The 121,896-nt window shown below is 43.6% G+C and overlaps 1 protein-coding gene across 6 annotated transcripts; it reads left to right on the forward strand.

Annotated features, from left to right (window-relative positions):
• The first annotated feature begins 13,741 nt into the window (after positions 1-13,741).
• dag1 (dystroglycan 1) lies at positions 13,742-117,624 on the forward strand. Of its 6 annotated transcripts, XM_080184332.1 has the most exons (5): positions 59,010-59,054; positions 60,201-60,271; positions 66,536-66,625; positions 78,986-79,415; positions 115,184-117,624. In XM_080184332.1, exons 4-5 carry the CDS (start codon positions 79,152-79,154, stop codon positions 117,575-117,577), a joined length of 2,658 nt encoding a protein of 885 aa, XP_080040458.1. In that variant the 5' UTR covers positions 59,010-59,054; positions 60,201-60,271; positions 66,536-66,625; positions 78,986-79,151; the 3' UTR covers positions 117,578-117,624. The 6 variants fall into 6 exon arrangements, with proteins under 6 accessions (XP_080040438.1, XP_080040445.1, XP_080040452.1 ...); XM_080184319.1 differs by lacking the exons at positions 59,010-59,054; positions 60,201-60,271 and adding an exon at positions 13,752-13,875; XM_080184326.1 differs by lacking the exon at positions 60,201-60,271 and having other exon boundaries at positions 58,996-59,054.
• Positions 117,625-121,896: the final 4,272 nt, after the last annotated feature.

The following is a 121,896-nucleotide window of genomic DNA, read 5'->3' on the forward strand; positions in this document are numbered from 1 at the left end:
GTTAATTAGATTTGTAAGACATAGATTGTGCTTGACTAAACTAATCATTTTTTTGATGAAGAGAAGGTTGATTAAGGGAAAACAAGGATGTCATCCATATGGATTTTAAAAAAGTTTTTGACAAGGTACCATATAAAAGGTTGTTAACAAAATTGTCACTCATGAAATAGGATGGTCAGCATCAGCTTGGATAAAAAATTGACAAGGTTTTCAGACTGCAGGGTACGAGACAGTGATGTTCCCCAAGGTACACTACTAAAATCTCTAGATTTCTGATGTATAGAAATGACTTGGATGTAGGAATACAAAGCAGAATTTCAAATTTGTTGATGATTTGGAGTGGCAAATAGTGAGGATAATATAAATTGACTTCAACAGGGCATAGATAGGCTAGCAGAGTGAAATTTAATACTGAGAAGTGTGATGTGTTACATTTTGTCAGAAGGGATAGGCAGAGAATATATGGACTTAATAGCATAATTCTACAGAGTATGTAGGGAAAGAGGGACCTGGGAGTATTTGCATAGATCTTTGAAATTGGCAGGATACAGTAAGAGAGTGATTATCAAAGCATATGGGATTTTGGGCTTTATAAATAGAGATATTGAGTACAAAAGTAGGGAAGTTATGCTGTACCTTTTATCAGCTAAAATTAGTGTAATGCATCCCGTTCTGGTTGTCACACTTTTTAGGAAGAATGTGAGGGTCCTTGAGAACTTTAGGAAAGATGTGACAGTCCTTGACAGGGTGAAGAAGAGATTTATCAGAATGGTACGGAAGAACCTTTTTGCACAGTGAATGGTAATAACCTGGAACTCACTGTCCTCAGGAGTGGCAGAAACAGAGGTGACCAATGATTTCAATAAACAATTAGATAGGCAGTTTAAGGGAATAAACTTGCAGGATTAAGAGGATAGAGAAGGGGAATGTGACTGACTGGATGTTCCACAAAGAGCAGGCATGGACTCGATGAGCTGAATGGCCTCCTGCTGCCCTGTAAATGACTCTGACTCCAATTTTGTCACCATACAAAGGGGATGTAAAAACCAGTTTCATTCACAGAGAAAATGTCCCAGTTTATTTTTGTGCAACTCAATTCAAATACAAATGTCTTGTTGGATTCCTTTAGATTTACACTTGTTTTCTTTTTTAGAAATTAAATTACTTCCATTTTCTTGCTCCCATCCCAGAAACTTTCTGGGAAGTGGTTCCCAGTTTAGCTGATTCAAATGTAAAAATTCCAAAGCCTTACAAAGTGATACCACACCCAGATAGCTTCCATGCGCAGTGATTTTTTGTAAAAAGTTCACTCATGAAATGAGCATGCTGCAAGGTTAGCATTTAATGTTCATCCCATTTTGTCCTTGAGAGGGTGGTGGTAAGAAGGAGCCTTCTTGCACTGTCACAGTCCATACGGTAAGCAGGAAAACAAAAGCCATCTAAGAATAGCAAAAACAGAAAATGCTGGATTCCGATTCCAGCATCTGCAGTATTGTGCTTTTATGCTTTATCTAAGAATACATATTTTACAGCGCCAATTTCAAAACTATTTTTCTACTTCCTCATGGAGGTAATCAAGATTAATAACGATTGTAAAATCCCACTGTCACTACTGTTCATCAGCTGTTTTACTGCTTAATAAACTTGCTTGGCACTTAAAGCTTGTGTCACAGTCTACTTATTCTATTGGTTTCCAAAGTCGGTGACAAGTTCAATAATCAGAAACAAAATAAAAATGTCCAATCCCTGAGCATCCCACTGACTCTTTGATTCTGTAATTCAAAGTCAAACCAGTAAGTATTTAAATATGCAGGAGTTCAGCTAATAGCCAGTATGTCTTTGTTAATGGCAAATGCCTGACAAATTTGAAATATAGGCCACGATTCTCCCATCATGACCTGCAACTTTTCTGGCAGGTCGCGATGGAAGATGTGCATCACTGGCCTTGTACTGGAATTTGCACATGTGCCAGGAACGCATGCGCATTTCCCAGAGCCGGCGAACAGTCGTCAGTCAGACCACGCTGGAAACCGGCAGGAAGGCAGATAAGTTATTTGAATCTGTTTTAATTGTATTTTAAATAAGTTTAGCAGTTCATTATCGGGAACTTTCAAGTCCCAATGGAATCTCCCACCCCGCCAGGAGTACTTCATTCCAGCGGGTTTACACTAGCTCCCCATGGGGAACTAGCAGGAGACTCCGCCAGAAGAAGGGGGCACATTCCAGGCCCCTGAGAGGGTCGGCAGCAGGGAGTGATGTCCCCATGGCATGGGCACCCTAGCAGTGCCAGCATGTGCCCTCTCACACTGCCCAAGGGGCAGAATGCCCATACCCAGGGGGCATTTTGGCACTGTCCATTAGGCTTCGGGCAATGCCAAAGGACAGAGTCAACTGTGGGCAGGCCTAGGGACAATCAATGGGCGGGGGGGGGTCCCACTGCCACTCTGCAGGCAAGATCGGTCTGGGATGGAAGGAGGGCAACGATTGGGGAGGGATGGGGAGGAGACCTGCCTCTGGGGAGAGCTGCCAGGATGAAAGGGGTGGGAGGATTGCAGCTGTTGGGGGGGAGGTTCACTGTGCATCAGGGCGCTTGGGGATTTGTGGGGCAGGGGGGTCAAGGCTGGCCCGGGAATTGTTGTGGTGGCTGCGATCAGGCCATGGTGGGGGTGCTGGAGGGGCAGCACTGCAGGAATCCCGGGCCGGCCAGCGATTGAGCTGGTCAGCAAACAGGATATCTGACAGATCGGGACCACTGCGCATGCACAGGGTTCCAGAACTGTCAAACTCCAGCACAAATAGGCCCCACACCCCTGAGTTTTTAATAAGATTCTGCAGTGCACAGACTGCAGAGATCCGGGTGAGAAGCTGAACTGACAAAACAGTCAGGATTTAGAACAATTTTCCCACCAATTTGGCACTTTTGGGAGAATTGCAACTACAGTTCTGAAACCCTGACTGATTGTATTAATATGGTGAGTATATTGTATATGGATTTTCAGGAGATATTCAATAAGGTTGCATACAGGAAGCCTGAGGTTGGGCTTAATAAATACTTTTCGACTGAAAAAGGGTTGGAGGTGGTGCATCTCAGGGGTCAGTGCTGGGTCTACTTTACCATATGTATAGATAACTTGGGAGCACAACATTGGCATCTACCATAAACAGACATATATGAGAACTTAAAAGCAGCAAGAGGAATTGCAAAAGATAAGAGGAACGTAGACAGATTAGTGGAATGAGCAGACAACCTGTGCAATTTAAAGCCAAGATGCCTGAGGTCATGCATTTTGCCCAGAAGGAGGAATGGGAATATAAACTCAATAAAAATAAAGAGTGTAGAGAAAGAGAAACACCTAAGGGTTCAAATAATTTCTTTGAAATCAGCATACAGATAAACTCATTAAAAAAAATCAATTTCATTTTTCAAATTCTTGTGACAATACAAGAGCATGATAAATTTGTACAATGAAATAGTCAGGCTGCTGTGCATAATTTTGGATAAATAGATGTTAAAGTGATCCAGTATAACCAGATGAGAAGAGTCCTGGTGTACTGCCTCTGCTCCATTGCTGGTTTGCCCAAAATCAACATAACCAGCCCAAAAAAATCACAGAATTTTAAGGGCAAATTGCATTTGGGAGATCTATTGTGCTAGTTTTAAAAGCATCATAACTGAAAGCAGGTCCCACTCAAATCACATCCCCATGGTGAATTTAGCAACATTAGGAGTTTCTGCTAATTGCACTTGTTTGTGAGCACTGGAGGAGGCTTTCAAATGAGGCTGGCTCTTTTGCGCAGGGGTCATGAATCGATATGTTTTTAAAAGTTGTGAACATTTCTAAAAAATGTTACTAAAGACTGGACTACTGTATCCCAATCTAACTAGAAATAAGTCTTGTATATTCTTAAGTCATTTAAAATGGGGTTACAGGTGATGGATTGACACTGATTAAAAATGCTTATTTTTGTGGTAAGTCCTTTTTCAGTTGTATTCACCAACTCCAACAAATTACCATTCTTAAAGAATAATTAAAAATTTTTAAGGCAACATTTTTTTTGAAATGACATTTTAAAGCACAGCCTGATTGTGCTGGTTTGTGGCAGAATGTCTGTTCACTGATATGCCAATGACTGGGTAAAATGGCTATTTGTGCTCAAAGCAGAAACTCCGCTCTACTTGGACTGTTTCCATTGGAGCAAAGAAGGCCAAAAAGGAAGGCTGAATCAAGAAAGACAATTTCAAGTGATTGGGGAGCCAATGGCCAGGGATCATCTATTTTACATTATCATTAAGACAGCAACAAAAGAGACTGGGAGAAATAATTTTATGTAAAACTGTTAGGTTATGGAATCCGTTGCCACATGGTGTCGTTGAAGAAGAGGCCATTGCATCTTTTGAGGGAAGACATTTGAAGCATTGGGTTATGAGCAGAGAGGAGGAAAGTGAAATGATATTCGAGCAAAGGCTCATGTCATCACGTAATGGGGCACAATGGCCATTTTTTGTGCTGAAAACGCCAATAGTTCCATAATGTATTCCACAAGCCACTGAACAAACTATGACCTGGTAACTATCCAGTAACTTGGGAGTCATGGGAAATGAGAAGCTTATTGACTTCCTCAAAAGGCCCAGCTTGGTAACTGTACAGAAGCCAAACTTAATGAGCGTCAAATGAGATTTGTTTACCAAGTTCTGATCTGAGAGGATGATAGTATAAATGCAGTACAACTCTTTCCAAATGGGACTGGAAAGACTTTTTCTACTTTATGCAAGCTCCCACAGGGTGGGTTCAGAGGAGCACATGGCAAAAGGTTTCAAATAATTTTTTAAAATTCATTCATGGAACATGGGCATTGCTAGCTGGCCAACATTTATTGCCCATTCCTAGTTGCCCTTGGAAAGTGGTGGTGAGCTGCCTTCTTAAATCACTGTAGTTCATGTGCTTTGGGTTGACCCACAATGCTGGAATTCTAGGATTTTGACCCAGTGATAGTGAAGGAACGGTGATATATTTCCAAGCCAGGAAGGTGAGTGGCTTGGAGGGGAACTTGCAGGTGGCAGTGTTCCCATATATCAGCTGCCCCTGTTCTTCTAGATGAAAGTGGTTGTGGGTTTGGAGGGTGCTGTCCAAAGATCTTTGGTGAATTTCTGCATTCCATTTTGTAAATAGTACACACTACCAGAATCAGACTCTAAATCATCTACAAGATGAAATCAGAGCCTCTGGCAGTGCAGTTTTCCAAAAAATGAAATTCATCATTGCTGGCGATTCCAAAAACATAAGGACTATGAAATTGCAGCAGGACTGGGGCACATAGCCCCTCGTGCCTGCTCCATCTTCAATAAGACCAAGACTGATCTTTGACCTCAACTCCTTTTCCTGCCCAACCCTCCTATCCTTCAATATGAATTCTTCTAGGTGTCCAAAATACTCTCTCAGCCTTGAAAGTACTTGACAACTGAATATGTCAGTATTCAGGCTTTCCTCCCCATTACTTTGTATTCTGGTCCTCTCAAAAAGGCAGATTCCATAAGCAGAGAATATTTCCCACAACGCTGAGTCCACAGCCATGTATTTACTGTGAGGGGTGGTATAACAAGGATTATTAATTGCTCACTAATTGTGGATACTGTTCATTGGAGCTCAATTGGATAGTCCACCGCATATTTGTTTCTTCTACAAGGCAGAAAATACCACAACACATCAATGCATAACAGCCAAAACTACTTGATCAGATTTACCCACAGAATTAATAAACACCTGCCAAATACTGCAATGCAACAGAATCAGTACAATACTTCAGAAAGATAACATTTGAATTAGTCCTTGTGGAGTTAATATGCCCTTTCAAGAACTAATCTTTTGAGCATTATATAAGTAACATTTTTCTGTGAATTGATCCGCTTTGTCCACATATGGACTTTTGAGGTGTGATGTTCGACATGGACAGCATGAAACTCATCTAAGGAATTCAGATTTAATGACAAAAGTAAAGACTCCATAGCCTTTATACGGAATTTAGCGAGACGTTAGTACTCCTGGCTCCTAACATTTGATCTCATGCAATGCCTAGCAAAAAAAGACTAAATTTGTCAGATTCTCCAAGATTTGCAGGACACACTAAGTCTGTTATGAGAGAATTTATCCAATCACAAGTCTCAAGTCCGATCTGTCATTCCACCATAATACAGACACAATGGTTTGAATGACTGCACCTAATGCAGTATGTAGGTTCTCACATCTTTTCTGGTTTCCAAATGTTTGCCAATTCCTTGATTATACAAAACAATATTGAATTTAATATAGTACCTTTCACATCCCAAAGTAGAGTCACTGTTTTTGTCAACGCATCAAGTAGATGATGCTACTACTTTCTCAGAAGGCTGAGGAAATTCAGCATGCCCACTGTGACGATTTTTACAGATGTATCATAGAAAGCATCCTTTCTGGATATATCACAGTTTTGTAAGCTCCTGCTCTGACCAAGACTCCAAGAAATTACAAAGGGATGTGAAGGTAGCCCAGCCCATCATGCAAACCATCCTCCCATCCATTGACGGTATCTACTCTTACTGCTGCCTTGGAAAAGCTGCCACAATAATCAAGGATCCCATGCACCATGAACATACTCTCTTCCACCTTTTTCCATTTACAGAAGTCTAAAATCGCCTACCAACTGACTTAAGAACAACTTCTTCCTTGCTGCCATCAGACTTTTGAATGGACTTACCATTTATTAAGCTGATCTTCCTCCATACCTTAGCTGTGATTGTAACACTATGGCCGGAATTCTACCAGTCCACCTGCCCCTGGAGAATGGCAATCTCCATTGGCCTCAACTGGGATCGTACGAATCTCGGGCAGACATGCCAGTGAAATCCCAGCCTATATTCTGCACCCTCTCCATTCCACCGCCCCCCACCCCATATGTAGTGTTTAAATGGTATGTTTTGTCTGTACAGTGTGCAAGAAACAATACTTTTCAATACATGTGACAATAATAAATCAAATCAAAGATGAGTGAAGTGAGCAGTTAATTTGTTTTGACAAGTGATGGTAGAGAGATGAATGTTGTCCAGGACCCCAGGAACATTCCATTTTCCTCTTTGAATAATGCCATCGGAGCCTTTACACTGTCCAAACTGTTGGACTATGATTTGATTGAACATTTCATCCAAAAGCTGCATTATCAATGATACAGCACTCCTTAACTCTGCACTGAAGGTTCTAAAGACCGAAAGGAAGAACTCGCATTTATAAAGTTGCTTTCATCACCGCAGGGTGTCCCAAAGCATTTCATAGCCAATGAAGTTCTTACGAAATGTATTCACTGTTGTGATATAGGGAATGCAGCAACCAATTTGTGCACAGCAAGCTCCTACAAGCATGAACAAATTATCTATTTCTCTAATGTTCACTAAAGGATAAATATTGTTATGGACCTTAGGCTCTTTTACATCCAGCCACGGCAGCAGACAGTGCCTTCTGGAGTATCAGTCTTGATGTTTGTACTCAGGTTCTGGAAGAGGGATTTGAAACCACAACTTTCTGACTCAAGAGTCAACAGCGCTACTAACTGAGTCACAGTTAACAGCACCACACTTAGAATATTACATGTTAGGGTCTTGGAGTGTAAACTGAACGTACCATCTTTAGAGACCCCCAAAGTTGACAATGAAACTACTAAACCAAGCTGTCAAGCTAATTTCTTATCTGAATGACTTCCAGATCAACCAACTTGATCTTGTTCATGGCTCATCTCCAGGCTTTAATTCTGAAACTACATAAAGGAAGAAAAACTTATTTTTTTAAAACTATTTCAATACATATACAATAAAGTGTAGCTATTTCTTGAAGAGGATGTTTTGCGGCACTTCTGTGGATTCAGAGCTGCAGGGAGGCAAGAGGTGGATAAAGATCAACAGTCCATTGAATGGAGTCTGTCTACTGATAGAAGCTGGAAATGTCCTCTAACATGAATTGAACAAGCAAGATTCACTTTTAAAAGAAGATGCAATATTCCCTTGTACCCCACAAGGCTGATCCAACAGGGTCAGTTAGTTCATGGAATTGTTATAGCACCAAGGAAAGCCATTCGGCTCATTGTGACCATTGTTCACTCTCCTAAGGAGCAACCATGTATTGCCACTCCCCTGCCACCCCACATCCCTGCACATTCTTCATTTTTCAGATATTTATACAATTTAGAAAAATGTAGAAAATTTTACAGCACAGAAGGAAGGCATTCTTCCTATCATGTCTGTGCCAGCCAATAAAAGAGCTCCTCCGTCTTTTTCCATCACTTGGTCCATAGCCCTGGAGGTTATAGACCAGGCACATATCGAGACACCTTTTAAATGTGTTGAGGGATTCCGCCTCTACCAGCCTTTTAGACAGTGAGTTTCAGACCCCTACCACCCTCTGTCTGGGCTCTTGATATCAAAGAGAGCAGCCAATGTCGCAAGGATTTAACTACATAGAAATAGTCATATGGTTAGACAGTTTCAGTTTGTTGCTATTTATATAGCACCTGTAACTTAGTAAAACATGCCAAAGTGCTTCCCAAGAGCATCAACAAACAAAGTTTGACATTGAGCCACAGACAGAAAAAACAGTCAAAGATCTCTGAGGGCAGCAGGCACGTGAATAGGATAGTTAAGAAGGCATAGGGAACAGTTGCTTTTATCAGTCATGGCATACAGCCTAAGAGCAAGGAGGTAATGTTGGTACAAGCAAAATACTGTGGATGCTGGAAACTGAAATAAAACAGAAAATGCTGGAAAATTTCAGCAGGTTTGACAGCATCTGTGGAGAGAGAATAGAGCCAATGTTTCAAGTCTGGATGACCCTTTGTCAGAGCTGTGTTGGTGTTGTACAAAATGTTGGTTAGGCCACAGCTGGAATACTGTGTGCAGTTCTGCTCACCTTACTATAGAAAGGTTGCGACTGCAATAGAGGGGGTACAAAAGAGGTTCGCCAGGATGTTTAACTGGAATGGAGCATTTGAGCAGTAAGAAGAAGCTAGATGGGCTTGGATTGTTTTCTTTAGAGCAGAGAAGGCTAAGAAAGGACCTGATTGAGGTGTATAAGATTATGAGGAGTATGAACAGGGTGAGTGGGGAGCGGCTGGTTCCCTTTGTTGAGGGTTCAAACACAAGGGGGCATAGTTTTAGGGTAAGGGGCAAGAGATTCAGAGGGGATTCGAGAAAAAATGTTTTTACCCAGAGGGTAGCGGGAATCTGGAATGCACTGAAAAGGTGGAGGAGGTTGGAAATCTTACAACTTTAAAAAATATTTGGATGAGCACTTGAAATATCATAATATTCAATGATGTGGGACAAGTGCAGGGATTAGCATGCCTTTAGTGGTAGTTATTGTTGGTGTGGACTCGATGGGCTGAAGGACCTTTTCTGCACTATACGACTCTATAACTCTAGGTAAGCTTTAAGGAATTTCATAAAAGAGGGGAGAAAGGTAGCAAGGTTTAGATAGGGAATACAAAAACTTAGAGCCTAGTGGCGTGGCAGAGCAATGAAAAATTAGGAATGTGCAAAACAGAAGAATTGGAAGAGCACAGGTGAATTGTGCAGCTTGAGAAGATTACAGAGATGGGCAGGGACAGAGCCGTGGAGGGGTTTAAAAACAAGTCTGATGATTTTAAAATCGAGGTTGGGTTTACCAGGGTCAGAGAACACAAGCGTGATGGGTGATAGAATCTCAGGTACAAGTTAGAATGGGGGCAGTAAATTTGAAAGAGTTCAGGTTTACAGAAGATGGCTTGGTAGCCAGGAGAACATTGGCGTTGAAGCATGATTGCATGGATGACAGTTTCAAAAGCAGAAAATCTGAGCCAGGGTGAATCATCGATTCAATACAGTGTAGAAGGAGACCATTCAGCCCATAGAGGCTGCACCAACAATAATCCCACACAGGTCCTATTCTGTAACCCATGTATTCACCCTGCTAATCCCCCTGACACTAAGGGGCAATTTAGCATGGTCAATCAACTTCACTTGCACATCTTTGGGTGGAGCTAGGAGTTGGCAAAAGTAGTTCATCTTGGGGCTGGGAGGATATGGAGTGGGAAATTATTCTAAGGTGTAAAAAGTAAAGCAATGTTACAAAGATCTGGTTTGGCCTCAAAGCTGTGAGGGAGAGAGGTGCAATTTGTGGCTTTGTAACAGAATTGCATCAGGAGATGTTTTCAGCTTTCAAATATTTCATTGGTGGATATTTCTACTCATCCCATATAGAATGACAGTCAAGTTGTGTGATAAATCAGGGGCAATAGATGGACCGAGAAAGGTGCTGGTGAGGTAGATTTCTATACTGACTGCTGCCAGATAGAAGGTTGGGTGCTGGCACCAAACAGCAGATGCTGGTACGGGGGAATAAAGTGATCGTGGCTGTTTAGGAGAGCAGGAGCAGAAGAGGAATCAGGGTTGGTTATAGGACATGGGTCCTGCACACACATCATAGGAACAAAAAAGTAAGAATAAGTAATTTGGCCTGTCATGTCTGTTCCCCCCTTCAATGGGATAATGACTAATCATCTATCTCAATTGACACTTTCCTGCACTATCCCCCATCCAGGGCATCCAGAAATTTATCAATTTCTGTCTTGAACATGTTCAATGATTAAATGGTCTGCCCTTTTGTTGGAGACACAGTCTTGTGGGCCTTGTGTAGCCAGGGGAAACATCCAGCCTGTCCACATTTAGCCTGCCTGAAATGCTGTAAACTGCTAGGCTATGGACCAGAAGCTGGAAAATGGGATTGAAATGAGGAGCCAATTTATTTTTTCTCTTTTTCGGCTAGTTAAAGAAACTTGTGAAGGAGCACATCTATCTCCAGTTGGAGAGGCAAAGCTTGATCAGGGATAGTCAGCATGGCTTCATCAGAGGGAGGTCACTCCTAACAAATTTGAATCAAATTTTTGAGGAAGTGACCAGACGTGTAGATGAGGATAGTGTAGTTGATGTGGTTTATATGGATTCCAGCAAAGCCTTTGACAAGATCCCACATGGGGGACTTGTAAAGAAGGTAAATTCACATGGGATACAGAGTAATTTGATAAAGTGGATTCAAAATAAGCTCAATTGTAGGATACAAAGGGTGATAGCAGAAGATTACTTTAGTGACTGGAAGCCAGTGTCTAGTAGCATACTACAGGGATCGTGTTGGGGCCCTTATTATTCGTCATTTATATAAATAACATTGATGCTACAGTGGGGGGTAGGATTAATAAATTTGCAGAAGACTCAAAGATTGGAGGGGTGGTTAACTGAGAGGTGGAGTGTTTTGTGCTACAAGGAGATATAGACGGAATGGTAAAATGGGCAGATGGCTGGCAGATGGAATTTAACTCTGAAAAATGTCACATGATACACTTTGGAAGGAAAAATTTGACAAGAAAGTATTCAATGAATGGTAGGGCACTAGGAAATTCTGTGGAACAAAGGGGTCTTGGCGTTTGCCCACTGATCTCTTAAAGTGGAAGAGCATGTTCACAGGTGATGAAAAAGGCATATGTGATGCTTGCCTTCATCAGTCAAGGCATAGATTACAAAAGCAGGCAATTCATATTAGAGTTGTGTAGAACATTATTGGAAAGATGTGATTGCACTGAGGGGGTGCAAAATAGATTCATCAGGATGCTGCCTGAGATAGGACATTTAAATTATGAAGAGAGGTTGGATAGGGTTGGGTTGTTTTCGTTGGAGCGGGGAAGACTGAGGGGCAACCTGATCAAGATAGACAAGATTATGAGAGACATGGACAGAGTGATAAGGATCAGTGTTCCCCTGAGTTGAAGGGTCAGTCACCAGGAGACTTAGGTTCAAGGTGAGGGGCAAGAGATTTAGGGGGGCTGTGAGGAAAAACCTTTTAACTCAGAGGGTAGTAATGGTCTGGAATGCGCTGCAAGGGAGGGTAGGGGAGGTGGGTTGCTTCACATCCTTTAAAAAGTATCCAGATGAGCACTTAGCACATTATAACATTCAAGACTATGGGCCAAATGCTGGCAGAATGGAATTAGTGGGAGATCAGATGTTTCTAATGTGTTGGTGCGAACCTGATGAGCTGAAAGGCTTCTTCTATGCTGTATGATTTTATGATTTCATGTACACGATGGGCTGAATGGCCTCTTTCTGAATCCGCCTATCATGTTGTAAGTTTCAATTAGATCACCTGTCGCTCTTCAAAACACTAGAGAATACAGGCCTTGTTTCTTCAATCTCTCCTCATAAAACAATCCTGCCATCCCAGCGATTACTCTAGTGAACTTTGGTGCAGTCCCTTCACAGCAAGTTCACCCTATTCAGCTCCTAGTTTGAATTTAGGGGATTTCGTGCACTCTCCCTTTATCTCATTTGTTGGGGTGGGTCCTGTCCTCAGCAGCCAAGGCCCTGCATTGTCAATCCACAATTTGGGTGAGATTTCTCTGCCCCGTTCTCCACCAAACTGATTGTGGTTTGCCAAAAGTTAATGAATGGCTGGGTAAAAAAATCCCAATGGTTTGAAACAAAATCTGGATGACCCTTCATCAGCTCTGACAGTCATTCAGATTCAAAATATTGGCTCTACTCTCTCTCCACAGATGCTGAGGATTTTTTATTCATTTGTGGGACATGGGCATTGCTGGTTGGCCAGTATTTATGGCCATTCCCTAGTTGCTCTCGAGAAGGTGATAGTGAGCATCTTCTTGAATCACTGCAGTCCATGTTCTGTGGGTTGGGCCACAATGCATCGGGTAGAGGGGGGGAGGTGGAATTCCAGGATTTTGTCCCAGTGACTATGAATGAACAACAATTTATTTCCAAATCAAGATGCTGAGTGGGTTGGAGGGGAACTTGCAAGTGGTAGTGTTCCCATATATCTGCTGCCTTTGTCCCTCTAGATTGAAGCGGTTGTGGGTTTGGAAGGCGCTGTCTAAAGATATTTGGTGAATTGTTGCGGTGCATCTTGTAGATAACACACCATTGCTACTGGTGTTGGAGGGAATGAATGTTTGTGGCTGATGTGCCAATCAAGCGGGCTGCTTTGTCCTGGATGGTGTTGAACTTCTTCAGTTGTTGGAGTTGCACCCATCCAGGCAAGTGGGGAGTCATCCCACACACTCCTGACTTGTGCCTTGTAGATAGTGGACAGGTTTTGGGGAGTCAGGAGGTGAGTTACTCAGTGTTTCCCCAGCATTTTCCGTTTTTGTTTCAGGTTCCAGCAGCTGCAGTATTTTGCCTTTAAAGAAGTGAAATGTTAGAAATACTCAGCTGGTTAGGCAGCATCTGTGGAGGCAAAAGCAAAGTTAACATTTGACCTTTCATCAGAACTTGGTATTTTGGCTGAGCGCCCAGTGCCTGAAGAAGTAGAAGTCAACTGCGGCCTACCCTGGGGACCACACAACGGACACACACCCGGGGAGAGCAAGTCCGAGTCGATAGTCTTGTCCGCCAGAGGCCGGGTCAGCCTACGGATTGGTCCTTCGTCGATGAGTGACAGGATCGTACTGACAAATAGAAGTTGTCAGACGGGGCATTCTGACATTCGATTGGCTGGTGAGCAGTGACTGACGTCGGGAGGGCGGGCCTTAGTCGCAGATCCTGGCTGGTGATTGGGTAATGTCAGGAGAGGCGTGCTCCGATTGGCTGCGCGGCTCTAACTGACAGGCGGTGGGCGGGAGCTGGAGGGAGAGCGCGGCTGTGATTGGTGGATCCGGTGGCAGGGTGGAGATACCCAGGGCCGCAGCTGCAGTCCGCGCAGTCGCGGCTGCGAATGGAATGGATGTAGCGGCCGGGCCGGCTGGGAGACTGCGCTCGGTCCCGGAGACAAGCCCGCTGCGGTCGAGGGAGGAAGCCTTCGTTGTGTCAGCTATCAGGTAGGGAAGGTCCGGGCTTGAGGCCCGGCCTGTGCGCGGAGCAATGGTTTCCCTTTAAACCGAGTCCGCGCCCCTCTCCGCTCAGCCCCTGGACCGCGGCCAGAGCACCCGCTCTGATCAGCTGCCGCCCCGGCTTCAGCTCTGAGACATCCCCCTCCCTGCCTCCATCCCGGGAGTAGGCCGCCGCCGTTGCTTCAAAGTGACCTCCAGCCCGGTGCAAGTTTTGCTAACTCCCCGGATTTGAGGAGCCGGGCTGGGCCGGGAAGCGATCCCCACAACAGCCTTGGCATCGTCCAGAGTGGGTGGTCTGGCTCTCTACACACTGTTCACTCTGTGAGCAGAATCGGGAGCAAAGCACCTGAATGCAAACGTGGATTATGTTTGTACGGAGCTGTCCGTGGCTGAGGGGGAAAGTGATGGAGGAGTTTGTGCCAGGGGCTGGGTGTGGGTACCTGTGCCAGTGGGGTGGGAGGGAAGGGGGATGAGGGAGAGAGGCTGGGCTCCAGTTGGAAGGGGGGGTGGGGGGGAGAGGGAGGATGGGCTCCAGTTGGAAGGGGGGGTGGGGGGGAGAGGGAGGATGGGCTCCAGTTGGAAGGGGGGGTGGGGGGGAGAGGGAGGATGGGCTCCAGTTGGAAGGGGGGGTGGGGGGGAGAGGGAGGATGGGCTCCAGTTGGAAGGGGGGGTGGGGGGGAGAGGGAGGATGGGCTCCAGTTGGAAGGGGGGGTGGGGGGGAGAGGGAGGATGGGCTCCAGTTGGAAGGGGGGGTGGGGGGGAGAGGGAGGATGGGCTCCAGTTGGAAGGGGGGGTGGGGGGGAGAGGGAGGATGGGCTCCAGTTGGAAGGGGGGGTGGGGGGGAGAGGGAGGATGGGCTCCAGTTGGAAGGGGGGGTGGGGGGGAGAGGGAGGATGGGCTCCAGTTGGAAGGGGGGGTGGGGGGGAGAGGGAGGATGGGCTCCAGTTGGAAGGGGGGGTGGGGGGGAGAGGGAGGATGGGCTCCAGTTGGAAGGGGGGGTGGGGGGGAGAGGGAGGATGGGCTCCAGTTGGAAGGGGGGGTGGGGGGGAGAGGGAGGATGGGCTCCAGTTGGAAGGGGGGGTGGGGGGGAGAGGGAGGATGGGCTCCAGTTGGAAGGGGGGGTGGGGGGGAGAGGGAGGATGGGCTCCAGTTGGAAGGGGGGGTGGGGGGGAGAGGGAGGATGGGCTCCAGTTGGAAGGGGGGGGTGGGGGGGAGAGGGAGGATGGGCTCCAGTTGGAAGGGGGGGGAGGGTGGCAGAGGGAGGATGGGCTCCAGTTGGAAGGGGGGGTGGGGGGGAGAGGGAGGATGGGCTCCAGTTGGAAGGGGGGGGAGGGTGGCGACTGGGCAGTCTGAGAGAGGCTGGGCACCACTTGGTGTGGGGCTGGGAGAGGCTGGGCGCCACTTGGTGGGTGGGGGGGCTGGGAGAGGCTGGGTGCCAGTGTGGGGGTGGTGGTGGGAGAGGCTGGCTGCCAGTGGGACGGATGGGTGGGTAGGGGGTGGAGTGGGTGGGGGCTAGAGGCTGGGTGCCAGTGGGTAGTGGGAGGGGGTTCCTGTGGGGAGTTGGCATCTTTGCCTGGGGTGGGGGGAGCAGCTGGGGGGAGTTGCCTGTGGCAGATGGCGGTGGGGGGGGAGGGTTGCCTGTGGCAGATTGGTTGGTGGTGGGGTAGGTGGTGGGGGAGGGTTGCCTGTGGCAGGTGGGGGAGGGGCTGGTGGGGGGGTTGCCTGTGGCAGGTGGGGGAGGGGCTGGTGGGGGGGTTGCCTGTGGCGGTCGGGGGGGGGGGGGTTGCCTGTGGCGGTCGGGGGGGGGGGTTGCCTGTGGCGGTCGGTGGGGGGGGGTTGCCTGTGGCGGTCGGGGGGGGCGGGGGGGGGTTGCCTGTGGCAGTTGGTGGTGTGGGGGGGGGTTGCCTGTGCCAGTTGGGGGGGTGGGTGGGGAGGAGGGGGAGTGCTTTCCTGTGCCACTCAGGGGGTGGGTGGGGGGGAGGGGTTGCCTGTGCCAGTTTGGGGGGGGGAGGAGGGGGAGGGGTTGCCTGTGCCAGTTTGGGGGGGAGGGGTTGCCTGTGCCAGTTTGGGGTGGGGGGGGAGGAGGGGGAGGGGTTGCCTGTGCCAGTTTGGGGGGGGGGAAGGAGTTGCCTGTGCCAGTTTGGGAGGGGGAGGGGTTGCCTGTGCCAATTCGGGGGGGGGGGGGGGCGGTGGGAGGAGGGGTTGCCTGTGCCAGTTGGGGTGGGGGAGGAGGGGGTTGCCTGTGCCTGTGGGGGAGTGGGGGCGTGTGTGGGGAGGAGGGGGGTTGCCTGTGCCACTGGGGGGGGGGGGAGGAGGGGGGGTTGCCTGTGCCAGTTGGGGAGGGGGCTGTTGCCTGGGCTGGTGGGGAGGAGGGGTTGGTTGCCTGGGCCAATTCAGAGGTAAGAGTGGGTGCCTGTGCCATGGGGGTGGGGTGTTGGTGTGTGCATCTGGGAATGGGTGATTGTGCTTAGCAGTGGGTATAATGTATGGCTTGGTGACCCTGCCAGTAGGAGTGGTGTGGGCATCTCCTCTTAGCAGTGAGACCGTATTGGGGGGTGTTTGTGCATCTGCACCGGGTGGGGTGCATCTACTGTTGTCACTGCTGAATGGGTGGATTGGATATCTCAGGCTGGCATTGTGTGGGGTGCTGGTGGCAGATGGGAACTGGGTGGTGTCATCTATGCCTTTTAGCAGGTGGGGCGAGGGCAATTGCTGTCAATGCCACGTTTGTAGTCTCAAGGTGTTGGTGGCTAGGCTGGGTAGTAGGGTATTCTAAGTTATGAATTGCTCCTGGCACCGGACTGGATTGTGACAAGTGGCATTTCTCAGGGGTCAGTGCTTGGCCCTTTGCTGTTTGTAATATATATGAATGATTTGGAGGAAAATGTAACTGGCTTGATTAGTAAGTTTGCGGACGACACAAAGGTTGGTGGAATTGCGGATAGCAATGCGGACTGTCAGAGGATACAGCAGGATATAGATGAGTTGGAGATTTTGGGTGGAGAGATGGCAGATGGCGTTTAATCCGTACAAATGTGAGGTAATGCATTTTGGAAGGTCTAATACAGAGAGGAAGTATACAGTAAATGTCAGAACCCTTGAGTATTCTTGAGTCGTGGTTGCAGAAATTTGGTTTGTTCTCACTGGAACAATGGAGGTTGAGGGGCAACTTGATAAAAGTCTACAAGATTGAGGGGCATGGACACAGTGGATAGCCAGAAGCTTTTTCCCAGGGTGGAAGAGTCAATTACTTGGGGGTGTAGGTTTAAAGGAGATGTATGCACCAAGTCTTTTACAGAAGGTGGTGGGTGCCTGGAACTAGCTGCTGGGATAGGTGGTGGAAGTGACTTTTAAGGGGCGTCTTGAAAAGGAACAGAATAGAGGGGTTTTAGTTCAGTCAGGCAGCATGGTCGGTGCAGGCTTGGAGGACCGAAGAGTCTGTTCCTGTGCTGTAATTTTCTTTGTTCAAGAATGGGTTTTGTGATCCATTAAAATTGGTGTTTGGTTGCCTCTATTGTAATGGTACCAACATGCTAAAGAAACCCAGTGACAACTGTTAGATAAGCAATACACTTGTACTGTTTAACTGACCCCCTAAAGATTACCCTAGTTAATTAATTATCGATTTATTTCTTTCTCTTAGAGTACTAGTGAAAACATGGAACTTTTGAAAGTGTTTCTCACATCTTAAAGGCTCATTTTGAAGATTGTGCTGGGGGTTTGCAGGGCAAGATTAGACTGAATGTCCTATTTCTTGCTGTAGCAGGTCCAGCAATTGAAGCTGCACAATCACTGCTGTTATTTTCTTGCAATTAGACATTCAATCCAATTTGATCAGCCAATGTTAAAGCAGAGAATTGTCATGAGTTGTACCGTGTGAACTAAAAAGGAGCAGCCTCTTGTTAAAAACAATTGGTTAAAATAATCTAGATCCTATATTGTTAGAGGTAACAAGGATTCTTTGGAAAATCTGAAACAAAAATGAAATGCTTGAAAATCTCAGCAGGTCTGATAGCATCTGTGGAGAAAGAAACCCTTCATCAGCTGCTTTGGATCTGCTTAAACTGAAGGGATTTAACAAAGTATCCAACAGGTGCTGGCTGAAAGCTCTGAACACTGCACGCTAGACAATTAACTGGAGCGAACTGAGCAGCTAATGTTTTACCATGCTGTAGATTTACAGCTGAAAATTTAACACTCCTGCTCTTCCACAGATGCTGACTAACCACCTGAGTATTCTCAGCATTTAGTGTAGGAGTTACTAATATTGATTTGTTAAGGGAGGAAGGTAGTTTAACAGGGTTTGTGATTCTCCTTGTAGGAGGAGAGAGACTCTTCGTAATTGTCTGTGTCAAGCTGTATTGTACCATTGGTGTTGAAGCATTTCATAGTCAATTCCTTTGAACCTGGCAACCAGTGTGTGCGCAATGAGGCCCTGTAAACAGCAGTGTGATAGTCACCAAGTAATCTATTTTAAAGGCCTTAGTGGAGGGATAGATATTGACTAGAAGAAATATCCTCATGCTGTGGAATCTTTATCATCCAGACTTGGCAAAAAGACTGCGTCTTAGTGCCGCACTCCATTAATTATCATGTGGCCGACTTGCAGTTGAGCCATGGCAAATTGCTCATTTAAATGAAGAATCTGTTGGAGGACGAGCCTTTAATTGGTGGAGCCCATTATATGGAGGTTGAACTGAGCTGTTTGTGTCTGTCACATACTGTCTTTGCTTTCCCACCCTCCACAGTAACCCCCAGTACTGTATGCAAGTTGTGGATAAGTGGGTAGCTTTTTTGTGTGGGGAGTTGAGTGGAGGTGGGCTGTGCTAGCTCATATCAGCATCTTTTGGATGATAGATTGCAAGTGGAGGTTTTGGTGTGAAAATGATGCATGTGTTTTTTGCTGATGTAGTTTGGAGCCTGTCCATGTTAAGTCCTAGTGTTGTGTGTTAAATCTGTTTTTTGTGTATCATTTGAGATACCAACTATCTCTCAATGAGATTACTCCTGTCAGTCTCCATTGAAAAACCTTGGATGTTTTGTTTCAATAGAAGTTAAGAATGTGAAATTTTGATACTGTATCCAGTTCTATGAGGTACTTTTGCTGAGCTCCTCTGTATAGACATTGTAGAATTCCTCCAGCTCACACCCTCCAAGGACTCAGCTTCTCCGACTGTTTGCAGCAATACTTCTTCGTTGTCTAGGCCTGAAACTCCTCCACCTGTCTCCCATTTTAAGAATCTCCTTTTTAAATCTACATTTCTGACTAAGGTTTGGATTCTCTGTCCAGATTTCTACTTCTGAGTATGCTTCTGTGAAGTGCATTGGGGTGTTATATGTGGTTTGTAATATAGAAAAATATTGAATAGATTCTGATTTGTTGACATTGGGAGTGTCTTATTGAGGAAGTTATTGCACAGGATTTGTTTTGAAGAGAACTCCTCTGGAAGAGAAGTTAACGTGGGAAAGCATAAATCTCTCTGGGATTAATAAGGATGAATGCTATATCTAGAGGTGTTGATGGAAAGTGTAACGGGCACATCTGCCTTTTTCTTGATACCTACCATGCTCTCCTGTACTAAAGAATACAGTGTTTACAGAAAAATATACTTAGTGTGCTGTGACATAGTGTCAGAAGCTTCTCTGCTGATGCTGTTGGTTAATGTGTTCTGAATGCTATTTGGTCCTTACTGAAAGACCTGGATAATATCCAGACTTGGGCTACCAATTGGCAAGTAACATTTGTGCCAGGCAATGATCATCGCTCCCTGACATTGTGACATTACCATCACTGAATTCCCTACTATCAACATCCTAGCATTGAGATCCTGTGGCGAATAACTTCCCAAAGCCTGTTCACTGTCTACAAGGCACAAGATTGTGATGGTGTATCCTCCCCTTGCCTAGATCAGTGCAGCCTTAATCACACTGAAGGAGCTCGACATCATTGAGGGCAAAACACACTCCTTTGATACGCACCTTGAACATTCACTCCATCTGCACGGATGCACAGTAGCAGCTGTGTGTACCACCTACAAGATGCACTACAGGAACTCACCAAGCCTCCTTAACACCTTCCAAACCGATGACAACTATCTAGAAGGACAAGGTCAACAAACCTATATGGAAACACCACCACCTGGAAGTTCCTCTCCAAGCCGCACATCACCCTGACTTGTTCCTCCACTGTTGCTGAAGCAAAATCCTGGAACCCATTAACAGCGCTGTGGCTGTACCTATACTACAGCTCACCACCTTCTCAAAGACAATTTGAGTTGGGCAGTAAATGTTGGTCCAGCCAGTGATGTCACATCCCATGATTGAATAAACAAAAGTAATGGTATTTGCATGAAGTTCCTTTCCTGGGCACTAAGGTAGAGAGCAGCCAGGGTATGAACACCAGTGGGTGATCCTGTAAGTATTCTCCTGTTGATTCTCTCCTTTCAATTTTATTTGGCTTGTGATTGTAAAGCACCTTAGGCTGAGTACGTTTGGCTGAAATTCTGCTGGGTACAGGCCTGTCATGGTGGTGGAGAAGAGTGATGGGAGAAATTTTGAGATCTTGTTTATCATTTAAAATGTTTGGCTTTGCTCCACTGTAAGAAGTCTCTCAACAACAGGTTTATTTGGTAGCAAAAGCCACTCGCTTTTGGAGGCTGCTCCTTCGCCAGGCAAGTGGGAGTTCTGTTCACAAAATCAGCACATCTTGCCGGATCATTGACACTGATGCCATCATCTCACGTGAGAACACCATCCACCAGGTACACGGCACATACTCTTGCAACTCGGCCGATGTTGTCTACCTGATACACTGCAGGAAAGGATGTCCTGAGGCATGGTACATTGGGGAGACCACGCAGATGCTACGTCAACGGATGGATGAATGAATACTACTTGACAATCACCAGGCAAGAATGTTCTCTTCCTGTTGGGGAGAATTTCAGCCATCATAGACTTTCAGCCTCTGATCTTCAGGTAAGCGCTCTCCAAGGTGGCCTTCGCAACTTGATAAGAGTCACTGAGCAGAGACTGATAGCCAAGTTCTGCGCACATGAGGATGGCCTCAACTGGGATCTTGGGTTCATGTCACACTATCTGTAAACCCCCACAAATTGCCTGGGCTTGCAAAATCTCACTAACTGTTCTGGCTGGAGACAATACACATTTCTTTTATCTGTGTTTAATCCTCTCTCCACTCACATTGTCTGTACCTTTTTAAAACTTGATTACCTGTAAAGACTCACATTCCAACTATCATTTTGTAAATTGAGTTTGTGTTTTTATATGCCGAGTTTGTGTTTTTATATGCCCTGTTTGTGAACGGAAGTCCCACTTATCTGACGAAGGAGCAGCGCTCCGAAAGCTAGTGGCTTTTGCTACCAAATAAACCTGTTGGACTTTAACCTGGTATTGTGAGACTTCTTATTGTGTTTTGCCCCAGTCCAACGCTGGCATCTCCACACCTTTGCTCCAGTATAGCATTCTTGAGAATAGGATTAGGCCATTTGGCCCCTTTACCAGTTCTGTCATTCAACTAGATCATAACTGATAATTCCATCCCATTTACTCCATACTATATTGCTTAATCCCCATTATCACGTGGAAATGTTTTCTGATTTCAACCTTAAACAATAGCTCTAATTTTAAAATTTTGCGTCATTGTTCTGGATTCCCCGCTTGAGCAATAGTTTCACTGCATCTGATTTTAAAAAAAATCAGATCGTTTACATACTTGAACTACAAGCCAAGTTTATGCTACTTGTTCTTGTGATTCATCTCTTTAAACTCTGGCATCTATATGGTAAATATGCTCCAGGTGATTTCCTGTTACTGTCTGGGTGTTAGGAAGGCAGTGATCTTTCTAATGTGTGGTTAGTATTCCTGGAATAAAAATCAAAATTTTGGAATTATGGAGCATATCAGGCTAGATCTGCTGAGAAAGAAACAGTTAACATTTGCCAGAACTGGAAAATGTATAGAAGCACAGTGGTTAGGGCGGCTGCTTCACAGCTCCAGGGACCTGGGTTGATTCCCAGCTCAGTCACTGTCTGTGTGGCGTTTGCACGTTCTCCTCGTGTCTGCATGGGTTTCTTCCAGGTACTCTGGTTTCCTCCCACAGTAAAAAGTCTGACAACACCATCATTCCTCCCACAGTCCAAAGATGTGCAGGTTAGGTTGATTGGCCATGCTAAATTGCCCCTTAGTGCCCTAAGATGCATGGGTTTGAGGGATTAGCAGGTAAAATATGGGGGTCTGGCCTGGGTGGGATTGTACTTGGCGCAGACTTGATGGGCCGAAGGGCCTCTTTCTGCACTGTAGGGTTCTGTGATTCTATGTTCTATGATCTGCTACTTGGAAGCAGGTCACGATGGGAAATTGATGAACTCCACATTGAATCCAGAATACTTCAAAATTCCAAATGAAAGATTTGACGTTGTTCCTCAACTTTAAGTTTCAGTAGAACATTGTAGGAGGTAAAGGTCAGAGTGGAATGGATTACTAAATTGGCAAGTGACTGACAGCAGCAGCACAGGGCCATGCTTGTGGGCTGAAGTGTAAATTGGCTTCACTGTTATTCCACACTTGCGCAGAGTGACCATGTCATTTTGTTCAAAGCCGTGAAGCAAAACAACCACAGAGGTGGTCCTTGAGCATGGTGACAACAGAAATGTGCCCACTAGTTCCAGGAAGGGCAAGTGGGTGAATGGGGTGGCCAAGTGTTCCTGGGCTGTCAGTGCTACACTTCTCTTTCAAAGAGTTGACCTTGGTGCACTGGGTTAAATGGCCTCTTGTGTTTGTATCATTCTGAAGCCCCCTCGATTAGGAAAATAGGAATTAGGATAAATTCCACATCATTATACTCGCGCACGCAGTATTCAAACCACCCCCCTCCCCCCCCATGCAATCACTTTTCAACAGAAACTACAACTACAGAGTATATTGTCATGGAAACGATCCATATGACAAGTTCAAGAAAAAAAGCAAAACGAAATATTGTGGTATTATCTGCTGTAATCTCTCCAAATATTACTTATATTATCTGCTCTGCAGCACATTGCCAAATCTCTCAATATTGAACCAATATCTCCTCACTTGTCCTCTACATACCAAGGCTGGAAGTGTAAGCTGGGCAAGACAACCCATTGAATGTCAATAACACACCTTGCTACAAATTAACATTGAGACTGTAGCTTGGGGCACAGCAGCAGCAAAGTTGAAAACGGGAGAAAAGTTTAATGAGTTAGTTTAGATGCAAGATTTTGAGGTAAGGAATTCCAAAGTTTTCCTCAGTCCTCCTAAAATGTCTAACACTATCAGGAAGGATATTCTATGGTTTGAGATTCACTTGCTCATCTGAAAGGAAAAATTTTTTTTTTTTTGGTGCAGGTTACTGCAGACAATGGCCTTCCATGTATCTTGTTTCCATCCATTTATAACCATCAGGTTTCATAACTGGTTTGAACTGAAAATGTTTGACTAACCTTTTACAATAGGTCTGTTACTGAAGGGGGCGCGAGTCCCATGATTGGCAGTGGCCTCCTGACCTTGTCCATTCTTGGCGTGTGAACCAGGTCAAAAACCAGTGGTCAGTTGGACTGAGCTGTGGATTAGTGTGCATCATGGCTCAATGTACTGAGAGGTGGGATTCGCTTGTTACTGCGCTAGGTCCTGGAGTGCAGGCTAAGTATAAAAGAGAGAGGTGTGTTTTAACTGATGTAGTTAAGATGATTAAAGAAGTTAAACTATTTTCTCTGGTGCAAAGAGTCTTAAAATTAGAGTTAGACTAAGTGGTCAGGAAGCATGTCCTTACACAGTTTGATGGAAATCTAGAACACTCTTTCTCCCAAAAGGCTGTAAATACAGCATTTGGAGATTTTGAGACTGGGATTGCTGCATTATTAAGCATGGGTATCTGGATATGAGCAAAAGTGAATTAATGGAGTTGGGATACAGATCAACCATGATTTAGTTGAATACTAGAGCAGGCTCAAGGGGCTGAACAGCCGCCTATTCCTTTGTGCCTAGACATACCTGGCAGTAGATGAAATTCGTTCAGCTTTCACTTTCAGGATCACCTTACCATTGTTTTACAAGGCAATATTTCATAATCCATTAACTACATAACAGGTGCTTTTCAAGGACTCTGGCAAAGAGATTGGCTGGATAATGAAAGCAAGAAATGAAGAATGAGTACCAGTCAGAGATGGGGCTCGTATGTTACTTCCCAAAAGCAAATATGGCTGACATTTTCTTGGCAAGCGCTGAGAGTGGACTGAAGAACAGTTCATTCTGACCTTTAGGATGAAGGATAGTTTTAAGAGCTTCAATCTTGCACTACAATTACACTTGAGTGCAATGCAGTACACAACGAGCTTTATTGCATCTAGCTTGTACCCCATGGGTGAACTGCATGAAGTCAAGACAAATGATTTTTCCCTGTAGATTATAATGGTCTTTGTGCCTCGCTTATACTGGTGCAACATTTTTGGACCAGTGCGGGGTATAGCGGGAGTTGCAACACGCTCTCAATTGGAAACCGGATGACTTTTTTTTTATACATGCCTGTCTAGAACATTTGCATAGAGCTCTGCTCAATGATTCTGATTAGGTGGCTTTCTCAACATCAGACATTCAACAGGTGGCCTGATGTTTTCAGTGATGCAAGATCCCAATCCAGATACATTTGTATCTCCAGAACAACTCTGAATTCCTAATTAATTTCCACTTCAGGTTGAATCACCAATACCAAATGTAGTCATCAGGTGAAGTTGATGCATGGATAGGGGACATTGGATTTTGGGTGTAATTCAATCTCTATTTTAATGACATGTTATTTTACAAAGGAGTGTTAATCGAGGTAATGGTTACAGTATAAACCCAGAGTCTGGGAGATACAGCACATACAGCAAGAGGATGTATAATTGCAGCATGACAAGTTTACCTGGACATTTCCCATTATAAATGTAGACATAGGGCAGTTTTAATGGTGACAACAACAGAGTATGGTTTATTGAAAATGTGAGATCGCTGTGTGACTGTTATTGTTTGGCGTGTGACAGGAAGAATTAAAGAGCAACAATGCAACTTTAACTTGAGTCTGTAGCTATCTGAAGCAATACAAAGCAGAGATTTTCTCACCCAGACTACTGGAAATTCTGGCAAGTTTAGTGGGATTGTGAGAGTTGAATGTGTATTTGATGTAGATCACATGTACCTTTTTGAGTGATGTTTACATTGCAGGCACTGGAATTGCCCCCAGAATGCCTGAGGAGCTCAAAGTCAGCATTGTTAAGACATCTTTCCCCCTCAGTAAAAATGTCAGTGCGTTGGGTTTTAGGGCCTTTTGTTCTCTTGTAGGAAATACAAAAAAAATCTGTATTTAAAAAGGGCAGAATACAATGGCTGAAAGGTCATTCATGAGGACACAGCACACAAATAAGTATAGCAAGGGAAGACCAGTCAGCAGATCTGGCTCATGCCTTTATAACTTATGAACCTAGCCATCCCCTTCCTCACCAGCATCCTTAAATGACTCCAGACTTTTTGACCTCAGTAAAGTCACCATAGACTGCTCGCCCCTTTGTGTATAGGAGAGAGTGCTGATGACTGGTGGTAATTTAACCTGAGGATCACCACACCTCAAGCAAGGTTGAGAAGGTGGGGCCTTCATGAGTAACTTCAGCCAATATGGGAATTGATCCTGTTTTGTAGGCTTGTGTGAACTGGATATGCAGTCAGCAATTCTACAGGATCTCATCTGACATGGCATGTTGTCACCAGTGGCAATGACAGTGTAGAGATGAAGAGTAGCAAGCCTGACTCTGGCATCCCAATTCCTGATTTGACATTTGGAGGGGGAACTGTGGCTGTAATTTGCTCAATTCAGCTAATTCGCTGTATACTTGGTATTAACCCTGGGAGCTTCCTGGTTCACTTGTTCTCTGAACTTTTGTCGCTCCCCTATCGCTGTAGGGAGCATCTTGCTTGGCATGCACGATTTGTTTCCCTTCCCCTCTCCTTGGTCTTGAGTAGGTCAAGGGAAGAGAGCCAGAACCTTTCTGGCATTATGTTGGCACACCATTGGGGTATTACTCCATTTTGATGGATGAGATTCCTGAAACAGTCATTGGCCAGGGAAGAGTGATAGATTCCTTTGAGTAAAAGAATGGCTGTGTTTTATTTTGCATACAGATCTGCAATGTGTTCATGTGCCATCAGTTGCTAACAGTAACTCTCACCTCCTATGTATGTCCTTCAGGCTGCAGTAAGTTGCTTTGTGAAGGAACACCAATTATGTATTTGTGGAACAGACTTTTTCCTACATGCAGACCTGGTCTCTGAGAGTTATCGGTCCCTTCTTACTGTTGGGGTAAATTCTTTTGTGACTGGCTTTGCAATAGCATGACAGGCTAGCAAGTAACAACTGTACTTCCACCACTTCAAACAGAAGTGCTGTTTTTCCAGTCTCTCATCTCTCCTACGGCTCCCTTCCAAGGATGGAGAATATTGAGTATAATTTTACAAATATTGTCTGACCTTCAGCAATTCTGCCCAGTATGTATTGTTTGCCTGAACTTCCCAATGGTGAATTCCAGTGATCCATACAACCATGGGAGTAATACAGCTGAGCCGGTCCCATATTCATTTGGCCTGTGAGCTTACACACAAGTGATTTGTAATCAGAACTTTGATTTACTAAAGGGCAAGTGTAGCACTCCTCCTGACAGCTTGGTTTAGATCAGATGTGACAGCAACAACTTGCATTGATATAGCACCTCTTAATGTAATAAAATGCACCAAGGCACTTCACAAAAGTGTTAGCAAGCACAGTTTGATAGCTTGCTACATGAAGTATTAGGGCAAGTGACAAAAAGCTTGGTCAGAGGTAGATTTTAAGGAGTGTCTTTAAAAGGAAGGAAGGGAACTTGAAGGGCTTTAGAGCAGGAATTCCAGAGCTTAAGATCTTGGCTGCCAGTATTGGAGTGATACTTGAGAGCACGGAATGTAAAATCTATTTGTATCTTGTAGAATTGCACATCAGAGATAGGGATGGGATGAACGTACGAGTTGAAAGCAGGAGTAGGCCCCTTGAACTCCACTATTTGATACGATCACAGGTCTCTACTGTGGTTGATAGAGGTGGTCTCCACTTTTCTGCCTACCCCCATACCTTTAGATTCTTGACTGATGAACAACTCTTGTCTTAAAACATTCCATGACCCAGCCTCCACCCAGGTCCTATCCCCATAACCCCATGCATTTGTTCTACTAGTTCCCCTGACATTAAGGGGCAATTTAGCATGGCTAATCCACTTAACCCACACATCTTTGGAGTGTGAGAAGAAACCAGAGCACCAGGAGGAAACCCACACAGACACGGGGAGAACATGCAAACCCCACACAGACAGCGACCCAAGTCAGGAATCGAATCCAAGGTCCCTGATGCTGTGAGGCAGCAGTGTTAACCACTGTGCCACCTATCATTATGAAGGGCTTCGAAAGATTAGTCATGTCACAAATCAATTCCAGCCTTCCGGGCTATCTGGATCTACTACAGTTTGCCTATCGCTGCAACAGATCTACAGCAGACACCATTTCCCTGGCCCTGCAATCAACTCTGGAACATCTAACAAGGACACCTATGTCAGACTCCTATTTGTTGACTACATCTCAGCCTTTGACACCATTATTCCCATGAAATTCATCTCCAAACCCTGTGACCTGGGCTTCGGCACCTCCCTCTGCGACTGGATTCTGAACTTCATAACTCAGACCAAAATCAGTAAGGATAAGCAACAACATCACATCCTCAACACTGGTGCCCCACAGGCTGTGTTCTCAGCCCCCTACTATACTCCTTGTATACCCATGACTCTACATCCATATTCCCCTTCAATTCAGTTTTAAGGTTTGCTGATGACACCACTGCAGTGGGTCGGATCTCAGTACAGGAATGAGAGAATCTGGCGAATTGGTGCGGCAACAATAATCTTTCCCTCAATGCAAACAAAATGAAGGAGATTGTCATTGACTTCGGGAGGTATAAAGGAGAAACCCTGTCTACATCAATGGGGATGAAGTAGAAAGGGTTGAGAGCTTCAAGTTTTTGTGTCCAGATCACCAACAACCTGTCCTGGTTCCCCCCATGCTGACAGAGAGCCCACCATTGTCCCTACTTTCTCAGAAGATTAAGGAAATTTGGCGTGTCAGCTTCGACTCTTGCCAACTTTTACAGATGCACCGTAGAAAGCTTTCTGATTATATCACAGCTTGGTATGATTCCTGCTCTGCCCAAGACCACAACAAACTATGAAAAGTCATGAATGTAGCGCAATCCATCACGCAAATCAGCCTCCCATCCATTGATTCTGTCTACACTTCCTGCTGCTTTGGCAAAGCAGCCAGCGTAATTAAAGACCCCACGCACCCCGGACATTCTCTCTTCCACTTTCTTCCTTCGGAAAAAAATACAAAAGTCTCTAAGGTCATATATCAACTGACTTGAACAGCTTCTTCCCTGTTGCTATCAGACTTTTGAATGGACTCGCTTTTCATTAAGTTGATCATTTTCTACACCCTAGCTATGACTGTAACACTACATTCTGCACTCTCTCGTTTCCTTCTCTTTGATCGGTATATTTTGTCTGTATACTGTGCAAGAAACAATACTTTTCACTGTTAATAGCTGTGACAATAAATCAAATAGGAGGTTGAAAAATGCAAAGAATGGGAGAGTAGATGCTGCTTGACCCAAATGGTCATAGAATCAGTGCTAAATGTGAGTCAGGACTAATTTAAACAAAGTGAGCAGTGGAAAACAGTGTACAGGCCCAGATAATTGGCTGGGGGTAGGGAATGAGAGGTTTAAAGTAGCTAAGTGTATTCAGTGATTAAAAATATTCCAGGATATTCATAGCACAAGTATTTTTAGATATAGTGGACTGCTTGTAGTAAAGGAGCAGGTTTAAGCTGCCTGATTTAAGTTACTCATTAATGGTGTAGTGTAAGCCTGTAGCCTTTGGGTGGCTAATTCAGTGCCTGTGTGATGGCTTGTTTGTTAGTCTTTGATTGCTGAGTTTTGCTTTTTAGTGATGAGATTCTTGCTAACTGTGTGCACTCACTGCACTCAGTAGTTGAATGGTTTGGCCTGTGTAGTGACAGTGTAAGTTGCAGTAATACTCTCTACTGGGAGGGTGGGTTGTACGTCTCAAACTTTAAAACTGTTCATATGTCAGCAGGACAACGCTATCTCTTCCACACCTTGTGATGCTGGTACCTGTATTTATTTCTTATTGCAGTTAGCCTTTTGTCCAGTCACTCAGAGCAGCTGCTCTATGATTGTGCCCCCCTGCCTAAAAGTGTAGGCTTTCACCCCAGAACTCCCTTGCTAGCACTTCCCTATTGCTTCCCAACAAAAATTTTTAATTTCATCATCTCTGCAAGGGCTGCTCCCCATTTCCGTTTTGAGCCATACTGCCCAATATGCCCAAGAGTTCATGCACGATTGGTGCCTTTAGTTTCAAATCTTCATCCCTCCCTATCTTTGTAACTTCCTTTAGTCTTCTGAGAATTCAACATTTCTCTGCTGGCCTTTTGAGCATCCCTGTTTTTAACTACTTCACCATTGATGACTATGCCTTTAGCTGTCCAAACGCTGACTCTAGAATTCTCTTCCTGATCTGCTGTGCCTTCCCACCACCTCCTTTTCTAACACATTCCCTCAAGTCGACCTCTTTGACCAACCATCTGCCCTGATATTTTAAGTGGCTTGATTTTGCATTGTATTTTTGTGTTCCCGTTTAAAGTATTTCTCGACATTTCCCTATGTTAAAGGTGCTATTTAAATGCAAATTGTCAGCAGTTTTGGAGCCATTTCTCAATTAATGCTTTGATTCAAGCTGCTAATTGGAGATGTGCATTTTAAACTGGATAGATGAATGAAGGGGATATAGAATCAGGGCTGGGTAAAATCATAATTTGCTTGTGTGGCAAGGATAAATATTAACATGAAGTAGCTGGCCAAATGGTCTGTTTCCTTGTGGTTATTTTTCTGTAATTCTTTGTAAAGTCTGCCACTAAATGAATAGATTGGGGCCTGGAGCCAGATTTAATCTAAGCATTTGTGCTCAGGAGGAGTGTGATTTGGGGGAATGTGGTGCATAGGATTCCCTTTAAGAGATATTTGTGGTATTAATTTACTTCCCTATCCTTGACTATTGAAGGATTACTATATTGGAGATGGGATGTTTGGTTTCTCTTATTGAACAGATGGCAATGCTGTGGAAGTTGGTCAAAAGTGTGGCTTGGCATGATCAAAAATAATTCTGTGATAATGGTATCGCTGCTATACTTATTCTCTCCCCTGCTCACTTGAGGGTGACTAGTTTGGTGGGGTGCAGTTCTAAATGAAAATGTAATGATACTTCAGCTAAGTAATTCTTCAGTGCTGATAGGCTATTTAATTGTGTAGCTTAGACACTGCCTTTTATGATCTGTTATATTCTGCTCTGTGTATACTATATTGCCTGTCCATCTAGGTACAATACTGTACTAATACAATAACTGCTTCTACACTTTGTTTACACATTTACCCATCCTGCTAGATTTGGGGTCACGAGCTCCCCCTTCTCTGACAGTGGAAATAGTCAAATCCGGAGGCTCTGGTGGGACAGCTGTTGGCTCGCTGGATCAATTCCACCAATGAACACGATGGATGGTGAATCTCAAATGTACACTTCAGAGAAATGTTCTAGCAGTAAATTCAGTTTGGCACACAAATATTCTTGGTCCATCTGGCATTGCTGGAGGACAGCGGAGGCTGACACTGTACAGAGTGAAGCAAGTCAGGGAGGGTGAGTGGTGGGTACAAACCTTACTGACACATTAAGCCAAGATTGTATGTGTCTTGACATACATAATAGATCCCACTACTTTTGAGGAATCAGGTGAGTTTTTGGTGTCCAGGCCAGTATTTCCTCGATCAACATGACGAAAAGAGATTATTTGCCCATTCACGTAGCTGTTTGTGGGAGTTTGCTGTACTTAAATTGGCTGTCGTGTTTCCCTATATCCTTATTACAACAGTGATTGCACTTTAAAAAAAACTTCATTATCTGTAAAGTGCTTTGAGATATCCTGAGCTTGTGAAAGATCTGTCTCAATGTTCTTCTCTCACAGTGTGGGATCCTGAACTTCCACAGCTGCCTTTGTTTCATTGTTTATCCTGACTCACTTCACCTCCCCAGGATCTTGCAGTGTCTGAGGGAGCAAACATGCAACTGCTCTGTGAACTAATATTTTGGTTGAGATTTACACTGCTGCTGTCAAATGTAGCAAGGTCAGAGTTATAGAGGGAAGGGGAGTGTTACGTGTAGGTTTGCATCAAAACCAGGTCCTGATTGCTGTTTCTTTCCTATGCAAATTTGGGTTGTTTGTATATGTGGACTGGTAATGCCACTCATACGAGGTTGGATTTGAAGGGTTACAACTGGCAGAGGTGATAGCGGATGCCTTAGTAATTAATTATCAAAATTCGCTGGACTCTGGGGAAGTGCCGGAAGATTGGAAAACGGCTAATGTTACGCCGCTGTTTTCAAAAAAAAGGTAGCAGACAAAAGGGAATTATACGCTGGTTAATTTAACGTCTGTAGTTGGAAAAATGCTAGAATCCGTCATCAAAGAAATAGCGAGGCACCTAGAAAAGAATGGTTTGATCGAGCAGATGCAGCACGGATTCATTAAGGGGAAGTCGTGTTTGACGTATTTATTGGATTTCTGAGGATGTGACCAGTGCAGTAGACAGAGGGGAACCGGTGGATGTGGTGTTTTTAGATTTCCAAATGGCGTTTGATAAGGTGCCTCACAAAAGGTTGCTGCAGAAGGTTAGGGTGCATGGACTTGGGGGTAAGGTATTAGCGTGGATAGAGGTTTGGCTGTCTAATAGGAAGCAGAGAGTTGGAATCAATAGGTGCTATTCTGGTTAACAGTTGGTGACTAGTGGAGTGCCGCAGGGATCAGTGCTGGGGCCTCAACTGTTTATCATTTACATAGATCTGGAGGAGGGGGCTGAGTGTAGGGTGATGAAATTTGCTGATGACACGAAGATGAGTGCGAAAGCAAATTGCGTGGAGGGTGTGGAAAGTCTGCAGAGAGATCTGGATAGGCTGAGCAAGTGGGCGAGGACCTGGCAGATGGAGTATAATGTTAGCAAGTGTGAAGTTATCCACTTTGGTAGAAATAATAGTAGGCGGGATTATTATTTAAAAGGCGAAAAGCTGCAGCATGCTATGGTGCAGAGGGACCTGGGAGTCCGTGTGCACGAATCGCAAAAACCCAGACTGCAGGTGCAGCAGGTGATCAAGAAGGCAAATGGAATGTTGGCCTTTATAGCGAGGGGAGGTAGAATATAAAAGCAGGGAGGTCTTGCTGCAACTGTACAGGGTACTGGTGAGGCTGCAGCTGGAGTACTGTGTGCAGTTTTGGTCGCCGCACTTGCAGAAGGATATATTGGCCTTGGAGTGCAGAGAAGGTTCACTAGGCTGATACCGGAGATGAGGGGTTAGCCTGTGAAGAGAGACTGAATAGACTGGGTCTGTACTTGTTGGAGTTTAGAAGGCTGAGAGGGGATCTTAGAGATGTATAAGATAATGAAAGGGCTAGATAGGGTAGAGGTAGAGAGTTTCTTCCTGCTTAGTAAGGATAGCAGGACTAGAGGGCATAGCCTCAAGATAAGGGGGGGGGGGGCATGCAGTTTAGATGAGTTGAGGAACTTCTTCACTCAAAGGGTGGTGAATCTCTGGAATTCTCTGCCCATTGAACTGGCGGAGGCTACTTCGTTGAATATATTTAAGTCACGGGTAGATAGGTTTCTGATGGGGGAATTGAGGGTTATGGGGCGAAAGTGGAGCTGATCACTTCAGATCAGCCGTGATTTTATTGAATGGCGGGGCAGGCTCAAAGGGCTAGATGGCCTACTCCTGCTTCTATTTCTTATGTTCTTAACTGGGCAAGGAGTCAAAGCTGCCTCTGCCATCCTGAGCTGTATCCTTTGCAGTTGAGAAATATATACTTCCTGAAGTGAAACAGCTAATGTAGTTGTTTGAGTATCAGCTGGAAGCTCTGGACAAATGGCTGAGATACTGGTATATGTCAGTAGACATTGGCCTTGTGGTCAAGTGACAGCATGTCTGAATTTTGTGGCATCATCTGGGCAAAGTGACATGAGGGCTGTTTGAATGTAATAGTGGGACCTTGACCTGGAGATTTTGGTGTTGAGTTTTGGCCCCAATTCACAATATTTCTATGGAATCAAAGGCTCCCATGATCTGTAGGAGGCTGTCTCATTTCATCTGAACGGCACGTTGTTTGAGATGCTCCCAACAGCATATAACAAAGTCATAGCTTAATCTTTGTTATTTTTACTTGCAAGAAACAGTGTGATACTGGGTGAAATGTCTGCACCAATATTGCTATTGCTTGGTCTGTTTGGGACCCTTTGTGTTTTGGAATGATTCTGGAAGAAGTAACCATTTCTTACTGAGTTGAGATTCCCTTGTACTACTTGTGCTACTTGCCTTGCTAGTTCCTGGGCTGTCCTTGTCTTTTCCTTTTCTGGTGTGGTTGCTGGTTTAGCCACAAAGCCCTTCACCCACTGCTCTGTGCTGCAGGGTTTCTCATCAGGCTTCTCCAACTTTTTTCTGCTGACTCTCTGTGGGTGTACTCACTGCTGCCACCATCTGTTATTACAGATTTCTCTCAGGATTTCTTGGTTTCTTACTTTGGAAGAAATGTTATTGAAGGCAATGGTCTTTTGTTCAAAATACATCTATTTGCATCATAACTTTTTACAAGGTTATAGAACATCAGGACATAGCTACTACTTGTCTCTAAGGTGCTACTCACTTAGCTTCTCTGTATCATGGTGACCTAGCTCCTTAGCACATTCTGCAGTTGTTATTAGAATTGCCCCTTGTGTATATGGTTATGATGGGCTTGGATAAAGTGGCAAAATTCCCCATTAGCTGATGGCACAATGACTAGGGGAAGCAGATTTAAATTTTTATCCTTTCAGGGGATGTAGGCACAGCTGGCTAGACCAGCAGTTTTATTGCCCTTGAGGTGATGGTGAGCTGCTGCCTTGAGTTCCTGCAAGTCTGTGTGATGTAGGTACATCCACAGTGCTGTTAGAGAGCAAGTTCCAGGATTTAGACCCAGAAACAGTGATGGAGTGGCAACATAACCACAGTCAAAGTGGTGTGTAGCCTTCTCATTTTGGCCAAGAGATTCGGGCGGAATGTGAGGAAGGTCTTTTTCACACAGCAAATAGTAATGACCTGGAGCTTGCTGACCACAGCAATGGTTTCCACTTCCACCAATCATTTCAGATGGAAATTGGATGGGGACCTGAAGGAAATAAAATTGCAGGGCCACAGGAATCGAGCAGAAGAGGGAGAATAGCACAGTTCTCTGTGGAGAGCCAGCATGGACTTGGCCAAATGGTTTCCTTATGTGATCTGAATCACATTGGAAGATCCTCACCAATCATTTTCGGGTCAACTGATTGACTTTGGAGGACATCACTGTTTTACTCTCAGGAACCTCTTGCCCAACTCCCATGCGGTTGCTTTCTTGATCATCTGACAAGGTAATTCTCACTGTTGCCAGCACAGTCATCTCCCTGCCAAGGTAGCCAAATCTAATTCCACCACTGTCCTTTTGCTTTACTTTAAGCATTCTTAATATTGTGACAAGTTGGGCAAAGTCTGCAGGCTAAATGCACTGCATGGTGAGACTCTCTTTGGAGCTTGAGGCTCTTGCTTAGGTTGTGTTACTGTGTAGTTTATCGGACTTTGTTCACTTGAAGCAATTTTCAAGTGGGTCAGGCTAGCAGCTGAAAATTAAGTGGGAAGGAACTTGACTTATATCAATGACCTGCAAAGAGCATCTGAGAAAATGTTCCATCTATAAATGTTCATTTTGACAATCCCAAGCACACAACGTGGATGTGTCTACAGCGTGAGATTGCCATTTGCACAACTAATGTGACATGCGTTCATGTTGTAAAGTTTCACAAGCTTCCTTGGAATTCTTCCATCTGCCTGATGTTTCAGCTCATGGTAACACTCCTTTGCAAGAGTGATTATACTTCAAAATTACATTACTAGCTGTCCTGAGGTCCTGAAAACTGTTAAAGCAATGCAACTCCATTCCTCATTTTCTCTCCCCCCTTTTTATTAGAACATTATCAGTAAATATTCAGCCCCTCAAACCTAGCCTGTCTGTCTCTTGGGATACAAGTTAGCAATTATCAAGAGTCATAGGATCCCTACAGTGCAGAAGGAGGCCATTTGGCCTGTCAAATCTGTACTGAGTTTCCAAAAGGGCATTTTACACTCTCCGTATATTTACTCGACTAATCTCCATGACACTAATGGATAATTTATCATGGCCAATCCACCTAATTTGCACGTTTTTGGACTGCAGGAGGAAACTGAAGCACCTGGAGGAAACCCATGCAGGCAGCGATCTAACTTGGGAATCAGACCAGGTCCCTGGCACTGAGGCAGCAGTACAAACCACTGTGCCATCAAATTTAACAACTTGCGTGCCATACCTACTTGATAGCATGCTCAGCAGAAATAAAAATCATCCTTCAGAGAACGTTTAAAGATGCTGTAGGAAGACGGGTGATCAGATTAGCGCAATCCTGATCAGGCTGAGCTCTGCACAGCAAGTGCACAGGGGATGAGTCCTAGCACAGAGAATATAGAGGCCTCTCTGCAGGAGGGGCTTTGGCATTTTTTTTAAGAATATAAGCCCTCTCAACGTGACATATGTTAAACGAATCATGGTGCAGTTTCCTTCATTGCCATCCCTTTTGTTTCACAAAGTTTGTCCAGGATCCATAGTCTGGGCCATATCAGAAAGATGAGTGGCTGATCATTGTGTAGAGTCTGCTCTTAAAATTGACATTGCTCTCATCCCTCTCTATTTCTTCTTGATTGAGAACGCAGGGCATGGCTGCTGGTGAGAGATTATTTTGATGGATTTACCCCAGTGCTGTCCAGTAAAAAGTGTTGACTAGCAACAGATGTGAATGCATGGAGAGGTTGTTTTGGCCATGTGTATTACTTTTAGTAGAAAGCACCTCCCCAACACAAGCCAATATACTGCATGTTTATTGACTTCTCAAACATCTACCATTCAGTGACTGAGTAAGCAGAGCACCCAGCAATCAAAACTCTCAACACTTTGATTCTTACCTTTCCTTTTTGCCAACGAGTTACACGTGTACCATGCAAATGCAGGTATTGAGATGACACTTGTAGCAACAGTGTCGATCTTTCATTTTCGATTGAACAAAAATTTCTATTTGCCATTATTGGCTAAGGTAATGGACAACACAGGTTGACAATGGCAGTCAGCAATTGGGCAACACATTCACTCGTCCTATTTCTATGGTTTTGTCATCGATGTTATGTAATCATTCACAAACTCTCTTTGCCCTGTGTCTGCCATTGGGTCTGGTCATTTGGATATGTAACTGCAATGTGAACTTGGCAACCAGTTATAGCTGTTTGAATCAAACTCATTGGATCTTTCTCTTCTCCTCCCACCAATCCTGGATTTTAACTGTGCACTGTGCATCACTTCAGTGTTGAGGACCTGACTGACGGAAGCAGCTGTATGACTCCTTGCACGTTGGTAAAGGGCATAGTGTAGGCGTGGAATTTGTGAGCAGGCAGAGAGAATGCAGCTCCAACATTAGAAATGGACACGTGCCAGAGCAGTAATGTCACAAGCAACAGCTCTGTAGGTTGTTATTTCTTCTTTTTCCTCTGATGTAAGAGCTTGGGCTGAAGCAATGCTATCCATTCAACTTCAGGATTTGCAGATTGGCCTGAATGGGTGTACATGTTGAGGGAGCTTGCACCTCAAGAGATCATTGGTGTCTGCTCACCTAGCAACAATGCGCATTAATAGAGCACCATATATATATTTCAAAGCGCTTGAAAATATTACAAAACAAAATTTGACGCCAAGCCACATGAAATATTCGTACAGATGACAATTTTTAGGGAACATCTTAAGAGGAGAGAGGGGTTAGGAAGGGAGTTCCAGAGTTCTGGGCCAATGTGGCCCAGGGCATAGCCTCCAATAGTTGAGTAGTGAGCCTCTCTGACTTCCCATCTCTCCTTTGGTGTCCCTGAAATTTGCCTTTTTGCCCAACTCTTTCATCACCTTCCCTAGTATCTCCTTATGTCCCTTAGTGTCAAACTTTGTTTCTGTGAAGCACCTTGAGATGTTTTATGATATTAAAGGCACTATGTAAATGCAAGTTGTTATTGCATGGGGACATTCAGTCAGAATTCAATTCTATTCTTGGCTCATGTGGTTTACCATGTGATAGCTGTATCCACAATCCCACTCATTGGTTTGTCACAGTGCTCCTTAGAATTGCATCATTTCTCTAACTTCAGTTGCACCTGTTAATCATTTTTTTTTGCATTTGAGCACGGTCACATCTTTCTGCCCATCCCTCCTAAGGCAGAGGAAACGCTGCTTCTTTCGGAACTCAGCCACTTCAAAAGACATCAGTGGCATAGGGAGGGTTTGGAGTCATGTGAATTGGGTTGGATAGCTTTCATCTTTTGTCCCCTAATTTATTTTACATCTTTGCATTGATGCGAATTAAACTCTTAATCTGAGGGATGCAAACCCAACACCATAATCACCAGGATGCTATATTTGTAAGGACCTCCTATGAGCAGTTATATACTATCAAAGAGTGTAATGTACCCTGGAGTGTAGGGTTGCTGACTCTGGATTTTATTTCTGCACTCCCTACCCTTGCGTGTTGGTTTCCTTCCAGTTGATGCGTGGATGGATGTGTAGCCAGCATAGACTCCCTGTTGCCCAACTAGATGATCTTGCTGATTAATCAAACATGCGTTTTCCATATCTGGAAGCTTTGACTTTTTTCCTCCTGGGCCACAAATGTGTAAAAATGATGGACAGGAAAAAACCCACTTGTTTCACTGAAATAATCCCACAATGTGCAGCAGCAGCATGCACCAACGGATCAGAAAGCTCAGTCAAGTCCAAGCGTGGAATTTAATCACTTAGTCCCCTTCCCATGGCAGGATTGGTGGTGGCTGAAGCTCCTACCTTCACCCTAATAAAACCTGGGATGGGAAACATAGAAAAAAGTACAAAGAATAGGCCATCCAGCTTTCAAGTCTGCTTCATTACTCATTATATCATGGCTGACCAAATCAATAGCCTGACTTCTTTCCCATCCCCCATATCCTTTGATCACTTTTGCCCCAAGAGCTATATCTCACTCCTCTTTGAAAACGTACAATATTTTGGCCTCAGCTGCTTTCTGCACAGGCCTCTGGGTGAAGAAATCTCTCCTCATCTCAGTCCTAAGAAATTTATCCCATATCTTTAGACTTTAGACCATATCTCTAGTAATCCCTGGTTCTGGGTTCACAAATTTTTACTAAATACAACATGCTTTCCATCCAACTGTGGAGTGCCTGCAGTGCAGATAAAGAACTAAGATCCATTTCTATTTGGTCCAGCATTGGCCAAAGACAAGGTACCAGCAGCGTCTGCTTCAGTTAGATATTCTTATCCTTAAACTCTTCACTGTAAAAGGACTTGCCACCAGTGCCAGTGCGTTGTGAAATCACCACCCTGGTACATGAATTCAGGAATGGTTTTGTGGAATATCAAACCCTTATAACTAAATTCCTTCTCCCCATAGAATCCCTACAGCAGGAGGCGGCTAATTGGCCCACGGAGTCTGCACTGAATCTCTGAAAAGCATCTTATCCAGATTCAACCCCCTGTCCTATCCCTGTAGCTCTGCACATTGACCATGGCTAATCCACCTAACCTACACATCTTTGGACACCAAGGGGCAATTTACCATGGCCATTCTACCTAACTGGCACATCTTTGGATTGTGGGAGGAAACTGGAGCACCTGGAAGAAACCCATGGAGAGAATGTGAAATCTCCACACAGTTGGTCACTCAAGGCTGGAATCGAACCCTGATCCCTCATGTTGTGAAGCAGCAGTGCTAATCACTGTGCCAAAATGCTGTCAATGCACAGAAATTCTGCAGTTTCTGGGACCATATCAGTCCTGAGCTCGGTAATGGCACAGCCCAGGGTTTTGCATCCGGAGGTGATGTTCCATGTAAATCCAGGGCTTTTGCTGTTGGCCATGGTACTTTGAAAACCTGTTAGCTCTGACACCTGGCTCTGAAGACAGTCTTTGTGCACTGCTATCAATTGAGGCCCTTAAGTGACCAATTAATGCTTAGCAGCAGACGGGGGGCTGAGCATTTGATAAACACATCAAGCAAACTCTGGCGTGTTTTCTTGTGGCTTCACGGGGGCAAGGGGGAGGTGATGGTGTGGGTGGTGGCCGTGGTTCACTATTCAAAGACAGTTGGTGCCTAATCAAAGGACCTGCCACAGGAGGGGTGGCGGTGCCTTCTATGAGCCACCCCTGCCCTTGCTGTCGGTTTCTCCTTCCCAGCACCACTTGACTATATCTGGCTCCCCCCTCAATCCAAGGCCACAAGTTAATGTAGCAGCAGCCACCACCGCTTCCTCTGATTTGCTGGCAACTCTGGGGGAAGGACTGCTGCGTCACTCCCGGATCCTCAATTCCGTCTGGTTCACTAATGTCCTTTAGGGAAGGAAATCTGCTGTCCGTAACTGGTCTGGCCTACATATGACTCCAGAGTCACAGCAATTTGGTTGACTGTCACCTGCCCTCAAGCAACTAGGGACGGGCAATAATTGCAGGCCAGCCAGCAATGCCGTGTCCCGTGGATGAATTTTTTAAAAAAAGGCCTTCCACTGGCTGTCAGTTGGGCAGCTCTTACCTGAAAGAGGCAATGTATGACTCCCAATCCCCCCCCCCCCCCCCCCCCCCCAGCTTGCCAGCAAGACCCCTATTGCCTCCATTAAATCCAGCTCTTATTGTAAGATTTGAGCATAATCTAGACTGACTCTCCAGTGCAGTACTGAGGGAGTGTTGCACTGTCAGAGGTGCTGTCTTTCAAACACTTATTAAACTGAGACTGTGTCTTTCCTCCCATTGTGGTTTGAGACCTTGTTGTGCACAAATTTGCTGCCATGTTTCCTTGCACAACTTTGGACTGTGGATTATGCATTTTGGGGTGTCGTGAAAGTTGTTGTATTCATGCCAGTTCTTTCTTTGCTTTCTTTGTAGTTGTGATGCCTTGTAATACAGAGTTCCCTATCCACCTGGAGCCCTGTGACCTCTGGGTTTGCTCACAACATTGTCTCGGTGATCCATCTTTAATTTCTGGAGACTCCAGGGTAATCCTTGAGCAGCTGAAGAGTTCTACCAGAGAACTTGTGTGCCAGGGATGTGGAGCAGTCTCCAGCTATTGATATACAGGAGTGGCACCATTTCCCAAGGCGCCTAAACTGGAATTAAACTTGTGTGGCAACCCCTTAGTTTCTGTGAATAATGGGCCATCCTGGTTTGCTGGCCTTAATGAGTTTTGGCAGGTTTAGTCTTGGGATGAAGGAACAAAGATCTTGCATTTTTATAGCACCTTGCATCACCTCCAGATGTCCTAAAGTGCTTTACAGCCAATAATGTACTTTTAAAGCATAATCATTTTTGTATGGGAGAAAATGCACTGCAGGCTCCCAAAACCACAATGAGGTAATGACTGGATAATCTAATTAGTGATATTGGTTGAGTGATTATACATTGGCCAGGGTATCAAAGAGCTCCCCTACCTACTTTTTGAAATTGTCCTGGAATCCCATTGCATCCGCTTAGAGGGCAGGGAGGACCTCGGTTTAATGTCTTATCTGAAGCGCAACATCTCCGACAGTGCACTGTAGTGCCTAGATTGATGTATTCCAGTCTATGGAGAAGGGCTGAAACCCATGAATTCAAGTAACATTTAAACTGAGGCCTGACTTCGTATGAGTAGCTTCTCTTGGCAAGGATCTCGGCAGTGTTTTGTGACACTGCTTTGCGGTGAGTGCTATTATAGTGTGGTTCCTGTGATTGTAAGGAAATGTTACATAGAGGAATCACTAGAAAATTAATGAGTATGCTCAATGCAGCCCCTCTGCCCCAAGACACTGCCTCAGTTGTTTTTTTCAAGCTGCCACATTTGCAGTCCTAATTTGTGTGAAATAATATTTTTATCCTACAGCGTAAACAATTTCATCTATACTCCACAGAGGATTCCTGTGTGGTTAGAATGCGGGTGTGTTCCTTTCATTCTAACTTTTAAAAATAGACATTGTAAGATCAGTTTGAGCTTATACTACATCAGCCTCCTGTCTATATAAAAAAAATTTCATCAATCTACAATCAATGCAAACCCAACAAAGGAAATATTAGCAGTGGTGATTAAAAGTCTGGTCAGTGTGGACCTTACAGAGAAGAGGGGGAAAGGTTTAGGGAGGGAATTCCAGAGCCTAGATCTTAGTGGGGCATATACAAGGGACAAGAGTTGGAGGACTACCAATTTGCATGAGGTTGTGGAGGTTACAGAGAAAGGGAGAGGGGAATGTGAGAACTTTAACCTCGTTGCTGGTCAGATTTGTGGGAGATTTTTGATAACACATGGGCTGCTACGTTACAACACTGATGCTATTGGGCGGCACAGTGGTTAGCATTGCTGCTTCAGAGTGCCAGGGACTCGGGTTCGATTCCTGGTTTGGGGATCACTGAGTGGAGTCTGCATGTTCTCCCTGTATCTGCATGGGTTTCTGTTCGGTATTCTGGTTTCCTTCCACAGTCCAAAAGACATGCTGGTTAGGTGGATTGACCATGGTAAATTCTGTGTACCCGAACAGGTGACTAGGGAATTTTCACAGTAACTTCATTGAATTGTTAATGTAAACCTATTTGTGACACCAGTAAATAAGTTGTTTAAAAAAACTTAACACTTTATCTACTTTATTGAGTGTAATCGTGATGATGCCGTAGAAATGCAAGACAGACTTTTTGTTTCTTTCAAGGGACTATCTAAAATTCTGGGCCTTTTTAGTCCCATTGCTGAATTGGACTTTACCCCTACTCTTTCACAGTGTGTCTTATCAGTCAGTGAATTCCTGGCCAAGCATTGGTGCTGGGAAGGGAGTGAAAGAGGCCTGTGGCCAGGGGGGAGCTTGTAAATTGATTTTGTTTCTAAATCCATTGAAAGGGACAGCTGCCAAGTGTGATACAGCAACTAGGGACAGCAGTAATTAAGGCAGTTGCAACAATGATGTTTGCACCCCACAGTTCTGACTGTGCGTCACAATGCTTGACCAACTGAACCCAGTCCAGGTGGTGATCAATGCTAACACTTGACATTCTCATTTATTGTAATGTAAGGAAGTGTCACTGATTCCCCAGTTAGCCCCCCCACCCCCCACAACCTCTATGGCATACAATGTCTTCCTGTATTCACATCTGTTTCTGCTGGTGTTTGCTGTGCAGGTGCTAGCCAACCTGTGTTCCCTCACTGGCTTTTTGCATCAAGTGCAGTTGCGGTTATAATGTAGGAAACATGGCAGCCAATTTGTGCACAGCAAAATCCCACAAATACAAATCTCTAAAGCGAGACTTGAACCTGTTGACAGGTGAGTGTGACCACTGGGGATGTTTTAGATTCTGGGAAATCACCCTGTCATGCAGCAGTGATCTCAGTAGTATTTCAGTAAAGTGTTAACTCTGCCTGTGAATATTTAATAACGTGTTCACTTAGTGTGGAAAAACGCCCACGTGCACTCTGTCCAGAGTATATTTTCAGCTGTCAAATACTTGAATACTGAGTTTTATTGTGCTTGTGTCATGGGGGACAGTAGTGTCTTTGCACCAGCTCTCCATGTTTATACTAAAACTCAATGTCAGTAAAACAAAGAAGAGAGTCATTGACTTCAGGAAACGTAGTGGAGAGCATCCGCTGTCTACATCAACGGTAACGAAGTGGAAATGGTCAAGAGCTTCAAGTTACTAGGTATGCATATCACCAACAACCTGTCCTGGCCTATAGTTAAGAAAGCCCATCAAAGCCTCTACTTTCTCAGGAGGCAAAGAAAATTTGGCATGTCCGATATGACTCTCCAATTTTTTTTACAGATACATCATAGAAAGCATCTTTTCAGGATGTATCACAGCTTGGTATGGCTCCTGCTCTGACCAAGACTGCAAGAAACTACAAAGTTGTGAACATAGCCTAGTTTATCACACAAACCAGCCTCTTCTATCTGGAAAAAATACAAAAGTCTGAGGTCACATACCAACCCACTCAAGAAGAGCTTCTTCCCTACTGCCATCAGACTTTTGAATGGACCTATCGTGTATTAAACTGACCTTTCTCTTCACCCTATCTGTACCTGACTGCAACACTATTCTGCACCTTCTCATTTCCTTCTCCCCAATGTACTTTATGAACGGTATGTACTGTCTGTACAGTGCAAGAAACAATACTTTTCACTGTATCCCCATGCATGTGACAAATCAAATAAAACTGACCCTTTTTCTGAAGTAGCAGGACCCATGAGCCAATAAGAAACTGGATCTTGGATTCTGTTGCAAATTGAAAAAAACTGGGATATGGGCTGCTGGTACATGCCTGTGACTGAGCTATTGATGGGAACAGTTTGAGAGAACAATTAAGATCATACATGAGGTAGAATTATTTACTCCTTTCCTTTTGCACCCCAAAAGGAAAGGACGGGCAAAAGGAAATGCCATAATTCATGATATTTTTGCCCCTAATCATTTTCAGGGTATGGGTGTTGCTGGTAAGGCTGACATTTATTGGCCATTCCTGGTTGTCCCAAACAAAACAACAAACGGGATTAGTCTAACTTGGCCAATTGCTGCCCAAGACAATCTCACGAAGGAAGGAGTCATAAACAGTGCCAACAAGTAGCATCCGCTCACTTATGTTTGGTTGGGTAGAGCAGAATCACTGGTTCTAGATGTCATCACTATATAGATCCAGACATGGAATTGAATGCTAAGAGAGGATGGGAGTAGCTGTCCTTAACATCAAGGCGGAACGTGACTGAATGAGGAACCCTAGAAAAACTGAAAGGAAAGTTTTTCCTGGTGACTGAAGTTGTGTGTAACCTAATGGAAAATAGTTGCAGCTGTCAGGCAAATCCTTAGCTCCCAGGGTACCACTGCAGGCACTCAGACAAACAAAACTTTAGCTTCCAACCACCTTCAGTTGTTCCATCAATGATCTTCCCTTTGTTATAAGATCAGGAGTGGATACTTTGACTCTAGCGTTTAGCTTCAGTTGGCCAGAGTCTCTGCTCCTTAAGTGCTGCTGATGCTCAAGTTATTCGGCAGGTTTGGCAGCAATGTTGACGTCTGGGCTCCATCAGCATTTGCAGATGCAAGCAGGCTGGGGAGAGTAGAGAAGCAAAGAGCAAAATGGGAGGCTCGTGATGTGGTGAAGATGGGAGACATTGAACAGTAATACAGATGATATGCAAAAAATAAAAATGGGACAAGCTTTAAATAAAGCTGCAGGAAAACATCGGTAATCAATGTACTTTAAAAAAGTCAGGGATGGTCATCTGTCAGATTGGAACAAAGAATATGCCATATATCTCGAAGAGGCAATGTACCTAGGACTTGTATGGATTCCCGTAGCGACGTCTCTTTATTTGATAGAGTCAGTGATATGAAAAGCTCTTAATGTGGAAACAGGTTCTGCTGGTGGAAAGGGAGTAATTGGGTTTCCATTAAAGGAGAAAGTCCTCAAACTCGATGAGGGATGGAGATGCAGTTAGGCATCAAGATGATTTGGGCCAGTAAATTGGAAACAGTTGCAGAAAGTATCGGAGAAGACAGATGTAGAAGGGAAGACAAGTGAACAAGGGAGAAAAATTAGGAAAAGATCAGTTGTGTGGGTCAAGAATGGGCAGAAATGCTGAGTCTACCACTGAAGTCCTGTTTGTGGATTTTGAGTAGGAGATAGATGGGGCCTGAGCACAGTTTGGGAGACTGAAGTTATTGGTTATGGAGGGAAGATGTCCAGGGAGATGAGGTCAGTGACGTACACTTAGCTTCTGGACTCGAGTGCAACTGTGTTTTTTGTTGGCAGCTGTTGGTGTTTCTGCTTTTCACATTTAAACACTGCTAGGCTCATCTTTTGTTCCTTGTCCCATTATCATCTCTTTATGGTTCACACCATCCATCTATTTTGTCGTTTAATCTCTCCTCCCTTTCACACTTGCCTTTTTGTTCTCCAACGCCCCCTCTGCCCCCCCCGCCCCGCCTCACTTCTCCTGCTTTGCTTAAAACTGTTTCATCACAAAGTACTCCAAGTCCTGACGCAAGGTCATTGACCTGAAACATTAACTCTAACTCTCCGTCTGTCTGAACAGATTCTGCTGAGTATTTCCAGCATATTCGCTTTTATTGCTGCTTTGACCACTTGACGATCCCTTCTAGAAAATGTGTATTTGTGTGGCCAAGAATAGGACTGAATGGTCAAATATCTGGGCTGAACACTTTGCACCCACCCCCAGAGTGGTCAGAAGAGTGTCCCAGTAAGTAAGTAATGGCACGTTCAAGGGACAAAAGAGTGGAAAACGTGGCGAGAAGTAAAACCTTCTGAAATGAAGAAGCAATTGTTGGGCTCTGACAAAAAATTGTCTCTGTTCTTTTTCCACAGGTAAGAACATAAGAAATAGGAGCAGGAGTAGGCCATCTAGCCCTTCAAGCTTGCCCCGCCATTCAGTAAGATCATGGCTGCTCTGAAGTGGATCAGTTCCACTTTCCCGCTTTCTCCCCATAACTCTTAATTCCCTTGTCTGTCAAAAACCTAAGTACCCGTGACTTAAATATATTTAGCGAGGTAGCCTCCACCACTTCAACAGGCAGAGAATTCCAGAGATTCACCACCCTTTGAGTGAAGAAATTCCTCCTCAACTCTGAGCTAAACTGCCCCCCTTATCTTGAGGCTGTGCCCCTCTAGTCCTGCTATCCTTTCTAAGCGGGAAGAATCTCTCTACCTCTACCTTATCCATCCCTTTCATTATCTTATATGACAGATGCTGTCAGACCTGCTGAGATTTTCCAGCATTTCTGTTTTGTTGTTGAAGCAACTGTTTAAAATATTCTGTATAACAGCAGGTTGCAGTCAGGCAGTGCAATGAATGGAGTTGCTTTAACAACGTTAGCATGGAATACACCAATCTAGGCACTACACTGCCAGTCTCCTCAATTTTCAACACCTCTATCAAATATTCTCTCAAACTTCTTTTAAGGAAAACAAACCCTGTTTCTCTTCTCCGCAAAATCTTTCATTCCTGGAACCATTCTCTCAAATCTTTTTGGCACTCCTATTGTCTTTTCATATGCATCCTGAAGTGTGTTTAACATAATGTTGCATTTGGGGCCAAACCATGGTTATAATGCTCTTGCTTTTATACTGGCCTGCATACACGCAGCCCAGGATTCCCTGTGTCTTTTTATTTGCGCCAAGGTTTGTGCACAAATACCACTAGAATTCTACTACTGAGTCTTTGCACCCTTTGTTTTACATTGCCTCTCCTTGTTCCTCCAATATTGGGGCTCAGGTCTGGTAGCATGTGTCAAGGGAGAAGGTTAAAAATTCCTTTCAAAACTTATTTTGAGCTTTTTTCCTCCATGTGGTAAGCATTGAAATATAAATGACAGACTTCCACCTCTTGAGAGTTCTCTGACTTCAGGAATCAATGCTTTGAGCAAAGGCCAAGAGAGTTGCTTCAGGTTTAAAAAAAAAATTTCAAGCAAGAATGCACATCCTTTAATTTATAACGTTGTCTTTTATTGTCTAAACTGGAGCACTGACATGAAAAGAATCTGGATTTGGAGTGACTGAACCCAGTAGTATAATATCTAGAACAATATTGGCTCAGAGTTTATGCAGTGAATGGGAAACGGAGGTGATTACAGGGTGATAGTTAAAATTGCAAAGGGATGAGGCAGTGTAGGGAGAGTCAGACAGCTCCTAGTAATTTAGGGGTTTATAATGAGCATGGAGGAAAGATTAAATGCAAGAGATTTACGAGAGTGACAGTTTTTTTAAAACATATATGGGTTGTGGAATGTACTATCTGAGATCATGCTTGAAGCAATGATCATGTCAGCATTTTAGGAATAAGTTGGATCTCTGGTGAAAGGAAAGCGGAGGAATCAAGAGATTTGGAAATGATGAATGCATGGACTTATTAGTAGTTACTATATGCACTTAGTTAAAGTTGAAAATGTTTAGTAAACACTTGCCCGTTCAGGTTTCTTTCCTCTCCCCTTTTTGGCAACTGTATTCTGTCGTAAGCTAGGGCACGAACAGTGACATTTCTAAAACTTTGTTGAATTTTCTTTGACTTCATCTCAAGGAGGACACAATGTTCACTGGTGTAGGCAATACACTTTATTGGTGGCTGGTGATGTGCTCTAAACCTATAATGCAGTCTCAAGATATGGTCCCCAGGACTGTTACAACGAGGCTGCAGTGTTTGGAAATGCACCACTTTACACGTTTCTGCCTTGTATTTCATTTGCCACTGGCATTCTGCCAGCACTTCTATGTCCTTTTGAAGTCTATCACTAACCACCTCCTCAGTTCACAATATTTTCAGCTTTATATCATCTGCAAATTTTGAATTCATGCCCTGCACACACAAGTCTGTCATTAACATAGATCAAGACAAGCAGTCGTCCATTACTTAAATCCGTTGCTCACCAGTACATGTCAGACTTGTGATCGTTGGAACAGCGAATGGTTGTTCGTGATGATTGTTGTTAAGGGTAGGCCATATCGATATGGGTGCTTTCCAACGTGGTTTTTGAACCCACGACCTTGGGCTTAGTAATCTAAGACAATAATCTTGTAAATGTGGATGCCATTCAATCGGTGCATCTCTACCACCCTTTTTTATTCTTGGTTTATGAGCATTGCTTGCAAGGCCAGTTTGAATTTCCCATGAAGAGGTGATTTTGGACTGTCTGCTTGAAGCACTGCTGTCCATGAGTGTAGATACACCAGCAGTCCATTTTGAAGCAATTTGATATGGCTGAGTGCCTAAACTATTTCAGAGGACAGTTAAGAGTCAACCTGCATTGCTGTGGATCTGGAGATCTGTAGGTATAGTAGATTTTGACCCCTGAAGGGCATTAGTGAATCCAGATGAGTTTTTATGACAGTCACAGAATTGTATAATCACATTAATGAGACCAGCAATTTATTCCAGATTTATTAATTGAATTTAAATTCCCACAGCTGTATGTTGGGATTTGAACTCCTATCTCCTGAGCATTAGTCTGAGTCTCTGGATTGCTGGTCCAGTAGCATTGCCACTGTTCTGCAGTCCCCCAACAATTGGCCCAAACTGCTTTGTGTCAAACCTATGTGAAAAGATGATCTCTGGGAGAGGAGATCATGAAAGGATAAAACGAGCAAAAAGCCTTCCTTTATCCACCTAATAAGCTAACTAGATTGATGCAGCTCAAATAATAGCCGAAAGTACTCTGCTGAATATCTGCAGAGGAGGAGTTAACTTTTTGGTCAATGGCTTTCATTGGAAGTCCTGATAAAACACCAGCAACCTGAAACATCAACTGTTAGTACCCAGAATCGTTCAGGGCAATGCCTACCTCAAGGTTATTGAAACATCAGAGAGTAGAATGTTACTTCTGTGCAGTTTTGGTGCAATATGGGCCCAATACATGAATACAGGTGGTTGGAGGGATTTTTTTAGTCTTGTTCAAATCTTTTTCTCCACTTCTCTTAAGGTTTTGACTCATTTTGGAATATCATCCTTTGAGTTGTGGTTTCTGCCTGCAGGATTTGACCTGTTGAGGTCTGTCTGGTCCCTTGGATTTCTTTTGTTGCCCCGTGCAGTCACTGATTCATGTTTATTATGATTCCAAAAGTATTTAAAGGAAGAAACGTGAACATGTTGGCAAAAATAGGATGGGGAGGATTTAAAAAAGAGAATATGAGAGCAAACCAGCAAGAGACACAGACTGATTGTAAAAGCTTTCTAATCAGGTTTTTTTAAAAAAAGAGATTCATGTCCTAGAGGTTTACAGCATGGAAACAGCCCTTGGCCCAACTTGTCCATGCCGCCCCATTTTTTTTAAAATCACCTAAGCTAGTCCCAATTGCCTGCATCGGGCCCATATTCTTCTATACCCAAGTGAAAGTAAAAGTGGGTCTGTTAGAGGATGACACAGGCAAAATTGTAATAGGGAATGAGGGAAATGGCAGCGATACAAAACAAACTTTATTTTCATGAAAGAAGACACAAAACAAATCTGGAAATAATGGAGAATCAAGAGTCCTGTGAGAATGAGGAACTTAAATTAGTATTAGTAAAGAAATAGTTCCATTAATTTCTCCAGTTCTAAAGTTGACAAATCCCCTGGACTTAATGATCTACATCCTTTAATTTTAAGAGGTAGCTGCAGAGTTTTTAATCTTCCAGAATTCCTTTAAGATTCTAGAAGAATCCCTTATGGATTGGAAGGTAGCAAAACAGCCCTGCCAAAAGCGTGCGCGCACACATCCTAGGAAGGAGGGAAGTGAGTACATGCTACTACAGGCCAGTTAGCCTGACATTAGTGATAGGGAAAGATGCTAGATCCTATTAGTAATAGGGGATGTAGTAGCTTATTAAATGATTAGGTGGAGTCAGCACAGATTTATGAAAGGCCAGTCATGTTGAGTTTATTGTGGTTGTGATTAACAGAGTAGACGAGGAGCAGCCATTGGAAGTGGTGTCTTTGATTTAAAGAAAACATATATCGTGAAGTGTCGTACCAGCTCGTGAGATTGGGGATTGGTTTAATAAACAGAAAATAGGAGTATACGGGTCATCTTGAGGTTAGTAGCCTGTGCCTGGTGGCTTTGTACATATATATCAGTGACTTGTGAGGGAACAGAAGGTAATGTGTTGCTGATAACAAAATTAAATGGGAAAGTAAGCTATGAGGCAGACATAGAGCCCACAAATGGATGTAGACATTTTTAAATAACCCTTCATGGGGTGATAGCATCACTGGCAATGCCAGCATTTGTTGTCATTCATGTTTTGACCCTTGGTGATGAACCACCTTTTTGAGCCACTGCAGACCATGGAGTTGATGTAGGTACATATATATAGTGCTGTTAGGAAGGTCATTTCAGGATTTTGACCTAGCGAGTGAAGTTATCAACTGGGAATCCCACTTCTGGTGCCTAGGCCAACACTGGATGGTCAGTCTGGTTTTATTCTCTTTGACTTTTCTGTAACTGAGAATACCAGAGCACTTTAAGGGGCAGTTAAGAATAAACCACTTTGTGGATCTGGAGGAGATGTATGTAGTCAAGACCAGGTTGATTACCTTCCTTTTAAAGGACATTTACAACAGTAAATGGTAATTTCATGGTCTGAAACTAGCTTTTAATTCCAGTTTGATAATTAAATTTAAATTCTACAAGCTGTCACAGTGAAATTTGGATTTGTATCCCCAGAGTATTAGTTGGGGTCTCTGAACTACAAGCTGTACATTACCTCTACATCACCAAGTCGACAGGAACGTAGTGGATGGGATATAATGTGGGAGAGTGTGAAAGCAAATAAAAATAAAGCAGAAACAATTTATTAGCTTGGTTTTATTTTCCAGAGACAGGAAAATATTGGTATTCAGAGGAACTTGAGTGTCTTCATATACACATCCTAGGAAGTTAAGGTACAGGTGCAGGTACAGCAAGTAATTAGGAAGCGAAATAATGCTAGTCTTAATTACAAAAGGATTGGCATATACAAGTAAATCTTAAACCACAATTCCATAGAGTTTTAGTGAGACTTGTTTGGAGTACTGAATATAATTCTGGTGGTCTTAACCTAAAAAAAACATAACTAATGGGATTAAGGGGATAGGATGGAGGAGAGGACCTGGGTAAGATACTCTGTCAGAGAGTCAGTGCAGACTCAATGGGCTGAATGATCAACTTGTGCACTGTAGGGATTTATGAACTTGCCCTAGAGGAGGTGCAACAGTGATTGTTTCTGGAGATGAAGAGGCTAATCTATGTATTCCTGGTGTTTAGCAGATTGAGAGCTGGTCAGATTTTAAACATGTCCAAGCTCTTAAGGGATTTGAGAAGGTAGATGCTGAGAAAATATTTCAATGTGACTGTAGAACTTATAACATGGGATCATAAGTCTCTTAGTCTCAGAATAAGAGGGTCTGCCATTTAGGATTGAGATGTGGTATTTCTTCACTTAAGGATGTGGATCTTTGAATTTTTTTTACCTGGGGGTGCTAAGAATGTGCTGAAATATTGAATACATTTGTTTGGCTGCTAAGAGAATTGAGGAACATGGGGATAATGCAGGAAGGTGGAATTGAGATAGATCAGCCATGATATTATTGAGCAGGCTCTGGAGGTTCTGTTTATGTTCTTTAAGCCTTGGTAAATTTGGTACTCACTCGGTAGACTTCACATGATCTTGTTCTTGCTTGGCTGTCCATAGTGATCAGTGGCATGTACCTTATCTGAAGTCTCCTTTCTTTACCCAGAGCTCATTCGGAAGAAGCAGGGTGGATTATAGGCTGAAGTACGTTCCACCTGAAGGCTTTGCTCAGAAATGTCTTGAATAGAAATAATTGCAAAAATATCTGGATTTATTCTGACAGATTTTGGTCACTTTGTAGTTTGAAGGAATGTTTCAATTCCTTTTAGTTCTGTTCAGACTTTTTAAAAAAAAAATCACCCTTTCTCTTTCTGGTGCTGGACTATATATCCAAGATATATATCCAACGCTGGCATATCCACATCATGACCATATATCCAATGCATTTTAAGCAGCATTTGATTAAACCATTCAGCCGTCTATCCTGTGACACAACCAAATTTGATCTAGGGGGTATCAATGTGTATCCCTCTTCCCTGACTCCATCACCTCCCGAGTAATATCAAAAGAAAACAATATGGTAGAGGTACGGCACTCCCAAGTAATGCTGCCTTGGCGCAGACGGCTGGCTGAGTTCTGCTACTAAATGCACATATAATGAGGGAATGAATACAATCAGTATGCGAAGCTCCAGATATCTTTGTATATAAAAGAAAGCTTTCTGATGCATGCCACAAGCTCCAATTCTGATGCTTCAGGCTTGCTTTCTAATACAGAAACATTAACACACCTTCATTGTCACGCACATTATGGATGGCACAGAGAGACAGCCTTTGTTGGGGAGAATGTTGATGTGGTGGCTGCTGCGCAAAGTCTTTCAAAAGCTTACCTACAAGATATCTTGTATGCATTTAAATTTAGCCTCCTTTTACTCATGCTTTCCTGGCCCTGTCCCCAAGATGGTACTGATCACCTTGGCTCGGGCTCCACAATTTGAGTACTTTGTGACATCAGACTTTTATAGACAGCTTTCATGCAATGGTAAAATGCTCCAAAAACTGATACTGAGCCACAACCAAAGATGTTATGATTGTTGGTCTCATCCATGATGGCAATACTTTGGAGAGGGTCCAGAGGAGATTTACTAGAATGATGTGTGGGAATACTAGATAAGCTGTATTTATTAGAAAAGGTTAAGGGAAGTATTGACAGAGGTGTTGAAAATAATGAAGGGTTTGGATGGAGTAAATAAGCAGAAACTGTTTTTGATAGCATTAAGATTGGGGACAGAAGACAGATTTAAGGGAAGTGATAAAAGCCTGAGGAAAAGGAAATTATGCAGCGAGCTGTTACAACCTGCAATACGGTGCATGAAAGGTAGTGAAAGCAGATTCAGTAACTTTCAGATAGAAATTGGATTAATATTTGAAGTGGAGAAATTTACTGGTGTATAAGGAAAGGGCAAGGAATTGGGACTGATGGGTACAACTCAGCAAAAGATAGCACAGGCCCAATGAGTCCAGTGATCGCAGAATTCCTATTGTGCAGAAGGAGGCCATTCAGCCCATTGAGTCTGCACCAACTACAATCCCACCCAGGCCCTATTCCTGTAATCTCTCTTATTTACCCTGCCATGGCAATCAACCTAACCCGCACATCCTTGGATGTGGGAGGAAACCAGAGCACCTGAAGGAAATCCACGTAGACACAGGGAGAACGTGCAAACTTCACACAGACAGTGACCCAAGGCCAGAATTGAACCCAGGTCCCTGATGCTGTGAGTTAGCAGTGCTAGCCACTGTGCTGCCCTATTCCTAAGCTGATCTACTACTTTGCTGTTTCATTCTCTGGTTTGTGTTCAGAGCTATGTTTTTCAGGTTTGAAAGAGGGGAGAGATTTAGGGAGATAGCTCTAGACTGGTGACCTAGATGATTGAAGGCAAATTTGCATGTGCGTGAGTACAAGGGATGCGCAAGAGTATAGTGTTGAGGGCGAATTAGAGTTCTTGGATGGTAGCAGGATCTGGGAGTGGACTTTGCGCTGGATCTCAGCACAGCTGGCGGGAAAACGCACATGTCATTGGGATGTTGTTTCATGAGTGTTGCACTTGTTCAATAGCCAGAGAGACTTCTGTGTGTTGCCCAAGCATATTCCTCGGTATCGTGTACGTATTTCAGGACGTTTTTCCTGTTTGATGCAGAAACTGTGCACACGAGTCACCAGTAAAGTGAGGCAACGTTAACATTGCAGCATCATGAATCACTGATGTTTTTGAGGGGGTGGAGGGGGGCTGGTGCAAGATTGTGGCCTTCACATTTCAAAGACTGCTTTATATTTGTTTTTGAGACATTCACTCAGTCTCAGATTCCTGGTGACGCCAGGAAAATCTGAGGGCTGGGTAGCTCTACTTGTGGGAGGAGTGCTCGGGACTGCATTTACAGGCAGCTCCAAGGAGGATAAATGTCTCTGAAAATCAGTACATCGAGGCAGTAACTTCTGATCTCGCAGCTATGAATAAATTCAAAGAAACTCTTGCCACACCCAACCCTAGCAGAAGCAGTAGTGTTGGTTAAAAGAAACCTTTTTAAAGTAAACTCCTGCTACACGGTTTGTCGAATAACTCTGTGCAGTTACTGGTTTAAGAATTTTAAAAACATTAAAATCGAGACTGGAGTTGGGCGCGAACTATGTTCTCATGATCTATTTTTGTTCCTTGTTTTGTTTTGCCTTGTTGGCTGCGGACTAAAGAAGGTGGATGAGTGGGGGGAAGGGAAAGCCACTGGACAGCAAATTGCAGCTACTTCTAATGTCACCCGCCCCAATACCCACAGTTTAGGAAAGTTTTTTTTTCCCCAGCAATATGAATTGTGTTGTACAGAATGAGACAATTGCTCTAGATACCCCTATATCTTTCATTTGAAAAGCCTCCTTTTCTGAAAGACACAATTTCCTTGGGTTTGCAGCAAATTTGTTTTTTTTCAGAAATCAGAGCTTTGTTTGGTTACCATAGAAACAGGATGTTGAGGAATTGACTCTTTTCCACAGAGGGAAGGGGTCAGAAAGGTTTTTTTGCCATTCTTTGTTCAGTTGCACAAGGGCCTTTTCTCTGGCCGTGGACGATCAGAGGGGCTGCAGTGTCAACCCCTCTCTTCAATTGAATGTAAATTACCTCCATTCAGTGGTTTCAAATAACCTGTTTTGAGGGTGGGGGTGCGACACACAAACAGAGCTACAGCTCTGCTGAGTTCCAGCACACAGGACTTGGAGCTGCAGAGGATGATGTACACTCTGAGCTACTGAGAACGAGACAAAGCCAGCTCCCCAGACACAAGTGACACATGTCACACCCCACCCAAGGTCAGAACATCGCAAGAGCATCTGGTAATTTTTTTTGAAAAAAGTGTGGATGCTGAGATCAGTCTGTATGTTTTCATTCCTTTCTCTTTCTGATCCAGACTGAATCTTGCTGTTCATCTGTCCATCTTGGTCACATTAAATCTTTTTACCAGCACTTGGACTTCGCTCTTACTCATCCCTTACCAGCCTTGTCCCCTCATTTTGCTTACCACTGCACTTATCATTCTGTCTCTCATGCTTGCGTTCCCACTCTTAATGCCCCCTTCTTCCCCACCACTTCTTCCACTTTGTGGGATATGGAGGGAGTGGTGAGTTGGTGCTCAGTGTGGGACATGGGGGTCAGGTGGGGTTGGTGGAATTGAAGTGCATTTCTGTTTCTGACTTGGGGAGTGTTTGATGCCCACCATAAATGGCTACTTGTAATTGTTTAAAACCTTTGAGGTTAAAGTTAAGTTAGTTTATTTATTAGGGTCGCAAGTAGGCTTATGTTAACACTGCAATGAAGTTACTGTGAATATCCCCTAGTTGCCAGTATCCGGTGTCTGGTCAGGTACACTGAGGGAGAATTTAGCATGGCCAATTCATCTAACCAGCATATTGCTTGGACTGTGGGAGAAAACTGGAGCACCCGAAGGAAACCCACGCAAGACATGGGGAGAACTGTAAACTCCGCACAGATAGTGACCCAAGCATGGAATTGAACCCAGGTCCCTGGACCTGTGAGGCATCAGTGCTAACCACTGTGCCACCTGGAGCACAAACAAAAGTGCTTTAAATTGTGCTCATGGAGCAGCCAACAGTGACCTTATTCACAATTTATCCAGATTTTTACTTGAATACACTCAAAGTAGTTCCTCACTGTGGGATTGAATGTGTCATGATGTGGGTATGCTGGCGTTGGACTGGCGTAAACACAGTAAAAAGTCTGACAACACCAGGTTTTAGTCCAACCGATTTATTTGATAATAGACTCACAAGCTTTCGGGGTTAGCCCCTTCGTCAGGTGAACCCCGAAAAGCTTGTGAGTCTATTATCAAATAAATCGGTTGGACTAAAACCTGGTGTTGTCAGACTTTTTACTGGATTGAATGTGTGTCAGGTGAAGACAATATTAAACTTGACTGGTCATTCCCTGATCTTGTCTCTCATACTTGTGTAGAGGCATTAGCTATGATCACCTGGAAGGTTGTAATTCAGGGTCACCGTTTTCAAAAACAGCAGAGTGATGGGGCAGAGGAATAAAAAGTGACTCTTGAAATGTTGCTTCCTGTAATTTGCACTGTCAGCAAGTGGGTAACGTGATCCTTGAGCCAGTGTCATTTTGGGTGCTGTGATAAAGGTTTTTAGATTTTGGCCCAGTTCTTTGCTATAGCAGATTGTGAATTTGTGATTGTTGCATTGTTGAAATGGGGCCCTGAACAAGTGTGGATCTTGATAAAGATCAAGTGTGGGAAGCTCAAGCACATTACACAGACTTTTAATTTCCACCATTGCTGAAACACTGTCTTTGTTACTGTTGTATCCAGTAACAGGAATCCATTGTAGTCCCAGCCTGAGGAAAAGTTGAACTTGATGATGGTGTTTATAATCATATTTGTCAGTGTATAATCCAGTGTTGTGCAGACAAAAACAACAGGGGTGTGTCCCTTTGTTTGTAGGCTGCTGCACGCCAGCAAAAGTTTTAACTGAGTTGGGGTTTTTTGTGAAGTAAACTAATGGGCGTGCAGATATTTCAAAATATGTCTTAATATGTACAAAATGTAATTGCTGCTGAACCTTTCAAAACTGCATAATACTAGGGTGAAGCAGTGCTGTTCGGCTTGTTTGTACTTCACATTGTGGCGTTCTGGTGCCAACTTGGCTTATTTTGCTTGCTAAATCCAGCTCCTGTATTCTGGTTTCAGTAATTAACCAACGGCAATTGGATTGAATGCACTAGTCAGCTAGATCTGAGTCAAATGTTCAATATCAGAGCACCCCAAATGGGGCTTGGTGAGCTTGGAAAAGGTTGTGGTGATGGTTGTTTGACATCTGTTTTCAGAACAGCGCCAATTTGATTGTGGTGCTTATGAAGCAAACCAATTCTAGGAATACTTGTACTTGCCTCTAAATGGAAACCTTTTTGCCTTTGTTTGATAAAGGCAGAAGGTCAACAGAGCAAAGTACCAAGTTAGTACATCATCCGCAATATAATCCTTGATACTGAGCAACTGGGTTTTCAATCTGGATGGATTTCACTCCACTGGATAATAATGTCAACCTCAAGATGAAGGGAAAACCTACTTCTGAAAGAATTGGTATTGTTTTATTTTTCAGCCTCTTATCTGGCTGATGCTTTAGTTCATTTCTGAGGAGGTGCCTGATAGTCAGATACTAAACAGCATCCTTTCTGAACCCTTAGATGGCATAAAACATCCCACTGGATTATTTGAAGAGAAGCGAGGAAGTTCTCTCTGGTGTCTTTGCTAATATTTGTTCCCGAACCAACATCACTAAAGCAAATTGCCTTTGTCTCGCTGCTGTTTGTGTGTTTCTAACACCACAACAGTGAAACACTCTATGTCCCAAGATTGTGAAAGATGCAAACTAAATCCAACTTCTTTGTTCCCTGATTTAGAAACATTGCCAGCTATTTCCTGTGTTCCAGCTATAATATGATATTTTTTTAAAAAATGCATCTTCCGTTTCCGTTCATGTTCAACTGAGGGTACGTACAATGTCCCAAAGTTTATAATGAGCCTATTGTATATTGACTGTGGCCATTGCAAAATAGGGTCATGGCAAGGGACATGCTGAGTCTCAAGTTCTCTCTGCTAACTAAGAAATCATTTAAATAAAAACTGCCTTTGTTTCTGTGTCGCTTGTTTATTTTTAATTTGTTCTGCGAACAATGACATTGTTGGCAAGGTTAGCATTTATTTCCCATCTCTACTTGCCCTCAAGGGTGGTGCTGAGCTGAACGGTCTTGGACTGCTGTAACCCATATGGTAAAGGTGTTGCATATTTAAGTCATACATACACATTGCAGCCTCAATGTGTATGCTTAAGTTGCTGACTAGGCTGTCGACCTGCTTTGTATGAGTTGCTGTTGAACTTTTTGAGTGTTATTGCAGCTGAACCCATCCAAGCAAGTAAAGATTATTCCATTATAACCCTCATTTGTGCCTTGGAGGTGAAGGAAAGAGTTTGGAAAGTCAGGAGGTAAGCCTAACATTGCAGAAAGCCCAGTCTGTAGTAGCCACAGTATTTATGCAGCTGATCTTGTTGTATGCTCTCAGCAGTTCTGAGCAAGTTACCCAAACTATGCATCTTCACGTCTTAATTTCTCTTTAAGACGGTCCTCCATCTTTGTCTTTTGACCAAACCTTTGGCCATGTGGCTGGCTATTTATTACCTTATGTAACTCAGTCAATCTTTGATTACACTCCTGCAAAGTACCTTGTCATTTTAGTATATTGAAGGCTTTGTATAAATACAAATTATTTTTGGTGGTTGTTGTAAATGGGAGTAAAGATCTAACAATGAAAACAGGTTCAAGGGACCGAATACTTCACTTTGGTTCCTCAAAGATCAGATTTGGGAGGAGTGGTGAGCTTTCCAGAGAACATATAGGACTAGAGGAGGTTGCTGGATTAGGGTGTGGCTAATTTTGTTTCATTCGTATCTAGTCAAAGTCAACATTTGATGACTTTCACATCTATGTGAATGTAAGTTGTGTTTGGGCATTTTATCAGGAGCACTGGATAACATTGCAGCTTTCAGCTGTGCTCTTACACCAAGCGTGCAGTGTTTGGTATGTAGTCTTGCACCACTGCCAACAAACTTCAAATATCTTGCTGGCCTGGCAAACCTTTCCAGGATATTTCCATTGAGAAGCTGGTGTTCTGGCTGTGATTTTTTTTCAGGCATTCTAACTCCTATCTTGCTATTGTAATTAACCAAAGAAAATGCATGTCTGGACAGAAGCCCATCTCTGCACCAATGAGTGCACATTATCAGTTTCTAACCATTCCCAAGAAGAAGCAAGTGTTTCTTTGGCAAAATACTTCTGTCCTCGCCAAATCATCCCCCGCCCCTCCAGGTTTATCTGTGAATAATTGTGTGCAGAAACTTAATGAGCGTGAGTGTTTGCAGGGGGAGGATAGGTTGTCTGATGGATTTAAATCAGTCACTGTACTTGTGTGCAGTTGCTGAAGTGTTTGAGGGAAGATCTGACCAAGTAGTGTTTTGTTTTGCTGCGGGTTGTTGTGCTCCCAGTAAGTAGAACAAATTATCCAGCAAGTCCACATAGAAGCGGTGCCTCAGCTAGAAAAATCTGACAATGCTGCCCTAGGTTTCTCCAAGATTTCTCTCTCGCAATGACCTGTGGCAGGAGGATATGAATTGTACAAGGAGGTAAATAGCACATAGACTGATTACTGGGATTGTTTTTGTAAAATCTTTCTGTCAACTTGGCTGATTTGATAACATTCTCATTTAGAATCAGGATATTGTGTGCTCATGTTCCACTGCAGACTTGAGTGGTTATGAAATGCTTCAGGTTTTAGAGTGCTAAAGTTTTTTTTTGCTCATTCCTATCCATGGATATGACAGTTCTCTGGTATCTTGGCCCCATTTTCAATTCTTGATCATTGTTGAATTTTCTAAACTTACTTGACCGTTGTCATTGGTAGCATTCAGGATCAGAAATTGTGAAGTCCCAACTGTTAACCTGAGCTCCAGAATAGCTAAGTCAGTGCAGGTCAAAACTTCCTGATCCGAGTGGCTTAATACCACACTGGGTGGTGGCTTTTCCTAGAGTGGGGCATTACATTGGAATATATTCCCAACCTCACCAGCGATGAACTGGGGATCTGCACCAGGGTGAATTCAGTGACAGACATTAGGCTTGACACAAGCACTGTATTTCATTCTGTCCTCCATCTCCTCACCTACAAAGGGCATCACTACTCTGTTCCTAGCTTATTGGCAACGAACAGCAGTAAAACCCTGACTGGCCTGGGTTTGTGCTCCTAACCATGTCAGCTGTGGGCTGGATTATTCTAGAATTTTACAGCCTAGTCAAAAGGCCATTGGGCCCATCGTGCCCACTCCACTTGTTCTTTCTATCTATCCCTGCAAATTTTTACCTTTCAAGCATGTAACCAGATTGTTTAGTTCCAAAGAAATGTCATACTGGACATGATCAAATTCTGTTTCTCTTTGCACAGATGTTACTAGACTTATTGAGTTTTTCTAATTTCAGATTTCCAGCATCCACAGTATTTTGCTTTTATATATCCAGTTTGGACTTGAAAGTGAATATTTCTACTGTTGAAGAACCTTTTTGGAGAGAAGTGGGTGGGATGTAGTGCGGAGGAACGTAGGCTCTTTGCTTTCACTTGGGTCAATTATGACGGCCGTGTTAAGCTTTTCCGGTGTTCGCAGAAAGATAAAATAACTTGGCTTGTGAGAATCATTGACTGCAGACTTGGGTTAACTTCAGCTTTGACTTAGTTTTAATGTGAAGTGATTTTAATAATATATTTATTTTTACTTAAGGGCAAACAGGTCCTGGGAAGACTGATTGGGTCAACATGCATTAGCTGAGATAGTTACTACAACAGAACAGGGTGAGTTATTTCTGTCCCTGCTGGGGTTTGTGCTCCTCTTGGCCTGTTCCTCAGCAGCTGTTTGGGGCCCAGTTGTCTGGGGCCGGCATTCACTGCCTCCTAGCCACAGATGTAAATCAGTCTTGAGAAAGTTCAGAGAATATAGTTCTTGCGAGTAGGATCAAGCCTCCAGTTTCTGACTGAGTTCACCAAGTTATTTAAATAAATGTTTTTGAGGCCACTGGAGTGATGTGGTTTACTGAACTCTTCCTGACGCTGTTGCATTAATATAAAGAGCATGTCTGTATAACATTGCTTCTAGAAATCTCATGTATCCAATCTCCCCACCCTGCAGCCTGAATGTTTGGACTGGTATGTGTGTGTGGGTAGGTGAGTTAATCCTCTATTCTCTCCTTGCCGAGGTATCAGGAATCGCTCAGTGAGTAGCAGTTTTGAGTCAGACATTTGTGCTTTCTGGTGCAATTCCAAAGGTTTGGGCATATAATCTATGGTGGCCCCATATCTAGATGGACATTATTACTTATTCCTTCTTGATGTGGGTGTTGCCTAACTCCCTTTGACAAGATGATGCTAAGCTGCCTTCCTGAATCCATATGGTGTAATTACACCTCCACAGTGCTGTTAGGAAGGAAGTTCCAGGACTTTTACCCAGTGACAGTGAATGAAAGGCCTGGAGGGGTGGTGTTTTCATGTTTCTGCTGCCCTTTTTGCAGTGCAGAATTGAGGGTTGGAGGTGCTATGGTGGTAGCTTTCAAGTAAGTTAAACCAAGCCCCTGTCAGCCCTTGTTGGCACTATCTGAATAAGAATAGAAGGAATTTCTCCCCAGTGCCCTGGCCAATATTCATCTGTCAATCAATGTCTCAAAAACAACTAAATGTATGAGGATAGGGCTTGGGTAGGATTGTGATCAGTGCAGATTCGATGGGTTGAATGGCCACCTCCTGCATTGTAGGATTCTATGATTCTCTTGACCATGCGAGGGAACCAAAACCAGACAAGTGTTTTGGGGTTTTTATCAAGCCCATACCCTTGTATAGAAATTTGGTAGTTAAGTCTAAGTCATAATCCTGAGCCGAGGGACAAAGTAACTGGTTAGATCCAAGTTAGCTTAAACTATATGGCTCGTTTGAAAGAGGTAAAGAAATTCCTGATTTGTAACTGGAAAGCAAAACATATTGCATTGCAAATATTTGTGTGGGGCCCACTCAGCATTTTTTGGAATGTTAAAATGCTGATGTTGAATGCATTGGGTGGGAGGCCTCCAGGCACTGAGATATGGTGCCTATTTAATGATAGAAAAAGCACTTTGAACACCCATCTGTCTTGTTTCACATGTTATGATGGGATATTTTTAATGAAATTCTTCTTGTGTTGCGTGTGAGGGTTTGGATTTTTGGAGTAGAAATTGCTTAAGATGCTATTCCTGCCCGAAGGTCACATTACCAGCGTGCCAGGTTTGAATGTGGATCATCGCTTAAATGTCTTGTGCAGTGAGATCATTGGAATTAAAGTCTTGGGTTAATTAATGACTCTGTCCTCGCTGCTCTGGAGGCTGCAACAAAAATAGTTCCAACTCACTCCTGCTCATTCTTGTGATTATTCGATCAACACTTCTGAAACTCTTGCACTCAATTTTGATGCAGTATCACTGGTTTTTGGAGTGGATTGGTACAGAAGGGGAGATAACTTTGTACATGATTATCGTTGGGTCCAGGTAGTTTGGAGAGAGGTTTGTGTTCTGTTTGTGGGTCTGGTGTAATTCTCCTAGGTAGATTTTGTGTGTGGTGGTGGTGGCGGCAGCGGCGGTCGTCTGCAGGATGGGTTTTGGTTGGGGCTGGTTTGATCATTCGGCTCGGTGTAATGTTTGAGAGCAGTTTTGGGTAGGCAAGTGTGCATATTACTAGTGTGGTGCCTTTTAAGGGACAGATTTTCTTACTTATTCATAGGCTGTGGACGTTGTGTTGCTGTCCATCCTAATTGCCATCCAAGGTTGTGGTGAGCTGCCTCCCTGAATCGCTGCAGCCTGTGAGCTTTATGGATTTGCACTGTTATTTCACAGTGCAGTTAATAATCAACCACACTGGAGCCACATATAGACCAGACTCGGTAAAGAGGAATTCTTTCTCCTTTTAAAGGACATTAGTGAGTCAGATGGGATTTTAATCTAATCTGGTAGTTTCATGATCACCATTGTGAGACCTAGATTAAACTAGGTTTGTTTACGTAAATGCCCCAACTGCTGTGGTGAGATTTGAACATATGTTATTTGTTCAGACCTTGGGATCACTAGACTAAGACCACAGACATGGTGCTACTGAACCCAGTTTCATAGCTCACTGTTTTGTGAAGTGTTTTTTTGCCAAGTGTTGATACATCTGAATTTGTTTGTCTGAGCGGCCCAGACTTTTTTTTCCTGTGTGAAATATAGTTTGGCAGGAGCATCAGTTTTTCCACAATAGCTTGGTGAGTTAGGTGGTATGCAAATGGCCTATGGAGCAGGCTGGAAGAGCCAAATGATCCACTCTTGCACTGAATGAAACTTGGGACTTACCTCTTACAACATTCTCTAACAACCTGTAACTTGTAACCAGAAATCCCTAACTCCAGGTTGGTGACCTTTAAATTAGGGACCTTGCCTAGGAGTAACATCTAAATTGTCTATGATGTAAGGTAATATTTCTGGCAGAATATACAGCCCAAGTTCTTGCTAGGATTTTCTAATGAGCTGTAAACAAAAAACAGAAAATGCTGGATAATCTCAGCAGGTCTGAGCTCTGACAAAGGGGCACCCAGACTCAAAACGTCAACTCTGTTTTCTCTCCAGCATCTGCAGTGATTTGCAGTTTATCCTGAGTGTAAAATTTTTTATACTGTGAAGTTTAGTCGGACACTAGTACAATTCCAGATTCTGCCTGCCATATCTTGGGTCATGAGTGTTTTGAACTGTATAACTAGACTGTCTATCATTGCAAAATGTTTAAATGGATGAATTCAATACTGCAGAAGCATATTGCACAACAACCCAAACATTTCACCCTCCCAAGATCTCTCCACTGCTCCGATTCTAGCTTCCTGCAGACTTCCGATTTTGATCACTCCGCTATTGGTAGTTGTGTCTTTAGGCATTTTACCTTTGTGAAAGGTGCAATGTAAATGCAAGTTTAACCATGTTAGTCACAGTGCAGTTTTAAAAGAGAAAAATCCCATTTTCTGGGCATCCAAAGGCAAGGTGTGCCCAGTGATTAACCCAGCATTTTAAGGCATGTGATTAAACTGTCATCTGGGAGATTTTAATCCTTAGACTGGCAAGGTATTGGTGTTACCCCAAGTCCTCATTGCTCCTGCTCTGTTTTGCTTAGTATTAGGCTCTAGTTTTCTCTGACAGAAGCGATGCATCAAAGCATGACTTGTAAATTGAAGAGTTGCTTTTAATTTTGTTCTATTAAATGCTCTTTCTCAAGGTCAAACAAGCCCAGCCTTCAGTCTGTTAGAAAGCACCCTTTTGTGTGACTACTTTACTCAGCATCTAATCGATTCTAAGGTTTTTAATTCTTCTTGATGAGGTGTTGAGTTTTAAACGGCAAGGACTCTGCATTTGTCACCCACCAACTGCGATGTGAAATACATTTGGCTCATATTTAGCATCCTTTTTGTACCCCCTGCATCCCCATCCTCTCGTTTCCATGCTTCGTAGTTATCTAAGTGATCCTGTGGGAGATATGAACTGTGCTTTTGAGAGGTGTTGAGCCCAGTTTGGTGGTGGCTCACATTTAAGAATCCTGACCGCTTAGCAGCTGATGCTTTGTTCAGACCCTTATGTCTAAGTAAACTTGAAATGATTCCCTTTTGTGTCCCTCGAGGCCCTTGCATTAAACAGGGAAGCAGCCAGACGTAAACTGGTGTGCTGAGGTGCGGCTTTTCCCAAGCTCCTAGCATAGTGGGTTTGAATGATTTGATGTGAGAGTGCGCTTGTTGTGTCAGTGCAGTTGATGCTGCGGTGTGAATCAAAGGTGATCAGACTGGCAGCTCAGTCCTGTATTGTCTGTTTCTTACTGTCAGTATTTCTATTCGTCAGACAATCATGTTAAAGGCTTGCTCCTAATCCTGAGATTAACCCTTTGATGCTCAAGCCCCACTGCAAAGATTGGAGCATTATAATCTCAGTTGACACTTGAATGCATTGTTGAAGGAGTGCTGCACTATCAAAGGTAGCATCTTTTGGATTAGGCTTTAAACAAAGGCCCCTTTTCTTTCTGCAATGAACGTAAACGATCCTTCTGTAATCCTCTAAAGAAAAGCAGAATATGTCTCCCCAATGCTTTGGCCAACTAGCGTCACATTGCCGTGAGGAGATCTTGTGCTCAATTTAGCCACCGTGATTCTTGCATTACAAGACTGTACTTTAAACTTGACTGCACTAAAGTCTCACTAACTAAAGCGCTTGGCCATCCTGAAATCATGAAAGGCGAAATGCCAATGAATGCATGTCTTTTCCTCATCTTATGCCTCGTGGAAACTCCCCCAGCATCTAAAGTAAACAATTTGAGCATAACCTTCCTCTTTCTCCCTTTGTCAACAACTTTCACTCCCGCCTCTTAACTGAGATGCAGTTTAAGCAGACATCGGAGGAGACTTGAAGCTGAACTTGTGCTGCCCTCATCCAAAGTTCCTAAAGGCATTTTCCAGCAGAACTTGCGGATGGCTGAAAGAAGTAAGGTGGTTCTCCTTGTGTTTGGGAAGTGTCTTAGTGCAACACTGCAAACTTCCCGAAGAGCTTTGCTGACTCTGAAGGGCAGTGGCTGTTATGTTGCTGGGTCCTAATCGGAAGTAGGAACCCTGGTCAATGTATTCTTCTGGAGCCCAGGATTATTAAGGCTAAAGGAGCTGCCTGCCAGTGTTGTGGTGAAGTGCCTCTGGACTGGATATCATTTTAACTTTCTGCATTATACCAGGGAAAACATCGGCAGCTGTTGCCTTGTGTTGCACTGAATCCTCTTTATACTGAAGCCAAACCTGCAAGTATATCTAGCAGTGGTAAGGCTCCTGCATCTATGAGCTCCCCAGTCATTGACTTGATGAAGATGAGAATTCAGTGCGTTGCATCAAATCAGTAGTTCTAGGTTTTCCGTTCTCGGGGAGATGCTGCGTCACCAGTAATGTCACTAGACCAGTAATCTAGAGAGCCAGGTGGATTCATATCCAACCACAGCAGCTGGTGGGACTTAAATTAATAAATCTGGAATTGGAAGTTAGTCTCAGTAATGGTGACCATTATAATATTATCAGTTGTCATAAGAAACCACCTGGTTTACTAATATCCTTTAGGGAGATAAATCTGTCATCCTTATCTGGTCTGGCCTACATGTGAGTCCAGATCCTTAGGAATGTGGTTGACTCTTAACTTTCTCTGAAATGGCCAAGCAGGCCCCTAGTTCAGGGGTAAATAGGGATGGACAACAAATGCTGATCGTGCCAGCATTGCCCACATTCCACAAAATAATTAAGGTTTGATTCCCAGTTTGAGTGGTAGCAGCCAGGGTGGTGCAAGGATACAATGTAGTGGCTCTGGGTGAGGCAAGGGGAAATTTTATGTATCAGCAAGGACTGTTTGGTCACAAAAGCCCACTCCTTTTTCATAGAGCGATCCTGCAGTAACCCCACATTTCTGTCTAGAATTGCACCTCACTCCAGAACTCAGCCAAATTGACTGCTTCATTGATATTTTCTTGGTAACTCGTTTTGCACTCTATTTGCTCTCTGGTTGAAATAAAGACCCACCTAATTGTATCATATTAAATAGGACAGAATTTAAAAATTAGCCAATCAAATTTGGGGCACGGTGGTTAGCATTGCCGCTACAAAGCGCCAAGGATCCGGGTTAATTCCAGCCTGGAGTGACTGTGGAGTTTGCATATTCTCTCTAAGTGTGGGTTTCCTCTGGATGCTCCAGTTTCCTCCCACGGTCCAAACATCTGCAGATGAGGTGGATAGTCCCTTAAATCTGTGGGGTTATGGGGATTAGATGGATGGCAGGCTTGTGTAAACTGCTGTGTTGGAGAGACAGGTGCAGACTCAATGGGCCAAATGGCCTCCTGCAATAGGACTTCTATTAAACTACAATACCCATCAGAATCAGCCAGTTGAAATAGGCAACTCTGTGTCAGAATAGCAAGTGCGACTTAGATTTTCGTAACAAATGTCAGAACTGTTTTGGGTACACCAAATGTTTCAGCTTTATAAAAGTATTATGTTCAAACCCGCAGGAGTTATCGTTTCTCGATGACAAACAGACTTTCAATACATTGTGTCTAACAAAGCAATCTTGGATCTGGGATGAGTCGCTTATTGACAAGGTACTAAGTGGCACAGTGAGTTGGCGCGTGGCCTTTTCCCACTCTAAATCCCTAACTTTCTATAGCCCTACAATATTTTGATAATACTGCACTCTGATCTTTTGTGCAGTCATAAGATCTAGGAGCAGGAGTAGGCAATTCAGCCCCTCGAGCCTGCTCCACCATTCCATACGATCATGGCTGAACTCAACTATTTCCTGCCCGTTCTCCATTACCCCTCAACATAGGACTAATTAAAAATCTATCTTAAATTTACTCAATGTCCTGGCATCCACTGCAGTAGTGAATTCCACAGGCTCACGACCTTTTGGGAGAAGTAATTTTTCCTCATTTAAAAGCAAAATACTGTGGATGCTGGAATCTGAAACAAACAGAAAATGCTGGAAAATCTCAGCAGGTCTGACAGCACCTGTGGATAGGGTCATGCCGAAGGGTCATCTAGACTTGAAACATTGGCTCTATTCTCTCTCCTTTTATCACCTAATGCCTCAATTAGATTTCCCCTCATTGTTTTAGATTTCTCCTCATTGTTTTAAACTCCAGAGAGTATAGGCCTAAAGTGTTCAACCTCTCTTCTTCATAATACAAACCCCTCACCTCCTGGAATCAATCTAGTGAACTGCCTCTGAATTGCCTCTAATGCCATGACATCCTTCCTCAAGGAGACCAAGACTGTACACAGAAATCCAGGTGCTGTCTCACCGATGCTTTGTATAGTTGCAGCAACACTTAAATACCAACATTTTTGATTTGAGTTATTATCGTCACATGTATTGCGATAGTGAAGAGTACTGTTTCTTGTGTGCTATACAAACAAAACATACTGTTCATCAAGTACATAGAGGAGAAGGAAAAGAGAGTGCAGAATAAAGTGTTAGTCATGGCTAAGGTACAGAGAAAGATCAGCTTAGTATATGGTAGCCCATTCAAAAGTTTGGCAGCAGGGAAGAAGCTGTTCTTGAGTTGGCTGGTATGTGATCTCAGACTTTTGTATCTTTTTTCTGATGGAAGAAGGCGAAAGATTAGTATGTCATGGGTGCATGGGGTCCTTGATTATGCTGGCTGTTTTTCTGAGGCGGTGGGAGGCTGGTTTGCGTGATGGACTGAGCTGTGTATGCCCTTTGTAGTTTCTTGCAGTCTTGGTCAGAGCAGGAGCATTACAAAGCTTTAATACACCTGGAAAGAATGCTTTCCAAGGTGCATCTGTAAAAATTGGTGAGAGTCGTAGTGAACATGGCAAATTTCCTTGGCCTCCTGAGAAAGTAGAGGCATTGATGAGCTTTCCTAACTATAGCATTGGTGTGGAGGGTCCAGGACAGGTGGTTTGTGATCGAGAAACTTAAAGCTTCGACCATTTGCATTTCATCACTATTGATGTGGACAGGGGCATGTCCTTCATCACATTTCCTGAAGTTGGTGACTATCTTCTTTGTTTTGCTGACATTGAGGAAGAAATTATTCTCATCACACCATTTCACCAGATTCTCTCTTTCCTGTGCTCTGTCTCCTCATTGTTTGAGATCCAACCCACCATGGTGATGTCATCAGCAAACTTCAAAATGGAGTTGGAACGGAATTTGGTGTCACAGTCATAATTGAATAAGGAGGGTGGGTTAGGAAGTCTGGGATCCAGTGGCGGAGGAAGGCACTGAGTCCTAGGCCACTTTCTTTCCTTATTACCTGCTATACCTGCATAGCAGTGTTCTGCAACTCACTCACGAGGACACCCAGATTTCTCTGCAACAAAGCACCCTTCCATTTAGATAATTTGCCTTTCTGTTTTTAATCACCAAAATGGATAACCTCATATTTATCCACATTAAACTCCATCTGCCACACTTTGGTCCACTCATCTATTATCCATTTGTAAGTTTCTTATTTCCTCATTGCAACTTGCTATCCCATCTATTTTAATGTCATCTGCAAATTAGCTATGGTACCTTCTATTCCTGTGTCCATGTCAGTTATAGGACTGAAGTGGTGGATCTTGAGTCCATGTCACACAATCTGTTACTCACATGACTTGCCTGGGCTTGCACATCTCACTTAACTGTCCTGCCTGGAGACAATACACATCTCTTTAACCTATGCTTATTGCTATCTCCACTCACACTGCGCCTTTTAAGACTTGATTAGGTGTAAAGACTGGCATTCTAATCAGTATTCTGTAAACTGTGTGTGCCTTTATATGCCCTGTTTGTGATCTGAACTCCCCACTCACCTGACAAAGGAGCAACGCTCTGAAAGCTAGTGGCGTTTACTACCAAATAAATCTGTTGGACTTTAACCTGGTGTTGTGAGGCTTCTTACTGAGTTGTATAGGATACAGGGATAGAAGGTACCATAACCAAATTTGCCATGGTACCTTCTATAGATCTCCCAACTTTCCTTGGTCTCACCGTTGATCTTTAGTTAGACCCTAAACTAAGAATTCTCTCCCTAAACCTCCTACCTCTTTTCTGTGGAGCACTTTTAAAAAGTTTCCTTTTTGTCTAAGCTTTGTTACCTGCCTTAACATTGTTTTCTATGGTTTTGTTAGTTTCAGTCTGATCACTCTGTAAAAAATCTTTGGTGTTTTGCTGCGTTAGAGGCACAATATTAATGCAAGTTGTAGTTCTTTCACCTCTGCATGGATTCAATACCAAACTAGTTTTCTGAAATAGGATCTGTCTTCTCTACTGCTTGTGAGGGTCCTCAAAGTGTTAACCAACATTAAACATTCTCATTCAGCTACTCTCAGTTCAGCACCAACCATTGGGAAAATAAAATGCAAGATGCACTCTGGTACAGTAGAAAGTGCTTATCTGATGTTGGGACAATGTACAATGATGGGGATTGGTTAATGGAAGCTTTCAGCAGTGAAGCCTTGTCATCTGCTAAATAATGGAAATTAACATCATTGAGAGCATCCAAATTTTAGTTGTTGCAATACTACGGTGTCAGACATTTGGGCTCAGGAATGAAGAACTGTACAATCTGAAGAACACAAACTGAATTTAATATTTCATAACTGTAAGGTTGATTTGTCAGCTGGGAAGGAATTGGTGTTAGTGCGCTGTGCAATAGCTTCGAAAATTCTAGCAGGTAATTGAGAATGTGGATAATCAGAGCATGAATAATGGAGGTTTCACTGCATTGTACATCTGACTCGGGTATGGAGAGTCTTTCTCTTCTTCTAGCAATGTTCCAGCAAGCTTTGAGAGCACTTGATGCTGATTTCATTTGCCTCAAAGTATCCCGCTCACCTTCGCTAATATCTCTCACTGATTCCCTTTTGATCAAGTTTGATTTGATAACTGAGTGATGCAAGAGTGTTGGGAGACTGTGCTAAAGGCATATGTAAGTACCAGTAGTAATAGTTACCTCCTTCCATGTTCCTGTAAGGATGAAGGATAAGTATGGCAAGTTTTGGGAACCTTGGATAATGAGATGTTGTAAACCTGGTCAGAAAAAGAAAGCATTCGTTAAGGCTGGCACAAATGAACCAAGTGTCAAATACAAGGAAAGTAGAAAGAAACTTAAGCAAGGAGTCAGGAGGGCTAAAAGGGGTCACAAGCAGTCTTTGGCCAGCAGGATTAAGGAAAACACCAAGGCTTTTTATACACAAAGAGCAAGAGGAGAGAGTTGGCGCACTCGAGGACAGGGAAGGGAATCTTTGCGTGAAGCCAGAGAAAATGGGCGGGGTATTGGATGAGTACTTTGTGTCAGTATTCACCAAAGAGAAGGACTTGGTGGATGTTGAGTCTTGGGGAGGAAGGGTGTGTGGATAATTTGGATCATGTTGAGATCAAAAAGGCGATGGTATTGGGGGTCTTGAAAAACATAAAGGTAGACAAGTCTCTAGAGACTGATGGGATATACACCAGAATACTTAGACAGGCAAGGGAGGACATTGCTGAGGCCTTAAGAGAAATCTTTGTATCCTCACCGGCTACAGGGGAAGTAAACACAGTAAAAAGTCTGACAACACCAGGTTTTAGTCCAACCGATTTTATTTGATAATAGACTCACAAGCTTTCGGGGTTAGCCCCTTCGTCAGGTGAATGGAGAGTTCTCTCCATTCACCTGACGAAGGGACCAACCCCGAAAGCTTGTGAGTCTATCAAATAAATCGGTTGGACTAAAACCTGGTGTTGTCAGACTTTTTACTGTGTTTACGCCAGTCCAACGCCGGCATACCCACATCATGACTACAGGGGAAGTCCCAGACGATTGGAGAAGAGCCAATGTTCCTTTTTATTTAATAAGGGTAGCAAGGACAATCTAGATAATTCCAAGCTAGTGAGCCTTACATCAGTGTAGGGAAATATTTGGAGAGGATTTACTCCACTTTGGAAATAAGTGAACGTATTAGTGACAGGCAACATGGTTTTGTGAAGGGGAGGTCATGTCTCACTAACTTGATCGAGTTTTTTGAAGAAGTGACGGAGGTGATTGAGGGTAGGGTAATGGTTGTTGTCTATATGGACTTCAGAAAGGCTTTTGACAGCATTCCTTATGGCAGACTGGTACAGAAAGTGAAGTTGCATGGGATCAGAGATGAGCTGGCAAGTTGGATACAGAACTGGCTTGGTCGTAGAAGATAGGATAGCAGTGGAAGGGTGTGTTTCTGAATGGAGAGCTGTGACTCGCGGCATTCCTCAGGGATCAGTGCTAGGACCTTTTGTTGTTTGTAATATATATAAATGAGTTGGAGGAAAATCTAACTAATTTGATAGTAAGTTTGCAGATGAGACAAAGGTTGCAGATAGTGATGAGGACCATCAAGAAATATAGCAGGATATAGATCGGTTGGAGTCTTGGGCAGAGAGATGGCAGATGGAGTTTAATTAAGGTCTAATTCAGATGGGAAATATACAGTAACCCTTGAGAGAATTGATAAGCAGAGGGATCTGAGTGTACAGGTACACAGGTCACAAAGTGGCAACGCAGATGGAGAAGATGGTCAAGAAGGCATATGGCAACCTTCGTTGGCCAGGGCGTTGAGTTTAAAAATTGGCAAGTCATGTTGCGGCTTTGTAGAACCTTAGGCTGCACTTGGAATATTGTATTCAATTCTGGTCGCCATACTACCAGAAGGATGTGGAAGCTTTGGAGAGAGTACAGAAGATTTATTAGGCTGTTGCCTGGTATGGCGATATTAACTATGAGAATAGGTTGGAGAAACTGTGTTTTTCACTGGAATGACAGAGGTTGATGGAATCTACGGGATTATGAGGGACATGGACAGAGTGGATAGTCAGAAGCTTTTTCCCACGGTGGAAGAGTCAATTCCTTGCATATGTTTAAGGTGTGAGAGGCAAGTTTTTTTTACACAGGGTGGTGGGTGCCTGGAACTCGCTGCCATGGGAGGTAGTAAAAGCAGATACATACGAACTAAGAGCTCAAGTAGACCATCTGGCCTCTCGAGCCAGCTCTGTCATTCAATAAGGTCATGGCTGATCTTCTTGTGAACTCAGCTCCACTTACCTGCCCGCTCAACATAACCCTTATTCCTCTACTGTTCAAAGATTTATCTATCCTTGCCTTAAAAACATTCAATGAGGTAGCCTCAACTGCTTCACTGGGCAGAGAATGTCACAGATTCATAACCTTTTGTGTGAAGAAATTCCTCCTCAATTCAGTCCTAAATCTACTTCCTGTTATTTTGAGGCTATAACCCTTAATTCTAGTTTCACCCGCCAGTGGTAACAACTTCCCTGCTTCTATCTTATCTATTCCCTTCATAAGATTATGTTCTTATAAGATCTCCCCTCATTCTTCTGAATTCCAGTGAGTGTAACCCCAGCCTACTCAGTCTCCCCTCAAAAGCCAACCCTCTCAACTCCAGAATCAACCTAGTGAATCTCCTCTGCACCCCCTCCAGTGCCAGTATATCCTTTCTGAAGTAAGGAGACCAAAACTGTACATAGTACTCCAGGTGTGGCCTCATCAGCACTTTTTACAGCTGCAACATAATCTCATTGCTAGAGGGATGAAGTTTAAGAACAATGAAGAACAAAATTCCATTTGCCGCCTTAATTACCTGCTGCACCTGCAAACCAACTCCTTGAGATTCCTGCACAAGGACACCCAGGTCCCTCTGCACAGTAGCATGCTGCAATTTTTTACCATTTAAATAATTCATTTTGCTGCTTTTCCTACCAAACTGGATGACCTCACATTTACCAACATTGTACTCCATTTGCCAGACCCTTGCCCACTCATTTAGATTATCTATATCCCTTTTGCAGATTTTCAGAGTCCTCTACACACTTTGTCCTTCCCATCGTAGTGTCATCTGCCAATTTTGACATACTACACTTAGGAGTCCCTAACTCCAAATTATCTATGTAAATTGTAAACAATTGCGGTCCCAACGCTGATCCCTGAGGCACACCACTAGTCACTACCAACCAGAAAAACACCCATTTACCCCCACTCTTTGCTTTCTGTTAGTTAACCAATCCTCTATCCATGCTAATACATTGCCCGTAACATTATGCATCTTCATCTTATGTAGCAGTCTTTGGTGTGGCATCTTGTCAAATGCCTTCTGGGAATCCAGATTCAGGTTCCCCATTGTCTGCTGCACATATAGTGTTCTCAGAGAATTCTATCAAATTAGTCAATAGTGACTTTTAAGGGGTGTCTTGACAAATACATGAATAGGATGGGAATAGAGGGATATGGTCCCCAGAAGGGTAGGGGGTTTTAGTTCAGATGGGCAGTATGGTTGGTGCAGGCTTAGAGGGTTGCAGTGCCCGTTCCTGTGCTGTAATTTTCTTTGCTTTTTGTAAAAGAGGAGGTTTGCAGTCACAGTGGACTGTATAGAAAAAGCAGAAACATGGGAGAAAGTCTCTGCTACTGCTGCTTGTTTCTTAGAACTAATTTTTGAATTGAAAAGCCCAAATACAGAGCTAAAACCTATAGTGCAGCATGCTGTTGCCATCTTTGGCTGGAGGAGTGAGCAGCCATGACTAGGTGGCACTCAGATTGGAATTCAAGAATCTAGATTGTTGGGAGACTGAGGAAGGGGCATTGTTCAGCAGTTTGAGGCTCTGGAAAGGAATGAGTTGAGTTGACAATTCAGTGAGTCTTGAATTCAGCAGCAAGGATGTGGAAGATTATAGAGGGCAACATAGCTCGTCACCCAAATAATGATTTCAGCCCAATCCCAAGCTGTCATCTCCAAACTGTCGTGGAAAATAATAGAGCCTTTTTACTCTCTCCTTGGCTGCTTGAAGTATTTCTGCCGCTGGGTGGTTTTGATCTGGTTCCAGCAGAAACCATTTGAGTGTGGGAAAGGTCAGATTAGCCCAACCAAATTGTGGGGACTGTGGTTAACTTCCAAAGTATCAGTGTTGGTGGGTTGGGAATAATCCAGATGGGAAGTGGAAGTTTTTTTTTATTTTGAGAGGTTGGGCAAATGAAAATTGAAAGGCTGTCCTTTCAGAATTTCAGAAATGTGCTTCAGGGTAGTTGGAGAAGATTTGCGAGCATTAAGAAAGGGTGGTAATGCACAGTCCTTATCTATAAATAAGGACACCAGGGATACAGGACACTTTCAGTTGGATCCTCAGTGGACAGAGGGCAAGGATAGAGTGAGTAAAGCATTTGAGGGTGCTAATTTCTGCACATAATTTATAAAAGAAATATATATTTTCTACACAAGACCACATAATCTGTTTGAACCAAAAAAAGGTCAAATAAAGGTTGTGGAACATATGGGGCTCAGCTTTGAAATTAATTTTTCCCACCTCAAAGGCAAATCGTTCAAACAAAAATTGTCTTCCCATATTTGGGAATCACAGGGTATGTACTGGAATCAAATCGCCTGTTAATTTGTGCTTGAGAATGGGCGTGTCCAGCTCTACACACTGCTCCCTGCATGAGCTCTTTTTACTTCAACAAAGGCATAATTAAACATAATTCCACATATCAATTAATACAATTCCACATGAGGCTTGAATGCCCCACTGACACTATTTCAGAACATAAGGAACTGGCAGAAGTGAGTGGGGAGGGGAGGGGTGGTTTTGGGAGGGTGGGGAAGACAGGTTCATCGTGGCTGCTAGCCGTTGGACACTGATTTTAGATAATTGGCAAAAGAACCAGAGGGGAACAGAGAAGTATTTTTTAAGTAATGAACTATGATCTGGATTGCAGTACCTGAAAGGGTGATGGAAGCAGACTCAACAATCACTTAACAATTTTCAAAGTGGAATTGAATAAATACTTGAAAGGGAAAAATTTGCCGGGGGAATTAAATAGCTCTTTCAAATGAGCTGGCACAGGCATGATGGGGCAAAAGGCCTCCTTTTTGTTTTGTATGATTCTATAGAAGATCATTCAGCCCTTTTCAGTCAGTTAAGGGCTGTCCAATATCTTGACTCACATTTACCCACCTCCATTCCATCTCCCTGAACATCTTTATCAACAAAAATGCAAAAACAGCTGAACCTGCCTTTCATCAGGCGTTGGCATCTAACTAGTCTGAAGTTTTAACGGAAGGTGGGAAGTGTCTGTTTGGCCAGACGTGTGCTCAGACAGTGATTTGTCTTTCATTAATTCCTGGGATGTTTGAGTCAAACAGGAGTTTCTGTGACTCATTACACCATATGACATGGCAGACGCACCTTTTTGCATGTATATTTGTGCAAGTCTAGATATTATACGGGTTTTGTGCCATCATGTTTCTGGGGATGCCATGAATTGCTTGTCGTCAAACCTTCATTACCTTCAGATTCAGGAATGTGTTTAGATATCCAATTCCAAGACCCCCAGGAGGATCTTAAATTATAAGGTTGTTTGGTGCCACGTTGAGTGGAGGTTTCCAGTTGAAGGTGTAATGTGATTTATTCTGTTTTTCAAGCTTGCCAAAAGCACTAAGCTGACAAATAACAAACAAAGAATTACTTTAGGGCTCACTCCAATATATGCAATGCCCTACCAAAAGAGAAAATGCTGGAAAATCTCAGCAGATCTGGCAGCATCTGTAAGGAGAGAAAAGAGCTGACATTTTGAATCCAGACAACTTGTCACAGCTTTGACAAAGGGTTGCCTAGACTCGAACTGTCAGCTCTTTTCTTTCCTTATAGATACTGCCAGACCTGCTGAGATTTACCAGCATTTTCTCTCTTGGTTCCAGATTCCAACATCCGCAGCAATTTGTTTTGATCCATATGCAATGCCCTCCAGCATTCGTATGGCATGTGGGTGAGGAAAATGCCAGGTTCCACCCTCCATGATGGAGCAGCAGCTGAACTATTAATGTTGGTCTTCATGACTTCAGGAGAAGGGAGGGGAGCACACCCAGAGCTCTTGCTGCCAGTCACCTAAAATCAGTCATCCCTGTAAGAGTGTAAGCAAATGTCAGTCAGTATTTGGTGAGAACTGAAATGGATATATCTGTTTCCACAGTCAAACACCTACCAATCCACATCTTTGTGGGAAAAGCAGTCATTTTGAACAGTACTGGATAGTAAGTTAATAGCGGCACCTTAGCATCAGTCAGTGGACTGTGGAGTAGGACGAATCATTATACCGCAGAGATCAGAGGTATTGTAACAATTAACAGTTGGATCTTAATCCACACTTCAGTCAAGTTTGTGATTCAGTGAATTTGTGGAGGTTAGTGATTTTTTTTTTTGTTGGGTACAGTACAAGCAAACAACTAGTCCTGGGATGTATTTTTATTCACTTATGGGATATGAATGTTGCTGGCTAGGCCAGCATTTATTACCCACCCCTAATTGCCCTCGAGAAGGTGGTGAGCTGCCACCTTGAACCGTTGCAGTCCATGTGGTGTAGGTACACTCTGTGCTGTTCTGAATTTTGACCCAGTGACAGTGAAGGAATGGTGATGTAATTCCAAATCAGGATGGTGAGTAACTTGGAGGGGAATCTTCAAAGTGTACCTGCTGCCCTTGTCCTTCTAGGTGGTAGTGGTCATGGGTTCAGAAAGTGCTGTTAAAGGAGCCTTGGTAAATTCCTACAGTGCATCTTGTAGTTGGTATACATCTGCCACTGTGTGGTGGTGGTGGAGGGTTTGTGCTGGGAATGCCATTACACAGGCATCAAAGGTGTTATTTAAATATACATTGCTGTTGTCTTGGAACAGCAGCTATCTTTCCTTTATTGTACCTTATGTTTCTTTGTAAGTGGTATTTAGTGATGAGACTATTCAATACCTTCAATATCAATGAATCTTGTGGGGGAGAGGAGATGGAATAGGATAGTTGGTCACTCATTGGTAGTGGATGTATGGCTCAATCAGGCGTTGTCATACTATGACTGCAGTACCAGCAACCAAATGGAACCTCTGCCCCTTGCACAACAAAACATTGGTTTTTCTACTAATCAGTACTAAAAACTACACACAGCACCTCTCAACAAGGAGCAAATAAAAAATTCCCTGCACACAGACGATGTGCTTGCTGCTGTCTGTCTCATTGGGTTATTGCTAGCAATGGGACTATATGAAGATGCCGCTGCTTACTGCCATCCACTTCTGCTGCAGCCCAAGATGGGCTGGGCCATCCTATAGAGCTGTGCTCAAGTGACTAATTTTGTGGTTTAACATGGAGTCCATTGGGTCATTGTGCAATCGTGTCTTCTTGATGTCTGAGCAAACGTGAAGAGTGAGGTTACCGGAATGCATCGTTCTCTGTCCTGGGTTCAGCAAACCTAACCAAGAAAGCCATATAGCAACTGAGGTACCTTGGCCTAGTAGGAAATGTGATATTAAATTAATAAATATAGAGATTGTCAGACAAAGACCTAGCTTCATCTAGCTTAAACCAGTTTGGTAGTTATATTGGTGATTGATAATGACAAATTATTACCTCTAATCAAATTGGCCCACAACAGACCCTGATGTGAAGTGAAAAAAAAACCATTGTGATGTGGAGGTTTTGGATGGTATCAGTTTAAAACCACCATTTCCTTCAAGCATGCTACAGTTCATTTGTTGAAATGGTTAACTGAAACCTTGCCAAAAACCTAAATGTGGAAGGCAACTTTGGTGTACTCAGTTCAGAAGATAAGATTTGGAAAGGATTTAATGTCAAAGTGTCTAAGAGCTGATGTATAGACATTGCAAGGATTCACACCAGTGAGTTTGCTTTATTTTAAATAGGCACGAATAATTCTCACTTGGCTTGCAAACCCAACACAAGGAAGTTTTTGTATTCTGCGGAGCAATGGGTTAACGTGCTTCAGCTATTTAAAGGGTTAATGCTTTAAAACACATTGTTATTCTGGCTCTTGAGGTGATTGAATAGTGCCCAAGAGACTGGGTTAGGTTGTGTCAAATATGGGATTTCAAAAGGAGAAAACAATAAAATAGGAGTGAAACCGAGCTCTGTTGAAAGATGTAGTCTTTCTTTACTACTTTACAAGTTGAGCGTCATGCACAAGAAAAATGCATTTGAAAAGATGCTTATTTTGAATTTGATTACTGGGCCATTCTTTTTAATGAAATTCTACTGCCAGCTGTTCACACCTGGCTTCACATTCTGTATTCAGATGGCATGTTTTTAACAACTGAACAATTCTGGGGAAATTACATGGACAGTGGAGTCTTGAACAGCTTTAATATTGCTTGTTCTCAGTGCTCTGGCCTTCTGCAGTCAGTGTCAATCCCCAGCTGCACCACCCCTAATTAAATGTGATTTTATTGCGACTAGCCAACAGTTGGGAAGATGTTACATTTTCTTAAAATCATCCCTTCCTGATTATTCCTTCACTTGAGGCTAATTTAGATCTGGCGAGGATGCTACATTGTCACCTCACTGTTTGAGATCTCACCTCGATGCATGCTGAGTCCATATAAGCTAGCAGCCAGTCACCTGCTGTGGCCTATTTGGTGCAGTTGCAGTCATGCCAAAGATTTGCCGGGGCTGTGGGGTCGCCCATTCCAATGTAAATGCTGAAAAGTCTTCCAGAGGCTGGCATGTTGGATTGGGAGCAGCTCAAGCACTCTAGTTGAGTATTTTTATGCACAATGAATGCATTTTGTCCTTAGTCAATCCTCATGTAACACACCAGCCCTATTTCAGAACATAGGAGGGGGACAATCAGTCCCTCAGGACTTTCCCAGCATTTGCTTTGATCGTGGCTGGTTTATATCATGATCACCCCATGTTGGCCATTACCCCAAACACATTCCTAACAGACATCTGTCAGTCTTGGTTTCAGGATTTTTAGCTGGGAGATGGATCCAGATCCCCTCTACCCTTTGTGTGAGGAACTGCTTTTTGACATAACCCCTGGATAATGTGAATTTTAGAATTAAGCTCCCTTGTGCTAGACTGCTTCACCAGATAAAATAGTTTTTTACTGAAAATAATGTATTTGTTCTTTGTCCTTTAATTGCAGGCTATTGTCAAATGTCAAGCACAGAGAATAAATGATAGGATTGTACCTGGCGTGACTGAGTATCGCAGCAGTGTTGGGTTTTCTCTCTGCGGCTGCTACTACCTGATCAACACCGCTTTTACATTTCTACCTTTTAAAAAAAAACTATCCCCTCTGGTTTGGGAGAATGTTTCTGCTGCACGGAATGGGGAGGACTCTGTTGATACTGGAGCTTCTGGAGGCTACAGCACTGGCGCACTGGCAGAATGAACCAGTGCAGATCATCAAAGACTTGGACAGCCAGATCGAGGCCTCCATGCACTCAGTGGTCCTGGAACAGGACCCGCCGCCCACTGTGTCCTTCAGTATCCCGGATGGCTCTGCGTACATTAGTCGGGCTTTTACAATGAGAATCCCAACTGAGGTGCTGCCTGCCCACGCAGTGCTTAAGGTAATTGTTTCACTCAATTTTCACTGCCTCATTGTAACTCCATGTTACAAGTCACACCACGAGTGTACACTGAGTATGTTCTGTATTGTAGAAGACTCGTTCATTTTTCACCTTTCCTTTTCCTTTCACAACATGCTGCTGACAAATGCTTAAAAGAAACCATCAGAAATCCAAAACACACCTACTGGTAATGGGAGTGAGGGGAGGGGGCTGAAATATGTACTTTAATGAAGTGGGTTTGGAAAACCATTTGCACGAGGCTTTTACCATAGGATAATCCTGTTGGCTTCCCCTAACCGTGAGAAACTTATTAGCATTCATCGCATCTTTCATTTTACACCTGCATACCAAAAGAAAATCCTGACTGCACCTTTTTATGCTAGAGGCAGTGAGCCACACTCCTCCAGGGCTTCAGATTCAGTCCCTTGCAGGGAGCCATACTGTCCACAAGGGGTCCAGATTCAGCCCTTGGCCCCAGCGACACCGAGATGAATGATCTTTGCATCCCAGCTGGGTTCAATACTTGCCCGCTCTCTGCTGCACTCATTAATCCTCGCCCTTGACACGGTGAAGGTTTGTGATGAGGATTTTATTGTGAATCAATGATTCAAGTGTCCACCTGTTGATCCAGATGATTGGCACAGCCTTAAGATCTGGATTACATCCTGACCAGTTCCAGCTGAAGGCTTGTACACACTGCCTTATTCAGTGATGTACAGCTGCCCAGCCAGAATGTAAGGCTTTAACTTTCTGCAGATGTTGCAGGATTTTAATAACTGTAAAAACTTGCTTTCATAAATTCTCACATTTTGCATTTCTAAACAATTCCATGAGGGATGTGTGTATCAGGGCAGCTTATCTCTGGAATCTGAGGAATTTGTGGCCTGTTCTGACTGCAACTTGTGAATGAGCTTTTTATTATTAAATTCGCCTTTCATCCTGCCTTCCTCCTCCTGCTTGAGTCAGTCCCAAAGGGCACAATCAACCCACTGTACACAATGGCTGGTCCTCCTCATGACCTTATGTTGAGTGTGAGCTTCACTGTCGAAGTGTCTTCACTTCAGAAAATGATCTGGATTTGGACACAATTGAAAATCCTCAGCAATTATTACTCATCTCTAGTTTCCCTTGAGAGGGCAATGGTGAGCCTTCTTGAGCTACTGTAAACTGTTGTGATGAAGGTGCCATGGGGAGCTGCAGGAATTTGACCCAACAGTGCTGAAGGAATGCTGCTATACATCCACATTGGAGTGGTATGTGCCTTGGAAGTGATGTTCCCATGCATCTTCTGCCTTTACCAAGATAGTGGAGCTCACGTGTTTGGTTTTGGCTGGTTACTACTGGCTAGCAATTGGGAGCAAAAATAAAATCCCTCCCACCCACAACATCCCCAAAAAATGTTGTCAGTCTCCTTTTTGGACTCGTTTATACAGTTAAGAATAGAAGCTGAATTGAACATGGAGCTTTCTTGGTCAGATGGGTTTTGTTCTTCACACAATGCTGAACTGAAGACTGCTCCCTCTGGTGGTAGAGATCCAGTTTTATACTTGTATCCACATTAAAATTCCAAGTTTGTCACCAAACCCCAGGACTTGTTGGCCACAGAAGGAGTGTTCATAATGTTGGTTGACAATCAGCCTGCTAATCCTTCCATCGCTTTATCACTGTTCCTTAGAGGAAAAGGTATGTGTGTAAAAAGGACACAGGCAAAAGCCACATCCTCTTTTAGACATATGCAACGTTTGCTGTAGTGAAACAGTAAAAGTGCTTTACAAGAATATATATCCAGGCACAAGGAGATTTTAGGACAGGTGACTAAAAGCTTGCTAAGGAGAGTATTCCAGAGCTTAGGACCTTGGCAGCTGAAGACACAGCCACCTGTGGTGGAGTGATTAAAATCAAGAAGGCTTGAGAGTTCAGAATTAAAGAAAAATCCAAGGTTATAGGGCTAGAGATTACAGATAGAGGGTGTCGGACTGTGGAGGGATTTGAAACCAGGATGAGCATTTTGAAATGGTGGTTTTGCAGACCAGGAACCAGTGTAGATCACCAAGTACAGGAGTGATGGGTAAACTGGAGTGGATGCTTGTTAGAAGACAGGCAGCAGAGACCTGGATGATTGAGAGTTTATTGAATGTAGAACATGAGAGGCTAGTCAGGCATGCATTTGAATAGTCAAGTTCCAGAGGTAACCAAAGTGTGGGGTTTTCACCAGATTCCCTGTCTCTGTCTCAGCTACTGATGAAGTTAGAGATGGAAATGGGTGGCTTGAGTCATGGTATGGATATGTGACTGGAAACTCACCTTGGTGCCAGATTTGACGACAAAGTTGTGAACAGTCCAGTCTCAGTTTTCAGGGAGAGAAATGGCATCAATGTCAAGGGAATTGAGTTTGTAACCAAATGAAGATGATGGCTTCAGCCTTCCAAATATTTAGTTGGAGGAAATTTCTGCTCATCTGGTTCTGGATGTGGGACAGGTGGTGTGACCAAGATAATGAGTGGGTCAAGAGAGGAGGTGGTGGTGAATTACAACAGGCTGCAGACAGCAAATGTGGAAAAACAATGCTGTACTTTGAATAAGATGCAAATGGTGAGAACAAGGAAGGGGTAATTTACTTTTGTCACGGCAACATAAGATGTTATTTTGTAACTTTTGAGAAATGTTTTGGTACTGTGATGAACAGAAACCAGATTCTAGCGAGGAGTTCCAGGAAAGGTAGGCAACGATTTGGGAGGCGGAAGCACATTCAATATCTTTGGACAGGGACAAGAAGGTTGGAGTCGGGGTGGTAGTTTGCAAAGACAAAGGTTGATTTTTCGAGTGTTGGGGCGTTGAGAGCAGGACAATACCTGAGGAGAGTGAACAGGTAACAGTATCCACTAATGTGGGAGCTAGTAAGGGAAGATGGGTGGTCAGTAGTTTGATGGGAATAAGCTGATGGGAGCTCCTGGACAAAGGCATAAAGAGAGAAATGAGGGAAAGAAACAAATTTGGGGCCAAGAGCTGGGTGAACCTGAGAGAGAGTTTGGTCCAGTGTGGGGGAAGATGCAGGTGGCCTTGATCTTTGTGACAAAGCTCCCCCTCCTTCTTCTCCTCATTGGAGTCTGAAGTTTGAGGTCTTTTGCTTTCTGATGTGTGGCTGCAGAGCCCAGTCTATTTAATTGCAGTAAATGTTTGGAGGTTGCATTGCCATTGTGTTTCAAATGATGGAAAATACCACCCACCAATTTTATACAGAGCCAAGCAATTAATCAAATCTGCTTGAGAGTAAGTTGCTTGGAAAACAAAGGAAGATAAATAGTAGCCTGTAAACAGCTTCAGTCGTCAGCACAGAGCCATGAGGCTGATCCCCAATATTGAACATTTCAGTTATGGGAGAAGATGGAAGCTGTTCAATCTGCACAGGAGGAGTCTGAATTTCTCTCACTGGATCAGGGTGACTGGTTAGACCAACATTTGTTGCCCATCTGTGATTGACCTTGGGAAGCTGATGGTGAGTTGCTGCCTTGAACCACTGCAGGCCATGTGTATGTAAACCCACAGTGCCGATAGGGAAGGAGTTCCAGAATTTTACTCAACAATAGTGAAGGATTAGAGATACAAGTCAGGATAGCTTGAGAATCATGATCTCATTGAATGGACCAGACTCAATGGGCCAAATGGCCTTCTGGTCCTGTATCCTCTGGTTTTCTGGTCCTGTCTCTTCTGGCCTTATGGAAGGGACCTTGCAGGTTGTGCTATTCCCAAGCATCTGCTGCCCTTGTCCTTTTAGGTGGTGGAGGTTGCAGGTTTAGAAGGAGCCTTAGTTGCTGCAGCACATCTTGTAGATTGTACACATTGCTGCCACTGTGTCAGTGGTGGAGGAAGTGTGTGTTTAAGTTGGTAGATGGGTTGTCCTGGATGGTGTCAAGCTTCTTGTGTTGTTGAAGCCGAACTCATCCAGATAACTGAAGAGTTAGTCTGACTGTCCTGTAGATGCTGCACAGGCTTTGGGGAATTAGAAGGTGAATTACTTGCTGCAGGATTCCTAGTCTTTGACCTGCTCTTGGAGCCACAGTATTTAAATGGCTGGTCCGGTTCACTTTCTTGTCAATTATAACTCCCAGTATGTTAATAGGGCATTCAGCAATGCCATTGAATGTCAAGGGTAGATGGTTAGAGTCACTCTTCTTGGAGACGGTTATGGCTTGGCATTTTTGTGATGCAATTATTACTTGCCAGTCCAGGCCTGAACTTATTTCCAGGTCTTGCTCCATATGGAAATAGACTGCTTCAATATCTTGAATTTCAAATGGTCTTGCATATTAAAAATTAAACCCAGACTATTACTTCAAATTGAACTAGAATCTCAGGACATAATCACATTGGCCATTTGGTACCTCTTACCTGTGTCTGCTGTTGGACCAAGCTATCCCATTCACCCACACATTCAAACCCTGTTACCCCATTGCCCTGCTAATTTGCAACGGGGCACTAAGTCCCGTGTACATAAGTTCAAACTAGGAAATGGAACTTTAGGACTAATAAACAAAGCTGCAGAAGCGTTGTTTTTTCGAAGAATTCACACCTTTGTTTTCAAATCCCTGCAAAAACTTGCTCCTTTCTATTCCTAGAACCACCTCCAGCCCCTACCGTCACAACCCCTAGCAACTTAGCAAGGCTTCTTTGACAGCACCTTTCAAATCAATGCCCATCACCTAGAAGGACAAGGACACCACCACCTGGAAGTTCCCTTCCAAGCTATGCATCATCTTGATTTGGAAATCTATTGCCGTTCCTTTAGTGTTGCTGTGTTAAATCCAGGAACTCCCTCCCTAACATTACTGTGGGTGTACCTACATAACATGGACTGCAGTGGTTCAAGAAAGTGGCTCACCACCATCTTAAAGACGTTTAGGCATGGGTAATAATGCTGTCTTAGCAACCTCATGTCCCATGAAAGAATTTTTAAAATCTCGATCTCTCCAGTCCTGATTTCATGCACATCATCTTGGGGTTTTCTTCACTCCACTGTTGGTGGCAGTGCCTTCAGCTGCCTTCCCTCTGCACTTTGCTCCCTCAATCTTTCTGCCACCCCACCTCTTCCCTTTTTAAGATGTTCCTTAAATTTACCTCTGAAGCTTTTAATCACCTGGTCTGATATCACCTCAGGTAACTCATTTGTCCAGTGCTCTTGTGTCTTAATTTTACCATATTAAAGATTCAATCTAAATGCAAGCTGTTATCACCAGATTTGTTTAGTGTTGGTGACTCTGACAGAGGAATAATTAAATTTTGAGCCAGTATGCTTCAATGTTACACTCTTAAATCATCTTGTCAAATTATTCTCCCCACCTCTGAGCATCTTTTAATTCCAGTGTTTAATCTGAAATACTCATGTGATTATCCTCCCAAACAGGAGCTCTGTGTAGAACTGTACCAGTGTGTTTAGCACCATTTTGGTGGATGTAGTAATCCTGTGCATTACATCGCTGAGCTCCTGGTAAGCACAGTAGGAAGTCTCATAACACCAGGTTAAAGTCCACAAGATTGCCTCCCCTGTTCTGGGTGGGACCTCGCCAGCCCTGGAATCACATCCTGCCATCTCTTGGTGTCTCCATCTTCTTGAAGGAAGATCTGCTTATTGAACTGGACCAGGATCTTCACAAAACCAACATTTGCATTCAACAGGGAGTCTTTCCTTTTTGATCAAGGAGGTAGTGTTAGCAATGAGGAGATGAAACAGGTTCTTGGCTGGAGCAGTCACTGAGGGAATGCTCCAGGTTCCTTGTATGATGTACTGCCCCAGCTGATAAATGGCACTTTGCATTGATTGTGCACCTCTAATGTCAGAAAATACCGCAAAGACGCCTTCCAGGAGTGCAATCAAAGCAAAACTGACATTGAGCCAACAGAGGAGACATTGGGATTGGTAAGGAGATTGGTACTTCGCGTGGCCATAATCAGGAAAAAGGGACTCTCTCTGGCTTGATTAGGGGTTTCCAGAGCTTGGGGCTGAGACAGCTGGAGGCACAGCTGCTAATGGTGGTGTAAGGGAAATGTGGCATAGTTAATCAGCCAGAAATGTAGTAGAATTTCTGGATGGTTGTAGGTCTGGAGGAGGTTTTGGAGGTGGGAAAGAGGGAGGCTTAACAGACCCCAATTAACTTCCACTCCTTTCCAAGTGGTTTGACGGCATAAGCAACTGGCATCCTTAGGAGCTATGGTTTGGTGATGGTGCGTCATATTTCCATCATAAACAGGGCAAAGATAGCAACCCTAACCATCAGGTTCACTAATGTACATATATCACCGAGTATCTCGCAGATGGATTTATTGCAAACCCTCTTAGCAATCTTTATTTTTAAATGCAGGTCAGAAACCTGGGCACCGTGCAGCCTCTCAGATTGAGTTTATTTAAAGTTTGTTTAAAGTTCTTGACTTGTTTAGATGCTCCCCCATTCTGTCCGCTGATCGGATATAGCCCTGTTTTTTATGGATCAGTGCAGAGTAATTAAATTAAACCAGAAGTGTAATAAGAGCAGCAGGAAGCAGAGTGATTGAATGCAGCAACTTGAATGTGGAGGTTGTGGTTATTTGGACCTATTTTTGGTTTTCATTTCTCCTTTTGTGTTCTCTTGACCTGTTGATCACCTGAGAGGATCCTGGGGTGGCTATTCTGCAGCCTGCTGTTCCATTGGGCACTTGAGTATAGGTGGAGGCCATGCTTATAAAATGATAGGCACCGGTTATGACTGAGTGGTAGTGCACTCCTGCCTTTAGAAAGTAGAGGGTTTAAGTCCCACTCCAGATACCTGAGCACAGTGTGGGCTGTCACTCTAGTACAACACTGAGGGAACACTGTACTGTCAGTGGTGCTGTTTTTCTGCTGAGGTGTAAAAACGATCTGCTCCCAGAGCAGGGGAGTTCTTTCACCCTGGTGTCCTGACCAATGTCCATCCCTTAACCAACACTGCTGAAACAATCTGCTCATTATCATAGTGTTGTTTGCAGGACTTCACATAAAATGGCTGCTGCTTTCTATCCATCAGAATGGTCACCATACTTCAAAAAAGCTGTGTGGCAATAGTGCTTTCCGACAGGAATGGATTGAGATGGGGTGACATTTGGAGAGAAGGGGATATGGCTTTTCACGTTGACTTGCCAATGAAAGGATTAATAACAGATTTGGTGGGGGCTGTGTTTACTGACAGACACATTGATTTGGATGTTCATAGGGTGGGGCAGGAAGATTAAATGAGTGGTGTGCTTGTTGGAGAGAACGTGGAAGATCCGAACGTAGATCAGTTAGGTGGCAGGTATGTGAGGATCTGAGGCCACTCTGGTCAGGGGAGCTGGGGGCAGACAGCAGTAGGTGAAAAACACTTTTCTGAGTATCGAGGGTATGAGGCTCCAACAGCATATTTCTGCTCACCGTTCCATGACTGAATAGCCCACCTCTTGTAGCTTTGGAAGAGTGGCCCTTTATGCTAGGTAACAGACCCATGAGATTGCACCTTTTTTCAAAAATTAGCTGAGGTAGGAAATCAGATACGACCCTCAGGTTAACATTATTTTGACAAAGTCAGTGCAGATTGGTAGCATGAGATGGCATTTCAATGTAAATTGTGAGGTGGGGAGAGGGAGAAGTTCCTGTTGAGTGAGCAGAACACAGCATGGCTGTGAGCTGGGATATGACTGATTTCAGGTGCTGCTAAAATGGATCGTGTATTCTACTTTTTCCTTTTGTGCTGCTCTGATCTACCTTTTTTAATTACAATCTGACTGTACAACCTGCCCACCCTGCTCTTGTCATAGTTGCTCTGCAGGATTCGACATCCATCTGACCCCTTAACTCCCCATCGTCTTAATCCCGAGGCAACGTTTTTGAAGAAGATTACACTTAGAACAAAACACAGGCCCAAGAAACTTTTGGAAACTCATGCAACAAAGGCAAAGTGATTTTATTGTGCTGCACAAAGAGCCTTTATGCTGCAGCTGTGCACATACAGGCAGCTCTGACTCCACACTTGTTCTCGAGTAGCCAGCACTATTTAACACTTAAATAAAAACACTCCAGTACTCCGAGCAAAATTCAGTTTCCACGTACACCAGTTTTTATATATATTCAAAACTTTTGCTGTGTTTGTGAACTTTTCTAAACATCGTAATTTAAAACGAAACTGTTCCACGTTTAGATGCACTTCAGACAGACGTTTTCAACCAATATACTTCCAGTCAGGACTGTTTCGTATTCTTCATGTTTCATTTATTATTTTTAAATTTCAACCCCCTATTGACCTACACTGCCAACAGTTTAAGTGCCTTGAGATTTTTTAAAAGACATTAAAGGTACTACATGTGTATACGCAAGTTGCTGGTTGAAATTGCCCACCGGTTTCTGATTCCCACAGGAACTGGCAGCACGAAGCACCTTGTCTCAAGCAACTGTTTCTTTTTGAGTGAGTTTTGCTATTGCATTTAACTATGAGGAGCCTCGGCACACTATTTTTTTCTTGTTTTCCTTTCTCTCCCCCCCCCCCCCCCCCCCCCCCCTTGCTCTCTTTGCCCTGCCCCCTCGCTCTTTCCCCCTCCTTCCCTCCCCTTGCTCTCTTTTTTTTCCCTCTCCTTCCTTCCCCCCCCCTTAGCCACGGCATGAAGGGAACAGACCCCAGTTCGGATGCTGCTAGTGATGAGCTGAAAGGGTACTGCTAAAATGGATGGAGCTTTATATATTTTTGTACCTGTTTTAATTGCAGTGTGGCTACACCCTGACTCCCTAATTAAACCCATTTGAAGTATAGTTTCACGTTCCAGTCAATTTTTGCACTGCATGCTTCAGCAGTCACGTGATAATCACATGATCAGTTTGTGATTTTGGCTAAGGGATGAATATTGGTTAGGATACCACAAAATTCCTGCAGCTCTTCCAACATATAGTACCTTGGAGTCTTTTCATACCCAGCCAGACAAGGCCTTGGTGTAATGTCTCACCATGAAGGACAGTGTGCACTGAAGTGTTAGTTTAGATCAAGTCCTCAAGTCTGGAGTACTGCTTAGACCTACACCAACCTCTCATCCATGTGAGCTGTGACTGCTGCTCAGCGCAAGCTGTGTATTGAAGATGACACCATTCTGCTCTGTTTAGCAAACTACTACATGGCCAACTATATTTAACTGTGGCACTATTTTTGTGCTCATGTTAAATGTGACTTTCCTATTGGATTTTGCTGTACTGTTGATCAGTAAATATTTGGCCATGGCTCCCAGTGAGAACCTAACTTTAACTTCTTCCTCATAAGGGCTGCCACTTTGAACACTGCTACCAGTTGCTGTATTTAAAAACGGGTGGTATGTGACAGGTTGATGCTGAGCATGGATTGGCATGCTCTGAGGTACAGGGTGAATTAACATGAGCTCTTTCAGGAGAATAGTCAGCCCTCTACCAAATCGTTCCACATCGCAATGAGGCAGAGTTCCCCTTCTGATTTGCACTTTGGGAGGGGCTGAAGTGTTGAACTCTTGAGTTCTTGCCTATACAACTTATAGATTCGTATTCAGGTGGCTAGAATGGGGGACTGAAGAGTTGCCATCCCTAAGGGAAGTGCACCATATCACATTCGAGTAGGAATTAGCATCAGGAGATTAATGGAAATAAATAAACAGTAGTACTCTGATAAGGAGGTACTCCTAATGGTGAGTATGGGTTTTGATGAAAGGACACTCTCATTAAGGGTGGGGTAGGGTATGAGAAGAAATACTGTGTGGCTATGATGCAAATCCTAATGGGGGCATTTATCAACTCCTCGTTATAATGGTTTTGGGTAGAAACTTGCCTGGTGGCTCAAGTTTTTGTCTACTGTGGCTGTTGAAATGCTTTCACTGTAGCCTGCAAAGTGTTTATGCTATATCCACTGGAACCGAGACCCGTACAGATTCTGCTCTTCCAAGTTTGGACTGTTTGCAGGGAGCATTTTGAGGTTGAATAACACTGGGTTGAAGTAACCAAAACGACTGGACAACCCAAAATTAACTGGGCAAAATACAAGAACTTTGGGAAATTGAATGGAAGGCAGGTCGACTGCAAAATGCTGTACACAGGAAGAAAAATGGGTGATGTTCCTTAAATGGTGTTAAAATAGCTATGGCAGAGAGGGGAGCTCTAAAGGTTCCATTGTTTTGTGCTAAACATGTCCAACTGTTGTAATAAAGAAAAAAGTTGAAATGCGAAACTGTCAGATTATACAATAGTCAGAATCAGTATACTTTGGTCTCATTCAGGTCATGAAATCAACATTGAGAGGAGCAGGCTATACCCTAATGTCCAGAGTTGAGATCTGGAGCCCGGCAAAACAGGTGACTGAGAGGCAACCATCTCCATGTAGGAAAGATAGTATCATGGAACCTTGCCGTTCAGGTGCACGGTTCTCTAAAGGTGGAGTCACTGTGTAGTAAAGAAGGGCTTTAGCATGTTGGCCTTCATTAATCAGGGCATTGAGTATAGAAGTTGGGAAGGTGAGGCCGCACCTGGAGTATTGTTCTGTTTTGGTTATCTTGCTATAGGAAATATGTTATTAAACTCAAGAGAGTGCAGAAGAGACTTAAAAGAATGTTGCCAGGATTCGAGGGACTGAGTTATAGGGAGAGATTGGACAGGCTAGGACTTTCTTCTTTGGAGTATAGGAGACTGAGGGGCAATCTTATAAAGGTGGATAAGATCATGAGAGGCATGGATAGGGTGAATGCACTCTTTTTTTTTCCCCAGGAGTTGAGAACTGAAGGGCACAGGTTTAAGTTAAAAGAGGAAAGAATTGATGGGAACCTGAAAAGCAACTTTTTTTAAGAGGGTGGTACATCTGTGGAATGAGCTGCTGGAGAAAGTGGTTGAGACAGGGACATTGACAACATTTAAAAGGCATTTGGACAAATATATGTTGGACACGGTGGGCTTGAGGAGTTGTTCTTGGAATGCTGCAGGGATAGTTTCCTTGAACAGTGTGTGTTGGAGCCGACGAGGGAGCAAGCTATCTTGGATCTGGTGTTATGTAATGAGGCGGGTAGAATTAGGGACCTTGTGGTGAAGGATCCTCTTGAGAAGAGTGATCATTGTATGGTGGAGTTCCTGATGCAGATGGAGGAGGAGAAAGTGGGTTCCCTGACATGTGTCCTTTGTTTGAACAGAGGGGAGTATGGTAGGATGAGAGAGGAATTGGCAAATGTTGACTGGGGAAGCGCATTGGAAGGTAGGTCTGCTGAGGAACAGTGGAGGATCTTTAAGGAGATCTTTCAGGACATCTTTCTTGGTGCTCAGCAGAAATTTATTCCGATGGTTAAAAAGGATCGTAGGAGGAGAGATAATCAGCCGTGGATAACGAAGGAGGTAAAGGAAAGTGTTAAATTAGAAGTGGATGCGTTTAGAGTAACTAAGAGTAGTGGGCGAGAAGAGAATTGGGAGAGGTTTAAATGTCAACAAAGAATGACAAAAGTTGATAAAGAAGGGTAGGATAAACTATGAAGCTGGGCTAGCGCTTAATATAAAAAAGTATAGCAAGAGTTTTTATAAATACATAAAAAGAGGCTGGCTAGGGTGAACATTGGACCCTTAGAGGATGAGAGGGGGGACTTAGTGGTAGGGGATGGGGAAATGGCGGAGGCCTTGAATAATTTTTTTGTTTCGGTCTTCACGGAGGAGGACGTGAATAATTTGCCGGGTGTTAGCGATGGAAAGATGGTAGGAGTGGAGGGCCTGAATGACATTATTGTTACTAGAGAGGCGGTGCTCGACAGACTGAAGGGACTGATTGTGGACAAGTCCCCAGGACCGGATGGAATGCATCCAAGGGTTCTGAAAGAAATGGCGGAGGTGATAGTGGATGCCTTGGTGATTATTTTCCAAACGTCGCTGGATTCTGGGGAAGTGCCGGAAGATTGGAAAACGGCTAATGTTACGCCGTTGTTTAAGAAGGGTGGCAGGCAAAAGGCGGGGAATTATAGGCCGGTTAGTTTAACGTCATTTGTAGGAAAAATGTTAGAATCCGTGATCAAGGAGAAAATAGCAAGGCATCTTGAGGAGAATTGTTTGGTAGAGCAGACACAGCACGGTTTCGTTACGGGGAAGTCGGGTCTGACGAATTTATTGGAGTTCTATGAGGATGTGTCTAGGGCGGTGGATAGAGGAGAGCCGGTGGATGTGGTCTGTCTTGATTTTCAGAAGGCGTTTGACAAGGCGCCTCACAAGAGGTTATTACAGAAGGTCAGGGGGCATGGAGTTGGGGGTAGGGTGTTAGCGTGGATAGAGGATTGGCTGTCAAATAGGAAGAAAGTGGGAGTCAATGGGTGCTATTCGGATTGGCGGTTGGTGACTAGTGGAGTGCCCCAGGGGTCGGTGCTGGGGTCTCAGCTATTTACCATTTATATAGATGATCTGGAGGAGGCAACCGAGTGTATGGTGTCGAAATTTGCTGATGACACCAAGATTGGTGGAACGGCAAATTGTGCGGAGGGTGTGGAGAGTCTGCAGAAGGATCTAGATAGGCTGGGCGAATGGGCCAGGTACTGGCAAATGGAATTTAATGTTGGCAAATGTGAGGTTGTCCGCTTTGGTAGGAATAATGGTAGGAAGGACTATTACTTACGTGGCGAAAAACTGCAGCATGTGACGGTGCAGAGGGACCTCGGGGTCCTTGTGCATGAGTCGCAAAAACCCAGCTTGCAGGTGCAGCAGGTGGTCAGGAAGGCTAATGGGATGCTGGCCTTCATAGCGAGGGGGATTGAATATAAAAGTAGGGAGGTCTTGCTGCAGCTGTATAGGGTACTGGTGAGGCCGCAGCTGGAGTACTGTGTGCAGTTTTGGTCGCCGCACTTACGCAAGGATATTTTGGCCTTGGAGGGAGTGCAGAGGAGGTTTACTAGGCTGGTTCCGGAGTTGAGGGGGTTGAACTATGAGGAGAGGCTGAATAAACTAGGCTTGTACTCGTTAGAGTTTAGAAGAATGAGGGGAGATCTCATTGAGACATATAACATGTTGAATGGGATGGATAGGATAGAGGTGGAGAGGCTCTTCCCGCTCAAAGGACAGTAGGACTAGAGGGCGCAGGCTCAAGATAAAGGGGGGGCGGTTTAGAACGGAGTTGAGGAGGAACTTCTTCACTCAAAGGGTGGTGAATCTCTGGAATTCTCTGCCTGTTGAAGTGGTGGAGGCTGCCTCGCTCAATATTTTTAAGACACGGGTTGATAGGTTTTTGATAGGCAAGGGGATTAAGGGTTATGGGGAGAGGGCGGGAATGTGGAACTGAGCCACGACAGATCAGCCATGATCTTATTGAATGGCGGGGCAGGCTCGAGGGGCTAGATGGCCTACTCCTCCTATTTCTTATGTTCTTATGTTCTACATGGACAAGAAAGTTTTAGTGGGATATAGGGTTAGTTTGTATGGTCATTTTGGTCAGCCGAAGGGCCTGTCTTTGTGCCATAGATACTACGATTTAATGACTGATAATCTCACGATGCAGGAACGGAGCTGTGTCTAGGGCGATTGAAGGCAAAATCCCAGGGATCATTGAAGAAACAATTTGGGATGGGGGCATTGATCAATCTTTGAGAAAGATTGAATTACAGAGGGTCAAATGGCCTCTTTTCTTGCACTGATCTTCTCACTAACACCTGCATTTGGTCTAAATCGACCCGACAGCCATTATCTGTATTTCCCTTTTTGGCTTTTGAAAGTGGCTTCAGCATTGTTTGTTTATGCAGTATTAATACAGCAATAATGTAGTTAATTCTTGGAGGACATTCAGCCCGTAATGTGGGTGCTGGCTTTATGAAAGAGCTAGTTATTTGGTCCCACAGTCCCTTGCCTTATTCCCATAACCCATCAGTTGCTTCATTTTCAGGTAACCGTTTTTGGAAGATGTTGAGTTGTTTTCCACCTCTCCAGTGGTATTGCATCTAATAGAGGTAAACTCTTGGTTTGCTGAAGGGTTCAGTTCCACACCTGAAAGGTAAAATTAATGGAAAATCAAGTATAATTCTTGAATTATAAGAACATATAAATTAGGAGCAGGAGTAGGCCATCTGGCCCGTTAAGCCGCTCTGCCATTCAATAAGATTATGACAGATCTTTTTGTGGACTCAGCTCCACTTACCTGCCTGCTCACCATAACCTTTAATTCCTTTTACTGTTCAAAAATTTATCCATCCTTGTCTTAAAAACATTCAAATGAGGTAGCTTCAACTGCTTTACTAGGCAGAGAATTCCACAGATTCACAGCTTTGTGAAGAAGTTCCTCCTCAACTCAGTCCTAAATCTGCTCCTCCTTATTTTGAGGCCATGCCCCCTAGTTCTAGTTTCATCCGCGAATAGAAACAATTCCCCTGCTTTTTTTCTTATCTATTCCCTTCATCATCTCGTTTCTATACGATCTCCCCTCATTTTTCTGAATTTCAATGAGCGTAGCCCCAATCTACTCGGTCTCTACTCATAAGCCAACCCTCTCAACTCCAGAATCAACCTAGTGAATCTCCTCTGTATTCCCTCCAGTGTGCCAATATATCCTTTCTCAAGTAAGGAGACCAAAACTGTACGAACTGTTCAATTATGTACAAATTCAGTTAGCTGTTTTCTGACATTTTCTGCAACTCTACTTATTTTTCAATATACAGGACCTTGGGCATATGCACCATGTCAGGTAAGTTGAAGTTTGTGAAAGAGCAGTTAATCTTTTTGTAATATTTCCATTTATGACGGATTAAAGTTTTATCACCAGAATTTAATTGGATTATGTTTATATTGTGTCTTTTGGGAGCTTGGGATTTCCCAAAGTGCTTTGCAGCTGAAGAAGTATCTATGAAGCATGTAATGAGACTAGCGAGATGAGGTGACCAACATTGATTAATTTCAGGAGAACTTGAGATAAAAATACGAGTAAGAAAATAGAAGGGTGGACCAGTTCAAGAAGGCAGCTTGTCACAACCTTCTCCAGGACAATTGGGGATGGGCAATAAATGCTGGCCTATCCAGCAACACTCACTCCTGTGCATGAATAAAATAAAACTGGAGCATAAACATTGACACATTGGGCTGAATGGCCTGGTTCTCTGCTGTAAATACTATCCTTAAAGACAGTGTTTACCAGATCATGGATGTCAGTGCATTATGAATAACGTAATTGACTGTATTCACACTTGTGATTTCTGTTTACATTAGTGCTATTGTATTAATATCAATTAGTTTAAATTTCCATTATTACGCAGTGCATAATAAGTGACCAGAATGTCTGAAGTTAACTTGGATAAGGAATTCTCTGAGTTATAACAGGTGAATGTGAGACTGCCTTCAGCCTGCCAGCTGGCTCCTGACCTCATCTTCGATGTATGGTCGGCTGGCACAATCATCATTCATTTACTCCGAGCCACAGAATCCCTCCAGTGCAGAGGGAGGCCGTTCAGCCCGTTGAGTTTGCACCGAGTCACCAAAAGAACATCCTACCCAGGCCAAATTTAAAAACAAAATTCTTTTCATCCTAATAATCTCCACCACCTTCCTCTTTGGTTTACCAGTAACCTGACATTCTTATTAAACCAACATTAGTGTCTGTTTCTGCTGGGTGACTTGCACAACAAAGGTGACTCAACTTTGAAAAGTTGTCCATTGGCCATGAAGGACTTCTGGGTGTCCTGGGGATATGATATTGTCCAGTGGACAGGCTCTTCCCCTCTTTGCAAAAACCAAATCAAGCTGTGTGTCGATTCAGAAACATTGGGTCTGGTGTCCTGTTAGATACATTCTGACCATATGGTGTCGTCATGAATAGCCCATGTAACCTCAGCAACACCTCTAAGCTCAAATATCCTGTCTGGCATTTTATACTATTTGAATAAAACAGTTGACATTCAATTTTAGTTGGGTGGCACAGTGCCAGAGTCCCAGGTTCAATTCTTGGCTTGGGTGAGTGTATGGAATTTGTACATTCTTCCTGTGTCTGCATGGGTTTCCTCCAGGTGCTTCGATTTCCTCCCACAGTCCAAAAACATGTTGGTTAGGCACATTGGCCATGCTAAATTCTTTCTCAGTGTACCTGAACAGGGGCTGGAGTGTGGCAACTAGGGGATTTTCACAATAACTTCACTTGCAGTGTTAATATAAGCCTACTTGTGACTAATAAATTTTTTAAAACTTAGCTTCCATTTCTATATGACATCAGGAAAGCTCATTGCACTTTACAGTCAATGGCACTGCTATAGGAAACATGAGCCAATTTGTGCACAGCAAGCTCCACAATCAGCATTGTGCTAACAACCACAGAATCCATTTGTGATGTTAGTTGAGACACAAAAATTGTGTAAGACACCACAGATATCCTGCTTTTAGTTTTGGAATAATAACAGATCTTTCACAGTCCCCTTTTGAGTATAGATTGGGCCCCACTTCAGCAGCTAATTGTTTTGGCTTTGGATCGTATGTGAGGTTGCTATGGTCGCTATGCGGAGGAGGACACCCCCCCCACCCCCCCGGCAAAAATAAACCACAACAACCACCAATCCCCACTTCAGAACTAATTTTTGGAGAGAATGACAACAGTGATGCAGGCCATTTAGCCCAACTAACCCATGTTGGGCTTTAACCATCACAAACTTTAGTTCTAATCCCACATTGCTAACCTGTTCACACATCCCTTTGTTCTGTTCAACATGAATTATTTATCGAATCTATTAAAATGCCACCATGGTCTCTGCTTAAATCATTAACTCTGGCAGTGAATTCTACAGCCTTATGTTCCTCTGCGTGGAAAAAAGGTCTCTTTGACCAAAATCTTCCTTGCTTTTTGAATCCCTGATCCCTCATTCACTGGAAATGGTCTCTTGCTGTATACCACACCATTTTAGGATTACATGCCAGCAATTGCTATTTCACAGGCTGTCTAAACAAGTCAACAGTGCATTTTTGCCCATATCTCCCATTCTAGAGAGATAGTAGGAGGGTGAGCAAGCCTTCCTCTCCTCAGTGGCTTAACTGGAGATTACAAATGGAATAATTTGGAGGTGTAGCATATCATTTTCTTTGTTATAAATGGGTTTTTTTTAGAAGTAAGCAGATTTATTTCTCTAGCATTGAAGATTAAAATTGGAAAATAGTAAAATCCATTTTACACAACTACTCTCAACAAATTCCATTGTTACTTTATTCCATTTTAGATTATTTCTGCAGTTAAAACAAAACTAAAGTTGAACAACTATCTGTACTGAAAGTGAATACAGCATTCTCCCAAATTTATCTTTACATTTGTATTGTCATTCTTAAGCTGAAGACTCAGTGTCATCGTTGATGGCACAACCTCTCTTAGGTGGTGTCAATCCTAAAACACACTTTCTGTACAACTTGAGACCATAAAATGTCAGTGTCGGTTGAGAGTGGATACAAAGTTAAGGAGCCCCGTGATGTTTAGGATTATGCATAGCTGGCAACACACTGAAAAGTGAAGGAGAGCAATATCTGAACGGTTAAGTTGTTGAAGTAAAGTATGTTTTGTAATGTTGGTACTAGTTGCATATGTGTATTGTTTCACCGTTAATAAATAAATGTTTGATTCAGTGGCTCAGGATTTACCCTTTGTGTATAGGTACTGGAGGCAGCCATTTTCCATACTATTGCAGATTTCATTATTCTGGCATCGTGGCAAGCTCAATTTAACAGTTGCAGTCAAATTAGAAAATAACCTACAAATGAAACCTACTTGCTCTACGCTTGTCACCCTCCCCTGCCTGAAGACATTTAACACGTGGATCTCTAAGTCACCTTTTTCTTTGTATCGTTATGCTTCTTGCCCTTAATGTAATGTTCATCCATCTGGCATCCTACAAAATGTCTGGGGATGTTGTCTCTAATGGAATACAGTACAAGTACATGGTGTGGTCCTAAATACTATATCACAGTACATTAAATCACCGTTCCTTCATTGCTGGATCAAAATCTTGGACCTCCCTTCCAAACAGTGGGAAAACCTTTCCCAACAGCAGGACTGCCATTCAAAAAGATGGCCCACCATCTCAAGGGCAACTAGGGATGGGCAATAAAACTGCCCTTTCCGGCAACATTTTTTTTCCTAAAATGAGTGCTGTCTCATCTTCCTTCTCTTTTACTGTGCCTGCTTGATAAGCTCTCCATTTACAGTTCATTATCCAACAGGCAGGCTTTGAGGTTCAGGAGGCAGGGGAAAGAGCATTGGTTTGAATTTAATTTGAGCTGAGAAGATAAACATCTTGCAGCTGTGTTGATTATATACGACAGTTGTCAATCCAGTTTCAATCTTTTCAGATCCTCTATTTTTCTCTCCTCTTTTCTTCCTGCCGCCTTGATGTCTGTCTTGTGGCAATATGCCAGATACTTAATGTTCTTTTGGATGCTTCCGTTCCTTCCTTCCTGTAAGCCCTCCCCTTTGATAGGGGCGGCACAGTGGTTAGCACTACTGTCTCAGTACTAGGGACCCATGTTCCATTCTAGCCTCGGGTGACTGTGTTCAGTTTGCACATTCCCACCTTGTTTGTGTGAGTTTCCTCCAGGTGCCCCAGTTTCTTCTGACAGTTAAAAGATGTGCAGGTTAGGTTGGTTGATCCTTAATATCATGGATTAGCAGGGTAAATACATGGGGTTATGTGAATAGGCCTAGGATTGTTGTCAGTGCAGACTCAATGGGCCGAATGGCTTCCTCCTGCATAGGGATTCTGATAGATTTTTGTTAGGTGAAGGTCTGGAGCTATCTGTTTGTGGTACAGATTGGCTACGATCTAAGTGAATGGGGAGGGCAGACCTGAGAGGGCTGCATGGTCTACTCCTGATCTTGAAAATAATACATATTTAAACAAAAAACTGCTGAAATTCACGTATGGACTTTTAACCTTGTGCTTTAATGGTCAATTTCTTCAAAGTTTCAGCGCTGTGTGTTGAAGCGTGCCAAGGTACTGTTGAAGTGTTGGAAGTCAGGCTCTATCCAGTATTTGCACTGTTGATATTCTTGTTTGATCTTTTAAAATGTTCTCTTTCTTCTTTAACTTTCTATCGCTGGCATCTCGGTTGCCACCCCAATCCTTTCTGCACCACGTGTTTTTGAGTACATATAATCTGGCTCTCTAGCAGCACAAAGCTTGCTGTGAAACCTGTTCACACACATGGGCCAAAGTACACAACAATTAACCTGTATTGTATAATAAGCCTTTGCATTTTAAATCCAATATTTATGTTTGCACACAAGTGCTGCATCAAAGGCCAACTGTCAATATTACAACTTGGGTGATATCAGGTTGCTTTATTCCTGAGTCACGAGCCGTTCATTGAGGCCCTGTGACTTGATGGGAAATGGTGTTCAAGGGCTGGGAAAGCAAAGATAGGCAACAAAAGAAGGAGCTGTTTGACTCTTCTGACCATCTTCTTGCGTTCTGCATAACAGTGGACTTCAGCCAACAGTTTAACCTCCTGAGGAAGTGGTGTAACCTTGGGTAACACTTCCATGAAAGTAAATCCTTGCCAAGCCTTGTGACCCCTGAGACAATTAGTGAAATCCCTGGACATCCAGTTTAACGTTATCTACAATACCAAGTGCCACCCCCTTCAAATAATACTTGTATGGTCCTGGTAGTATAGAAACTGCACAGTATTATCTGTCTGTAGTTCTATCTTTCCAAGTTTCAGCTTGGCTCAGTTAATATTCTGTCTCCTCTACAAGAAAGTGGATTCAAGTCCTGTTCTAAGATTTTGAGCACAGTCCAGATTGACATTACAGTTCAGTACTGAGGGGGTGCTGCACTGTCAGAGCTGCTGTCTTTCTGTTGACTTACTGGCCTCCACTGAGGGGTGCTGCCGCAAGTTGGTGTGTGAAAGATCCTATGGTAGAATTTCAGTTGAGTGAGTAGGTCCATCTTCCTGGTATCCTGGTCAATACTTTACTCTTAACCAACTTCTCTAAAATGGATGAGTGTTTGGTACTCCATTCACTAAATCCGTGGCTTATCTTCCACCTCACTCCATTTTCCCATACTCTCTCCACTATTCTTGAAAAATTCCAAAGGTTCAAACCCCTTTGCATGAAAAGATTCCTCCTCACCTTGGTCTCAAATAGCTGACCCCTTCTGACAGACTTCCCAAGCAAGAGGAAACCCCTTCCTGGCATCTACTCTGTTAAGCCCTAAAAATGTTGATATTTCACCTCTCATTCTTCTAACCTCTAGATATATAGGCTCAATTTCATAGGACAATCCCCTCATTCAGGTAAACATTCATTGAATCTTTGCTGAAAACCCTCCAAGACACAAAACTTCCTTCCTTTGGCAAGGAGACCTGATGAAAGGTCTCCCCAGGATGAAAGCAAAATGCTGCACATCTAAAATAAAATGCTAAAATATTTATAGGATCAAGAGAAACCAGCAATGCAGCAAATCTGCTGCAAAAGAAACAAGAGTTAACATTTCCAGTCCAATATGACTCTTCAAAACGTTCTGAAGGGTCATATTCAACTCAAAATGTTAACTGTTTCTCTCTTGACAGTACTCCAGTGTGCTTTCGCAAGTGTCTTTACTCGTTCTCCAATCACTTTGTAATAAAGATGAACACACCATTTGTTTTCCAGATTACTTGCTCAATCTGCATGTTAACTTTGTGATTCATGTCCAAAGACATCCACGTCCTTCTGACATTGCAATCTACAATACCAACGTTTCCCAGCTTGTCATCATTTACAAATCTTCTCCTTTTCTACTTTTCCTACTAAAGATGTGTAACTTGTTATGTAACACTTCTCCATACTATATTCTGCCACATTCTTGCTCTCACTTAACCCATCTAAATCCCTTTGCAGCCTCGTTATTGCCTTCATGACAACAGCAATTCCACTTTTTCAAAGTACTTGATGGCTGTGAAACAGTCTAATATCATAAAAAGTACTATGTAAATGTAAGTCCTCCTCCACTCTTGCCACTAATTGGGTCTATATACAGGAGTTAAGGTAACTCCTTTGATTAAATGCCTGTTCCATAGCCAGCTGCACTTTTGAGAGAAGGGCCAAGTTTATTTTAATCTCCTTTAGTTTCGGACCTTGGTTTCCCTCTTGATCTCGTTAACTGTAACTGTGTGTTTTCACACCCTACCTTTTCTCTCTTTGATGTTGTCATCTCCTCTACTGAAGACGTTGGCTCAAACAAGGATGGTGCAGTGGCACAGTGGTTAGCAATGCTGCCTTAGTGCCAGAGACCTGCGTTCATTTCACAGTCACCCAAGGCTGGAATTGAACCTGGGTCCCTGGCGCTGTAAGGTAACAGTGCTAACCACTGTCACCATGCCGGCCATTCCCCTGCCTTTTCTCAACATAGCAATCTGGAATGGGCAGAGCAAATGGAACAAAATAAAGCAACCTTAAGAGAGACCTAAAGGTATGTTCGCCCTTGTCCAGAAAGGGAAATGGCACACCGCTCAAATTGCAAATAATGACCATCTGCAACAGAGGAGCATAGCCTCACTCCTTGATAGCCAACAGAATGAACATTACCAAGTTTTAAATTCTCCCCCTCCTCCCATATTGTCAACACCCTGGGGGATCACCATTGATCAGAAACTGGCCAGTGGTCCCAAGTGCTATTGCTAGCAGTGCTGAGTAGTAGAAGAGAACTCTGTGACAAGTGGCTCTGCTCCTGACTTCCCTCAGCCTCTGTATCATCTTAAAAGTGAGGAGGGTGATGATATACACTTTTAATGATTGTGTATTACTGCAGCTGCATCAGTCTCAAAACCACCCTGGTCAAAGCAGCCCACATGATCGCTATCCCATCCACTCTTATCAATGTAGTATTGTGGCTACAGAATATGTCCTGTCTGCATAATAAGCTGCAGACATAATAGCAATGTGCCATTGCTTTTGACACTTCCAAACTTTTTACACACCTAGAATGACAAGGACAGCAGGTAGATGGAAATACTACCACCTTCAGGATGCCTACCAAGACTCTCGCACTGTAGACTTGGGACATATAACACTGTTCGGTCAGAGTCAAAATCTTGCAGCTCCCTAAGGGCACCGTGAGAGGTTCTGCATCTCTCAGACTACAACAGTTTATAATTAACCACCACCACCTTATTCTGGAGCACCTAAAGATAGACAAATCCCAGACTTGCCAGTGACACCCACATTCAAGAATGGCTTGAAAAGAAAGAACATTTATCTCGGGTTCAGAAAGGCAGTTAATAACAAATCCTTGTTAATTTTTAAAAAAATGGATAAGGATCTAAATTAGCAGGATCCGTGAATACTTTACCCTTCTTCTTCAGCTGAGGTGGAATGCTGGAAACAATCCAGTTCTTAATTCAGCCTCAGATGAGATCAACAGATTCGAAACAGACCGGGAATTGATCATGGGATCATCTGATTTGTATGCCTCATACCACACCAGACAGAACCTGACCTCCTCTCTTCATTCCAGTAAAAATTAGTTCCATTCTGGCAACTTGTCTTTCAATCTGGAGTTTCTCCCTGTGCCTCTGAATCAATCTTGCTACATTGGCCTGGACTTGAGCCACTGCATTGGTTCCCTTCAAACTGTTGAGATTTCCAAACTATGCAGTATTCTAAATCTGGCCTTCCCAACAAGTTATATAGGAGGAAAAAAAAGCCTGAATTTTAATCGAGTGAAATGCATCCCATCACTGGATCGGTCCGTTGATAACAACTATGCATTGGATTCAGTGAGCAGTTAATTATCATGCTCAAATTATTTTCTGCCTTGACTCTCAAAAAGCTCTCAAATATTGCTCACTCATGTCTACATTTTCTGTTAACATTGAAAATCCCCTGCTGGCTAAGTGAATAAAGGCACAACCAGGGTTACTAATCAGTGTAGGTGAAAAGATCCAACACTTGTTTTACTGATCTCTGCCAGCTTAACCAATACAGGCTTGGGCAGTTAGCAGTGTGCTACAATTAACCTCGGCGTTTGGGGGGGTGAGGAACAGAAATACTTGATTGGGTTGCTACTGCTGATTCACCACATTCCATTCCTCCCTTATCCCTCCATCCTCCTCATTATGATTAGGTTAGGTAGGGAAGACAGCTCCTCTCTTTTCCAGTCCTCCTCCCACTGAAGCAGGATTCTTGAAAAGGATTAAATTGCTAATTCAGTGAGTGGTCAACTATTTGTGTGCTGTGATCATAGAAGACCCAATCAGACAGATTTTCCTGAGTTTTAACAAAGAAAAGAGAGTAATTTTTATTGTACTTGACCCAATTAAAGTAAAATAATATGCTTTTGTGCTCACACCGAGGAAGAACTGTATTTGGGGTAAAGCACTGGGCACCATAAGTAAATGCTGGCGATGGACTGGGATTAGGATCAAACAAAGCTCTGATGATGTGTAAATTGAATTTGAACTGGTAAACAAGTTAACAGTTTGGGGTGTAGGCAGGAGCCAATCTATACTCTATAATATTATCCATCTGTCTCAACTCATTTACTGCTAATATCTTCATCTGTGCTTTTGTTACCTCCACACACACTCTCTTCCACTGATCTAGTGAGATGATACCCCCACCCCCACCATCTGTTATAAAATTTCTCATCCAGGGTTCTGTTGCTTGTACCCTAAACAAAACCCGCTCTTGCTTCACTCATCACTCTGTGCCCACTGAGCTACATTGGCTCCCAGTCCATCAACACCTTAAGCTTAAGAATTATTTTCCTCATCTTCAAATCTATCCATTTCTACATCCCTTCCAATCTTCTAAACACCTAAAGCTCCACTGTTTCTCTAGCTCTAGTCTTTTGTCCATTCCCAATTGCCTCCATGCCACCATTGATTGCTATGTCCTTATCCATCTAGACTCTAAGCCCCACAATACTTTCCCTAAATCCTTCCACCTTTTATGCTTTAAAAATATTCCTTCAAAAACTACCTCTTTCAGCTATATTCACTTGTTCTAATGGCTTCTCCTTTGGTATGGTGTCAATTTTTGCCTCCTATGAGGCCACTTGGGATGTTAAGGGTACTGTATAAATGCAGTATTGTTGATGAAAATGTGCTTCATTCCTGTCGGTGTTGAGTTGTGGAAAGTTATACTTCATTTGCCTCTTCATGTTCGCCCAAGCCTTGTGTCATTAGCACCCAATAACACAGGGATGTGACATTTCCTTTTCCACTTTCCAACAATGAATTTGTACAGTGGCCATATCCCCAGTCTTAGCATTTTGAAACTAGAGAAGCTGTCAGTGCCTGATGCCAAGTCCATGAGCCCTTGACCTTTGAGCTCCATGCTCTGTTCAACACAGACGTACAGGTAGAATTTGTTGCAGTTAATGATGCTCCCCACTCTAGCAGACTGCTTGTGGGATGGATCTGTAAATTCACATTGCAATCCTGTAATCTGTAAGGTGTTTCAAAGTTCTCCATTAACTCTCCATTAATCATTCTATAATTGTTAATCTTATAGAAAGCCGAGTTTGAAGAGAAGATGTGGGGATAGGCCAAAAGTGCTGGCATCAGCAGATTGGACAGTAACTGTTAAGCAGTATTCCTAGCAGACATTAAATACTTAATTCACTGCCTTTCTTACATAGTCCTTGTGGAAATAAATGAGACCTAGCTGCAATGAAAAGTGGGTCAACCCTCCCTCATTCCTTACGCACAAAGGGCCATTTGTAAAAGTTGCAGAGCTATTTGCTGGATAGCATTTGGTTCCTGCGATCTCGCACGATTTTGCACTGCTTGTGCTCTGACTAAACCAAGCTGCTGCTGGGCTTTTGTCCTGCCTACAAGTATATTTTTATTAATTCAGCCGCCCATGGGTATACTGGGTTAAAGCAACTGATCTTTCATCTCCAATACCTGGTCTCAGATCCAGCCCAGATTGACAGGATGAAAGTCCATTAACTGTAAAGTAGGTGAAATGAATTTGGGCCATCTCAATCCAGCTCCAAGTGGGCACAGGCCCACCGCACAAACTGCCCTCGGCTTGTCACTCAGTTGTCAGTCTCACTCTGAGGCACCACAGAATGGTTGTTACAGGAAATTAAATAACTCCACACTGCTGTGTTAGAGACTGGGACAGAATATAGAAAGCCTTTCTTTGTGTCTACCCGCTGTGTACCCAAGCTTTGGGGGCACTTGGATACTGACACTGGGAGGCCCAGAATGAGAGAGTGTTCTTTTTCAGCAGAGCTTTCTGTCACTCTGTCACCTTGATAAACAACAATTTGCAACAAATGGTAAATGTGAAAGGAAAAGCCCTGGTATCGCTCCTTTCACTCCCCCATCCCATCCCCACCAGCTGCCAGTGAAGTACTCTTGAATTATAATCACTTGTAGGAAACACAGCAGGCAATTTGTGCACAGCAAGGTCCCACTATCACTAGTGAAATAAATAACCCGATCTTCAGCAATATGAGGGTGAATCCCAGGACTAGAAGAGGGTGCTGGTTGTTCATTTTAGAGGTGGGGGTTAATGGAGGCTGAATTTGGGAATACTGCACAGACAAGTATTTGGAGATTTGGAAAAGCTAAGATTTTAGCCACAGCAGGTGATCTGCCATTGCAGTGTCATTGTCAAGGGATTTTCAATTTGTGAAATTGGCATTCTGTAACTTTCCCATTATTATTGAATTAGATCATTTAGCAGCTGTGAGAAGCTGACAGTGAGGCTCGCTCTTGCCCCTCCCTCTTTCTCTCATATTCTTTTGCTTTTTTTCACTCTTTCTCTGCTCATTCTCTCGAGCTTACACTCCAATTGTTCTTTTTGCTTTTCTCTCCCCTACCATAGGCTCTTTTTCCTCCCACCAGCCAATCACCTTTCTCCTTCTTCACACCCACCCTGCCCCGCCCGGGTCTCTCTGCTCCCCCCATTAATCCCTGGAATATGTTTGCAGTTGTGTTTCATATTGGTTTATCCTGTTTGAGTGCTTGGGCCAACACATTTGAAAAGTACCATTCTCAGCGCTGTTCTCAGAAATCCGATCCACCCAAGATCTTCATGACAGCAATGTGCCACCTGTGTCACATGATGGGAACTTGGCTTTAAACTTTATATGTGACTGAGGTGCGTTAGGAGCAGGTGGTGGCCGTTTGGCCCCTCAAACATATTTCCCCCGCTCCTGTTAGAACATGACTTATTTACACTTCAGCTCCATCCACTGACCTGGGTTCCACACTCCTTAATACCCTCACTCAATCTCTATTTTCAAATTGACTCAGCATCCACTGCTTTTCAGGTGAGGCTCTCTGAATGTGTATTTATGCAGTCCATCAACACAAGTTTAGACAATCCTGAGTTAATGTACAATCACATCCTTACTAAAGGTTACATTTGTGGCGTCGTTCCAAGACTATCGAGGTTTCATGTTTTATGGATCATTGGAGATGCTGCTGAGTGGTGTTATGAAATACTCAGTTCAGTGTTTTAAAACAATGGGGCAGATCAGGGAGCAAATGGGAAACAGGTCTCTGTTCCCTCCACCGATAGATGAAACTGTGCTACTCGTGCCTCACTGAGGGCCCCCAGTGGCTGTGACAAGTGCTGGGAAATCTCAGTATTGGTGTGGACCCTTTGCACAAAAGCCTGACTGCTTTCTTGGACTCCATAATAACCCAATTGGTTGGCAACTGTAAATAGAAAGAAGAAATTTATTGCTACCAAACATTTTACCTCTTCTCTGCCCCCATTAATTGTTATCTATAGAGGAGTTGCGAATTTAATTTTGTGGCCTCCTTAAATCCATCAGTTAAAATGTCACCTGTTTAGAAACTAATTTCAGGTTTGTCTTGTGCAGATGCAACATCTAGGAATAGAACCCAGAGCTGCACAAAGCAATATGACCAGCTAGGAAACTTGTTATCCAGTATTATCTACACTAGGTATCCAAAAGATATTGAAATCTTCATGGCTGAGACCTCTCAGTCCCCTGTTGTCTTAGCTGTTTAAGCATCTGTGTTTGTTTAATTGCACAACTCTTAGCTCCTCACTGCCATAGTGCGTACTATGACAACATTGGCCTTTGTGTTTCATAGCAGTTATTTGTTATTCTTTGCTCATCTTTTCTCGCGTTCCCCAGTTATGACAAATGCTTGTTGACCTGAAAAGTTAATTCTCTTTCTCTCTTCACAGACACTGCCAGTCCTGCTGCGTATCTCCAGTGTTTTCTGTTTTTATTTCTTTTTAAGCTTTGCTTGGATCTCTCCTATGGAATTTTCTCTTGTCTTTTGAAAAGTGTCAGACTTTCAAACTTTAATTGACCATTAGATCAATAAGAAAATAAATTGTGTACTTTAATGCAGAAGGATGTTGTATTTTATGTTGTGCCTTCATCATCACTGGGTATTCTGGTTTACAGCCAGAAATGAAAGGACAACACTCTCTTTAAGTGATGTTGTCTGAGGGCTAAATTCTGGCCTCGAGACGTTGAAGAATCTCCTGTTCTTCAAAATGATAGTAAGAAGTCTCACAACACCAGGTTAAAGTCCAACCAGTTTATTTGATAGTAATCCTACAAGCTTTCAGAAACAGCGTTCCTTCATCAGGTGTGTGGAAGGTTCTCATCAGAGAAGGGCACATAAAGTCACACACAGTTTACAGAATACTGATTAGAATGCAAGTCTTTACAGATAACATGCTATTCAATTCTTAAAGATGCAGACAATGTGAGTGGAGACAGCATTAGCATAGGATAAAGAGATGTCTATTGTCTCCAGACAGGATAGTAAGTGAGATTTTACAAGCCCAGGCAAGTCATGAGGGTTACAGTGCGACATGAGCCCAAGATCCCGGTTCAGGCCATCCTCGTGTGCGGAACTAGGCTATCAGCCTCTGCTCAGTGACTGTGCTGTCGTGTGTTGTGAAGGCCGTCTTGGAGAATGCTTACCCGAAGATCAGAGACTGAATGTCTGTGCCCGCTGAAGTGTTCGCTAGCAGGAAGGGAACAGTCTTGCCTGGTGATTGTCGAACGATGTTCATTCATCCATTGCTGTAGTGTCTGCATGGTCTCCCCATTGTACGATGCTTCGGGACATCCTTTCCTGTAGCATACACGGTGGACAGAGTACCCTTCGTCGGTCAGTACTTCCCCGGAGCGGAGAAGCTATGACATCTTCTCCGGAGTCTTCAACACATCATTGATGAAGACGAACATCTCGCCAGGGCCATCCCCACACCCCCACTTCTTGCCTTCAAACAACCGCACAACCTCAAACAGACCGTTGTCCACAGCAAACTACCCAGCCTTCAGGAGAACACTGACCACAACACCGCACAATCCTGCCACAGCAACCTCTACAAGACATGCCGGATCATCGGCATGGATGCCATCGTCTCACATGAGAACACCATCCCCCAGGTACACGGTACATACTCCTGCGACTCGGCCAACATTCTCTGCTTAATACGCTGTAGGAAAGGATGTCCCAAAGCATGGTACATTGGGGAAACCATGTACACGCTACGACAATCACCAGGCAAAACTGTTCCCTTCCTGTTGACCAACACTTCAGCAGTCACGGGCATTCAGTCTCTGATCTTTGGGTAAGTGTTCTCCAAGGCGCACTTCACAACACACGACAGCGCAGAGTCGCTGAGCAGAGGCTGATGGCCAAGATCCACACATGAGGACGGCCTGAACCGGGATCTTGGGTTCGTGTTGCATTATCTGTAACCCCCATGACTTGTCTGGGCTTGTAAAATCTCACTCACTGCCCTGTCTGGAGACAATACACATCTCTTTAACCTATGCTAATGCTATCTCCACTCACATTGTCCGCATCTTTAAGACTTGAATTGCACGTTAGATGTAAAGACTGGCATTCTAATCAGTATTCTTTAAACTGTGTGTGACTTTGTGCCCTTCTCTGATCAGAACCTTCCACACACCTGATGAAGGAACGCCATTTCCGAAAGCTTGTGGGATTACTATCAAATAAACTGGTTGGACTCTAACCTGGTGTTGTGAGACTTCTTACTGTGTTTATCCCAGTCCAACACCGGCATCTCTACATCATGACTTCAAAATGATGCCACGAGACCTAGTCCACTAAAGAGGCGTGTAGGACCTCCATTTTGTATTCCTCTGGTGTCATAGAGGTTTACAGCGTGGAAACAGGCCCTTCGGCCCAACTTGTCCATGCTGCCCTTTTTTTTAAATCCCCTAAGCTAATCCCAATTGCATTTGGCCCATATCCCTCTATACCCAGCGTACTCACGTAACTAACCAAATGCTTTTCAAAAGATAAAATTGTACCCGCTTCTACAACTACTTCTGGCAGCTTGTTCCAGACACTCACTACCCTCTGTGTGAAAAAATTGCCCCTCTGGGCACTTTTGTATCTTTTCCATCTCATCATGGTGTAGCAGTCCTGAGCAGTACTCAGTATTGCACTGAAGTGGCAACATAGACATTTATATTCGAGTCTCTGGAGTGAAACTTGAATTCTCAACCACTCAGTCAACTTGGAAACATGGATGCTACTGAAATGAGCCCGGCTGACTTGCAATAATAAATTACACATTTACAGTAGGTGAAATGTCAAAAAGGAAATAATTGTATACAATCTCGGTGCTGATGCATTTTACATATTTGATTTCTTTTAATAGTCTGATTAACACCAGCAGCCCACTGGCCAAGTCTATCAGTAATCATTTAAACCCTCCTTGCTTTGTATACACCCTTCCCCAAAGCCTGTGGACTCCCATAATTGTGAGTAAAATTCAAATGCACCTGCAAATTACATAACCAAGCAGGCAACGGCATTAAGCTTTTCATTTGAATGCGGCTTGGCACTTCCATCGAGCTTGTAGTCTGTGAGATAACTTGAACAAATCTTTGCCTGATTGAATTAGGCTGGGTGTTGAGATGGGATTTTTGAATGCAGCTAGTTATTCAACATCTCTCTTAGTATTGTGATTGAATTAATGGCCACCAGGCTAAAACTAGACTTGCATGTTTCAGATTTGTCGATAATTAAGTGAAAGGGACATGAGTGACAGTTTCCCTTGAGCCACATGCTTTATATCCGAGGACTCTGGAAGAAGCAAGGGACACGGTTTACAGGGCTGTGATTCCTGTATTCAATCAACTGACGTGACTGAATTCCCGGAGAATTGGAAGCAAGAAAATCTATTTTTATGTCTATATTTAAAAAATGTAACAAGTTTGACTCTAACACCTACAGTAACAAGTTTGACTGACACCTACAGATCCATTAGTCTTGCTTCCTTAACAGGAAAAGTAATAGACTCCACATTTAGCAGCAGACATAAGTAAGCAACAATAACTTAAAAAATACATTTGGAAGAGGAAGATGCCACTGAATAAACCTCATTGATTACTTTTGAGTATGTGACACATGAACTGTAAATTGGGTCTCCCATGGTGCAGTTTATTTATGCTTTTAGGTTTTAGCAGAAGTTCTGCTTGAAAGACTTCTAATTAGAACATAGAACACTACAGCACAAACAGGCCCTTCGGCCCACTAGTTGCGCCGATCACTTCTATACCTACTAAGCCATAGACCTATCTATAACCCCCAATCCCACTAGATCCCATATACTCATCCAGAAGTCTTTTAAAAGACCCCAGTGAGTTCGCCTCCACCACCACCGACAGCAGCCGATTCCATTCACTCGCCACCATCTGAGTGAAAAACTTACCCCTAACATCTCCTCTGTACTTGCTTCCCTGCACCTTAAATCTGTGTCCTCTTGTAGCGACCATTTCAGCCCTGGGAAATAGCCTCTGAGAATCCACTCTATCTATTCCTCTCAACATCTTATAAACCTCTATCAGGTCGCCTCTCAACCTTTGTCTCTCCAGGGAGAAGAGTCCCAGCTCCCTCAACCTATCTTCATAAGGCATGCCTCCCAATCCAGGCAACATCCTTGTAAATCTCCTCTGCACCCTTTCAATAGCTTCCACGTCCTTCCTATAGTGAGGCAACCAGAACTGCGCACAGTACTCCAAGTGGGGTCTGACAAGGGTCTTATAAAGTTGCAGCATTACCTCCCAACTCCTAAACTCAATCCCTCAATTAATGAAGGCCAGTACAACATACGCCTTCTTGACCATATCCTCCACCTGCGAGGCCGATTTAAGAGTCCTATGGGCCCGGACCCTAAGATCCCTCTGCTCTTCAACACAGCTAAGATTCCTACCCTTGATATTAGAACATAGAACATGGAGCATAGAACATTACAGTGCAGAACAGGCCCTTCGGCCCACGATGTTGCGCCGACCAGTTACAAAATAATGACCCACTAACCTAAACCAATCCCTTTTCGTCCATAAACCTATCCACGGATCTCTTAAACGCCCCCAAACTAGGCGCATTTACAACTGCAGCAGGCAGGGCATTCCAATCCCTCACCACCCTCTGGGTAAAGAACCTACCCCTGACATCCGTCCTATAACTACCCCCCCCCTTAATTTAAAGCCATGCCCCCTCGTGCTAGATTTCTCCATCAGAGGAAAAAGGCTATCACTATCCACGCTATCTAAACCTCTAATCATCTTATATGTTTCAATAAGATCCCCTCTTAGCCGCCTTCTTTCCAGTGAAAACAACCCCAAATCCTTCAGCCTCTCCTCATAGGACCTCCCCTCCATACCAGGCAACATCCTGGTAAACCTCCTCTGCACCCTCTCCAAAGCCTCCACATCCTTCCTGTAATGTGGGGACCAGAACTGCACACAGTACTCCAAGTGCGGCCGCACCAGAGTTGTGTACAGTTGCAACATGACGCTGCGACTCCTAAATTCAATCCCCCTACCAATAAACGCCAAGACACCGTATGCCTTCTTAACAACCTTATCTACTTGATTCCCAACTTTCAGGGATCTATGTACACATACACCTAGATCCCTCTGCTCAGCCACACTATTCAAAGTCCTCCCGTTAGCCCTATACTCAACACATCTGTTATTCCTACCAAAGTGAATTACCTCACACTTTTCCGCATTAAACTCCATCCGCCACCTCTCGGCCCAGCTCTGCAACCTGTCTAAGTCTTCCTGCAAACTATGACACCCTTCCTCACTATCTACCACACCTCCGACTTTGATGTCATCAGCAAATTTACTAATCCACCCAACTATACCCTCATCCAGATCATTAATAAAAATTACAAACAGCAGTGGCCCCAAAACAGATCCCTGAGGCACACCACTCGTAACCGAACTCCATGATGAATATTTACCATCAACCACCACCCTCTGTCTCCTATCCGCTAGCCAATTCCTGATCCAATTCCCTAGATCACCCCCAATCCCATACATCTGCATTTTCTGCAGAAGTCTACCATGGTGAACCTTATCAAACGCCTTACTAAAATCCATATACACCACGTCCACTGCCTTACCCCCATCCACCTCTTTGGTCACTTTCTCAAAAAACTCAATAAGGTTAGTAAGGCACGACCTACCCGCCACAAAACCATGCTGACTATCTCCAATCAATTCATTACTCTCCAAATAACTATAAATCCTATCCCTAATAATTTTTTCTAAAACCTTGCCCACAACAGAAGTGAGACTCACCGGTCTATAATTCCCAGGGAAGTCTCTGTTCCCCTTCTTAAACAATGGGACAACATTCGCTAACCTCCAATCTTCCGGTACTATACCAGAGGCCAACGACGACCTGAAGATCAGAGCCAGAGGCTCTGCAATCACTTCTCTTGCCTCCCAGAGAATCCTGGGGTAAATCCCATCCGGACCAGGGGACTTATCTATTTTCAGACCCTCCAGAATATCCAGCACATCCTCCTTATCAACTGTAACACTGTCAATTCTATTCCCTTGCAACCCAGTGTCCTCCTCAGCTATATCCGTGTCCCCCTGCGTGAACACCGAAGAGAAATATTGGTTCAATGCCTCTCCAATCTCCTCCGGTTCCACACATAACTTCCCTCTGCTGTCTATAACTGGCCCTAATCTTGCCCTAACCAACTTTCTGTTCTTGACATACCTATAGAATGCCTTAGGATTCTCCTTAACCCTATCAGCCAAAGTCTTCTCATGTCCTCTTTTAGCCCTTCTTAGCTCACTCTTCAACTCCCTCCTAGCCAATCTAAAGTTTTCTAGTGCACTACCCGAGCCCACACGTCTCATCCGAACATAAGCCTCCTTTTTCCTTTTAACCAACGAAACTACTTTTTTGGTGCACCACGGTTCCCTAGCCCTACCAATTCCTCCTTGCCTGACAGGGACATACCTATCACGGACTTGCAGTAGCTGCTCCTTGAAAAAAACTCCACATTTCGGACGTTCCCAGTCCCTGTAATCTCCTAGTCCAACCTATGCTTCCTAATTCTCTCCTAATAGCCTCATAATTACCCTTCCCCCAGCTAAAACTACTGACCTGAGGTTCATGCCTATCCCTTTCCATCACTAAGGTGAACGTAACCGAATTGTGGTCACTATCACCAAAATGCACACCAACTTCCAAGTCTAGCACCTGGTCTGGCTCATTTCCCAGCACCAAATCCAATATAGCCTCACCTCTAGTTGGCCTATCTACATACTGAGTCAAAAAACCTTCCTGCACGCTTTGTACAAAAACTGACCCCTCTAACGAGCTAGAGCTATAACAATTCCAGTCAATATTAGTAAAGTTAAAATCCCCCATAACAATTACCCTATTACTTTCACTCCTAACCAGGATCATCTCTGCAATCCTTTCCTCAACCTCTCTAGAACTTTTAGGAGGTCTATAAAAGACTCCCAACAGGGTGACCTCTCCACTCCTATTTCTAATCTCCGCCCATACTACCTCAACAGACAAGTCCTCATCAAACTTCCTCTCTGACACTGTGATACAGTCCCTGACCAATAATGCTACCCCTCCCCCCCTTCTACCTCCTTCTCTACTCCGACTAAAACATTTGAACCCCGGGACCTGCAGCAACCATTCCTGCCCCTACTCTATCCATGTCTCTGAAATGATATTGTATTCCTTCATCCCACTGGTCCTGCCAAAATGGACCGCAACACATTTATCTGCGTTGAAGTCCATCTGCCACTTCTCCGCCCAGTCTTGCATCCTATCTATGTCCCGCTGCAACTTCTGACATCCCTCCAGACCATCTACAACACCACCAACCTTCGTATCGTCTGCGAACTTACTAACCCATCCCTCCACTTCCTCATCCAGGTCATTTATGAAAATGACAAACAGCAAGGGTCCTAGAACAGATCCCTGGGGCACTCCACTGATGACCGACCTCCATGCAGAAAAAGACCCATCCACAACCACTCTCTGCCTTCTGCAGGCAAGCCAGTTCTGGATCCACAAGGCCAAAGCCCCCTGGATCCCATGCCCTCTCACCTTCTCAAGAAGTCTTGCATGGGGGACCTTATCAAACGCGTTGCTGAAGTCCATGTAAACCACGTCTACCGCTCTTCCTTCGTCAATGTGCTCAGTCACATTCTCAAAGAACTCGACTAGGCTCGTACGGCATGATCTGCCCTTGACAAAACCATGTTGACTATTTCTGATCATTATAAACTTCTCCAAATGCTCATAAATCTTGTCCCTCAGAAGCCTCTCCATCAACTCACCAACCACTGAGGCCAGACTCACCGGTCGGTAATTTCCCGAGCTATCCCTGTTCCCTTTCTTGAAAATAGGAACCACATCCGCAATCCTCCAACCCTCCGGAACCTCTCCCGTCTCCATCGACGACGCAACAATCATCGCCAGGGGCTCTGCAATCACTTCCCTCACCTCCCACGGTAACCTGGGGTACATCCCATCCGCTCCTGGCGACTTGTCTGTCTTGATAGAGTTTAAAAGTTCTAACACATCCTCTTCCTTAACATTCACATACTCAATCTTTTCAGACTGCTGCAAACCTGTAGTACAACCTCCCAGATCACTTTCCACCGTAATTAATTAAAATAAAACAGGAATCAGGACATGGAATTGGATAAGAGTTCTGCTGCAACCTGCAGATGCTGACAACTTGCATTGTATTTCTACAAAAGTGCTGGGTATACTCAGCAAGACGATCAGAAGTAGTAGTGACAAGTTTTAACATTTTGAGTACCCTATAGATCCTATTTCTCTTAACCAGTTTCCAAGATTTGTGTTTTTAGTGTAATCTAGCTTGTGTGATGTCTGCCCATAGACTTGCACACATAATCTGGGGTGACACTCCAATGCAGTACTCTCAGATGGGCATAAAAGATCCATAGGATCCCTCAGGGCAGAAGTTCGCCGTTCAGCCCATCGAGTCTGCACCGACTCTCCGAAAGAGCATCTTGCTCCTTTTGGTGTCCAGAACAGTGGTAAAAATGTGGTGAAGACAAGTCTTCGCAGTCAGCTACGTGCCTTTTGAGGGATACTGTGCTAGAGGGACGGGCTCGGCAGAGTTACAGTGCCGGAGGGGGTTGACCTTGATCGGAGGATTAAAAGAGGGAAACCTTAACAATCACAATGAATACATTTACAATCTGTGGACCAAAATGACCTCTTGCCCATGTGTTTCATTGTCAATACAGTAACTCTGAACATTTATTATGTTATGCTGACATCTGGGTTTAATTGCATCTGTTGCTTGTTGAACAAATATGTTGTGGCTGTTCAGCAATGCCACAGAAGATTCTCTGAGCCGTGTGTTACTAAATGGTGCATTCTGCAAAACTGGGGGAGTGGGAAACATAAATCAGGCATGCTGATTACATTTGTGAGGAACCTTGTAAAAGTATGAATGGGCTTTTATCCCTGTATGCTGAGATTAAATATGCAAGGTAATAAAGCCATATCTTTCTTCTTTTCCTAGATTACAGAGTCTGGGAAGGAGACACTGCCCTCATGGCTGCATTGGGATTCTGTGAGTCACTCACTTCAGGGACTCCCACTGGACACAGACAGAGGGGTTCACTATATCTCGGCCTCTGCCCTGGAGCTGGCTGCCAATGGAAGCCTTGTGCCTTTCGCTGAAGATGTCTTCTCTATTGAAGTTCTGCCAGATGACCCATTAGACAGTGCTCCCCTTGCTGTAACCTCACAGTTGGTCAACGAGGCTATACCATCGGTCTGTGCACATGAGGAACCCCTCACCATTTTGACCGTGATCCTGGATGCTGACCTGACGAAGATGACTGCAAAGCAGCGTGTTGGACTGTTGGACCGAATGCGCAAGTTTGCCGAAGTGGGACTCCATCAAATGAAGCTCGTTCCAGTTGTCAACAACCGTCTGTTTGATATGTCTGCTTTCATGGCCGGCCCTGGGAATGCCAAGAAGGTAGTGGAGAATGGGGCTTTGCTGTCGTGGAAGATCGGATGTTTCTTAAATCAGAACAGTGTACCTAACATCAGCAGTGTGGAGATCCCTGCTAAGGAGGGGACCATGTCTGCTCAGCTTGGCTATCCTGTGGTAGGGTGGCACATTGCCAATAAGAAATTGCAGGTGACTAAGAGAGTGCGAAGGCAAATAAATCCCACTTCAACACCCAAAATAGTTGTTCAGCCACCAACAACTGCTATTAGAGAACCTCCTACTCATATAGTCCCAACACCCACCTCACCGATAATTGCATCCACCACAGACAGAGTAGCACCACCAATCAGGAAACCTTTGATTAGTAGGCCCATTAAAACTGTCAGGCCAAAAGATACAATTACTCATACACCCACTTTGGGTCCTGTGCAGCCAACCAGGGTGTTGGAGAAATCAAGTACCACCATCCCCAGTCAGATCGAACCAACTGTGACCAGACCCGGTTATGTTGAACCCACCGCTGTGCCATCTCCACGCACAACCAAGAAACCCAGGGTTACCACACTGAAACCACAGGTTACTACTCCGACCACCATTGCTGTAACCACCAAGAAGCCTAGGGGACGACCCAAGATTCCGCGGGTCACTAGCAAACCATCCACCAAGCTGCAGACCACATCACCCCCCTCCAGACGCACGACCAGCACCGTCCACGCGACCAAACCCTTCCGGCAGCCTGGTATTGACAATCAGCCGCCAGAGCTTACCAACCATATTGACCGTGTGGACTCATGGGTGGGAACTTACTTTGAGGTTAAGATCCCATCTGACACCTTCTACGATGATGAGGACGGCACCACTGACAAGCTGCAGCTCACTCTCAAACTCCGGGAGCAGCAACCACTGCCCGAGAACTCCTGGGTCAAGTTCAATGGCACCAGCCAGCTGTTGTACGGTTTGCCAGACACTGGCCTTGAAGGCAAGCATGAGTACTTCATGCACGCCGCAGACAAGGGGGGCCTCACGGCGGTGGATGCCTTCGAGGTCCATGTACACAGTCGGCCTCATGGTGGCAAATCGAGTGTCAAATTTGCTGCTCGATTTCAGGGGGATCACAGGAAAGTGGCCAATGATGTTAACAAAAAAATCCAATTGATCAAGAAGCTGGCCTATGCATTTGGTGATCGTAACAGCAGTACTGTGACCTTGCACAGTATCTCTAAAGGCTCCATTGTAGTTGAATGGACTAACAACACTCTCCCCCTTGATCCCTGTCCAGAGGAACAGATTCAAACTTTGAGCAGGCGTATTGCGGACAGCGAGGGCAACCCAAATTCTTTGTTTGTGACGACCATGGAGCCCGAGTTTACCCCCATGAACGTAACCGTTACTGGAACGGGCAGCTGCAAACATATTCAGTTTGTGCCAGCAGGTGAGCTAGAGATTCCCATCGAGCCTACCGTGTCAGTTGCTGCTGGTGAGGGGCCATCCAGGACCAGTAATGATGATGTCTATCTACACACGGTAATCCCAGCAGTGGTGGTAGCTGCCATTCTCCTTATTGCTGGCATCATCGCCATGATCTGCTATCGCAAGAAGCGGAAAGGGAAGCTCACCATCGAGGACCAAGCCACTTTCATCAAGAAGGGCGTTCCCATCATTTTTGCAGATGAGCTGGATGACTCAAAGCCCCCTCCTTCATCGAGCGTCCCGCTAATTCTCCAGGAGGAAAAACCCCCTCTTCCTCCTCCTGAGTATCCCAGTCAGTCCAGCCATGAGGCTATCCCCCTGGGCCAGGATCTCATTGGTGAATACACCCCTCTGCGAGAAGAGGATCCCAATGCCCCCCCTTACCAGCCCCCACCACCCTTCACAGCACCAATGGAAGGAAAAGGCTGCCGTCCAAAGAACATGACCCCATACAGATCCCCACCACCTTACGTCCCACCCTAATATCTAAAGGAGACTGGAACCGCCCCCCCCCTCCCCCCCCAATAACCTCTCCCCCACCCCATCCCCTTTCCACACCAGTGCTGTCTGTAGGGAATGGAAGCCTGCCACCATTTTTAATTTTTTGAGCACTGCGTTTGTCGGTTTGGAAGCCAAGTAATGCTGGAGTTTCACTGCAGCCTTTAATGCTGCTGATCACCTCCCCCGCTTGGCGGGCTGATCTCCACCAGTCAGCATTGTTACCTTGATCTTTTGTGTACATTGTTACTGCAGGCTTCAGAACATTTGTTTTAAAATGCTAAAGAGACCACGGGCAGCACTGGGGGATGTTTGATACGGTTTGCCTTTAACACTAATTGTACTGTTTTCTATTCACACGTGTCTAGCAACAGAAGTATAACAAAACGGTAGCCTAATGTAAATGTCAGAGACTGTACTGAAATCAGTTTGTTTTACATTTAATCCACTATACCTAAACTTTTACTTCTAGTTTTGGCCATGTTAATTGTTTTAAGTTGGAACTTTTCTCTGCTCTGGCTTTTGGGACACTTTGTCAACTTTCATTTTGCTTCTCATCATTTCTTGCTGTCTGGCCTCTGTCACCGGTTCTCTAACTATGTTTCTGTTTAATATCGCTGGGTCTTTCTTTTGCACTTTTTGGCGCCAAGCACTCTTGCGAAGTTGTCTGGCACATCATCACCCTGCGTGATTGTGCTACACATCTCTCATATCATATGCTGTTCTCATGCTCAGGTTTTGGTGTGCCATTCACCTTCTCTGTTGTCTCTGCCTTGCACGCTTTTTTTCTGTCTCCAGGTTCTCTCTTCTTTTCCCTTGTGCATCCCATTTCTTGCTCATTTGCGCCCTCTCCCCCTCCAATCCATGCAGTTGATATAAAGTTGCTTGTTTGTCAGGTCCTGCTACTCCCATTTCAGCTCCTTGGCTGCAGACGTACAGGGGTCTTATGGTAGATTATATTCTATTCAGCCAGAAATGATTAAAATAAAAAAACTCAATCTAATTTTTTTACTAAATTTTTGATACAGCCTCAGTCCTTTTATTAAAAGCATACAGCAATTTGTAAACGCTTGGCTTCTTAGGAATTGTTGAAATGAAATTGGGTTTTTTTTTCTCTTTCTCTCTTTCTCTCTCTCTCTCTCTTTCTTCCTTCTCATAGATCACCTTATAAATTTTAATTTAGAGGGGTTTTTAAAAAGAAGTTTTACTGCTTTTATTTTTAAAGATGATTATTCTCACAGGATATCATGTAGGTGTGATGTCTGCCACACTTTACTGGACTGAACCACAAAAAGATGGTATTTGGAACTTGGGACTCGCAAAAACCATTGCAATAATCGTGTGCTGTGCTAGCTTGGGTGGTCATACTCCAGAGCTGGCTTAATGCACGCGCCATGGGATCTTGAAGCCATAATAGAACACAGTGCACATGCCTGGTGTGTGCACTTGGATCTGCAGTGGCCAGAAGAGAACTGATTCATTCATCACCACGGTGATTGGCGGGCAAATCAAAACTGAATAATGCATTATTAGCAATTTTACTTTTTACAGTTATTAGAAAACATTTTATTTATGCCACTAGGTACTGTATGTTGGAAGTCTTGTATTAAAATGTGTTTTCACCAAACTGATTTCTTTTTATTCCTTATAAGCTTTTTTCTATGAATATTTTGTATATACACACAAACTCCCCCACATATACGCGCGCGCGCGCGCACACACACACACACACACACACACACACACACAGTGTGTGTGTGCGTGTGTGTGTATGGAATTGAGCAGCACATGAGCTAGGCAGTAGCCTTTCATCTCTTAAGGAATGCAATTGAATCCAGCCCAGGCTAATCTGTTTCCATATTAAGGCACTGCATTTTGATACCACTGTACCAGCTAGTGCGTTGAAGGGAGAGCAGGACTACAGCAAACAGTACATTTACATAACATACTACATAAATGAATCTATTTAAACAGAGTCTCTGTGGACTACTGGAAAATCTCCCAATTTGTATAATTTTTAATGCATTGTATTTCACCAGAATATGCAATGGGTGGAAGATAGTTTGCCGTACAAAATTATGTCTAAAGCAATCCTAGATACAGCGGTGTGATCTCTAGGTGTGATTAACAAGGGAATTACCCAATCATCTCCACTTTGGAGCATTAATGTATGCAATCATGTTATGCCATATGGGTCCTGAGGTCAAATAACTTGGGACAGTCTCGACTTATAGTGGAAGTCAGCCAACCACATAACATTGGCCCACAGCTCTACAAGCCCTGTCACTGGATGTTTCCCATCTCTGATGTATCTTTCCCAGCTTAAATTTCTTGCATTTCAAGCACTTCAGTATAAATGAATACGCCATATTGATGCAGAGAAAAGTAATTAATATTTCTACCATTTCAGTTATTGCCTGTGAATTTATAGTGTATGATTCTGAGACCACCCTATCCTTATTCTGATTTTCCTTTTATTTCTATCTGTGGAATATACAATTCATTTTTGTATTCCTTACCTTATTTTCGTAGTTCCTCTTTGACTTCTAATTTGTGTGGACTTTCCCAAGCTTTTCAAATACCTTTGTGTCATCCTGCACTCTACTTTTTTCTTTTATTTCAATGTTGCCCTTATTTCCTCATTTATCATTAGTAATTCACTACTGGCTAGTTTACCTTGCTTTTTGGAAGGAAATATTTCTCCTGAACTCTTGATCACCATTTTGAATGTTTTCCATTGTTATTCTATTTCTTTGTCAGTTAATTTTCCAGTTTATATTCCCCAGTTCAGCCTTTTCTCCTGATTATTGCTCTGGTGTTTGTCTTATTTATATTCTTTTCAATCTTTCTTTTAAACTATTGTAATCATTATTGCCTGCATATTTCCCCATCTCTTATCTGTTCTGGTTCATTTCCCATTACTAGCTTCATAAGTGCTTGTTCTGTCTCCTTGTTGAATTTTTTTCCATAGAGATTTATCCTGAATACCTTGTAAAAACTCTATGGTACTTAAATCACCCCTTGCTAATTTATTTGGGGATATACTTTTCCTGAGAATGAACTGAATGCAGTATTCCAGTGGGGCTAAGCCTAACATAAAACAACTTCCACTACTTTGTCTTCAACCTCCTTAGAGATAAAGGCCATCATCCCATTTAGTCTTCACTTTTTTTGTATTTGCCAATCAGCTTTTTGTGATTTGTGTGTTTGGACCTCTAAACTTTGCCTTTCAAAAATATTCTTATGTCTTTCCTTGGATCCAAAGTGAACACTTCTGGATTCCCCACACTAAGCTCCATTTGCTTTTTTACCCACTCCCTCAATCCCATTGCAATTTATTGCTTCCACCAAAGTATATACTGTGCTGCCTAAACGTGGTGGTGTCAGCAAACTTAGATTCACTTGGCCTCTTCTAGCCCCTCATGCTTGTAATGTGGAAAAGCTCTGTTCTCTGACCAACTTTAATGCCCAACTAGCAGCAGGTTTTCTGCTGACTGTCACAGCAGGTCCATATATTCAAAATAAGGAGATAAAGTATGACTTTGAACATGGGCATTGGATTTTCTTTGTGTACTCTGGTCCTCACCATCTAATTGTGCGCAATGAAACAGAATAGGCCAGTCTACAGCTAAAATTTAGTGTGTCCATCAATACAGAAAGGTTAAACATGCTTATCAATTTGTTGGAAAATTTAAGGATCTGTTAAGATTGGTGTTGGGACAATTGATGGGATTGAAAGCCAATAAATCCCCAGAGCCTGATAATCTACATCCCAGAGTACTTAAGGAAGTGGCCCTACAAATAGTGAATGCATTGATGGTCATCTTTCAAGACTCTATGGACTCTGGAACAGTTGCAGGTGAAGGAACTAAATGCAATATCTCCAAATTTGCAGATGACACAAAGCTGCATGAGAGGATGAGCTATGAGGAGGATGCTTCAATGTAATTTCGACAAGTTGAGTGAGTGGACAAATGCATAGCAGGTGCAATAAAATATGGATAAATGTGAGGTTATCCTCCTTGGTAGCAAATTCAGGAAGGCAGATTGTTATAAATGAAGAGAGGAGAATGTGCAACGAGACCTGCGTTTCCTTGGACACCAGTCGCTGAAGGTGGTAAAAATGGCAAATGGTATGTTGGCCTTTATAGTGAGGCTTTGATACAGGAGCAGGGATATTTGCTGCAATTATACAGGACCTTGGTGAGGCCACACCTAGAATATTGTGTGTGGTTTTATAGAATCATAGAGGTTTACAGCATAGAAATAGGCCCTTTGGCCCAACTTGTCCATGCCACTTTCTT

The sequence above is a fragment of the Carcharhinus amblyrhynchos genome, chromosome 3 (assembly GCF_965287045.1).
Source record: "Carcharhinus amblyrhynchos chromosome 3, sCarAmb.v2.hapA, whole genome shotgun sequence".
Lineage (NCBI taxonomy): Eukaryota > Metazoa > Chordata > Chondrichthyes > Carcharhiniformes > Carcharhinidae > Carcharhinus > Carcharhinus amblyrhynchos.

Coding starts and splice junctions, on each gene's coding strand:
- dag1 (XM_080184312.1), top strand. CDS start 79,152: ATGTTTCTGCTGCACGGAATGGGGAGGACTCTGTTGATACTGGAGCTT. Junction 79,416..115,183: donor CTGCCCACGCAGTGCTTAAG/GTAATTGTTTCA, acceptor TTCTTTTCCTAG/ATTACAGAGTCTGGGAAGGA.